This window comes from Gopherus evgoodei, chromosome 22, assembly GCF_007399415.2.
Source record: "Gopherus evgoodei ecotype Sinaloan lineage chromosome 22, rGopEvg1_v1.p, whole genome shotgun sequence".
NCBI lineage: Eukaryota > Metazoa > Chordata > Testudines > Testudinidae > Gopherus > Gopherus evgoodei.
In genome coordinates, this window is record NC_044343.1 from 11,049,023 (window position 1) to 11,192,218 (window position 143,196).

General features: G+C 50.1%; 2 protein-coding genes across 5 annotated transcripts; both read right to left on the bottom strand.

The window, feature by feature from the left end:
• Window positions 1–2,161: 2,161 nt before the first annotated feature.
• SCAMP4 (secretory carrier membrane protein 4) lies at window positions 2,162–34,814 on the bottom strand. Of its 4 annotated transcripts, XM_030540410.1 has the most exons (8): window positions 34,650–34,671; window positions 32,723–32,817; window positions 26,243–26,299; window positions 23,601–23,729; window positions 14,777–14,933; window positions 10,502–10,603; window positions 8,683–8,800; window positions 2,162–7,445 (listed from the first exon to the last, which is right to left on the bottom strand). In XM_030540410.1, exons 3-8 carry the CDS (start codon window positions 26,247–26,249, stop codon window positions 7,269–7,271), a joined length of 690 nt encoding a protein of 229 aa, XP_030396270.1. In that variant the 5' UTR covers window positions 26,250–26,299; window positions 32,723–32,817; window positions 34,650–34,671; the 3' UTR covers window positions 2,162–7,268. The 4 variants fall into 4 exon arrangements, with proteins under 4 accessions (XP_030396270.1, XP_030396268.1, XP_030396269.1 ...); XM_030540408.1 differs by lacking the exons at window positions 32,723–32,817; window positions 34,650–34,671 and adding an exon at window positions 34,730–34,814; XM_030540409.1 differs by lacking the exon at window positions 32,723–32,817 and having other exon boundaries at window positions 34,650–34,723.
• Window positions 34,815–43,183: 8,369 nt separating this feature from the next.
• On the bottom strand, window positions 43,184–80,309 carry LOC115638606 (nuclear receptor ROR-beta-like). Its single transcript, XM_030540415.1, has 10 exons — window positions 80,053–80,309; window positions 55,138–55,223; window positions 54,441–54,582; window positions 53,567–53,980; window positions 52,465–52,586; window positions 51,516–51,648; window positions 47,024–47,131; window positions 46,141–46,251; window positions 45,346–45,458; window positions 43,184–44,335 (listed from the first exon to the last, which is right to left on the bottom strand). The coding sequence occupies exons 1-10, from the start codon at window positions 80,057–80,059 to the stop codon at window positions 44,174–44,176; spliced, it is 1,398 nt and encodes a 465-aa protein (XP_030396275.1). The 5' UTR covers window positions 80,060–80,309; the 3' UTR covers window positions 43,184–44,173.
• Window positions 80,310–143,196: the final 62,887 nt, after the last annotated feature.

Consider the following 143,196-nt stretch of genomic DNA (forward strand, 5'->3'; position numbering starts at 1 on the left):
ATTGTACAGATGGCAGAACTGCGGTCTAGAGAAGGGAAGGGACTTGCACGAGGGCACTCAGCGGGTCAGTAGTAGGGCCAGAAATAGAACCCAGAGGTCCTGTGCCCCAGCCCAGTGATATGCCTGCTTGGGTCATGATGCCTCCTTTACTACAAATTTGCCCAAACATGTAGTCTCAAAAATGGAGCTTTAAAGCTCCAAATGACAGTTATAAGTATATATAAACCTTATTAAGCTATCAAAGGGGTAGCCGTGTTAGTCTGGATCTGTAAAAAGCAACCATGAGTCCTGTGCCACCTTAAAGACTAACAGATGTATTGGAGCATAAGCTTTCGTGGGTGAATAACTACTTCGTCAGACATGTGTCTGACGAAGTGGGTATTCACCCACGAAAGCTTATGCTCCAATACATCTGTTAGTCTGATAAAGTGGGTATTCACCCACGAAAGTTCATGCTCCAATACATCTGTTAGTCTTTAAGGTGCCACAGGAGTCGTTGCTTCTTAAACTGGTGTACGTTTAGTGTCCCTGAAACAGAAGGGTTAATAGCAATGGTGAGTGTCAGGCCTACAACAGATGCAGTGGAACTGGTCAACAGCTCTGCCATGGCACTTGCCTTGCCACTTGCAATGGTGCCGGTTTCTCTGCTCCCTGGACTTGTATTGAGCAGAATTTGCCACAAGCCTTAAATCACATCAGACCTGGTCATGGTTTCCAGCTGGGCACAAATGTCCAGCACTGCAGTTAAACACCTGCCCCTGGCTTGTGTCAGCTGACTAGGGCTTGGGCTACCAGGCTGTTTACCTACAGTGAAGACCCATAGGGACCCAGAGCCTGGGCTCCAGCCTGAGCCCGAATGGTCTATGCCTCAATTAAACAACCCCTGAGGTCAAGTCAGCTGATACAGCCCAGCTGTGGGGTTTTAATTGCACTGTTGACATACCCCTAATCATCAACTGCTCCAGAGATCAATAGGGGAAAGGCCACACAGTGTCTCAGGCTGAATTCACCCACAGATTAGGGGAGGCCCATTGGGGTTGCATGAGGTGTGGGAGCATCTACCTGATTTTTATCTGAACCCCAGACAGCAGTTTGGATCTGAATGTGGGACTCAATTCCCCAGCTCAGACCTCCACCAAGCCTGTCCTCCCCAGCCTTCCTCACTTTTAGCAGGCACTCACCCCGAACCTTCACCCAGAGGCTTCAGCTGATGGATTCCTCCCCCTGCCTTTGCCAGAGCAGGCCACCACTCTCATATGCTGTGGATTCTCTTGAATGTGGGTGGTAGCCTGACCCACTCCACCACATGTGATACAAGGGTGGCCACTCCCAGTTGTTCAGATAGCCTAGGGGGCAGGGCACAGATCCAGGGCAGAGTTTTTTCATAGAGGTAGGGGCACATGGCTGACTCTGCTCCCTTCCCTGGCTCCAGGGTCTTGGGAGGAGAGTGATGGGTCTATCCTCATATCGAATCTCCTCCACTCTTCACCAGCATCTCTCCAAAGCGGGACAGATGCTGCTCCTTCTGTTCTCCTCCCCAGTTCTTGGAAACATATGCAACAAGTGCCTGCCTGGGATCAGGGGGCAGCTAAGCAGAAACCAGCGAGTTAGATCTGCAGTGGAGACTGCACTCTGATGTCTCAGCCTGGCCTGCTTGAATAGGCCTGTGGTCCTTGCTCAAGGTACTAGGCTGAGCGGGGACTCCTGTTTTCCATGAGGCTTTGTTCATTCTGCCCCAGGAGGTAGTTTCTGCAGACATTTCTGTAGCCAAGCAAGCCCAGTCCTTGTTTAATTTATTATAGATATGCATGCTGAGTAATCAAATCTCATCCCACAGGGCATTAGCAGATTGCTGCAGGGGTGGAAATGGTGTCCTTCCATCCCTGTACAGTTCTACACAACCAGCCTTAGGGGTTTTCTCCCCCCCGAGTTCCTTTGAGTATCAGGACATCCCAGAATACTACTGCAAGCACCTCCCATCCCAGCCAAAATGTCCAGGTCTTCAGCAGGAGTCCCTGCAGGCTCCTCCTGTGCCAATCAGGCCCCCACCAGAGCACTGGAGGAGATGGGCCAGTGCTCTGATCCAATACCACAGAACACCCACCACGATCAGACACTTGGCTTGAGAGCTTAGACCATTCTTTGGAGTTGAAGACAGGAAAAGCAACACAGTTTGACTTTTATTTAACTAGAATGCTCCAGCATGCTGTAATTCAACATCAGATACAGTGGTATGAAAGGGTAGCACATAGGCACGTAGTGTAGAGATCAACACAACTCATGCTCTACATCCAGCGTAGCATTAGTAAGCTAGTTATAAAAGCCCCTGTATTACTTTTGGAAAACATACATCTGCAAACCCTCCACTCATCCCAGGAGGCGTAAGCTAATTAGGGCTAATTCATAAGCAGAGAATACAAAATCCACCAATTTATAAGCAGAGGGAAAAAGCAAACTGTTCAGCCAAGTCTAATCTTTCTGTTACAAAGCATTCATGATCGGGGCTCAAGGAAAATGCACACAGGCATTGGGAATGTGGCAGAAGTCAGGCAAACAAGCAGGTACACATTGTCACAGGGGCCAGGCACACACAGACAGGCCTTGATCTTCCCCAGCTGTAGGGGCATGAGCAATATGTAACCACTGCTGAGAGGGAACGCTGATCCCACAGGCAAGCTCCTTGGGGCAGGGACTTTTTGTTCTTGGTTGGTTCACCACCTAGCACCATGACTAGAGCTCCTAGGAATTACTGAAATACAAAGAACAGGAGCACGACTGGATGGGTGCCAAATCACACCTCCCCCTAGTTGGAGGGAGGCCTGAAAGGGGAGCATCTGAGTTCCTCAGTAGCATGATGAAGGCCATGGTCATGCCTGCATCTCAAGACACTGCCAACTTCTGCCCACACGTCACCCTCTGCTCTTGTGTACTAGGGAGTGAGTGCATAGCGGCTCCTGCTGCAATACCACTCATTGTAAGGGACTATGCTGATCTACGCTTGGCGAGTGGCACGCTTGTGAAACTTGTTTGTTCTTGCAAATCCTTGCATGGAACACATGCCTGAGAGGAGATTCTATTCCTGCGCACTGAACCAAGACCCAGAGATGAAAGTCCACCTCACAGCAGCAAACCACCATATGAAGCAGCTGCCACTTACTACCATTAACGAATCGCTAACAGTGCAAAGAGGTGCACTAGCAGCGATATTCCCTACACCCCCATGCAAGTAGTCAGCACAAGGCCCCACATGCTATTTACACCCTACTTAAATGGTGCCTAGAGCCTTGTGCAAGTCCTCCAGACTACAGTGAATTTCACCCTGGGGCCAAATCCTGCTTCCACTATGTCAACTGGAATTGCAAAGCTGCCATTAGCCTCCTGAGGCCAGAATGTAGGCCCAGGTGAGCACACCAAATGGTCTGCACTGTTGACAGAAGACATTCACTTTCATCTGCTCTGCTAAGTGCTTTTCTGGCTGTGAGTGAAATGGCTAAAGTTAAGCAACCTTTAGGAGGCGCCTTAACTTCAGGATAACATTAAGCTGTGTGTGTGTAAGGAAACTTGACTGAATTCAGCATAAGCCTGTTTAACCCAAGGCTGATCAATACCACCTCAGGGTGAAATTCATCTCCGTGCAGAGGAGCAGCTTGAATCCTAGGCGCTGCTTAGGAAAGGTAGTGCTAGTCAGTGGCCAGAGCACTGGACTGGGACTCAGGAGATCTTGGTTCTATTTCCAGCCATGCCACTGGCCTTCTGGGTGATCCAGGCAGAGAGAGAAGTGACTTGTCCCCAGTTCCCCCATCTGCACAATGGGGATAACGATACTGACTTTGCAAAGATCTATAGCTGAAAAGCACGAAAAGAGGATATATTAAACAGTGAATACCCCTTGCACTGGCTCCCAGCAAAGGGGTGAATTTCACCCACAATGCATTGTTCCTTTACTTGTCCAAACCCCCCATTTCCCAGAAGGCTTTGGAGTTTTCTAAGAAAGGGAAATACTGAATGGGGATAACCAGATCTCATTATTTTCTTCCAACCATCATGAATACATACACACTTTCACAGTAGCCAGGCTCTTCTCACTGAGCATAGAATGAGGATTTATTTGACGCCTGCAAGGAAAACAACAAAGAACCCCACAGACAACACAAAGCATCCCACATAACATGATGCAGAACAAAAATTAAAGTTGGCTAAGTCCAGGTTAACAATTCTCCAAAATGTTGGTAGCTCCTTGGAAATCTGATGTAAACATTAGATTTATAAAAAAATAGAGCTATGATTCCAAAAATAAGCCACAACAGTTCTGGCAGCACATTGACTGAGTCAACTTTCTGGAATTACGACTCACCCTCAGTCACCCCATATTGAAAAGAATGGCCAAGAGGGGTGGAGGATATTCCGCACCTCCAAGGATGAGATTAGGCAGGCACGCCATGTTCAGGCTTCCCAATGTGGCAAATTACAGGCAGGACTCCCGTTTTAGTTAACAGGATCCAAGTACTGGGCAGCATGTTCGTATTTCCAGGGAGTTAAATGACAGGCAGTTCTCTTTCACCACCCTTTTGATGGCAAGCACGCAAAGAAAATCCACACAACACTCTACGCAAGATGAAGGCAACTAAAAGTTCAGCAACATCCTTGGACTGTATTCTGTTAGCAAAGCTCCAAGCATCTGTCCTTGTGTTTATGAGCAAAATCACATACACACAGACACAAGTCGCCGTGTTAGGAATGTGTTAGAAAGATATTTTGAGAGGCCCAGCAAAAGGCTGGCTTTGCAGCAATGGGAAATGTTGCTTTTAAACTGAAGTTCAAGGAGGCTTTGGCTTCCAGTGTTAATCAGTTGCTTTTCCTTTGGCCCATCTGATAACAAAGATGTCACACAAATCCCATGGTAATGCATTTCACTTACCTAATATTTACAGTATATGCATATAGGAAAAAAAATAAGACTAAACAAAATGTGGAATGGGGCACTGAGGGAAGAACTCTCCCCTAAGAGCTAATATATTATTGAATAAGGCACTTGTATATTGAGACTATTTTCAAAGGATCATTTGCAACTGGATTCCATCCAGCTGGGAGACCTTTTCTAAGCCTTTCAAGAGCAGATTCTGTTTCCAGTTACTCAGTGTAAATTTGGCATAACTCCACTGATAGCTATGGAGTTACTCTGGATTCACATCAACACAACTGAGAGCAGAATTCAGCACTAGTCTGCAGATCTGAACAAATACCAAACCTCCCTCATGTCTCCTTTGGAAGTTGAAGGCTTTTAGCACCTCACAGGATCTTTAGCAGAGGCCTTCAAAGCTGCTGCAGGGTTTTGGAGGCTCAGTTCCCATAAAAATCAATGGAAATTGGGCATCCAGATCTCACAGGTTGATAGGAAAAATCTCAACATTGAGTAGCAGATTTTTAACCAGAAACAGGAAACTATAGCTTGTATTGCCTGGGCTAATATAGTACGAAATGGAAAGGAATTTGACTGTTCTGCCTACAGATTCCAGTACTTGTGACATGAGAAATAGATAAAAGGATGGAAGTCAGCACTACGACACACACTATGGCCAGGTCTACACTACCAAGTTTTGCCAGCATAGCTACGTTGATGGGGGTGTGAAACAAAAAACAAATCGTCATCCCCCACAGCCAACATAGGTATGTCAGCAAAAAACTCCAGTAAAGACACAGCTAAGCAGGCATTAGAGTGCTTCTGTTGACATAGCTAATGTCATTCAGCGAGCTGGTGTTACTGTGCCAACAGAAAAACTTCTGTCACCATACGCTATGTCTACACTAGAGTGTTCTGGTCAGTACGGCTAGGCCAGCAAAGCATTTGTAGTGTAGACAAAGCCTCGTTCTCAGCAAGAAAAGACCCTCTCAACAGAACCTTTATTTTCCTCTCAACCAACTTCTTAGGGAAAGATAATTCCACCTCTCTCTGCCTGCATGCTGAAGTAGAGAGAAGAGCTGTACGCTTGGCTGTATACATGGGGAGTGGTTCTGCATGACTAAATAAAGGATAGCTTACAAGACTATTAAGCATTTTGTAGTTTAACATGTGACATGTTGCAGGAGAACAATTCACAAGCATGAGAATCTTGATCAGATTCCGATGTCAGCTATGTCAGAATAAATCAGGATTGATCCATCAATCTTAACGGAGTTATTCCCAAATCACACAAGTCATTCTTAGTATTCAGATTTATAGTTATCCATCACCTGGCTACAGAACTGTAGCCGGAAGATTATTTACATTATAAGGGTCTGTCAGTAGGATGAGATTCAATCAGGAGGGAGAGAGGCCTGCACATGTGGGGCCAGCACAAAACCTAGACACTGCATAAGTGGGACTTAAGTGGTGCCTATGTCTTGTGTTGGCTGTCTACATAAGAGTGAATACAACCGATGCATTCTGAGCCAAAGTCCATTGAAACCAGTGATTCCACTGGGCTTTCAAATCAGGCCATTAGCAAGCAAGGATTATAGACAAGTGAGATGAACCAGTACTTTCAAACATGTAGACCTTATCATAAGAAAAACCTTTGGGGGTGGAGACAACCAATTCTAACAGAATGATACCTCACCAGCCGAGTGGAGCTTCTGCTAATCAGATGCAATGTCCGGCCATCACTCACTGTGGGCAGAGTTATCTCAAGCATTCTCTAGCTATGGAAAACTCGAGACGGTTTAGACCTTCAAGGGTTTTATGAACAAAAAGGGAGCCCTGGCTGCCAATTTCAATCTTATGAAGCACAAAATAAAATAGATGAGATATTTCCCTTGGAGAAATAGAAATTCCAGAAAACTCATCAGGAGATGCCAGTTGATGCCCATTTCCAATTATGTCCCCTGCTTGGTAACAGGAAGATGGTGGTGGTGTACTGTGCATCTGATAAGAATGAAGAGGGCAGGGGAAAGAGCATCCTAAAGTGTTCTTCGCAAAGGGGAAAAAAAATCAGCCTTTTCCAGGTACTGATCATTGGAGGATTCCCCCGAGAAAGGGCAGCGAACAGTTCCGCGGTCTGCAGCAAGGCAAATACTGGCAACTGTGCACAAAATAAAACGTTCCAATAGAGATGGGCAAAGCCCTGGGGGCAGTACAGGCTGAGTGCACAGATCTTCTGCACTCATGGGGAGGAGGGAACTTAAAAAAAACAAAAGGTCATGAGTGAAAAAAGATCTTTTCAAATAATAATAAAAATAACAATGAGGAGACCAAAAAAAGATAATCCAGGCAGTTTGACAGCTGTTGCTGCTTAAGGCCATTGATTTCCCGTGGGATAGTTGGGCACCGTGGGATACTGTGGCAGACTGTTTCCAGAAAAGTTATTGTACTGAGCTTCCCTGCTTGGGGGGTCCCTCCATGAGCCGCTGTTCCATTCATCCTGGGCTTTCTGAAAGCTTCCGCCAGCCCCTCGGTAAATTTTATGTACCTAATAGGTAATCAAGAGAGCAAGGGAAGAATCAGCAACAAGCATCAAGTTCCCTTTCCAGTGGGAGCTACGGTCATTTTGTTAATGCCTAATATACTAGACACTTCCTAGTGCTGTCCCATGTATCTGGTAACATCTCTGTTCAAGTATCAGAGGGGTAGACATGTTAGTCTGGATCTGTAAAAAGTGACAGAGTCCTGTGGCACCTTATAGACTAACAGACGTATTGGAGCATGAGCTTTCGTGGGTGAATTATGCTCCAATACGTCTGTTAGTCTATAAGGTGCCACAGGACACTGTCACTATCTCTGTTCAAGTGTTCACATTCCAAAGGAACAAGGGTGCTATAAACAGAGAAGCAGCTAGATAAGATCTACATACAGTCTTTTAACCCACTGCAGCATTATGACAAACTCAGGTTGGGGAATTGCCTAGTAATGATGTTAGAAGCAATTCATCCAAACTAGGTCAGTTTACCTAGAATTCAGCATTACTGAAATTGCTGCAGCCCAGACTGGCAAAGCTTGGATGCACGATAGGAGATTATATAGCTGGGTGTATAGTGGTGCAGGAGAAGGAGGGACTTTTTTCAGCCACCCTACCACACAGATGCTAACCAATGTGTGACTGGAGTGGCATTATCCGTGATCTCAAAGAAAGCAGTATCCTCCCTCATTCCAGAGGTAAACTGTCCTGATGGCAGCTGCTTTGGGGTAAAGAACATATTTTGCTGGACTTGTCAGCTTTGGCATCTTCTTGTGTGACAGATCTTACCCCTCTGGCTTTTCTCCTCCCATGAAGGGCAACACTGGTGAAATACTCTGGTGAAGTCTCTCCTGTTGTATTGCCTATAACAGTGGCTTTCCAGCTTTTTCCTTCTGCAGACCACTTTAAGGAGAAAGCTCCTTCCATGAATCTCCCTCCCACCACCCCCATCTGTCATTGTGTGGATCTCAGCAGGTTTAAATTCTCAGAATCAATGGTTGTCCATGGATTCATGCTGGGAGGGACACGGCTGAATTGCATGGAGAGAACCCTCAATCGCACTTTCAACCTTTCATCTAGATTTGCCCTGGATGGGGATCTGGCTTGGCAGGGGGGCCGCCCCCACACTCTCTATACTCTCAACTTTCTAGGATGCGAGTGGTTACAATGACCACTAAGCGGATGATTCACTTTGCTTTGATGCACAGAATTGACAGATACTCCACGTCAGAAAGGCAACTGAAGCACTTACCCTTAGGAGATAGAAGGACATTGCAACCGCCGACATTGTAAACATTATGGCTGGAAACAGCATGAACACAGCAGCTGCAACACTGGTACTAAAAAAAGTAGTGGCTGCCAACCATCCACTGGAAGAAAGTGAAATACAGAGAAGCATCACTGTAGTTTGTTTTCACTGCCAGCCTGAAAATATTTGCAAGTGAGTTGTAAAGTTCCAGGATAGGAATGGAAAGGTAAGAACTAGGGCAAGAACCAGCTGCACACAAGTAGATACTTCCCCTGCACATCTCTGTTAATGCACCTCATGTCCTGACCTGCAAACATCCCCTGCTATTTGAATTCCAGGCCACTAGAGAAAGCCAGTTGAATGGTGAGGTTTTAGGAGGTAAACAGACGTCCATAAGGGAACCAAATTTATTTTCATTTGTGTAGAGATAGTATGGGGGCTAGTGGAATAAAGCTGGGGTTAAGAACCAGGAACATGAGAGTCCTTGACCAAGCTCTGAGTCTCCATTTCCCACAGGTCTTCATACTGTAACTCACGGGGCACTCTGAGGAGTAGCGTTTAAACCCAGCATGTTGTGTAGCACCTTCGTTTCTGTTATTCTCGCTTCAGCAGGATTTGCATCCAGGCTCTAAAGATGGCAGGTTAAATTACCAACTTTCTGTGATCTAAACAGGGAAGGTCAAGAACACACTCTCCAATTATTATTTAAGGATGAAACATGGGACTCTAGCTCTGTAGACTGGAGATGAAGTGAAGCTTATGTGCATGGGGAAGATGGTAAGAAAGGATAAGATGTCTTGATCGCCTCACTTACACCCTCAAGCAGCTAGGTTAGAACCTTGCTGCAAACTCCCGGGTGGCTTCTCTGTTGCAATGCTGTGGTCATATGGAGGGGGAAATGGTTATTTATTGATAAGGACCTACCAAATTCATGATCCATTTTGGTCAATTTCACAGTCATAGGCCTTTACAAATAATAGATTTAATGATTTCAGCTATTTAAATCTGAAATTTCACAGTACTGTAATTGTTGGGGTCCTAACCCAAAAAGGAGTTGTGGGGGGGTCCACAATGTTACTGTAAGGGGGGGGATTGCGGTACTGATACCCCTATTTCTGCGCTGCTACTGGCGGCAGCAGCAATTCCTTCAGAGCTGGGCAGCTGGAGACTGGCAGCTATTGGTTGGGAGCCCAGCTCTGAAGACAGGGCTGCTGTCTTAGAAGTAAGGGTGGTATGGTATGGTATTGCCACCCTTACTTCTGTGCTGCTCCTGGCAGGGCGCCTCCTTGAGAGCTGGGTAAGGATGGCCATATTGTGACCCTCCTAAAATAACTGTGCAACTCTCATGCAACTCCTTTTTGGGTCAGGACCCCCATTTGTGAAATGCTGGTCTCCCCCATGAAATCTGTATAGTATAGAGTAAAAGCTCACAGAAGACCAGATTTCATGGTCCATGATGCATTTTTCATGGCCGTGAATTTGGGAGGGCCCTATTTATTGGTGGGGGAAACATGTAACCCTGAAAGAACAGAAGGATGAAAATCCTATGCTGGCTCAAATCATGTAACATTCAGTCATTACCTTAGCGAGGTGAGAGGAGTTGAGAACATGCCCTCACTCCAATCAGGACCCTTTTTTTGTCCAACCCCTTTTCTTATCATCTCTCCCAACTCTCCCTCCCCACCCCGCCCCAATCATAAGCATTTAATGCATGGAAATGTGGAACACAAGCTGAATCTATGAGACAAAATCTCCGCAGCTAGACGGAGAGAAGACATGGACTAAGTGCTCCATTCAAAGACCATGAGTACATCCTGCTTACCATGCTCCCCAGTTGGAGATACCGATCGCTTGTATGACAGTCAGAATAAACTGGGCACCAAAGATGAAGAAAAAGGCCATGAAATTAAAAGAGCTGTCAGACCTGTGAAATGAGAGAGGACGTTAGGGAGAATGAAGGAGGTTTATCACCATGTACTGTACCATGTTACTACGTCCCCACTCACTCCATACACACTTTATCATGAAGCAACGGATCCCCACTCAGATTTGTACCTTGAAGATTAATATCCACCCCCTTTTCTCTAGTGCTGGAAGCACACAGGTTTCTGCATCATCAGGACTTAATCTCCTCAATAAACCTAGGTCCTGAAATTGATCTAACAACCTAATTACACATATGACCACCTTCAGAGAGGCATGTTGTTTTCCACCAATACCTCAGCAGCCTCTTGCAGAGAAGACACTTGCACCATTATCCTGATTGCATGTCTAAACTCAATGCAGTTTGACACCTGTGCTTTTCATAATGCAACCCATCCATTTGTGAGCAGGCACAAGGCCATGGGAACACATGGGTATGAGTGCTAGCAGCCAGACAGATCCTGTATGTGCATTACATGCAATTACTGAGAACAAGAATCCTAGCTGGGAATATCTCAGTGACTGTTTGTCATCAGTTTACATAACTGTGGTTAAGGGAGGTGAGCCATTGATAACCCAGCTCTGAGATGGATTAGGAAGAAAAACAGCTCTGGAAGCCATGTACAGAACGTATTTGAGTCTAATGAGCAGGGTGGCATGCTGCTAGGGGAAATAAGTGGTGTTCAGAGGCAAAGCTGCTTTTTGCAACTCCACGGCATCTCTGCCTTTTGGCTGGATAGGTCAAACAGGTGCCAAAACTACTGAATGAGGTCAGTAGAGTTTATGTCTGCGGTCCAGGTATGCATGGTGGCTACCAAACCTAGGTGTGCTGAATGGCCTCTCCATCACTGGGGTTCAGCATAGCTCCAGCTATACCATACAGCAATAGTAGCACAGATGGTAACATTAGATGCAGCGTCTTCACGTAGCAACACCACCCGTATTAGCCAGCCATTCTTTGGCAAGGAATACTGTTATTTTAAACCGAAGTTTAGCTCTGGACCCACTCATACCTGATGACATATTTAATAGTGCAAATTATTTACATCAGATCCACTGAATCACAGAAACAGGGAGGGTGTGTGTTCTAGGCCAGATGTACAAAGGTATTTAGGAACCTAAAGATGCAGAGAGGAGGTTTTTTAAATCCCTAGGTGCCTAAGCAGGATAGGTACCTAACTCGCGTTGAAAGTCAACTAAATGAGTTAGGTTCCTAACTCCCCTTGAGTACGTAATTCCTCTTAGGTGCCTATCTGCATGTTTAAGCATCTAAATACTGTTGTAAACCTGGTACTTAATGGCAAGAGAGAAGAATGGGACTGACCTTGGGCAAGTTGGAAACCCTCAGTCATTTACACCAGTGCAAAGTGCATGTAAAGTTGCATGAATAGCTACACAAAGGGCAGGTCAATGGAAGATGTGGCCCTCTGTCTCCAATAGTATTACCACCTCCCGGGGTGTTGTGACAGAGACTAGATATCCTGGGCTGAACAATGCTACAGAAGAGCAAAATGGTACCATCATGGCATTCTCCTTTCGAATACTGGATGCGAGTAGAACACGTTTACTGTGATAAATAGTCCATGGTTAAGGTAATTCTGTCTCAGTACTGAAACCAAAATCACAGTGAAAGGACAATGTTGCAGGCTGGACCTTTAAATGGACAATGACCTGGAAATAGCGAAGAAATCTCAGTCTGAAGGGGCGTATGGCAATCAGCTAGAGGAGTGGTTTCCACCTCTGGTCTATGGACTCCTGGGGATCTGCAGACTATGTCTATGATTTCCAAAGGGGTACACACCTCCATCTTAAATTGTTTTAGGGATCCGCAAATGAAAAAATGTTGAACACCACTGAGCTATAACATGTGGAAAAAGTTGAATTCTGACCCACCTTTCCACTGGAAATTTGCCACAACTCTGTTCTCATGCCAAGGCTCTTGGATGTGGACATATGGTGAATGTTTCACAAAAGCATCCACAGAGTACGCTATCCCAGTATCTACCATGGCTGTAAGAACTGGGAATAAGCATAGCAAGTGGGTCTAATCTGACTCTCTAGAAGTCAGACTGGCTGTAATAAATTTGGCTACAGTATTCCTTTCCCATAAAGATTTCCCTGGTTACACTGCTATTTTCTTTAAAGTGTCCTCCAAACTAATGTCATACTAACTGCTCTGTGGCTTGCTGGTCTGTCCCTAGGGTATTGGTTTTATATACAAGCATTTACACAGGATAATCTCAAGGGCCTTTCAGCATTCAGTTGCACAAACACATACAAACAGCATTAAAGAAATAATTACAATCTGACTCCACAAAGCCCAGAGGAAAGCATTGTGGAGGAGTAATTTTTCCCAGACTTTGGAATGGAAAGTGCTCTTTGAACAGAGTTCTACTAGTGACTTGGAAACCTCAGGGACTTCTGAATTAGGAAAGGGGAAGAGAAAAAAAAACAAAAACAACACAGCCCAGTCGAGTAACACGTCTCAGATTTCATTTTTCACTTCCTTTAAGAGTTTCAGATGATTCAATTCCTTAGCTTTTCGTATCCTTTTAGAAATGATCCTCCTTTGAATTCTATAACGTAATTAAATTTAGTTGCTATGGTTTTAATAATCTCCACTACATTAGCACACATATCTTGTTCATATTTGAGGTGAGCATTTAGATGCAGATTCAGGAAAACACTTAAGCACCTGCTTGGAGTTAAGTACTTGCTTAAGTCCCATCGGCACATGCTTACAATTTAGCACATGCTTGAGTGCTTTCAAGAATCAGAGCTTTAGTCTGTCTGCTTCTCTTCCTGTCAGCTGCTTCTGCTTTCTTCTAAATGAATTTCTCTTACCATAGAATTTGATGATTAACCAATCTTAAAAAAAAAATACATTGATAGTGAAGGAGGGGAGAGAGGGTTGCCTAGGAAACTGGAATGACAGACTCCTGTCAGCTCTGCTAGCGACTTGCTGCATGACCTTGGGAAAATAACTTCCCCTTATCCACACCTCAGTTTCCCTATGCAAAATGGAGATCAAACTTAAGTCCCTCAAAAAGATGCTATGAAGCTCAATGCACTCATGTTTGCAAAGTGCTTTGCAATTCCAAGCAGGCACTAGAGACGTGAAAATGATTATTAATAAAAAAATAAATGTAGGATGATTTTAAATATATTTATGCCGTCTGAGGAGAGCCCTGGTCTTTGTGGGTTACTTTTATTTAAACACTTCCCCTCCCAATATGAGTAACTAGATGCTGTGACTAGAAACTAAAAACAGAACAGTTCTTAGCAAGCTGTTTCTGTACAGTTTTCCCATGAAGAACCGAGAAATCAAAAATCTCAAACAAGCCTTTAGAAGAATGTCTCCCATACCATTAGCGATGTGAATGCTTAGGTAACCCTAGGGATATTTAATAATCACAATACATTAACAATTTTTGAGGTATGGATTTCATGCTTGTGAAAGTGCAAAACCAATCAGTGCTGCGATGAACACAGAATAGGTCAAACTGCATGGTCATCAGCAATGCAAGATCTTGTTGCAAGCTGCCCTTCACCAATGTGAATCAGCCCTGTTCTGAAGGAACCCTTCATGGGGACAAGAGAGAAGCTAAGTTTCTGTGGCCTGGACCTCTCTGCCAACAAAGGGTCAGTTTGTGTCAAGGGTGGTGTTTTGTGGGCATGGATACTTCTCACTAATCATCGTATTCTTCACTGTGCTCATATGTAGCTTGTAGACTGTATCCTTCCCCACTACCTCCACCCTTTGTTTTGTCTATTTCAACTGCAAGGGCTTCAGGGCAGAGACGAGCTCTTAGTCCATATCCATACAACATTAGAACAATGGGATCCCTTTAGGCATCATCACAAAACAAACAACAACAGGCCACCAGACAGAGACAGACAGACAGCAGCAACTTTCAGTCGCTCTCTCCCTTGGCTGGATTCAAACCAGCCACCCAGAGATGGGAAGCCCTATAGCTTCATCTATAAGCTCCTGCGCTGGCCAAACTTTCTTAACCAAATATTGTTGTAACTGAATATTCCATTTACTTTCTCCTTAATCTTTGCCCTGACAGACAGAACAGCTTGCGGGCATTGTCGTCTTGATCAACGTTTACTGAACGAACCTCCCAGAGGAAACCCTTTGATCGAAGGAAGAAGGTGAGTGTCTACTTACCGAAAGCCTTTGTATGCAGGCCGGAACCAGCATATGTAACTGCAGGGGCTGAAGAGAAAAAGCCAAAGGATGGCCAAGCCAAAATTAACACCATAACCACCACCAATCCACCAGGCCAGGCAGCCAATTAGATTCACCACTAGCGTGACGCAGTAAACTATAAAGAGAGAACAGGAGAGGGCATAAGTAGTGCTGTTTGCTGGCTTCAGAAAAAGAGGAAGCAAATGGTTTGTATTATAATACAAGGAGACCTTGTTATGGGAGGAATTGTTAGCACGATGAAGTGATTGGGGTGGACGTTATCAACACGCAGACCATGAGGCATGGCTGCTGCTGTAACTTGGCAGAACTGCTGCTAGGTACTGTCAGCTTTGGAATGGGGGGAGATACCAGTAGAGGAAACAAGGGACTCATTCGGGAGCATATGTTAGTGGAAGGAAAACTGGGTGGATAATTCAGCAAGCGAAGGGATCAGTGAAAGATCAGGACTTGGACCTCTATTGTTACAAAGTAAAACTGAGTGGCCAGATTTTTAATTACACCAAGGTCCCTTTATGCCCCAAGAATGGTATAGAAGGGTCTTTAAAGGAGTGGAATCATCCCATTGAAAAAACACCCCCTGCATTAGCTTCCCTGGCTAGCATATGGAGTCCAAGTAAGGGCTCTAGGATGAGTTTCCCCGCACACCATTGTCCCCCATCATGCCAGGGGCTCTGGGCACCCTATTCTCCTATACCAGGATCTCCCACTCACCCTCCATGGCAGAGACTCTGTGTGTCCCTATTTTTCCCCAACTCCCGTAACGGAATTCCACATCCCTCTATGCCAGGGTCTGCACATGTCCTCCCTCCCCTGCAGCATTATTATTTTACTTCTCCTGTCTGGGAGATGTATCATTCAAGGTTTCAACTTGTTTAACTATTGGGAGGATGAGCAGAGATGAGACAGGGTGTTATGCCGGAATGTTTTAATAGCCTCCATCAAGTATTTCTTCAATCTAAAGACAATTACAGAGCGGCTTGAAGCTGTGGCTATGCTAAACTGATGCCAGGAGCTCAGTGTGATGCCATTTTCCACCTTCTGGTTTTCTGATCCCCCCCTGCAATATTAATTGAGTTCTGCTTACTGATACCTAGAAAATTCCCAGAAATTTTAGAACGGATAGGATGCAGCATTAAAAAGTTATACAGAATCTTAGGACTGGAAGGGACCTAGAGAGGTCATCTCTGGTCCAGTTCCCTACACTCATGGCAGGACTAAGAATTATCTAAACCGTCCCTAGGCAATTCCATAACCTTCCTGGGCAATTAATTCCAATGCTTAACCAGCCAAACAAACAGAGATACCTCATACCATCAAGTTGAGTGTCTCGCAAGTTCAGGCAATTATATGCCCCCTCCCAACCCACTCTGGGGACACTGAGCAATTAATAAATGATTGTGTACAAACATATCATATGGGGAAGATAAACAGCTGAATCTTTAATACGAGAGGTTTCTTTCTAACTGATTATTCAGGCATTTAAGTTAAATGGGGGTTAACAACATAAAAAAGTTTTAATTAAAAAAAAATCCTTCTCTCAGTTATGCAGATTTCACTGCCATGGTATAAGTTAACTTTAAGAGGTTAACAGAAGACTTGCTTTAAATGCCCTGGTTTGCACATGCCTTAAGATTTAGAAAACGGAACACTCACTTTTAAGTTAAAAATTAAATCCTATTTAAAGTGACTAACTGGAGAGTCTAGAATTTTTAATTTGATAACTTGTGGGCTCAGGAGTGGCGCCAGGGTTTCTGGCACCCTAGGCAGAATTCGGGGGGTGGCATTTTGTGCGCTCCCCACGGGGCGCATGGGAGCTTCTGGTTCCACTCCCATCGCGCCGCCGAAGAAGGACCCTCTGCTGAAATGCCGCAGGCGACAGCGACAGACATTGAGCTGCTCAGTTGCCTGCTGCTGTCTTCTGCAGCACGTCGGCAGAAGGTCCTTCTTCAGCAGCGCGACGGGGGAGGAACCAGAAGCTCCCGTGTGCCCTGTGGGGAGCGCACAAAGTGCTGCCACCCAAATCCTGGCGCCCTAGGCGACTGCCTAGGGTTGCCTAATGGAAGCGCTGGCCCTGTGTGGGCTATGAAAACAAGCAAATAATATAAACCCTTTAAACCAATGGTGCTTATAAAGCTGTGATGAAAAGAGGTTTATTACGTGATTTGCACAGGCATTTGTTCTCCAATAGTGGGAGCTCTGGAACAGGATTCCTCAAATCTCAATACACCTTTTGTTATTAAATGTTCAAATCCAATTAAAATAAATACATATTAGAAGGCTGAGGGGTCATTATTTTAAATATTTGTCTTCTCTTTTTCACTATCTCTTCTATAGATCTGTTTCTCTCCCCCACCCATCCCAGAAACCCAGCATGACCCAAACAGAAAGTGTGCGGCAGATGGAAATCTAAAATGCAGAGTGGAAAGCCCAGGTCTGCTCAGACATACATGTGGCTTAGTTGCCTAAATGGCTGGCACCTTTCCATTTTCCACTAAATTGAATGAGGGACGCTTTGTTTAAAAATTAAAAATCACACACAAAGGCAACTTTACAGCATGCAACATTTAACTAGTCAGTCTGGAGGAGACAAGCAGTTTCTTCAGGCAAGAAAATTAGAGCTTTTTTCAGCATCTCTGAATAACGAAAGAACAATGAAGTGAAAGATCATCCTAATGTTTATACACACAGAAATCTCTCTCACGCACACACACTGTACATTTGGAATAAAATGCACAGCATCAAGTGTGTATTGTGTCCCTCAGTGATAAAGTTATTTCTGTAACTGGAAGGGAAGCTGGGATGACAGGTATTTTGGGAGGAAAGGGTTGGTAGGGCAAAGGGATTTTTTCATCTTCAAGAGCAGGGTTTCTCAAACTGGGGATTCTGACCCAAAAGAGGGAGGGGAGGAGGGGGACAAGACTATTGTAGGGGGGTTGTGAGAGTGGCAGCTGCTGACCTGGCACCCAGCTCTGAAGGCAGCACTGCTGCCAGCAGCAGCACAGAAGTAAGGATGGCATGGTGGGGGGTTGTCACTTTTTTCGGGGAATCACCGCAGCCTCAAATATTTTCAAAGGGGATGCCAGCTAAAAAAAGAAACAAAAAAAAAGTTTGAGAAACCCTGTTCAAGAGCATTTCCCTGGCCCAGCCTTCCTTTTCTACAAGTCTGCCCATTGAGGTCTAATCTAATTTCATTCCACAGAGCGGAAAGCTTAGTTTCCACTCCTGGTTTCAGAACTGTTCAGCTAGATAGTACAAGCTCAGTGGACAGTGAGATCCAACAGTACTTGCTGTTCAAAATAGGATTCCCTATCAACTGTTTTCACCTACCACCCCACACTGGAATCTATACAGGTTATCATCAAACAATTACATACTTGATGGGGAACACATCCTGGGGAAAAAAACAAAACAAAAAAAAAACAACTTTCCTGAACTCCCTCTTCTGGCCTTCAAACAACTCCATACCCCACCAAGCTCATCATTACAAGCAAGCTCCCCACAAACCAGGACACACCAGTGCAAAGCAGCATCAACCCAACCATAACAGATGTAAAACTTGCAGACATATCTCCACTGCCAAAATAATCAATGATGATGTTGTTCATCCTTCCAGTTTGAAGATGACCTTGACATCAGTGACTGGCTTGGTTTCTGTGAACCCCCAAGTGGTTGATGAGGCCAATTTGAGCTTTGAACTGTCTGTGGCACACTGAACAAGAGATGCCCCTATAGGTTAGTTGATTAACAGTGGACAAGCTGCTGTTGCAAGGTTTACGCTGCTGGAGCTTCTGCTCTGCCTCAGCAGCTCTCCTCTCCTCATGGACTGTAGCTCCAGTATGGATGACTTCGCTGGCTAGAATGATCATGAGCGAGATCTTCCCAACACTCTAGGTCAACGTTGATATGCCTCAAGGATAACTGAGGGAGTTCTTGAAACGTTTCTTATGGCCTTCCTGAGAGCGCTCTCCTTTGGCTCACCATAAAATATCTTCTTTGACAGTTGCTCATCTGACATTCTGGTGACATGGCCTGCAAATCTCATCTGTGATTTCATCAGCAGAGTATGGATGCTCGGAATACCTGCCCACAGGAGAACCTCAGTATCTGGAGCCTTGTCTTGCCATCTTATCCTCATCAGTTTCCTCAGACAGCCCATGGGAAAGTGATTCAGCTTCATAACATGGCATCTGTACACCATCCAGATTTTGCATGCATACAAAGTTGGCAACACGATGCTTTGTATACCTTCAGTTTTGTCTGTTGACTAATACCTCTGAACTCCCATACATTTGCACAATGATCAATACCCTTTCCAACACACCTTTCCAGACCTCTATCACAACATTTAGGCTATGTCTACACTGTAAGGTACGCACTATAGCCACTTTTTATCAACAGGAGAAAGCTCTCCTGCTGACAAAATAAACTCACCCCCAATGAGGGGCAATAGCGTTGTCTTCCACTGACAAAGCGCTGGCGTTTTTCGTTGGTAAAACTTTTGTCGATCAGGAGGGTGTTTTTGCATACCCCTGACTGACAAAAGTTTTACCAACGAAAGTGTAGTGTAGACATAGCCTTACTGTACCTCATCTAGTGCACTAAATGCCCCAACAACTAGACAATCATCACGCTCAAATGACACACACAGAAAAATTATATATATATATATATAAACACACAAAAAAAACACAAACAAGAAATGCTCTATCACCTGGGGACAAATCCTTTTCACAAAGGGATCATTCTAGATCTGACCTCTCAATCCTCCTCCTCAAAGGAAACCTGCACAACACCTTCAAAAGATGAGCCAGGGAGCTTAAATTCATAACTATGTTAGACACCAAAAATCATGGACTCAATAGAGCCACTGGTTTTATATTTCATTACAACAATCTGTAACTAACTCTCCTTTGTCCTATAAATGCAGAGGTTTTAATTGTCCATTTCATTTTGAATGGTTTCTTGCAACATGTGTTAACTATTAATGTTTAACAATCCATTCCACCCTGTATTTAGCTGTGACACTCTTACTACCTTTCCCAGATCTGAAGAAGAGCTCTGTGGAGCTCAAAAGCTTGTCTCTTTCACCAACAGAAATTAGTCCAGTAGTAGATATTACCTCGCTCATCTTGTGTCTCATATATCCTGGGAGCAACATGGCTACAGCAGTGCTGCAAATATCAATTGACCGATTTGACTAGAACAGAAGCACTGCCCATCTAATCAGATTTAGGAGAGTTCTACATGCTAAGGATAATAGAAACCTTAGGGAATTTACAGAAAAATAGAGTTAAGAGATACCTCTTGTAGCAGATAAGAAAATTTTTGTGAATTGAGGTTATTACACTAAAGGGATAGAATTTTAATTGGGAGTGGGTGATGGAGTTTTATGAATAGTAATCAGCTGACATTTTACATATGTGTGTGTGTGTCTAGCATCAGAGTCCTGGATATATTTAAATAAATACATCTGCAGATTTTTTAAGTTGTAAATACACTAACCTGCTCTCTCCTGAAAAGGCATGGATTCTGTAATCATTTCCATGTGAGCAGAGACTGGCACCGATGCAGAGTCCCACTGAAGTCAAGAGGGCTCCCCAAGAGTCTGCCTGTGTGGATCTGATTACAGGATCATGGTTTTAAATGTAAGGGCCAAATGATAAGCTTTATAGAGGGTAAAATGGATTTGGGTTTAGACTCCATTGGGAGTCGGGCATCTGAGTGTTAAAGACAAGAACACTTTTGTAAACTGCTTTCAGTTAAGTCTGCAGCTTTGGGGCAAGTAATTGGGTTTGTGTTGGAGCAGAGAGGCGTGTCTGGCTTAGCAAAAACAGGGTGCTGGAGTCACAGGCTGGCAGGGAAAGCAGGGGCAGTAGTAGTCTTGGCACATCAAGTGGCAGCTCCCAGGGGGTTTCTGTGATCCAACCTGTCACACCTACTTCTTAGAATCCTAGAATATCAGGGTTGGAAGGGACCTCAGGAGGTTATTAGTCCAACCCGCTGCTCAAAGCAGGACCAATCCACAACTAAATCATTCCAGTCAGGGTTTTGTAAAGCCTGACCTTAAAAACCTCTAAGGATGGAGATTCCACCACCTCCCTAGGAAACCCATTCCACTGCTTCACCACCCTCCTAGTGAAAAAGTTTTTCCTAATATCCAACCTAGACCTCCCCCACTGCAACTTGAGACCATTGCTCCTTGTTCTGTCATCTGCTACCACTCAGAACAGTGTAGATCCATCCTCTTTGGAACCCCCTTTCAAGTAGTTGAAAGCAGCTATCAAATCCCCCCTCAGTCTTCTCTTCTGCAGACTAAATAATCCCAGTTCCCTCAGCCTCTGCTCATAAGTCATATGCTCCAGCCCCCTAATCATTTTTGTTGCCCTCCGCTGGACTCTTCCCAATTTTTCCACATCTTTCTTGTAACGTGTGGCCCAAAACTACTCCAGATGAGGCCTCATCAATGTCAAATAGAGGGGAATGATCACGTCACTCGATCTGCTGGCAATGCTCCTACTTAACAGCCCAAAATGTTGTTAGCCTTCTTGACAACAAGGGCACACTGTTGACTCATATCCAGCTTCTCATCCACTGTAACTCCTAGGTCCTTTCTGCAGAACTGCTGCCTCGCCACTCAGTCCCTAGTCTATAGCAGTGCATGCAAATCTTCTGTCCTAAGTGCAGGACTCTGCACTTGTCCTTGTTGAACCTCATCAGATTTCTTTTGGCCTAATCCTCTGATTTGTCTAGGTCCCTCTGTATCCTATCCCTACCCTCCAGCATATCTACCACTCGTCCCAGTTTTGTGCCATCTGCACACTTGCTGAGAGTGCAGTCCACGCCATCCTCCAGATCATTAATGAAGATATTGAACAAATCCGGCCAGAGGACCGACCCTTGGGACACTCCACTTGATACTAGCTGCCAACCAGACATGTAGCCATTGATCACTACCCATTGAGCCCGACGATCTAGCCAGCTTTCTATCCATCTTATAGTCCATTTATCCAGCCCATACTTCTTTAACTTGCTGGCAAGAATACTGTGGGAGACCATATCAAAATCTTTGCTAAAGTCAAGGAATAAACACATCCACTGCTTTCCCCTCATCCACAGAGCCAGTTATCTCCTCATAGAAGGCAATTAGGTTAGTCAGGCATGATTTGCCGTTGGTGAATCCATGCTGACTGTTCCTGATCACCTTCCTCTCCTTTAAGTGCTTCAAAATTGATTCCTTGAGGACCTGCTCCTGATTTTTCCAGGGACTGAGGTAAGGCTGACGGTCCTGTAGTTCCCCGGATTCTCCTCCTTCCCTTTTTTAAAGTTGGGCACTACATAACATTAGCCTTTTTCCAGTCATCCAGGACTTCCCATGATTGCCATGTGTTTTCAAAGATAATTACCAATGGCTCTGCAATCACATCCACCAACTCCTTTAGCACCCTCGGATGCAGCGCATCCGGTTCCACAGACTTGTGCTCATCCAACTTTTCTAAATAGTCCTGAACCACTTCTTTCTCCACAGAGGGCTGGTCACCTGCCCATACTGTGCTGCCCAGTGCAGCAGTCTGGGAGCTGACCTTGTTCGTGAAGAGGGAGGCAAAAAGAAAGCATTGAGTATATTAGCTTTTTCCACATCCTCTGTCACTAGGTTGCCTCCCCCATTCAGTAAGGGGCCCATACTTCCTTCCTGTTGTTAACATACCTGTAGAAACCCTTCTTGTTACCCTTCACATACCTTGCTAGCTGCAACTCCAAGTGCAATTTGGCCTTCCTGATTTCTTGTTCAGCCAATCGCTATGCTACTCTTTTCTTATTTACAATGTCTCCAGAAAGTGAGAACAGGCATTTGCATGGCACTTTTGTAGCTGTCATTACAAGGTATTTATGTGCCAGATATGCTAAACATTAATATGCCCCTTTATGCTTCAGCCACCATTCCAGAGGACATGCTTCCATGCTGATGCTGCTTGTTTAAAAAAAAAAAAAAAAAAAAAAGTGTTAATTAAATTTGAGACTGAACTCCTTGGGGGAGAATTGTATACTCCCTGCTTGGTTTTATCCACATTCTGCCATAAATTTCATGTTATAGCAGTCTCAGATAATGACCCAGAATGCTCATTTTAAGAACACTTTCACTGCAGATTTGACAAAACGCAAAGAAGGTACCAATGTGAGATTTCTAAAGATAGCTACAGCACGTGACCCAAGGTTTAAGAATCTGAAGTGCCTTCCAAAATCTGAGAGGGACAGAGGGTGGAGCATACTATCAGAAGTCTTAAAAGAGCAACACTCCAATGCGGAAACTACAGAACCCGAGCCACCAAAAAAAAGAAAATCAACTTTCTGCTGGTGGCATCTGACTCAGATAATGAAAATGAACAGGCGTCGGTCCACACTGCTTTGGATTGTTATCGAGCAGAACCCATCATCAGCATGGATGCATGTCCCCTGGAATGGTGGTTGAAGCATGAAGGGACATATGAATCTTTAGCGCATCTGGCACAAATATCTTGCAATGCCGGCTCCAACACTGCCATGAGAACACCTGTTTAACAGTGCAATTAATCGCTTGACAACCCTAGTTAGTTTTGAAGTAAGCTTCAAGGGAAAACAGGTTAAAATTCAGGCACAAACTGCACCACAGCATCCTAGAAGGAAGATTTTTTTCTTGATAAGTGAACAGAAGTGAAACTAAAACTTGTAATACATGGGAATCTACCTTTTTATAGCTGTTGAGCCCAATATATACAATTTCTCAAAAAGTCATAATTTCACTTACAGATCCATAAATGGTAAATTCTCTTCACCAGATTCTGATAGTCTATGGGAATTTCATCGGCAAAGTTCTGGTAGAAGCACGGTTTCAGAGGAATAAACTTGGGGAGCGGAGGGAAGTTATTCACTTTCTCTACAAAACAAAAAAACACACACAGTTTAGCTAACTCAGACATATTCTCTTAAATTAATGAATCATCATAATGACATGACCCCTCACCTGCACTTCCCAGAATAGAAATATCGAGAGGAAGCACAGAAGAGAGTGTGGAAGCTTCGAACTATCCTGAAAAACATGCCCACCATTAGGAGAGAAGAGACTCTCTAGTTCCAGTTTATTTACTCAAATGGGCCAACATAAGCACTTATCTTCACCCTGGATATTTAGGGCTCATTCTCTGTTGCTTTGTAGCCTGTGTAGTCATTTACACCAGTGCAAACCAGGGGAAAAGCACCACCATTCTGATTCAATTGCATTTCACTGGCATAAATGACCACAAAAGTTGCAGTGCAATATAGACTCCAGACCCAGCTCAAGAGCACAGTAGCTTAGATAGGGTGAGAGAGGCCAGCTAAGCAGGTCTCTAGCTGCATCTAGTGGTGGCAGCCCTTGCAGGAGGGTTTTATCTAATCCACTAGGGCACAAAAGCAGGGATGGATATTGGTTTCCCAGACCAAAGAAATCAGATGAAAAGCAGGGATTTTCCCCTCCCACAGGACAAAGACAGATGGAGGTTTGCTTGCAGAAGAGCCTACATTCCCAGTGGAGGTCTTGCTAGGTACAGCAATCAGGCCTTGTGGCCTGCAGCTCATATCGTCTGATGACAATGAAAGGGATGACTTTAGGAGAACAATCCTCTAGAAATACTAAAAGGATGTCATCTAGTCAAAGGGGAAAATGAGTCACACCAACCGTTCATGGACTATCTGCCTTGCAGATATCAGGGATGTTTTCATTGTTATGAATTTCATAAGTCGTGACCTTCTTGCCTTCCAAATCCAACATTTATATTCTCATTCAGCCCTGCCCATAGCAAATCAAGTCATAAATTCAGACACCGTTATACAGACAGTAGGGACAGCCACACAACAAGGAGTAGAGAGATACAGACCTTCTTATATGCATTTTATTGTTAAAGCCTCTGATTTTTTAAAAATGTTTAAATAAGTAATAGGACTCTTTAAATTGTGTAATCCAAACTGCTGTCAGCTGATGGGAAGATATGCACGTGTGAATATCTAATATAACCATGTGTGCATTTTTACATGTTTAGGAATATTTGCTCTTGCCTTTGAGTGCTGATTAAAGTTTGATTCCAGGGCATTGTTACTAATTGTTTCAAGTCTTCAGCTTCAGTAAACAGAATTAAAAACAATCAGAGGAAGAGAAGAAAAATGTCCTGGGAAATCTTCCAAATGGCACGGAAGACAAGACAAGTGTCTGACCATGACCTTTCAGGCCCAGAGAGTTCCCCCTCTCTCGCCATCATCTCTGTGAGAGAAAATAATAAGCTGCTCTGGCAAAATTAACTGCTCTCTATAGAAACACCAGCAATAGGAGCAGCCTCACTGTGATGCTAAATGAACGATCTGGCCAGAGCCTCTTTATCAGGGTACTGTTAGCCCCTTCTTTGTCCCCCCTCTCAAAATGTAGCTGCAGCCACTTTAGGTTACTGCAGATCCCTCTCTCCTTCCATCCCTGCAAGGTGGTCTCATTCACCAACATTTCTTGTGACTGCAAGCCACCAGTGCATCTGGCCCATAGATTTTCTTAAAGCACAGGTTCAAAACCTGGCAGATTCAGATAAGCCCTCCAGCTTTCTCAAGCAGATACATTTAGTACCACAATGTTTACTTTGCATTTTGCATTGCCTGGAAAGTAATGACCCCATGGTAGTTGGCTAAAGGTGTTTGTCGGTGGCCAAAATTTCCTCTATTATTCTCCTCTATTGTCGTGTACCATGTTGTGTGCCAGCTGGCTCCTACCTGCCCACCCCAGAGTTGGCTGCATTTTAGGCTTGCTGTGCATATGCAATTTTTAACTGTTTGAGGTTTCTTCAGAGGAAAGACAACAGAAATGTAAGAGAATATTCTCTCTCAGATCTGATCACATGCCCCAGAGATTTCTACAATACTCACTTTTGCTCTAGGACAAGACTGTTAAACTACAGCAAGCGCAATGTTTGCAAGAAAACACTGTCAATTTTAGAGGATGTATAAGCTCAGGAATTATTCCAACTCGCAGTGAAGTCAATGGGAGTTTTGCTATTGTTTTCAATGGGAGCAGAATTAAGCCCTTGATTTAAGTTCATAATGCAGCTAGGAGTGATGTGGAAGCAGATGTTTAATCTCTGTAGGGACTGCAGTGACCAATTTCCTCCACACAAGCATTTAAGTCACACCCAGTCTGCTATGGCCAGGATGGGGACCTCAGTTAATGATCCTAAGGAGAAACACAGTGTAAAACAGGAGTATGTGGAAAGGAAGAAGAGAGGAGCAGGCAGAAGGTTCTACAAAGGATGAAAAGGGCCCATGGAGAGAAGAAGAAAAGCTTGTCATGCCTAATCCACTATGCTGATAGCCGTACACTGTTGAAACATTATGTGCAATCCTTTCTGTTTCTCTGTATTTAGTACTGCTTTTTACCTGCCATTTCTGCTAGAAGTGTTCCTTGGAGAAATCTGAAATCAGACAGCAATGGATCTATTAAAGAAAGAAAGGAAATAAGATCAATAGCATATAACTGTAACCCATATCCACAGAAACCCTAAATTTTAAAGGCATTTTTGCAATATCTAACAAAGACCACCTAATTTTCCCATACTGTTACGCACACCTTCTTGTCAACTATTTGAAATGGACCACCCTCATTACCACTACAAAAGTGATATTTCCTCCCTTGGTACTGTTAATTGAATTGTCTCGTTAGATTGACCCCCCACTTGGTAAGGCAACTCCCATCTTTTCATGTACTATGTATATATCCCTGCTACTGTATTTTCCACCCCATGCATCTGATGAAGTGGGTTCTAGCCCATGAAAGCTTATGTCCAAATAAATGTCTTAGTCTCTAAGGTGCCACAAGGACTCCACGTTATTGCTGATACAGACTAACATGGCTATCACTCTGAAACCTGTCATTTTGCATCAGTATATCTATTTTGCTTAGTGATATGATTTTTTTTTTTAACACTGATCTAGTTATACTGGTACAATCCTTAGGCTATGTCTACACTAGACACCTTACAGCAGCAGAGTTGTATCGATGGAGCTGCACCGCAGTAAGATCTCCCACGTAGCCGATCTGTGCTGATGGGATAGAGCTCTCTCATTGACATAATTAAACCATCCCAACCCCCATCTCCTGCCAACAGACGCTGTCCACACCAGCGCTTCTGTCGGTATAATTTATGTCAGTCGGGGTCACACCCCTGAGCAACGCAAGTTTTAATGACAAAAGTGCTAGTGCTGACATAGCTTTAACGTGGACAGTTATACTAGTACAAAGATGACGCATACCGCTATAGATTATTCTCCTTCCCATCCAGGAAGAGAGATGCAGGGTATAAGGCACCTTTATACTGGTGTAACTGCATCCTCACTAGGGAGGTTGCATCACTTTAACTCTACTGGTACAATTTAGCGTAGACGAGACCTATGTAAATTGTAAGTTTTTCTGGGCCAGATCTGTCCCTTACTACATGTTTGCACAATGCCTGGCACAATGGGACCCCAATCTGAGTTGGGGCCCTAGAGACTATCACAATACAGCCAGCCAGCCACCACCACCTCTTCACACTCTGTCTGACAGGCATTTTAAACTTAAAACATGATTCATAAATTGAGGCTTTTTTGTTTTTGTTTTTTTTTTAATTTGCCTTGTTCCTTTTGTATTGTGTAAACAGGAAATAAAGCATGAAGACAGAAGTTCAAATTAAATGTGGCCCTACCACACGCAGCTGCTTTTGACAAAGAACAACATTTTTTGGAAAGAACAAGTCACATAATTCAATCAATTACATTAAAATGTCAATAGAAAGAAAAATCTATTACTGAAAGATCAGTAAACAAACGGGGTTATTTTTTCAGGCTGGAGGAAAGCAGAGAGTGTGCTCCCACACTAATCAGTTCTTAAAATCCTAACGCGAGGGGGAACAGTATAGTGCTTAGAGCATGCAACTGAGGAGAATTCCTGGATTATATCTCTGGCATTGCAGAGAACCATGTTACAACATCCCAGAGTTTCAGTTTCCCCATATATTGTTTTCACTAAAAAAAAAAAAAAGTGTTATAATTAATTAAAAGCATCTAAGAAAAAAGGTAACTCTTCTTAACTCTTTACCCTCATTAAACTTCCTAGGGTATATCTGCACTATATGTCATTATAGCAATGCCAGCACACCCCCTCGTGTACACACACACACTGTACACTGAAGGACAGGATTTTACAGACCACAGACCACCACCTCCCTGAGTAATGGCAGCAAGGTCATCAGAAGCATTCTTCTGTCAACACAGCAGCATCTACACTAGGCGTTGGGTCGGCATAGCTATGGAGCTCCAGGGGTGGGGATTCTTCATACCCCTGATTGAGGTAGCTATGTCAACCTAAATTTTAAGTGTAGACAAGGCTCAAACTCTTACTAAATCTCACATATGATTTTAACATACAGCGACATGAATGAATACAGCTGCCTGCCCTGTTCTGCAACCCTTACTTACATAAGTAATCTCACTGAAGTCCGTGTTCTCACTCCAAAAAGGATGTTTTTTTGAAACAGCAATTTCAATGTACAAAAATAAAACAAAACCAAGCCCCCCCACCACCACCTTTTCGCAACTCAGACAAAGCCAACAAGCAAGTTAAGTGTTGCAGGATCAGGTTCCACCATTTATTTAGATTCCTCTAGTTTTGTTGGCTTTGGGCCTCAATCCTGCTCCCACTGAAGTCCATGGACATTTTGCCATGGAATTCAGTAGAAGCAAGCTCAAACTCTTTGTATGAGGATACACACTTACATTGTTGGCTTGGACTTTGAAGCACTTTTCTTTAGTGTTCTGAAATGGCTTGGTAATTGAGTCGTTATTACACACTCCCAACTTGTCATTTATTTTGGCAGGGACTCCTGCAAATACTTGATTGTATGTTAGAGGAGAAGACACCTTAGATTTATGATAAAACAGAAGAAAGATCCTGCTCCTGCAAAGTGACAATGTTACTCAGTTCCCATTCACTTGAGCATATGGGGCCCGTACAATGCTATATTTCTATTTGAAGAAGTCTTAGCCATCAGTGAACTCCAGCTGCAAGATACAAGTGTTGTGAAACAGCTGCACTGCAAATATTGATCAGTTAAGCAAGAAGAGACACAGATGAGCAGTTACATCTGCACGTAGAGACCATAACTGACTTGTGTCTTGTGATGCAGTTGTACGAAAGATACTAACAGAAACATAAGTTCTATTGTACATTCATGTAGAAACTTTTTTAAGTTAACTGAAAAGAACAGATTAAAAATGCATTACCCCACCACTCTCTGCAGCCAAGACTTTTCAGTTAAAATCCATTTTGCTTGGGGGAAAACTAAAGGAAATCTGGATGTAAAATGCACTTCTCTTTTCCACTATGCTCCTAAGCAAACAAGAATAACTCAAAGTTTACAGTCCAATTTACATGACTCACAAAACCAAGATGGGGTTCAATGAAAGCTGCTACTGTCTCCATTTCAAAAATGCAAAATGCCCTTGTGTCTTGCTGAGGATAAGATTTTCTGTTTTAAAAATGTAAGAAACAGGATACTGTTGTCTGCACAGGAAGCAGGCAAAAAACTACATTAAAAGGATACATCACGTTTAAAGTCGCAGGTCATAAATAAATGTATTTCTTTACCCATGTTACTAATATCTTAGGTTGTCAGAAGGGGAAGTTTTAAATCGGATTTATTTCTCGCTGTTTGTGCCTGTCATCGATTTTCTGAATTTCTCTCAGCTTGGAGAAAGGACAGTCCGTCCAGCTGTTAGGATGCTAACCTGAGACTTTTAGGTTCATAGCGACAGAGTCCTGTGGCACCTTATAGACTAACAGACGTATTGGAGCATAAGCTTTTGTGGGTGAATACCCACTTCATCTGATGCATGATTATCTTATTTATAATCACATAAGGCCAGAAAGGACCATTGCGATCATCTAGTCTGACCTCCTGGATAACATGCCATAGCACTTGCATCCATTAATTCCTGTTTGAACTAGAACAGATCTTTTAGAAAAATAGTTAATCTTACTTTAAAAATTGTCTGTGATGTAGAATCTACCACAATCCTTGGTAAATTGTTCCATGGCTAATTAACCTCACTGTTAAAAATGTGTGCCTTATTTCCAGACTGAATTTTTCTCGCTTCAACTTCCAGCAAGTGGTTCTTGTTCTAACTTTGTCTGCTAGATTGAAGAACCCGTTATCAATGTTTTGTTCCCCATGTAGCTATTGCTTGCCCCAAGACAGACTCCCCAGACAACCTGCAAATATAGCCTACACTTTGTTCCTAGATTATAGTCACTTGGGAGAGCCAGGTTCAAGTCCCTGCTCGGTCAGAAACTGCCTGTGAGACCTTCAGCAAGCCACTTAGGGACAGATTTTTAAAAAGTATCTAGGCACCACCTAAATCACATTGAAGTCAATGGGAGTTAGGCACCTAACTACTTCTAAATATCTGCTCCTTAGTCTCCAAATACCTCAGCTCCCCATCTGTACAATGGGGATAAAAGCACTCCTCTACTTCACAAGGGTGTTGTGTGGATAAATACATTAAAGATTTTGAGGCACTCAGATAATGGGGGCCATATGAGTACCTAAAAGAGAAATAGGAAAATGGATGATCAAAACAAATGAATTCAATTTTACTTTTGTTTACAGCGAGTTTCACTGTCAGGCTAGAGAGGGAGATTTCACCTGTGCACTCTCCTAATCCTGAGTTGCTGGGAAGATGGGACAATAACACCCTCTCTTCTGTCAGTGAGACAGCCTAGGGGCTGCTCTATGTTAATTAGATTTCCAAGGATGTCTACAGCTTACAATCAGGCTCAGAAGGATGCAATTTTTACTGATAAATGTCAATTCACCACACACAGCCAAACTGACCAAAAAATATAATTTCCATCAAGAATAAAGCAAAATTTACAAATGGGCAAAGAAAAATAGTGCTTGAGAACTTATTAGAGCTTGACTGAAGGACATTTATTTTGTATATTTTGATATGTGATGTTGACAGTGTGTGTTTTAACAGTCATAAAACTAACTTTTTGAATCTTGATGTTTATAGTCATTAATTATTGCCTGCCTCCCCCCAGTTTCCTGGAACTGTAAAAATTTAAATTGATACAAAAATTTAAAATGCTCAAAATAGACATTAATATTATCTGTCAAAATTATATAAACAAACCAAGTTTTGCCAAGCCTACTTACAATATATGCTACTGCCATGCTCCCTCAACATCTATACTGGCACTTGCAGAAGGCAGTTTATGGAAGCCCAACACAATTTTCCCCATACCCCTGGTGGACTATTTACAACCATATATCCTACCTATCCTATGTAAGATCCCACACGACAAAAACATGATAGACAGACATTGGCTTCAATGGGGTTACTCCTGTGAATAAGCCTTACTCATATGAGTAAGAGATTGCAGCAGTGGGCCTCAGGAGGAGGAGAGAAAGACCTGCTTTTCCAATGTGTGTGTTTCTGTGTTTTCGCACTGCATTACAACTACTGCTCCTGGGGGAATTCTGCACCAAAAAAATTAAAAATTCTGCGCACAATATTTTAAAATTCTACATATTTTATTTGTTAAAACAACACAATATAATCATGCTGGTTTCAATTATTTAGGTAATTTATTTAAAGTACAATACAATGGATGAAGAATGGGAGTGGGGAGCATTGGAGGAAATTCCTAACCCCCCTTGCCTAATAGTAATGTAGCAAGGTTTGATCCTTTATGCAGCCACATGCTCAGTGTTACATCATAGGCAACTGAAGAGCAAGTGAGGGCTGCGGAATCAAACTCACAATTTGTATTGGCTACTGACTATCTTCAGAAAAATCAGTAGCAAACACTTCATAGAGCACATTTTAATAAGAATTTTTTTCAGTCCAAAAATTTAGACCAGTTCTAATCGGTAAAGCACCATATGCATTTATAAGGCCATACTGTCCTTTACACCACTCTGACCATGTAAAGGAGCCTTAAAACTTTTACACCGGTTTTATACTCCTGGGGGAATTCACAAAGATAATGGGAACAATTCACCAAGCGGGCAGGCTGCTATGTTCTGCTCTTTCTGAGGGGACAGCCTGCGCCACACCTACCTCCTCAGACACACTTTGAAGCACTACCCCTCCATGCCAAGCATGCTGCAATAGTGAAGAGGGAAAGTGTATCTCTCTCACAACCGCTCACCCCTTCACACACACACACGGTGGTGATTTATGTCTCTATTGGCTGCTCCAGGTGCCTGAACCGACCTGTCTGTGCTGCCAGGAAAGGGTGCATGACTGCTCTTGGGGCTCCCCTTTGCTCCCCCATCAGAAGTAATTTTTCTGCAGGGAAGAAAATAAATCTGCAGGGGGACATGAATTCTGCACACACACAGTGATGCAGAATTCCCCCAGGAGTAAACTACTCAGATTGGCCTAGCAAATGGGACCTCTGCAGCAGACAACAGTAATGCCCAAAGTAAAATTAAAAAAAAAAACACATACAAAAATAAATAATCATCAATTATTTACATGTCAAATGTCTACAGCTGAGATAAATACGACAAAAGTCTCATCACTACAGTGTGAGAAATACAGTTTCAGAATATATTTAGCAAAAGGTATTGCAGTAAAAAGCAAAAAGAGGAGGGAAAAGGAAAACCCTCTCTCTTGGAACTACTAGTGCCCAAGATACACTTTGAAAAAACTTCCACCCTTCTTGCAATCACCACATGTGCAAACCCCCCATTTACTACAGATGTAACTTTCCCTTGCATTCACTGTAAAACCAGCCTCTCCTTCCACCTGCACAGCATACAAGATAGCACTCCCACCCTTCTTACTTCCTGAACACTCATAATACAGAATTACCTCAATTAACAAATACAAAACGGTCATTTGCATCCACAAACCAGGCAGTTACACACCCAAATCGCCACAAATCACAAGGCAACAAGGTACAAAACCTGGCAGAGGAAATATGGGTGAGAACCAGCCACTGACAACTTGTTGATGAATAGTCAGAATTGCGAGACAGCACATTGTTTAGAGCAGGGGGGTTGGAGAGAGAAGTGTTTCCAATCCAATCAGCCCCCAGTGCCAAGGGGGAGGGAGAGAAGATCTGCTGGTTACACAACCCCCTCCCCCATTAATTATTCACCTGGGCTGGCTACCCCCCCATTAATTACTTGCCTGGGCTGAGGGGGGTGGTGGTCTGACTACACCCCCCCATTAATTATTCACCTGGGCTGGGGGGGGCTAGCCATACCCCCTCCCCCATTAATTACTTGCCTGGGCTGAGGAGGGGTGGTCTAGCTACACCCCCCCATTAATTATTCACCTGGGCTTGGGGGGGACTAGCTACACCCCCTCCCCCATTAATTACTCACCTGGACTGAGGGGGGGTGGTCTGGCTACACCCCCCCCCCATTAATTTTTCACCTGGGCTGGGGAAGGCTAGCTACACCCCCTCCCCCATTAATTACTCGCCTGGGCTGAGGGGGGGTGGTCTAGCTACACCCCCCCATTAATTATTCACCTGGGCTTGGGAGGGCTAGCTACACCCCCTCCCCCATTAATTATTCACCTGGGCTGAGGGGGGTGGTCTAGCTACACCCCCCCATTAATTATTCACCTGGGCTTGGGGGGGCTAGCCATACCCCCTCCCCCATTAATTACTTGCCTGGGCTGAGGGGGGGTGGTCTAGCTACACCCCCCCATTAATTATTCACCTGGGCTGAGGGGGGCTAGCCATACCCCCTCCCCCATTAATTACTTGCCTGGGCTGAGAAGGGGTGGTCTAGCTACACCCCCCCATTAATTATTCACCTGGGCTTGGGGGGACTAGCTACACCCCCTCCCCCATTAATTACTCGCCTGGACTGAGGGGGGGTGGTCTGGCTACACCCCCCCCCCGCATTAATTATTCACCTGGGCTGGGGAAGGCTAGCTACACCCCCTCCCCCATTAATTACTCGCCTGGGCTGAGGGGGGATGGTCTAGCTACACCCCCCCATTAATTATTCACCTGGGCTTGGGGGGGCTAGCTACACCCCCTCCCCCATTAATTACTCGCCTGGGCTGAGGGGGGTGGTCTAGCTACACCCCCCCATTAATTATTCACCTGGGCTTGGGGGGGCTAGCCATACCCCCTCCCCCATTAATTACTTGCCTGGGCTGAGGGGGGGTGGTCTAGCTACACCCCCCCATTAATTATTCACCTGGGCTGAGGGGGGCTAGCTACACCCCCTCCCCCATTAATTACTCGCCTGGGCTGAGGGGGGTGGTCTAGCTACACCCCCCCATTAATTATTCACCTGGGCTGAGGGGGGCTAGCTACACCCCCTCCCCCATTAATTACTCGCCTGGGCTGAGGGGGGGTGGTCTAGCTACACCCCCCCATTAATTATTCACCTGGGCTTGGGGGGGCTAGCTACACCCCCTCCCCCATTAATTACTCGCCTGGGCTGAGGGGGGTGGTCTAGCTACACCCCCCCATTAATTATTCACCTGGGCTTGGGGGGGCTAGCTACACACCCTCCCCCATTAATTACTCGCCTGGACTGAGGGGGGGTGGTCTGGCTACACCCCCTCCCCCATTAATTACTCGCCTGGGCTGGGGGGGGGTGGTCTAGCTACACCCCCCCCATTAATTATTCACCTGGGCTTGGGGGGGCTAGCTACACCCCCTCCCCCATTAATTACTCGCCTGGGCTGGGGGGGGGTGGTCTGGCTACACCCCTCCCCCATTAATTGCTCGCCAGCGCTGGGGGCCCGGTTACCACCCCCCATTACTAACCGGGGCGAGGGGCCGCTCCCTGGCCGCCAAGCCGCTCCCCGCAGGGGGCAGCCACCCGCTCTGCTGTTTATCGCCCTTACCTCAGCATCAGCCGCCGAAGCCCTCCGCTCCCTCCAGCCCTTAGTGACAGCCGCGGGGCACACCGGGAGTTGTAGTTCCAGGGCGGCTTATCGCCGCTGCCGCGAGCCGTGACGATGACTACCTCTCCCAACATGCCCCTCGGCGACCCTCCGTCACGTGACCAAGGGAGGGTGTCTGAAGCCGGGTAGGAGGGGCAGGCGGATATTGGACTACGGCGGCTTGCGGGGGACAATATTATAAGGGAGGTGTGTGAAAGGCGAAGCCAGGGCTTGCCTTGAGCCTGCCAGGGGTAGTTTGGAGGCTGCTGGCCACTGCCTGAGGTCACTGATGGGGCTGGCATCTGCACCCCACACACACACTTTAGGCCTCTGCCCCTTAGCATTCCCACCTGGCCTTTGCAGCCTGCAGCTCCGGGGCTACGAGACGCCCTTCGCCGCAAGGCGCGTCCCTGTCCCTCGGTTTTGTGCCCAGAGGGCTGGTCAACACCGGTTCAGTTGGACCCTCCACGGTGTGCAGGCAGGGCTGGTGCAACCATTGAGATGACCTAGGTGGTCGCCTACGGCACTGGCATTTGGGGGGCGCCATTTTCTTCAGCAGCAGCCAGATCTTCGGCCACCCCGGTCGCCACCGGCATTTAGGCGGAGGGAGCTGGGGCAAGGGAGCGCGGGGAGGGCCGCCTGCAGCAATTAAGGGGGGGCAGCACGCAGGGGAACTCCCGCCCCAGTTCACCCCTGCCCCGCCTCCTACCCGAGCACGCCGTGGCTGCTTCACTTCTCCCACCTCCCAGGCTTGTGGGGCCAATCAGCTTAGGCGCTGCAAGCCTGGGAGGCGGGAGAAGTGAAGCAGCCACGGCGTGCTTGGGGAGGAGTCGGGGCAGGGGTGAGCTGGGGCGTGGAGGGGGTGCCTCAGGGCGGAAGGGGGGAGCTGCCGTGGCGGGGTGGGGGCTCAGGGCGGGGGCTCGGAGACAGGGAAGGGCAGCATGAAAGGAGGGTTTGGCAATTAGTGGCCACTTAAGATCCCTTTTCTTCTCCAGCAGCAGCACCTGCCTAGGGCCAGCCCTAGGCTTGTTCTTAATTCGAGTTAGCTAACTCAGGTTCAAATAGCAGTGAAGACACTACAACTTGCCCTTTAACTTGCGTTAGCTGCTCATGCTGCCAACCCAAATTGCAGTGTCTTCACTGCTATTTTATCTGAATTAACTAACACAGGTTTGCTAACCTGAGTTAAGAACACACCTTTTTTTGTAGTGTAGAAATACCCAGTGAAGCTACTCCAGGGTTAACAAGTACGCAAGGCAGAGGAGAATCAGGTCCAGTGTCTCACGTCCCTCTGTGAGAATGACTGAAACGAAGTCAGGATTTCAGCTCTAAACCAGCAGAGATCATTCTGCCTCTGGTGCAGAGGTCCCCAAGCTATGGGGGTGTGCCCCCCTAGGGCAGCATGGAGGAACATCTAGGGGGCATGATAGGGCCTGATCCAGCCCCTATGGAGGGCTGGAAGGGAGCACCAGCCAGCCCCTCCCTGCCCCCAGCTCTGCTCCAGTCTTGCCTCCAGCCACATCCCTGGCTCTCGGCCCCATGCCTGGCCCCGTTCCCAGCTTCGGCATGGTTCCACTTCTGGTCCTGCGCCGGCCATGGCCCCAGCCCCAACCCCTGGCCGTGGCCCCAGCCTCGACCCCCTTTAACTTTGTCCGCATTCCCCCTTTTCCCACTGAGCTGTGGCCCTACTCCTGCCCTGGCTCTGGGGGGTGCGACCCTCAAAAGTTTAGGGACTGCTGTTCTAGTGAAGCATCTGAAAACCCAGCAAGGCTGGAAGCTTGACTGGGTTGCAGCTGGGGAAGAAGGGGAGTTTCATTGCACAAGACCTATCGCCACCTTTTAAATGTGTCCTTGTTTATTGAGGAGCACTTCCAATATAATTGAATTCTTATCCAGTTTACAGACATCTGTGGATATTAAACATTCATTTAATGGATTTCCAGCTTGTTATATGTAGAACTGGCTGGCAAGAAATTTTTTCAACACTTTCTTTTTGATGGAAAAGGTTATTTCAAGTGGAATGAAGATTTTCTGATTTTGAATTTATTGAAATTTCCTGACAGTGTCCATGAAAAATCAGAAACTGAGAATCTTCTATATAAAGTTTCAGTTTTGTAAAACTGAACATTTTTTATCAAAAGCATTTTTTATTTAAAAAAACCCCAAACAAACCCCAAACAAGCAAAAAAGAATGAGAGTTGCTTACTGTTTAGAAGATGGCTTAGTCTAAGTGCTCTAACATCTATGTGCCAACTCAGAGTGTCTCAGAACTCGCTGGGCTTCAAGTGGGCATGGGGTAGAGCTAGTAGTCCAAATTTGGGGTTATTTGAGCTAGGTGTTTGTGAGATACAGCCCCCTAAAATCACATGTACCAAAATCGCCTGGTGTGAGTGAGGTATTGTTCAAAGAGGGTCCAGTTAAGGCTGTGTTGTAGGGGTAAAAGATGTGCTAGGAATTTTGTGCTGACCCAGGATAGACAAATCCCAGCTCAGACCCTGTCCCTGGGCGGCCCCTGCTTGAGCACCCTCCAGCCCCACGACAGACGTGCCTGCGTTAGCTCCCCTTTGTTTCACCTCTCTAAGGAATATTGTCTCTCTCAGTAGGAAATTCAGCCCCTTTTAATTCATGTAAAGTGCCAGACTGCAGATGCCGCATAGGAAAACAGTTCCTCCCCGAAGTCAAACAAAGTGACAAGGCAGCAGCTCCTCAATCCCATTCAAAGGTCACTTTTCCCAGGTCACCCACCTTACAGTCAGTAATCAGTCTGTCCCCATTCCTTTAGTCCCTGTTCCAGGGCCCCACTCTCCAGGGCAGCCATCTGACAGTTCCCAGACTCGCTTCTCTCCCACAAGTCTTCTCCTGTAGTCCCGAATCAGGTCTCCCATGAGAGGGCTCCCTGCAGTATTTCACTCCCCCAGGCTCCTCACCTGTGTGATTCCTATCCCCTGCTCAGGGGAATCTCCCTTCAGAGCAACCCCTTGGTCCTGGGCTCCTCCCACAACCCTCCACTCAGGTCTTCTGCCAGAGGGCTCCTTGCAGTGTTTATACTCCCACCTCCAAACCTGGGAATCCTCTTACCCCCTACTCCTGGGCCTCTCCCTCTGGAGTCAATCCCTTGCTTCTGGGCCTGCCTTACACTGACCAAGTCGATTCTTCCCCTCATTCCTAGGGGCGCTGCACAAGACTCCCTACCATTTGGCAGGGTTCCCCAGCTCTACCCAGGCCTCCTAGCAGTTTTACTCAGAACTCAGCAGCAGCTCACAGTTTTTCCTAGATTGGTAGATTCGAAGGGATGGTTGTGACCATCTAAGTCTGACTTCTTGTATAGCACAGGCCAGAGCACTGCCCCCAAATCAGTCCTAGAGCAGATCTGTTAGAAAAACAGCCAATCTTGATTTTCAGCGATGGAGGCCATGACTCTTGGTAAATTGCTAATTAAAGATGTACAACTTATTTTCTGTCTGAATTTGTCTGGCTTTCAACTTCCAGCCCTTGGATTGTATTGGAAGACTGAAGAGCCTGTTATTAAGTATTTATTCTTCAGGCAGGTACTTAGGACTGTAATCAAGTCACTCCTTAGCCTTCTCTTTGTTAAGCTAAATACGTTGAGCTCCTTGATTGTGTCACTCTAAGGCAGGTTTTCTAATCCCTTAATATTTCTCATGGCTCTTCTCTGAACCCTCTCCAATTTATCAACATCCTTGAATTGTGGGTACCAGAACTGGACAGTGAACGACCATTCACAATTTCCCTTCAGCGCTTTCCCTCAGGCAACTAGCCAATTCAACCAGGCCCATAAGCATATGTCCAACTGTAAGCATCTGAATAGTACCCAGAGGTGAAAGTAAGCTGGTGCACCATACCAGGGCAGATTGGCTTCCCCTGATGGCAATTTAAAGGGCCTGGGGATTTAAAGGCCCCACCTCTTCCAGTAGAGGCCCCGCCCCTCCTAAGGACTCCAGAGTACCGGTAAGGCCTTTAAGTTAGTTTCACCCCTGATAGTACCATAGGTCTAAAAGTCAGGCATTGAGTACCTTGTGAATGGGGTTTCAGTGACAGCCTGTCCCAGAAAGCCCCTTGAAATCCATGGAAAGATTTTCCCTGGATTCAAGTGGGCTTGGGGCTTTCTGCTAAGAAACAGGAGTCAAATTCAATACTTCCAACACATTTTGCTCCTGTAAAACAGACTTTATTTTTCTTTCCATAAATCTTGTGCAATATACATCTATCTCTCTATAGAATCCACCTCATTAAAAGGTCACCCCCATATATTCTAGTACTTTTATGAAAAATCCAAACAAAAGCCCCCCCGCCCCTTAAATTAACATTTCCCCTCCCCTACCCACCCTTCCTAGCTGGCCGATTCATAAGAGGAAGTTTCATTATTTTGTTAGGTTTTTTTTTTTTCTTTACAAAAATAGAAATTACAATCTTACAAGACTGGACATTCAATGAGAACAGAAGTGTTTTCCTAAGTCTAAAAAGTAAAATATTTCCATAAAACCTGTCTGTACCTACAGGTGGTGGTGGTGGGGTGTGTGTGTGTGTTGTGTTGTGTTAGATGGAAAAATGCTTTGCATTTCTTCATTTCATTCATATAGATAAAAATAACATAAAACTGACTGCAATGTTATATATTTTCTCTTTTGCACCAACATTCACAAGAATATATATTAGCCATTTCTTCTTTTTATACACAGTGTGAGGGGTCTAGAGGTGGAAAAACACACTCAGCTAAATGTTCATATAAAACAATATATATATTAGATCTTCATCTGGGAAAGAGGGAGTTCTTGCTTTTTGTTTGGTTCCGCAATTCAACATTTTTTTTTTTAATAAAAAGGGAAAGCAAACAAATGAAACCCATCCAACTATCTAAAGCCTGCTCAGCACAGTGCTATGAGTCAGAGAGACATGGTGTGAAATTTTCAAAAGCACCTGACTTAGGCTCTTAAGAGTCATTGTCAAAAATGACATAGGAGCCTAAGTGTCATTGAAAGTTAGAGGCTCTTAAGTGCCCAAGTTTCTTTTTAAAACAACACTTAGGTTCCTAGGCCCCCCCATTCTCAAAGGGATGTAGACGTCTGACTCTCACCGAAATCTGTAGTATTCAGACCAAGAGTCTCAAAGGTGTTGAAGTGCCTAAGTCACATAGGCACTTTTGAAAATTTTACCTGTGCTCTTATCTTTATATCGCTTGGTGTGTGTGTTTGTGTGTGTATCCACCAGGTCAGATTCCCACTCATTTAATCCACTCTAGCTCCATAAAGGGGCCTTAAACTGTGTGTAATTGCACTTTAAGTCCGCTTCATATTGGCAGAGTGGTGTAAAAAGGCCTTAATCTTATTTACACTAAGACCCACCATGTATACTGGCATATAAACTGAGAAATGTGTGTATACCCCAAAGATGCAGCATATGTTACAGGCCTTGTCTCTAATCTCTTACCCACATAAGTGGGTAATTGCTACCAGCCCGTGGAGTTACTCCTTCAGCTGAAGCAATAGAGGTCCCTACTTTCAGCCCTGCAAGTCCCAGTTTCATTCCCATATTGGGGAAGGGGAGCATTCATTACATCTGTTAGAATGCCAAGATATTAATTTGTGAGGCAGGTGGGTGACACACTCCTATGCTTACGGTGAGTATGATAACCCAGTGACTGAACCTGGGGCCTGATCCCACAAGGTGCAGAGTACCCTCACATGGCATACAAGTTAGTGGGAGATGAGGGTGCTCAGCAGCTCGGCATATCAGGCCCCACTGGCAAAGCTACCTTTGACTACACTGGGAGCAACATTGAACAGAAGGGGCAAAGGTGAGAGGAGACGCAGAGGGAAAGGTGTACAAGGCTTGGAAAGCCTGGTGGGGGGCTGGAGGGCAGGTCCCAGCCCGGAGCTGGACAGTGCAGCCAGAACGAGAGTATATGGAAACTGGCCTACGTGGGACACTGAGCTTTGCAGTGCTAAGTTAGGGGGGTGATTTATACAAAGGATTATTGTATATGCAAGTATATATGGTACACATGTAGGTGGAGATTTGCAACAGTGCCTAGAGGAGTTAGATGCCCAACTCCCATTAATTTCAACATGCCTAAATTCCCTAGATGGCTTTGAAGATCTCCACCATCACAGGTTGTTTTAAATAATCACGCATGTCCTACTTTCATTCAGCGGCTGGAGGTTAATGTTACTTGTGAAAAGGGCCAAAACTCCATGAGTTTTGACAAACTGATTTATTAAAAAAAAAATTAATTAATTTCACCAACAATTTGGTGCCTTTAAAAAGAAAAAGAAAAAAGTGCTGCTTCCTGCAGTTTGGCAGGTTGGGTTACAATGTCTTATGTTTCCAGTATCTTCCTTAAATTTCTTTGTGGGCTTTTATTGCTCAGAATCCAAAATTTCTCCCATTTGACATACGCTGTGTCGCAAGCAGGGAAATTGCAATTTCAGTGGTGAGGGCTCAGTCTTTCCAGATTTAAGGTGCTCTCTTGGCCTCTTCGCTGATGAAATGAAAATGGCGACTTTTAACCTTGTGCACATTGTTCGGAGAACATCAAAGACACAAAAGGGGACAGGGAGTTGTGCCTTTTTTTTCAAACATTTCAGAACACCTGTGGCTACTGCCTTTAAGAACAGGATTTCTGTCCTCTCGCAGAAACTGACAAAAGCCTCTTTAACAAAGCACATTCCTTCCTCGCTGTGCTAGCCCCCTAAGGTCTGCCTTCCATCAAGGAAGATAGCCGATAAGCAATCAGTGCGGTTGGAAATGATTTAAAAAAAGGCACAACCCCGTGTATGAAAAAGGCAATACTGACTTTTCAAGTCCACAAAGTTCTGGGATCAGAGGGTGTATCACAGAAAGCAATATTCCGTCCCCACCCCTGCTAACACTGCCCTGGAGAACAATACATGGCACTAGATACTGCAACGGGCTACTGGGAAAGCCAGCAGCCTTCTTCTGAAAGATGAGTGAATTTGGGAACATACAATCAGTGGAAAAAAATGCCATGTTAATAAACGGAGGTGGAGAATTACATTACATTACAGCCATCTAACCGTGCTGAACAAATGAGAAATGATGTCCAGCTTTATTTTGTGTATGGTGGCTTTAAGGGAAAATGAAAGTCCCAAGTTCTTAGGCAGAGTTCCCATAGACTTCACAGGGAGGTTTGCCTGAATAAGTGCAAAGCATGTTCCTCTCCGGGAGCTGGGCCACCCGCAGAAGAAAAACGTATGACTAGTGCTGGCTAATGGAGTTACTTGCTCACCTCCAGAGATGGAGCGGGCTGGACTATAGAAATGAAGGTAGTGGGTTCAAACCTTCTTGGTGACTTAAGGGATGGGGGAGGTTAATGACATAAGAAATAAGTAAGAAAAAGGGGCAAGGAGTTGGGAGTTTGACTATTTGTCAGTAGGAACCACTGTTCCTCTGGCAAGAAGGTTTTCTCCTTGTACGATTTGGCATTGGCAACAGTGGGAGCAGGAACTAAAAAATAATCCACAGAAGGTGACAGTTTAATCTCTCCAGCAGTATAACCAACCTATGGGCTGTTACACAGCGTGGAAGGAGATGGTATCCCTCCACCCAAATGATTGCACAAATATAGTCCCTCTTTTTTTTTTTTTTCCTCAGAGGCATCAGCTTCTTCCAAAATTGAAACGCTGGGGAGGAGAAGATGCTAGAGGGGGAAATAACGACCGCTGCCCCCATCACCACCTGGTAACTTTGCTGTGACTAAAAAGATCCATTGAGAGAGAACCCTGATTTCTGCTCAACTCAGAGAGTGAATCCTTAAAAACATCAAAATCAGGGGCTAAAAGCTCCTGAAAAATGGGGTCAAAGATGATTCGACCTCGAGGAACAGACCAGACACGCGCCGCTTTTTCCTAACCTTGTTACGCTTGGCAGGTACCGTGCATGTTGCCTGGAGAACGAGAACATTACCCGCCCTTACAAGGAGGTGCAAGGCGTGGTGTGGGAGCCAGCACCAAAGGAGGCCCGGGACGCCTTGGTAACACTGCATTCCCAGCTGGGATGTCAGTTGCAGGGACTGACCTGGGACCTCTGGTTCTAAAAAGCACAAGCCGCTACTGCCCAAGCAAGAAGACCAAAGTTAGGTAGCTAACACTGCAGTACGCTCAATAAGCTCTGTCTATGGCCCAGCCCCCACTAAAATGGGACAAAGTGTTACACTGAGTGGGTTACACCTCTGGGAGAAGGAGGATTAACATGGCAGCGCTGGATGAAGTTAGGGAGAAGAAAAGGTCACCGGACCTGATCTGAGACAGGGGATTTATCTTTAAAAGGGGACTCTATACAAATAAATACATACGACAGCCATGGCCCGAACGAACAACTGCTTATAACAACAGTTACAGCCGTGCCTGGCACCCCAAAGCACGGACACTATATACACACAGCACCTCTAAAATACAGCTGCCTTGGGGAGGGCAACGCACAGCAGCACTACACAGGAACCGGAGAGTGGTATTTGGCCACAGGTAAAGAGGCAAACCCCTTCTCTTAGACAAAGTGCCCAGGATCATACAGGACAGACGGGGGCTTCCCTGAAAGACTTACATGTATGGCATTCGGAGGGGGGATGGGAACAGCTGACCCTGCATTCAAACCATTGATCACAGGGAGTCTACCCCTGTGCAGACCCCACTAGCATCCCTTCTGGTTAGATCTGGACAGTTACCCTGCTAGATTCTTCATAAGGGGATACGATGTTGAATTTCTACTTCCGTGTTTTCCACCGAGTGGTCCAGTCATTACAGGCCTGGCTCTGTCCCCCTGCTCCTTGGGTAGTCATTAAGCCAAGGGCACATTAAGAGCAAGATGCTACTTTTGTCTTCTTTTCCCTCCAAGCTTCAGTCCAATTCAACTCCCGACTCTACTTCTCTTCCCATCCCCTGCCTGGTTTTGGTTAGCCACCTATCCCACCAAGTCTGTATTGCCCCTTTTTCATTCCATCCTTCTGGCATTTATTTAATTTAAAACAAACAAATACATATGAAACAAGAGGAGAACAAGGGCTGGTCCTGGGATGAGTGCTGGCAGCTGGGCTCCTTTGCTTTGTTGCATGGGCGTGTGCATGCCCCATGGTGATTCATGCACTAAGGGAAGGTGTTGGTACGGTACTGGAGCGTCTCCTCGAGGGAGTGGAGATTTCACATTCATTTCACCGGTATGGCAAAGTCAGTTCACTTGTCCTTCAAGGTGCATTACATTCAAGAGCTATTGCAAACCACAGCGAGGAGGTGGGGCAGAGGGGCAGATCACCTCACCCTGTAGGGTCTCTCGGGTTTGGTTATTTAAGTTAAATGAACCTCCTCTGGCCCCCAATGTTTCTGTTCCCCTCCAGACTTTGGGAAATGACACAGGGTCTGGCTGCTCCGAGCCTTAGCTCTCTCGTGGGTCGCTGTACTGGAGCTCCGAGTTGAATACTTCCTTGTACAGGGGCGGAAAGTTCATAGCGGTCTCTGGATGCAGGAGCCGGAAAAACTCCAACTTGTCCAAGTGCAGGTTGCAGATGGTTTTCATCAAGGGCAGCTTGGAAATCATCTGCAGGGGAAGGAAGTGAGATTTGGGCTTGTGATCAGCATTGCTGTGCACCAGTCATGCCCAAGCTTTGCGGTCACTGGATGGGGCTTAGCTAGATGTGGCATGGTGTCATGACAGCGAGGCGGCTATAGCAGCGTGAACCCCTGAAGATGGTGTGCTGCGCCTGGGTGATTGCCTCTGGGAACGGACGAAGGCTGAGAGGCACCAGGTCAAGCCCCGTTTTGAACTGGTGCAATGCATCTATCCTAGGGGCTTGCTGTTCTCAGGGGGAAATGATTTGGCTCCCCCTGGGGCCTGGGAATTAAAGGGAGCAGCTGGGTTGGTTTTCAACAGCCCTGAAAATCTATGGCTGAGGTTTCCTCCTGCCCGCCCGACGGTACCCTAACCACTCGATCCTGAGAGTCACAAACAAGCCCTTGCACTACAGATGGCTGATACGTAAACCTCACCCACACCTGGAACTCGAACCCTAACCCCTCCATTCTTAACGCACAGGCCTCTTGCACTTGAGTGAAAGGAGAACTTCCTTGGGCAGTCCCTGTGGCAGGTTCCACTGTAATTAAGTAACAAAGCTCACCCCAGGCTGTGGGAGAACTCTGCGGTGATACTCTGCCCCCTCCCAGCCCAGGGCTGTATGTCAGGCCAGAATCAACCTTGATGAAGCGCTGTTAGAAAGGAGGTAGCCCGTTCACTCAGTGCTAGAGGCCTTGTGCTGTGCACGGTTAGAAGATTCTAATGGCCTTAACATTTAGGAAGTGAGACCTATTCCCATAGGACCTAGTGAAGCCAGCCAACGCAAGAGGATCTCTACGGTCTGTCCGCCAGGGTCTTTGTCTAGTTTAGTTGTAAAATTCCCCAGGAGTAAGGCTACCCTCCCCCACTGAGAGCCAATCCCACAATACAACTGTCCTCAGTAGCGGGACCATTTTCCCTTGATGTTCAGCCCTTGTTTTTTCCTTAGTGCAATTCCACCCCCATTCCGCCTGGCTGCTCCCAGTCAGCTCCGTTACCTTCGAGAGCTTATCCTCACTGGAGTGTTTCTTCTGGATCTCGTGCTGCAGGGCTATGTAGATCTTGTCCTGGAGCTTCTGCACCTTCTTGGATTCCGTGAGCCAAGGGCGATCTGCAAATCAATAGCAAAAGCTCACGTCAGCCCTGGGAAATGGCTCGGAATCCTGCATAGCACGGCAACACTGCGGGGAGGGGGTATTTCCTTAACTGATTTTCCTGCCCTTCATATGCAGGGAGCTACAGGTCACTACTTTGCTTTGTGATCATTGCCCCCCCGCCCCCAGTGACACCACTCGCTTGCCCTCGCACATGTGTCTTGGCTGGAGAGGGCTCCAAATTCCAGAACCAGATCTGGTGGGAAGTGGAGAAAAGGGGGCGGGGGGACAGGGGGAAGGGGATTCAGTACACAACTTAAGGTTACAACGATTTTCCACTGGACCATTGGTCTGACATGCTGCCTCTGTTGGTGGCCAATGCCTGATGCTTGAGAACAATTTAGCCCCAACTAGCACCCAACTGTGTACAGGGGCAGTTCTTTCCTGACCCCAGCAGCCATCAGTTTTACACCCTGAAGCATGAGAGTGCCATAGACTCCATCAGCAGCCAGATCAGAGCCATGCGTTTCGTTTGCCCCACCTGACAATGATCTTAGTGGGTCTTCAATTTCTCTGATAAAGCTTAGGGTTAACTCCCCAGAATCACAGCCAGAACACTCTCTCCTGGAGCTTGCAGCTCTGCGAGCTCCTTGAATGCAGAACAGACATTGCCATTCGCCTGTCTCCCTCTGCACCTACCTGGAGAGAGCAGGACGGCTGCAGTGAACAGCGCAATCTCCTCGTCTGAGAGCTGTAGCCGGCACAGGTTCCTCCCGAGCTCGAAGACGGCGTTGATAAGGTCGTCGCAGCCTAAAGAGAAGACATGGGAACGAGAAGCACATCACGTCCCAGTGCCGCAGACCCCTTTGCTGCAAGAAATTTGCCTCTGTCCCCACAGGGCAACTCCTGCTCGCAACAACAGCCAAGTCTCTGGGCTCCTCTCCTGGAGCAGGAGAAGAAAGCGAGTCACTTAGAAGGCTCCCGGAGACTAAGCAGGCAAATGGGGAGGAACCCAGCAGGTCTCCAATAAAAGAATCCCTGCATCACAAGCCAAAGGCACTGGAGTGAATGCCACCTCCGCATGGCCCTGCACCACTGCTAATGCCCATTAAAATCAAAGGGTGCAGGGTCCACCCTTGTGGATCCCACTGCAGGACTGGGGCCTACACGTCCACTGGGGCCCAGACTGAGACCCATCGGCTTGCGGCACAACGAACAACCAGCCATTAGCTGGATACACCTTTGGGAGGCACCAGATCTAGGCTGGGGTCAGAATGACAGCCTAGAGCCCATTAGCCACTGGCCCATTTGCTAGCCAGCCTCTGAGAATATAAACTATGAGATTCTGCAAGAAGAGGTGCTAGACAGTTGGGGAGACAAGACTCAGTGACTTTCATTATGTTCCTAAATCCCCTAGGTGCTTCTGATGCTTTCCCCCTTACTCCTTGCCATGAAGTTAATGCAGTGACTGGACCCTTCCTGTTGGAGTTACTGCTATGTTTTCACCATAAGAAGCTTTAAAGAAGAGTCAAACTCACCCCCATCACCCCGCGAGGACAAAAGCGAACAAACCAGCTCTTACCAAGCGACTTGAACATCTGCATGCCGCCGTATTTCCCCTCGAAGAGCACCATGTTATTTAAAGGGTTGAATGCCCGAATCATTCGGATCAGAAGCACTTCCAGGCAACCTAATGTAGGCAGAAAGACAACAGACAACGAGGAGGAGGAGGGAAAGGAGGAGGGTAAGGGAGCATTTCCGTCATCCAAGGACAAAAAAAAAAAAAAAAAAATCCAGACCAATAATCCCGCCATTCCCAATTCAAGTGTAAATTCCAAATTATTTTTTAAAGTGTTTAAAAAAATCCCAATTTTTTTTTAAAAGAGCAAATTTGTGACCATGATATTTCAGCAAAGGGAAATATGACCCAGTCAGTTAGCAACGGAAAGCAGAGGTCAAATGATCAATGTAATGGTGGATTACAAAGAAAGGAGCAGGTGAAAACAAAATAAAAAAATGGAAGGAAGAAATGAAGAGGTTAGTTAGATTCCATGTGCTAAGACATAGAAACTAGGCAGCAATTGGTTTTAAGTGTAGCAGCCTGCATGGAACTTAGAGGGAGAACCATGGGTTGCAGGAGGGAAGACATTGGTGAGGAACCAATGCAGGTGGCTATATAAACAGATGTAGCCAGGAGGTGCCCAGCTATCTGTATTGTCTCTCACAACCATGGATGGATGTGGGGGTGTCACGGCAGTGGTATGGCTGTGCTCTAGGAAGCTGGGTTACTGGGAGATGACTAACCCAGGATTGCCCAACTCGCAGTTAGCCTGCACTGAAGACGTGGCCTGATTCTCCATTGTCACCCAACCCCTCGTGTGGTGGTTTACATCAGGACAAAATGGACAGATGCTTTTCCCTGGTGTAAATGTCAGTGCAATGGAGAATCAGACCAGAGGGAGCATAACACCAAATTTTGACTCCCCAATCCCGCAGACTGATCTGCTAGCATGGACCTGACTGTAGGATCGGGGCCTTCCTGTGTGGAAATCTAACAGGAAGGGAGTGTCGGGGACTGTACATGAGGTGAGGGCTCTCAATGGTAAACAATCATCTGTACGCAATCAGAATGCACATGGGATTGGCTGCAGGCCCCAGGGTCGGAGGATCCTCCCTTCACTGTTCCTTCTCAGTAGCAAAAGTGCACAGATGTTCCTGTACTTCTTCTGTAGTTTATAAATGGCAGTGAAAGCAGGGTTTTGAATTTTAAGCCAATCCCGATGGGTTGGGATTGCGCCAACACTCAACGCAAACAAAAAACTAACTTGAGACTTCGGAGTGGAACACAAAAGCAAAGTGGATTCATCTGTTTCCCCCCCGAGAGCTGAATATAGCACAGAAAGCCAATGAGCACCATCCATTCTCTTAAATGCACCAAGGGGTTGTTAGAAACCTTGGGGATTTGTTTCTCTCTTTGCTGATTCCTAAAAAGAACAACTTTTAACCTGGCACTTTCCCGGTGAGATGCACTGCCCTTAAAACAAAAAAACAACAAAACAGTGGACAGCTGGAGGTAAGCTAGTATCCAGCCATAAGGAAGCGCTCCCACCAATTCAAATCGGCTGCTAAGAGTCCATCAAGAGACCTGTTACATTGGCTGAATGAACAACTGTGGCTTCATCATTTGGACCTGATCTCATTCAAGTCAATGGCAAAACTCCCCTCAACTTCAGTGGGTGCAGGACTGTTTCCTTTAAGGGTGTGACCTTGCAGATACAATGCAGACCAGGGCCACCCTTGTGATCTGGGAACCTGAAGGCTTGGAGATTATTGCTACTTTGACCTCTACCTCTTTGGGGCAGGACGGCAGCTTACCCAGGGGGACTTGATCTGTGAGTGGGGCTCGAAGGCCCTCCTGTGATCCATATCAGAAATAATAATAATAAAAGTGGATTCTATGCTTGGCTCTGGCTGCTGGAATATTTCTAGAGGGGAGAAGGTCAGAGCCGTCACATTAGAATTCAGAGAGGAGCAGTAGTTGCAGTAATGGGAAATCTGACCCTTCAGCGTGGGGTTAGTGGCTGAGCCAGTCAGGAAAGGTGACTTAATTCCCAGGAAAATGTAGACAAGAACAAAGAGCGCGTCATTTTCACGGATATTTTTCTTCAAAAGTTTTCTGGGTTTTCAATTAAAAATTTCAGCAACATCCGACAATTCCCAGGGAAATTTCCACTTTGACGAAAAAGCCATTTTTGGTTGGAAATGCCCCCTCCCCCATTGCGAACGAAAAATTCCAACCCGCTTTAGTTAGTGCCTGAGAGCTGGAAAGTGAAACTGACTGGAAACCCAGGGCCTGATTCTTCAGTAGTTCTGGACAGTTATTTACACCAGTGCTATCAGCTCACAGCGGGATCATTTTATACCCGCTTTGCACTGGCAAGAGAGAATCCGCGCTATTCAGGCCTAAAAGTGGATAAAACAGCCAGCATTGTCACTACAACATTTATACACTGCTGCAGATGTGTAGGGCACTGCTCAGACATTCACTAAGTCACCCTCACAACATCCCTGGGAGGTAGGTATGGGACACTGAGGCATGGAGAGGGGACGCGATTTGCCCCACGAGTCATTGGCTGAATCAGTATTAGAACTCCGGTCCTTTCTGACTCTATGAGGGCAAAGATACCTAAGAGACAGATGCTGTGAGAACTAGCTAGATTCACAAGGGTTTTCAGAAGGGCTGAGCATCTGCAGCCCCCATTGACACAGCTGGAGTTGGAGCACTGCTGAAGATCAGGCCCCTAGGAAGCAGAGATGGAAGAAATTTATCAGGTCTCATCCAGGATTATCGGTGCAAAATTGTTTCCTTCTGTCTATTCCTTAGTGGTCATGGGATGGGAGGGGGATTCCCAGGGTTTAAGAGGTTGGATCTGAAATGCACTTGGATGCTTATGGGAGCTGGAAGCTGCAGAGAGACACACTTAGTAACCCCCAAGATCCCAACGCCCCTCTACTTGTGGGGACTGGGGGCATTGAAAACCAGATCTGGATCCAAAATCTGTTGCTTTCTCTGAGGTTCTTAGTGAGCCAAAGCGAAACTCTGGATCTGAACCCCTCCAAACCCGGGGGGGGCTGAACTCCAGACCTGGACATTAATAGTTGAACCCATCTACACGCAGGACCTTTAATAAAGGTCAGGCCCACGTGTGGATCTGGGAATGGGGAAAGCTTGGTGAATAGAGGGATTGTGCTTTTCCCTGACTCGGCTAATCCCTGAGCATTCCCAGCCTGGCACCCTGGGATGTGTTACCTCTGGAGGTAACGGACCATCAAGGCTGTGGCTCTACATGATCCTGGTTCTCCGCCCCGGGCGCCTTCACGTTTCCTGTTCTCTCTCCCTTACCCAGCACCACTAGCTGCTGGTTGTGATCAGAAAGAGGCCAGGCAGGAAGACTTGTCTCCAAGCTGGTTCTGGAGATGATCAGCTGCCCAGGCCACTGGGCTGACAGCAGAGAGGGTGTGTGTGCGTGTGCGCACTTCAATCTCTCCAGGAAGGGGTGGGTGCTGGGAGATGCCCCTCCCCTTATCGCCTCCTAAGCAGGAGAGCTAGTGAGGAGGCTCTTGAGCCAGGGGCCCCATGCTGTGAGATGCCCCCTGGGCCTCCCACCATCACCAGTGGTTTCTGACGGGCTCCTTCATTGGCTCTGGGTTCCAGCTCCTGCCAGTTCTTGGGATCCTCCTCCCCACCCACTCCACCTGTTCACAGTGGGAAGTGGGACCTGCATGTGTCAAGAGGTGGGAGATTCGAGGGGGGCAGCGGGGCTCAGTGTGTGCTAAGAAGGTGAGCCAGACCCACCTCAGTCTGGAAAAAGAGCGAGGAAGAAGAAGGGATGCAGATGGGGGGGGAAGGTGAGGGTGAGGATGAGTAAGAGGGAGAAGTGTTGGTGGGGGAGAGAGGAGAGAAAAGCAAGGAGAGGGGAAGAGAGAGCAGAGAAGGGAAGGAACGAGGAAGTGGCCCTGTGGACATCTCCCTGTTGAAATCCCAGGCTGAGCCTCCAGGAGGTTGGACTAGATGACCGCCTGAGGTCTCTTCCAACCCGAATCTTTCACGAGGTGCAACGCGGTGGGGAGAAGGCGGCTTTCAGCCATTCTTCAATCTGGGCTGCTCTGGGAAAGGCCCCGGCGTAAATCAGAGCAGCCCCAAGGGGCTCTAATGTACAGCAGCCTCTGGAGAGCAGCTTATGGGCTTCTCCATAGATCAGAGCAGCTCAGAATCTCCATAGTGCTCTGTGCTAAACTGCGCTGAAGCCTTTCACATTGGCTCCGCCCCCTCCCACCCTAGCCCCGCCCCCACCCAGCACTGAGGTTCCGATGGGGGCATGTAAGGGCCAGTTAGGGGGCTGTGCCTGGCTCCTCAGCCCCTGGGGCACTAGGCCAGCCCCATTGTGCTGCCTGGGGACCAGGTCAGGGACCAGACTATCAGTGCCTAGAAGTCTGGGGGGGATTTTGCTGCCCCAACAGGGCGTGTGGAGGAACCTGTCTGCGCAGTGGGGTCTGTCTCCCCGCTCTCTCACCTGCTTTGAGGAGGATGATCTGGTCATTCTGGCAGAGCTCCATGAAGCCGTCGATGCGCTTGGCGAACTCCACAACGTACTGAATGGCGTTGGAGATCTGCAGGGAGCACTGCTGCCACATGGTCTCGCAGCTCTGTGAGCACAACAGGGGGTGAATCAGGCGCAGCCAGCTCCCTTCCGCACATCACTCTCCCTCTCCCCCCACAACGTCACAGGGGACCAAGCACCGAGGCTCCTTTTTGTACTGTCCCATCATTAAACTTCAGATGAACGACCCCTTGAAATACAAGAGGCTTCACAGAGCCCTTAAAGCAGGGCTTTCACGCTGCCTGCAGACTCAGACAGACATGTCTACAGCAGTGACACTTGGTTCTGGGATATTACGTCTATTTCACAATATTAAGGCTAAAGGTATCTGGTTCTCTCCCCGCCCCCCAATGTTCGCCCACCCCCTGAAACGTTAGCTTGGATTTTGGAGCTCAAGGAGATGGCTTCTGGAAAGAGCCCTGCCTTGCTGTGACAGAACCTGGTTCACCCCTGTCTCCACTCTCCTGCCCCCCAGGTGATGGTCCGGAACACCAGGGTACATGGCCTGGGGATTCTGCCACACCAACCCTAGGGCATGTGCACCCCACAAAGCTGTGCTCCTCCACTCGCAGATCCACGCCATGGAGTTCTGCTCCTAACCACAGCGTGGCTGCCTGCTCAGCCGATATCCCTTCCCTGACCCCATCCCCACGGGCTGCACAGCCTCTCCAGCTGGAAAGCTGCCAGCCCACTCCTGGGGCGCCACGTATGATGCAGCTGGCACCCTGAGACAGAGGGGTGTCCCATGATGAGCTCCCATACGTGCGCCCTAACCCCTGGGGACTGGGTATCTAGAGCAGCCTGTTGTGTGGGGCAGTGAGACACAGGCCCCAGGGCCTGGTAGGAAGCAGGGGGAAGTTACCTTGTTCTGCAAGCTCCTGATCTCCTCCTGAGTGTACAGCATCCATGCTAGCCTCTTGAGCTCCTCCGTTGTGTACTGGCAGGTCTCCAGGTGGGACTTGACTACGTTCTGAGCAATCCGGTCTGCCGAAGCAAGCACAAAGCACAGCTGAGACTCAGGGCCTGGGGCCTACGTAGGCAGCCAGGCTTCCTCAAAGGCAGGGCAGCCCCAGGGACTAATGCAGCGCATAGGCAGCCCCAGAGCTCCTGGCGCATTGCCAGCATAGCCTCTGAGCTACGGATGTGTTGTGATGAGCTGTCGCGTGTCTGTATGTGCCACTGCCTTCTCCTGGGTGGAGTCAGAACTGATCCAGCTGGGTGTCTTAGGCCCTATAGTGCCAGTGGGGATTCTCTTTAGCTCAGGTGCAAGGGGGCTTTGTGCTTTCAGAGCAGGAGGATCTGGGGTCTATCCTTGCTACAAAGTTCTTAGCTGCCTGGGGTTTGTTACAGGATTTGTGTGTTGTGAGTAAGCTGGAATTCAGGCAGTTGGCTGATCAGTGAGGTACGGGCTGGACTGTAGCTTAGCAGGGTGTGGGGCATGTTCTGGGTCTCAAGGATGTTAGGAGCTGAGTTTAGGGGGGGGACAATCTGCCTCCTGTCGCTGCTCGGTTCTGGTGGAAGTGGGAGAGGACAGTTCCTGCCACAGCTGCTCTACTCCTCCAAGGGCTTTCTCCCGCCTCCATCCTTCTAGCAAGGGCTGCATTAGCCTTGCATGGACACACTCCCACGCTTTAGGGGGGTGGGTGCCAGACTCACAGGGAGGGGACCACAGGAGGCTCCAGGAGAGCGCAGGACCAGAGACTGGGAGTCCCCACTTTATCTTCTGCTATCAGCATGTAGCCCCCGCCCCTCGGTTTAGGGGCAGTCCCACATGAGATGATAGCCTACTACTGCTCCCATCTAGCAGAAATGCTCCTTTAGCTCAAGCATAGAGGCCTGTGCTTTCAGTGCTGGAGGTCTGGGGGTCAGTCCCACCTATAAGCGGTTGCTCTGAGCCCTGCAAAATTCAGCTCATGCCTTCTCTCATGTCTGAGATGGGGGGCGGAGGGGGGGCAGGTACTGACCGATCTCAAGCATCGAAATGTCTGAGGCGAGCTGGCTGCCCTCCAGGGTGCTGTGGGCAAAGAGGCCGGGCTCCAGCATCAGCTCGTAGATGGACTCCTGTTTGATGAACTTGGCATCGCTGACGTCCATGCTGGACTGGTCGGGCGAGGGCTGGGCCGAGGTCAGGAGGTCCAGGTTGTAGTAGGTGCTGCCTCCATCAGGGGTGAGGGGGAAGTCAAAGAGGAGCCCATCCGACAGCAGGGAGATGTCGTCCAGGTCCGAGACCCCGCTGCTCACGCTGGTGGGGTAGACCCGTGCCAGGACCTCGGAGTCATCCTTGGAGACCCTGTTCTGTTCCTGGTTCTGCTGGTGCTTCTGCACTTCTGCATACAGGCTGTCCCGCTGCTTCTTGGACATGCGGCCAAACTTCACCGCTGGGGAGAAGGAAGCAGGGCCGGTAGGTATGGGTGCGTGGATGGGGCGCAGTGGCAAACGAAGGGTTAACAACAACTCCATTGCCCCCCCCCAAAGCAGTGGCCAGAGGAGTAGGAGGGGGGCAGGGCAAAGCCCTGGGGCTCCAGGGCTGGGGAGATTATTTTGGTACATTCCAATGATGGGATGTTCCCCTCCCCCAATTTGATTAGCAGCAGCGAGCAGAGGCCCCATCTGGGATCAGGGCCCCCACTGTGGTAGGTGCTGAGCACACAGCTAGGGGGACAGTCCCTGCTCCAAGGAGCTTACAGCTGAAACCGACGAGACTTACCCAAGGTCCCTGGCACAGCCAGGAATTCAAGAGTCCTGGCTCACAGCCTATTCCCCACTGAGCAGCCCAGCCTGCAACTCCCTGATTCCCCAGGGGCCCAGCTGACTCCCAGGCCTTGGGAGCAGACTCACCGTCACGCGACATGCCCAGCGCCAGACATTTCTGCAGGCGGCAGTGCTGGCACCGGTTCCGGTTGGTCCGGTCGATCAGACAGTTCCTCTGGCGCGAGCAGGAGTAGCTGGCATTATTCTGCTGGCTTCTCCGGAAGAAACCCTGCACGGAAAGGACGGGTCAAAAAGGGGTGTGTGTGTGGGGATCCCCCACGTGGTCTCCACCTGCCTGGGGAGTGACTGGAGGAGGGGTCTTCCGAGGGCGGGGGCACCTGGCCCATCCCAACCTAAGCTTGTTCCTGGGGAGACGGTTTCCTGTGCTTTGTCCAGCCTTGGCCCACACACAATGGGACTGTTCCAGAGTGGGGAGGGAGCAATGCCAAACCCAGGGGAGGGATGAATGGGTGGGGGAGGGAACTGGGCCAGCGGTGGTGCTAGTAGGATGGTGACCAGAGCCAGGGAGGTGCCATGCGATTTGTTCCCAGGCAGCTCGACCAGCGTATCCGGCTCCTGCCCGGCAATGCTCCTAGGCTGGGACCTTCAATGGGAGCTGACGTCTAGCTGGTGTCGGCTCCTTTGCAAACCGCTACCCCAGTGCTGGGCGAGCAGACGGCTCACGCCAAAGAGGTTTGTAAACCATCCCCTGAATCACCAGGCTGGGAATGCCCAATTCCTTACACCTGCCGAGTGCCAGGGCCAGACAGAGCCCATCGCTTACCTTACAGCCTTCACAGGTGATGACGCCGTAGTGAATCCCCGAAGACTTGTCTCCGCAGATCTTACATGGGATCACTTCGATTTGGGCTGCAGCCAGGAGGGGAACAAAACAGACAAGCCCAGGTCAGTTCAGTGCGGCGTCTCTCTCTCTAGAGGACAGAGCAGTTAAGACACTTGGACCTCGTGCGGAGACAGGGACCTCGCAGCGCTTTACAAACAGACATTAACGAAACCTTCTGGGAGGTGGGTCGCATCATCCCTGTCTTGAGGGAAACTGAGGCACAGAGCTGGGCTGTGACTTGCTCAAGGTCAGCCAGCAGGCCAGCAATGGAGCTGGGAACAGAACCCAGGCTTGCTAATCCTGTACTCTAGTCAGTAGATCCCACCGTTTAAACCCTCTGAAATGATCCTCTTACGAGTCCAGCCCTCCTGCTCAGCACACCTGGGAAACAAGCAACACTAACTACTTAGCTCGGCAGCAGACGCTCTCTTCCCAGCCTCACTCCAAGCACCGCAAGACCCCGCCTAGGCCCTGTTCCAAGTGGCCACAGGATCCCTCCAGGTTTTCCTCTTCCTTATTCCTGATGGTGAGTGAGGAGGCCGAGGGGCTCATTAACACTTGGCTTGATTCTGTACCTGTGCTAGTTGCACTGATAGTCATGAGTGGATCTGAGCACTCAGAAGAGAGGGATCTCTGCCTGCGTGGATCCCACACACCTGCCCTGCCTGGGTCTCTTTGCAGGGACTGAAGCCTCGAACCTCTCCATCTAAAAGCCCATATTAAACATCCAGACCTGCTCCACCCACTAGAGAGAGACAAAGTGCTACTCTGCGCTAGCCTGAGGTACACACCCAGGCGCAGTCTGTCTGCAGCGCTTAAATGGCCACTTTTCTCCATCTGTTTTATGGCAGGCTATCAGCCTTGCACGTATTTGAAGTCCTCTTAATCTCCTCTTTTCTAAACTAAACACACCCAGTTCCTTCAGCCTTTGCTCACAGGGCTTGTGTTCCATCCCTTGGATCATCTTGGTCGGCCACCTCTGGATCCTCTCCAGTTTCTCTACATCCTTTCTATACATTGACGACCAAAACTGGACACACTTCTCCAGCTGAGGCCTAACCAGCGCCGAGGAGGGCGGTACTGTCACCTCCCATGGCCATGCGTGGCCTCTGTTCATACAACCTAAAATTGCATTTGCTTTTTTTGCAAGTTGAGGTGGTGATCCACCATAACTCCAAGAACCTTGCCCAGCCATTGCCACCAACAGCATGGAAGTCCTGAGCTGCCCCAGGGGTATAGATGTACAAGCATTACAGACTATTGGGGCAGCGTGCTCAACAGCGGGGATCGAAGGGGATCCAGAACCTGGGTTACCTGCCTCGATAGGATACAGTACAGGAGCAGAGGATGAATCAGTACAGTGAATAGGGCTGCAATTCCCAACATGCTCAGGAGATGGCAGTGACGTGCTGTTCCCAGCCATTAGGAGCTCTAGGCTGGATTACAGCTGGGTGGGTGCATGAAGGGAAAGATCTCACTCTTAGCAGCGGTCGCAAGGCAAGGACAAGGATTTCACAGCTCAGCTGCACAAAGACTCGCCGCCCCCTGACCCCCAACACCCACCCTCCAGAGCCACATCTGCCTGTGCTGAAACTGGCTCCCCAGCCCCCTCCCTCTCCGTAGCTACCAGTTCCCGGTACGGGGCTGCCCTGCATGTCCCGGACACGGGGTAACGTGCCAGGTGTACCAGCAAGCACTGGTGGTGCTTCAAACCCTAGGCCTCCTCCTTCTGGGTGGGCTCCCATTGTCTGCACACGCAGCTAGCAGGGAAGGGTCGAGCAGGGGCGAAATGGGGCAGGTCCCAGAGGCCATGGGTGTAGTTAGTTGCAGGCACCGGATATAATCCGTCAAAGGCAACAGAGAATGCAGAAGGGTGCTGCAGTTTCATGGCTCAAAAGGCCTCCTGGAGGGGGAATCCCTATGTCCCCTGTAAGTGTCCCCAACGTTGCAAGAGGGAGGGCTGGAGCTAAAAGAACTTGGCTTGTTTAGCCTAAGTAAAAGGAGAGCAAGAGGAGCTCAGATCGCTCTCTATAAACACATCAGAGGGATAAATACCAGGCAGGAGGAGGATTATTTAAATTTAGCACCAATGTGGACACAAGAATAAATGGAGATAAATTGGCTAGCAACAAGTTTAGACTTGAAATTAGGTGAAGGTTTCTAACCATCAGAGGATGGAAGTCCTGGAACAGCCTCCCAGAGGGGCACTGGGGGCAAAAAACCTACCTGGCTTCAAGCCTGAGCGTGACAAGTTTACGGAGGGGATGGTATGAAGGGACGGCCTACAAAGGCGTGTGGCCCATCGGCGACAGCCAGTAGCAAAAATCCCCCCCAGCTGGGGAGATGGGACCCTAGAGGGGGAGGGGCTCTGAGTTACTGCAGAGAATTCTCTCCCAGGTATCTGCCTGGTAGGTCTTGCCCATATGCTCAGGGTCTAGCTGATTGCCATGTGTGGGGGTGGGAAGGAATTTCCCCGCCAGGTCAGACTGGCAGAGACCCTGGGGGGTTTTCGCCTTCCTCTGCACCATGGGGCCGGGCCACTTGCAGGTTTAAGCTAGTGTCAGTGGTGGATTCTCTGTAACTTGATGTTTTTTAACCACGATTTGAGGACGTCAGTAACTCAACCAGAGGTTGGGGGTCTCTTACGGGTGAGATCAGACTAGATGACCATGATAGTCCCTGAGAGTCTATCAGTCTGCAGGGGAGCCTGGGCTGAGGCTGCTGGACACAGACAGACCCTGTGGTCCTCTCTGGCTCTCCAGCTGGCAGCCTAGGGTCACTACACAGGGCAGCCCGAAGGCCCAGCCTGGATCCGGCAGCCGCGGACTGGGATTGCTGACTGCATGTAGTTCTGGGGGGCGCTGCCAGCAAGCCCAGTCCCCACAGGATGTCAAACTACCCCTGCAAGCCCTTTGTGTCCTGGGGTGCCGCCTGGTGTTTGTGTGCATGATGCCTTTCACGCCATCTCTGCTGGTTGGCTTGTCTCGGGGATAGAGCACTGGGACTCAAGTCACCTGGGTTCTGGCCCCAGCTCTGCTGCTGGATGACGCTGGGCAAGCCACCTCCCCTCCCCCTGCCTCAGTTTCTTCATCTGCAAAATGAATGATACTGCCCTCCTTGGTAAAGTGCTTTCAGATCTAGAAACGAGAAGTGCTATGAGAGCTAAGTATTATGGTATTTATTTGCACTGCAGTAGCACCAGGAACCCTAGTCACAGACCAGGACTCCACTGTGCTAGGTGCTGTACAAACACAAGGAAAATATGGTCCCTGCCTCGAAGAGCTTTCGGTCCAAGTATAAGATAAGAGACAACACAGACAGACAGGGGAGCACAAGGAAACAATGAGCCAATAACAACAAGCCATCTCTGCTGCAGCTGAAGTCATTCGGGTGTCCCTGGTGTGGTGGCTGGCCTGCCCATTGGGACAAGCATCGGGATAGGGTCTGGTCATGAAGAGGATGCTGAATGGGCCTGATTCTGCTTTGCACCTCCTGCGCTGATTTCCACAGCACTCTGCAGGATCGGGGGCCCCTGCAGTGGGGGTGCATGTTGACCCGCCAAGGCTTTGGTTGTGTGGTTTTAAAACCAAAAGACCAGGCAGGAGGCAATGCAAGGCAGGTACCAAGGCAGCCGGTCAGCCGACTGGCCCAGCTGGGCAGGCCCTGGGCACCACAATAATGGAAATAGCGGGGATGGAGGGGTAGAGGCAGGGATCTGACATGCAGGAGTGACACCTGGAACTCCCAGTGCCTGCGCCAGTGGGACCCAGCTGTGTCTAGGCCAGGGCTGGGCTTGTTCCCAGGATACTGCGTGGGAGGGGGCTGGGAGTCTGTGGCTAGAACGACTGGGCCAGATTCTGACCTCACACTGGTGTTAAATCCAAAGTATAGTCAGTGGAGTCCCACCAGTGTGAGACTCAGGGTGTCTGTGGGCTCGGCCTGTCTACAGCACGTTTGTGTCCTGGACTGCACGTAGGGTGGGAACATGTGGGGGGGAAGGGAATGGAGCCTACCTGCACAGTTCCTCTGCCCTCTTTCCCCCGCCTCCAAAACTGCTAGTGGGGGGCACCCCGGATAAGGAACATCAGGGGGTTTGGAAGCACTCCTTTCACACAGCTCTGTCTTTGCAAACATCCATGCTCTGGGGCGGATGGAGCGGGGGCAGGAACAGGCCTCCAGATGGGCTTATCAGAACCTGATTAACAGCTGCATAATAACCAGGCTTTTCATTACAGCCAAGGCATTGCCGCAGGGAACAGCTGTGTGTAGAGAGGACGGCTGCCTTCAAGTGTCCTGTGCCTTGGAATAAACCTCTCAGCAAATGCTCAGCTTTGCTCCATCCTTCCCTTCAGCACAAAGTAAGATCCTCTGTTCCTGTGCTAGCAGGATTTCTGAATGCTTTCCAAGCCACTAGAAAAAACGATCTCTTCACCCAGCACTGCAATGCAGCCACCTCTGTGATAGAACACGGCAGCTGTTTAACAAGGCACAGCACCGGTTTAGCCCAGGAAGTAAAGAAAAACACTGAATCCACCTAAAGGAATTTCTGGAGGGAAACTGAGTGGAATGAGCCAAGCTGGCATCTGGCCACAACAGCAGGGTTGTCTCTAGCAGAAAGAGCCACGGAATCCTGAGAGATCATAGTGGTTAAAACCTGGGTTTTACATCTCACTTGTGCAAATGCCTGGTAGAGAAAGGAGCCACTCCAGAGGGAGTGCAAAGAGAAATCCAGTCCAGAGCTTGCTTACGACTCTCTCCCGTGGCACAAGTGAGCTTCAGCCCAGTTTAGAAGGGGATAAATAACGGGTGGATTCCCCTGCCCACCTGCAATGACCTTGGGTGGAAATACCCTGGAGTGGCTCTCTCTTGTCCCCTGGGGCCTGATCCAGTGGAAAGTCTCTCACGGACATCACTGGCCTTTGGAACGAGCCCCTCGAATGGTTCCCTGCCGCTAAAGCCCCATGCTGAGTCCAGGGCTAGAGGGTGCCTCCCGGCAGCCGGAGCACGGCCCTCTTCCCTGCGGCTGTTGCAGCAGGCTGGGTTTCCAACCACGGAAACAATTTGCCAGTTGGATTCTCCATCCCTGCAAATCTGGCAGCGTTTCTAGAAGAGCCGCTGTAGTTCACACAGGACGGAACCCAGTGTAGTCCCATTGGTCCCTTCTGGCTTGGAAATGATGAGCCTAAGGGGTCTGCTTGCAGCCCCTTCCCTGCAGCAGGCAGCCACCTGGGACCAACACGGAAAACAGCCTTGGCAGCAGACCCCCCGGCAGCACTGCTCTGCATCCGCTCTCCCAGCCTGGAGGAGGGCTTGGCAGCCACTCTCTGCTCGGCTTGTGCTGAGCTGCTAACAGGGTTCAGCCCCTCCATCTTCCAGGCTGCCCCAGATCCAGGGGGTGATCTCCAGCCCTCTCACCCAGGCAGCCCTTGGCCTTCTGGGTAGGCATTACATGGGCCCTGCCGCCTGGGAAATAGTAGATACCATTCAGATCAGGCCTTGCCCATTACATCGCTACTGACTCAATGCCCTGTTGTGACACTAGGGGGCGCTCGTCTGCCATCTTTTACATGAGACTTTTAAACCAAGGTCCTGGTCAATCATGGTCATTACAGATCCCAGAGTGCTTTTGGCTCCGCCACGGTCTTGCTTAAATCCCCAGCTCAGATAAGTCCATTCTGCCTCCCTACATTCCCCTCTGCATTTCCAATGGGTTTTTCTTTATTAGCTATTGCGTGGTGTTGCCCCGAGCTGGTAAACAGCTGCTGTGTTCCAGCCCAGAGGTGGCTGCATTTCAGTGGCAGGTTCAGTGCTGTGTATAGTTATCCCGGGTGCTTTGAGGTCCGTTGAGATGAACAACACTAGGGAAATCATCATCTTTATTGTTGTTGTTATTCTCTGGCTCCAGAGGCTGGTTTTGTACAGCTCTTTGTTCTCCCCCATCTAACCCATGTTTTCACTGCACCTTTCATCTTAGAGGACCCCAAAGTGCTTCAGAAACTAGAAGCCTGGTTTTTGGAAGTGCTGAGCACCCATCAGTTCACTTGAAGTCAATGGGAGCTACGGGGGCTTAGCAACCCCCCAAAATCAGACACGATATCCAGGGATTCCTCCATCCACCGCTGACATGCGGCCACCTCTGGGGTGGAATGAAGCAGCCATCTTCCTGTAAGGAGGATAAGGTTTTATGTCCACAAGCCAGATCCCCTAGTGGCAGAGTGCCCCCTAACTCCACCTTTGGACCAGGGCTCAGCTCTCACATGGGGTGAAGAATGCCCCCTAGTGAGCGTGCCATCTACATGCTCCTTGGAGGTCTCACCTAAGGACCGAGCCCACCAATGCCAGCTGAACCTCACAAGATCACATCTCCAGGTAGTACCATCCCTGGCCTGTGCTGTTTTCACCCAGTTGTGGTTAGCTGTTCGGCTGTGCATGTATGTTCGCTGTATGTGCTGCACAGAGAGCCAGCACAGCAGACCTCGAGCGAACTGCCCAATGACCACAAGATCCGTTAAAGTACGAAGGTGCCAGGCCAGGTTTACTGCCGACAAAGCACAGTAATATCACTTGGCAGACTCTACAAGGATATTAAGACGTGTCTGCCTGTGACAAAGGATGCAGCTCAGTAAATGTGGGGACTTTTCATTCTCCCCTCAGCTGGACAAAGATATTCTCTCTGAGATACCTCTGTATACATTCTAGTGTCCCCCACCAGCTGCCCGGGACTCTGAGAAATGTAACTAGCATCCAGTCCAGCGTCATCATGGGTGGCTCTGGAATTCCTGCACGACCACATGAGAGAAAGTGACCCAGCTACGCAGCTCTCTGGTGTCACTGGTGGGCAATGGGGCACCCTCTATCATTCAGCCCTGCTGGGAAAGAGATGGACAGCAACTGGTGCCCGGACGCTGCTGTCGAATGCTGGGGACGTTTCCGAGAAAAGCTGCTGTGAGCCACGTGTGCCTAGATTTTCATCTGCTCCGGTGACCCGCCTGGGACACGAGGTGCCCAGGAGATGCTCAAGGAGTGCCAGGGGTGAGGAGCCAGCTCCCTGCTGACCCTGCGGCTTCCCATCTGCTGCCAGAGCCCAGCTGCTTGGAGAAAGATGGGGCCCAAACACAGAGACACTAGGGGATCCCACAGTCAAATACCTCACCCGCTCTGGCTGAGTGAGTGGGGAGCGGGCGATGGGGGGCTCAGAGGATGGAAGTGAGTCCAAGTAGGAAGAATGGGGGGGACAGAAGTGGGAGCCCACAGCAGGTGAGGAAGCAGAATGGGGGCAGGGCAGGTGACAGCATACCAAGGTGACGAGCATGTTATAAACACAAGGCATTGGGTGGGTGGAAGGGTGTGCACAGAGAGCGAGAGAGAAGAGCTGTGCAGTATGCAACAATCCTGCAATCGTGGGTTGTTGCCGCTCTGTTTTCTAGATTAATCCAGCCCAACATCAGTAAACCAATCAGTCAGAATTCACCCAGCACGGGATTTCAGGACATCTTGCCAACTGTCGTCAATGAAGCCACACAACTGCAACATTTGACAGAGGGGAAACTGAGGCACATGCTCACTTGCAGCCAGGGCCTCAAGTGGAAATGGGTCCCAGGAGTCTGACCTCCCTCTTGCCTGCCTCCCCACCAAGTGCGTACATGTGCGCGGAGCTCCAGTTATGTAAAGCCCCAGCAGCAGGGGGCCCTGGCACAAAAGCCCAGCAGTTCGTCACGCAGCGATATCAGTGAGCGGAGAATCTCCCTCACAATAACAGTACGGGGAGAATGATCTTTTTCCCTCAGAAAGATTGAGTGACTTACCCAAGGCGCCTGGCCTTGAACCCAGATCTCCTGAGTCACTAGTCCAGGCCCCGCTCACAAGAGCATCCTTCCTCCCTACAGCACAGTGTTAACCTTGTTACTTGTCCCTTTCTCAAGAGTGACCGAGAAGAAGCTTTGGAGACTTCCCTTCATAAAAAGAACACGGCTGGACTACATGGTATGGTGCAGTGGAGGGGTGCCTGGGGTGTCTACACAGCCCCTGCCATCTCCTGGCTTATTATACTAACCGCTGGCTCTTCCACTGCACTTTCCACCAGGAGATCTGAAAGCACTTTACCCAGTATCATTATCCCCATTTCACAGATGGGCAAACTGAGGCACAGGGTGGTGCAATGACTCACCCAAGGTCCCCCAGAAGACTAGTAGCAGAGCCAGGACTAGAACACAGGTCTCATCAGGATACCTGCCTCTCTGAGGCCAGCGGCCCACTTCATGAGATGCACAGACTGTATGTACTGTGAGAGGGAGACTCCCTGCAATGCTCATTTCCCATCGCAGGGGCGCCATTCCCAGCATGCAATGCTCCTATCATCTGTGTCTCCCATCACCCTGATTCTACGATTTCCTATGGCCTAGGATTCCCAATGACCCGATAGAGTCTCATCTCATGTGTTTGTGCATGAGTGTTTGTGCATGCATGTGTCTGTGTGTACGTTTGTGCATGTGTGTGCACGCGCACATGGATTTGTGCATGTGCCTGTGCGCTGGTGTGTGTGCATGTGTTCGTGTGTGCATGTATTTGTTCATATGTTTGTGTGTGTACATGCATTTGTGCATGCGTGCATGCACATGGATTTGTGCGCATGCATTGGTGTGTGTCCATGTGTTTGTGCGTGTGCGTTGGTGTGTGTACATGCGTTTGCGCGGGTGAACTGGTGTGTGTCCATGCGTTTGCCGCACATGCCCCTTCTTTTAGGCGAGGGTGGTTTGGGGTGAGGATGGGGTGGGCTGGGTATAAGCCCTTGGGCCACCCCGGCAGGAAGTGGCACAGGTGTGTCAGCTGGACACAACGACAATGGGATGGCAATGCCAAGGGAGGGATGCACATTTGAACCTCGCTCCATACCTCAGCCCAACCCCCCACCCCAGCCGACCCTCCCCTCCCACGAGCAATTCAAAAGGAATTGAGTTTGTTTGAGGACCAAGGTGGGAGCCGTGGAAGAGAACCCCGGGCCCAGCTGTGCTGTGTGCGAGGGCACCTCTGAATGGAAGGAGGGTTGTCAGTCAGGCTGGGAACTCCGAGAGGGACAAACCCTGTGTACTTGTGCAAGCACACGTGGGAGTGTGCAGCTGAAGCTGGGGGGCTCTCTGTCACACGGGGGGCGCTGACAGGTGGAACATGCTGGACTGCAGCCAGGGGTGGCTCTAGCCATGGTCCCTGGTCCCACGGATTCAGCGTATCCGCCGCTGAATTGCCGCCAAATCTGCAGGACTGGTGGACCTCCCACAGTAACGCCACCGAAGGCAGCCTGACTGCCACCCTCGCAGGGACCGGCAGGGTTCTCCCCGCAGCTTGCTGCTCCAGGCACCCGTTTGGAGCTGCCGCTGACAGCAGCTGAGGCTCGGTGTGTATATCATTTGAACCAGGAAGGAGTTATTAGGGGAGCGTTTCATTCCCTTTTATCTCTTCTCTTCCCCCATGCCTGGCCCTGCTCACTGGCAGGTCAGTTGGAAGATGACAGAGCTTGCTTCCAAAAGCATCACCCATTCATACATGACCCAGGCCCTGATCCTGAGCCCGCGCCTCCCCCTGTGACCAGCTCGGCAGGTTTGATATCTCCGGGGCCCAAAGTAAGCGGAGCCAAAGAACAACAAACCCACCTCATGCCAAGCTGAACACTGACAGATCATTTGCCTTCTAGAATTGATGGGACGGCCTGGCAGGAAATCCAGCAACTGGAGCAGATGCCAACATGCCCAAGCTGTGACATCACTGCCATGCAGACAGTTCTGACTGCACAGGTGTACATGGATACGACTGTACGTGAACAGAGTTGGAATCAGTTAAGCCATCTGCAACAGACTGGACTCTGAAGGCACTTTGATTTCATGGTGTAACACATGGACAGCACAGAAGAAACTAAAAGACTAAAGGTCCAAAAAGACCTATAAACAATCCACTTCCCGGAAGAAACAGGGCAGAAAACACCAGGTCAGAATTAAGGTTATTAAGGAAATTATACATTTCCAGACTTCCAATCTGTTTTTAATCTTGAATCTGAGCTGAGAATTCTCTGCCTTTCGATCGGCTATGAATAAAAACAATCAAATGTATTTGTATTACGATAACTTCTTCAGGTCCTCATCAGGATTGCAGCCCCTTGCACTAGGACGGACACATGGGACAGTCTAATGAGAGACTCTTCTTCGGTAACTGACGTAGAGATACAACCTCAACTCGAACTTTGTGGCACTTGTGCGTGGAGATGGCCTTTAACTGTGCTCCTGTTTGTAACGTATCGCTGAACCATTTTAATACAAGCCAGAGCAGAACATGTCCCAGTTATCCCCGTGTACCCTGTTAACCCACAACTGAGAGTAAACAAAAGGAGGGAATGAAACCAACAGCTGGAGCTGGTGACTTCTTGGAAAGGACAGGGCTCATCTTGTAAGTATCAAATCCAACTTCCCCGCAGTGTCAGTTCTGCTGCAGGCGCTACAGCCATGGTCCCCAGCGTGCTGGCATTGCACGGAGACAGAGTGTGTGGCCTCGTACACAACTCTACAGTGCTGTACAGAGGCAAGCAGCCCCCCGAGGCAGGATGGCCCAGTGGGTAGGGTGCTAGCCAAGGACTCAGAAGAGCTTGGGTGAGTTCCCAGCTCTGCCACCCTGGGCAAATCTTTTAGCTTTTCTGTGCATCTGTTCTCCATGCGTGAACTGGGCATAGTGGCCCTCACTGGGACACTGGGAGGAGAAATACATCGTAGAGTGTGTGTTTTCAGACGATGATGGCAGCCAGCGGCTAAACCAAGGGGCTTTATAGGTGACACCAGGCACCTGTCACACTGGCTGTCCTCCCCAGCCCTGGCAGTGAACGAGGGGGCAGTTACCCATGAAGTGGGTCCCACTGGCCCCTAAACAGAGCATGAGGAGCTCATGTGACACACCCAGGGCCAATGGCAACAAATTGCCTGCGCTAACTTCTAGGCAATACCATTGTAGCATTTACTCCATCTCTTTATACAGCCCAGGAAGCTAAGGTCTCCCGTGCGTCCGAAGCCAGAGGACAAGGGCTGGGCATGTGTGGATTCATTAGCTGTTCTCTGTTGCTGACAAACATGGATTCCTTACAGCAGGAAGTTAGGGAACATAATCTGATTCCTACATGGAGCAAGCAGCCTGCTTATTGTGAGCTCAGGGCCCTCAGCCAGAGAGCGATTCCATCCTCCCAGCTACCCAGCAAGGCACTTACCTGGCCTTCACCACCCTGCTATCTGAGCACCTCGGTGAGGGATTTTAACTCTCCCCTTCCCCACTGCGAGGTAGGGAAATGTTACCCCCTTTCATAGATGGGGATCTGAGATCCAAAGAGGCTGTGGATCAAGGGCTGCACCATAGTTGAGTCCCAGGCCAGCACCCTAGCTGGTCAAGGAAGGATTCTGATGGCTACAATGGAGACTGGTACGTCCTCTGGGTCAGTTCCCTGCTCTGCCACAGACATTTCATGTGACCTTGGGAAAGTCATTTAGAACCAGATCCTCAAAGCATTAGGGACCTAACTATCCCTGAGGAGCTGACCCTTAGCCTCTCTGTGCCTCAGTTTCCCCCTCTGTGCCATGGGAAAAATAGCCCTGCCCTGCCTGCCAAGAAGCGGTGAGGATCAACACACTGATGACATTAAGCAGTCGGGGATGGGAGCCAGGTAAGTGCCTGGGACTGACAGCTGGAGCCTCTTCCAAACACTCGACCGGCGGCGGGCTGATGCCATGAATTATCCTGGTTTTTAACGAGGTGTTTACGGGACCATCAGTGGAAGGGGTCAAGATTAAAAAAAACCCAAACCCAGCCAGCAATTAAAATGTCCCAGCCTTGGCATTTGCTCCCTCCCACTGTCAATACGTCTTGCCTAACTCCCTGAAACCACACGGGTTATATAACCAGCCTGAGCTAAACATAACGCTGACGACACCACCCGGGACCCGCCCCGCTTCCGCACGCTCACTGGGCCAACTGGCTTGTTTGTCGACTCTGTGCCGGCCGCGGCTGGTCCCTGGGCCTGTCAGTCAGGCTTGGGCCAAGCTCATGAAGTCATGCTGTCCTACTAACACACTTTCAGCGTCTAATATCCCTTAACGATGCGCTTGCATAAGCCGGGCCGCTCTGGATTAACTCTTCCTGAGCCAGGGGCGCTTTCACTGCTTCCTGCTGGTCTTGCCTTGGCCGACTGGGTCTCTCTCCAGCCGCCCCCTGGCATCAGGGCTGAGCTGTGGAGAATCAGTTATCCGGGGACTGGGAATCTCCGACTGCTCCCTGGCGGGCAGCAAGGAACTGGGAATCAATGTCTTTCCAGCTCTCACGCCCTCTCTCCCCACTGCACCTCCACTTCTGCAGGGCGACTCCGATTTACAGCGGCGTAGCGTAGGGGAGAAGCAGGCCCTGCCTGCTGTTGCCTGCTCACACCTTGTTCCTATCATTTCATACCCCCCAAGTGGGAGTGCCAGAATCGGATCTCACCTGCACCAGTGTAAATCGAGAGTCGCTCCACCGACACATAGAGAGTTACTCCAGGTTCACCCCGGCATGTGACCCAGACCAGAGTCTGTTCCAGAGTCTATATGCCTAACAGGGAAGTGGCCTCAGAGAAGCGTACACACGGCTGAATGCAAAGTGGGGTCCCTGCTACAGTGCAGATGGGGGCTGGGATCTCCTGGGTGCCCTCCCCTAGGAAGGGATGTACGAAATGTGGATATAGGGTTGCCAACAGTCCCTTATTACAAGGGACGTCCCCTATTTTTTTATCTCTACAAGATCGAGAGTTGCTGAGTGCTACAAAAAGCAGCCAGAAAACCCTCTGCAAATCTCACCAAACTGGGTGACTGGGCAACAGAATGGCAGTTGAAATTCAATGTTGATAAATGCAAAGTGATGCATATTGGAAACAACAATCCCATCTATACATATGCAATGATGGGCTCTAAATTAGCTGTTACCACCCAAGAAAGAGATCGCTGTGGAGAGTTCTCTGAAAACATCCACCCAGTGTGGAGCGGCCGTCAGACACACGAACAGAATGTTGGGACTCATTAAGAAAGGGATAGAGAATAAGACAGAAAATATCATGTTGCCTCTGTATAAATCCATGGCACGCCCACATCTTGAATACTGCGTGCAGATGTGGTCGCCCCATCTCAAAAAAGATATATTGGAATTGGAAAAGGGGCAAGAAAAATGATTAGGGGTATGGAACGGCTTCCGTATGAGGAGAGATTAATAAGACTGGGACTTTTCAGCTTGGAAAAGAGGCGACTAAGGGAGGATACGATAGAGATCTCTGAAATCATGGCGGGTGTGGAGAAAGTAAATAAGGAAGTGTTATTTACTCTTTCTCAAAACACAAGAACTAGGGGTCACCAAATGAAATCAATAGGCAGCAGGTTTAAAGCAAACAAAAGGAAGTATTTCTTCACACAACACACAATCAACCTGTGGAACTCCTTGCCAGGGGATGTTGTGAAGGCCAAGACTATAACAGGGTTAAAAAAAGTAGATAAAATCATGGAAGATAGGTCCATCAATGGCTATTAGTCAGGCTGGGCAGGGATGGTGTCCCTAGCCTCTGTTTGCCACAAGCTGGGAATGGGCAACAGAGGATGGATCACTCAGTTATTCCCTATTATATTCATACCCTCTGGGGCACCTGGCATTGGCCATTGTTGGAAGACAGGATACTGGGCTAGATGGACCTTTGGTCTGACCCAGTCTGGCCGGTCCTATGTTAAATGTAACTGAATCCTGGTTAGTGTTGTTATTAACTGATAAGATCAGGAAGCGGGATGGGGATGTTAAGAAAACAGTTCCTTATTTTCGACATACAATGTTGATAATCCTGCGTGGATACTTTTGCAGGCTCGGAAACACAACTAAGTGTCTACTCCACATGCCCACGGCCTAGCTGGGAAAGAACCTTTCCTTTCCTGTCTGGAAGAGGTGTCCAGTCTCAGTAACTCTCTTCCTCCCCGCCTGCACACATGGCATTTCTCCCTGCACTTCCCAGAACACTGAAACCAAGAGATGGCCACCCTTCACAGTCCCGGTTCCTGAAAGCCGTGCCAAGCAGCTGGGGCCGAGGCTCCGCTGAATGGGGACGCGCTGCTCGGAGGAGACAACTCCCAAGGTTTTGGCAGAGCAGGCAACGCCCTCATCCAGGCAGGAATTGGCACCAGCATGGGCGACCCAACTGCATTCCTCCCAGGCTGGCAAAGGCAGCAGGGTGTGCCCTCCACCTCATCCTATTCCTCCGCCTGCTCCCAGCCCCCCAGCTAAACATCCCCACTCGTTGCTGGGATATCGCTATAAACAAAACAGGGTGGGGCCCTCTCTCTCCGCTGGGCCCATCCAGAAGCCCCAGGGCACCATCCATGGAGCGGCCGCAATGCACACACATGCCAGTACTTTGCTACCCGGCAGGGAACGCTTGCCTCCCTGGAAGCAGTGAGCTAGTCCTTGCATGTCTCGCTGTAACAGGGAAAAGGAATGGAGACACAGCCCCATGAAGAAGTGCAAAGTTCCCTCCAGGAGTTCCAGCGAGTCATGTCCTTGGAGTCGGGGCTGTGCTGGCAGGACAAAACAGTCTGGCCTATCTGTCACCCTTAGGGACACAGTAATGTGGGAGACCAGCCTTCATACTTCAGGGCATGAGCTGATGGCTGGCTGGGGTCAGGAAGGAAGTCCCTCTGCCCAATGTACAGAACAGTAGAGTATAGCACAGAGGTTATCCTGTAGCAGTGTCTAAGGTAGGATATTGGGTGCGATGGAGTATCAGTGTGTTATGGGAGGATCTCATGGAACATGCCTTGGGGAGGGCATGGTAGAGGGTCCCTTGATCTCTGCTGGCAAGGCAGGAGGGGGTCCTCCTAATGAATATTACATTACTGAAGTGCCCAGAGGCCCCGGTGAAGGTCAGGGCCCTGCTGGGCTAAGCACTGTAGGTGCACAGTCCCTGCCCCCAGGAGCTTACAGTCGCTATTGGCCCAAGGGTGGGAGGGGAAATGCAAAGAGAGGAAGGGCTCTGCCGACAATCCCCGGCAAAGCCTAAGGCCCAGCTTCTCAAAGGGATTTACGCACCTTTGATTTCACTGGGAGTTAGGTGCTTAGATCTCCTTGAGGAGCTAGGCCTGTGATTCCTTCCTGGGCTCCAAGCACTCTCGCCCTCCGGGCTGAAGCGGCGCCTCCTGCTGCCAGTCGTGGAGTCCTGCTCTGAGCAGCAGGGCGGAGCTGGGAGGTTACTGGCTGGCAAGGGGCTGCGACTGTGTGAGGATGGAGTGTGGGGGAACAGAGAGGAAAGGAGGGGAGAGAGAGCGACATCTGGGATGGGAGGGGGTGCCTGCGCTCTGCCCATTCCCTTCCTGTTGGGGAGCTGCATTGCCGAGCCATCACAGCGGGGGGCTAGGAATCAGGGCTCCCAGCTTGACTACTGATTCACAGCGGGACTGGGGACAAGTTACTTCCCTGTCTCCTGCCTCAGTTTCCCCTTTGACCTGCTTTGAGATCGCTGGGGAGGGGAGTTGTGTGCATTGTGCTATTTTCTCTCCCTGTGCCCCTGAATCCCTACCCTTCTGTCCCCAGCCCCGCTGTGGGTACAGGACACCTCAGCTCAAGCATTGGAGCTCCCTGCATCCTCCAACAGAGACGGATTGAGAACCAGAAATCCCACAAGGGCTGGCTGGCCAAGCTTCCCACAGATGCTGCTGGAGCTGCTTTGCCACTGCAGGGCTCCCTGGGAAATCGGATGGGGAGTGGGGAGCACCATTCCCAGCAGCTGGGCCCCACCTGGCTTCCTTTCCCATTTAAATCCCAGCAGAAGTATCAATACGTCAAAGGGTTTTGTAAAGATTTGGGTCCCCCTGCCCCTCCCCGCATCGCCTCTCTATGTCCCCCATATTGTGTCCCTGCCACACCAGGGATCAGTCTCATAAATCCCAGCTACTCGCATGAGGCTTAGACACCCCGAGCGGTCCCGTGGCCACACGAGACCCTTTCAAATTGAATCCCGGCTCTCTGTTATTTCATAACCGAATGCCCAGATTGCATGGAGCAGCGCCGGGGTTAATTAAATCAGATGGTGTCTTCAGGGATGATGTAATTACGAAACATCTGGTGGGTGAACAGGAAGGAGGAAAGTTTGTAATCAAGCCCCAGACTCCCTATTGGTTATGAGACACGCACGTAGAGATGGAGTGCTGGGGGCAAAGGCTGTGTGGTCTAGTGGTTGCAGAAGGTGACAGGGAGGCTGGAGGTCTGCGGCACACCCTATGGGCCCTGCCTAACCCCTAGACCACACAGCTGCCCCTCTGCACAGGATCGGTTGCCCTAGGCCCAGCTCCCCGCTTTGCACGTGCAATGCCCCACGCGGACGCGGCGTTGCTCTCAGCTGTGGGGTGCCTCATTGCAGAGGCTTTGGGCAGCACGGAGCGGACACTGACGCTGGCAGAGCCGAGATCAGACTCTCCCTGGCCTCGTTTCCTACTGGAGGAGTCTGGTTAGGCCGTCATGGCGTCATGGCGCAGCAGCTAATTACCCAGCAGGCCTGCGGAGAAAGTAGGTCCCTGCCCCATCCTGCTGCGGGGAATCAATGCCTCCGAACAGGGCAGGGGAAGCGAGTGGCAATTAGTGTCCGTTTCCCCCAGCACTTGCCTTCGTGGAGCCCACCGCTGCATACAGCTCAGGCCAAGGAGTCAGCGGGGGCAGGGGAGAAATTAGCTTTAATGAGGAAGATGATGGTGCAGCTCAGCAAGCTCCCTGGGATGAAGGCTGGTCCATGGAGGATGCTGTCAGCTTCCGCCCCCTGGAAGCCCCACGAGGGCTCTGGGATGTTTGGAACAAGGGCCATGACCAGCCTGCTCTGCTGGCTGGCTCGTCCAGGGTAAATCTTGGAGGTTTAGATGTGTGGGAAGCTGGCTGGTTGGGTCTCCCCGCCGCTGGAAAGCCCATCTGAGAGTCCCCATGTCCCTAGAGGTAACTTCCTCAGCTTCCCTGTTGCCAAGGACGCCATGATCTTTCAATGTCACCAGCCAGCCTGGGGAATGCAAATCTAGCTCAGGTCATGCCAAGAAGAAAAGAGCCAGACCCAGGGGGTGGAGGGTAGGGAGAGAGAGTAAGTTTGTTGGCGAGAGTAGGAGTGGGGGGCTTTCGCGGAGGGGAAAATTGGCTTTAATGTGGAAGGTCCTGTGAGCCGGAGGACTGGGAGCTGCTCACATTCATACGTGTCACTAGCAGAGCCAGGGCCAGCACTCATCACCTGCTGCCCAGTGCCCCACGGCTTTAACCATTAGCCCCCGCTCCCTTCTCAGTGCGGGAACAACGTTCTAGAGTCCTCAGCTGCACTTCGCAGACCACTTGATCACAGTCCTCTCCCAGACCCGGAAACGGAGCCCAAGAGTTCTGATTGGAAGCCACCTCTTCTAACCACTGGACACCAGGACAGGTGAGGAGACCTGGCTCCCACCCCCTGTGCTCTAAGCACTAGACCCACCTCTTTATCCAGAGCTGGAAACAGCACCCAGTATCCTGACTCCCACTCCCCCACTCTACCCATTACACCATACTGCCCTCCCAGGGCCGGGGCTGCTACCTAGGACTTGTGTTTCCCAGTCCCCTTCTTCATCCACTCGACCCTCCCAGAACCAGAGCTAGAACCCAGGTCTAACCACAGCACATTGACAGCCATGGGTCCTGCCCTTCGCTGGCAACCGCCCCCCGAGAAAACAGGGAGAGTCTGAAACCTGCCCTTAAATTCTCCGTTCTTTGCTCCTCCTTAGATCGCGTGGGCCTTTTTCGCTGCAATTATCGTTTACCATCATTTGCCGAGGAGCCCAGTGGCCTCTGGGCACAGACATCCAAGAAAAAATTAAAGTGGCTCTGATTAAATATGTTGTTGTTTGTATCTTCTAGGAACTCGATATAGAAGAACTCTGTGATCCCCCATTGGCTCCTCTACCCTGCATTCCCTATGGCCTCTGAGCACCTGCCTCTGGCGGCTTTCAAGGCTCAGCTGCCCACTCGAGATATCCAATTACATACCAAGAACAGGCTAATGTGTACCTGCCCCACTGCCTTCTGTTGGGTGCAGAATGGAGTTCTCAGATGGGTGTCATAGCCCCTATACTGCTATCTCTGCCCTAAGATCCTCCTTCAGCTTAAGCAGTAGGGCCCTGGGCCTTTGGATCCGCAGGATCTGGGTTCTACCCCTGCTGTTGCTAGGAAGTTCTGTGTAACAGCCAGGAGGTTACTGCTGTAGGTGGGTAGGGCTCTGTAGACTCCATGTCCTGTATCTCCACTAACCCACTGCACCAGTGGCCAGATGCGGGGCCATCCAGAGATTAGGCTACAGTGCAGCAAGGGAGGGAGCATCTTTCCCCCCAAAGGCTGGTAATCTCCCACCAGGTTCCTGGGGTCCCACCTTCATGCAGCTGCCCTGGCGCTGACTCCCTGACTTGCTTCAAGCGAGGTGGGGCCAGGCCAGAACGAACACCATGATGCTGTGCTTGACTCGGTGACAGGGGGGTGCTGTGACATCGCTGCCAGGGGCAAATAAACCACTTGCGGTGGCAGGAACTCTGCACGGAGGGGCTGCCAAACACACAGCTGGGCAAATTCTCCCCCCACTGGCACCGCCCCTCCCCTGTTCTACATGTGTCTTTGACCTGAGATGTTCCAGGCCATGACAGATCAATGGATCATCTACTCCAGGCCAGCTCTTTGCTCTTGATACACCCCAATGCTCAGTTAATTTCTAATAGCCGGGTCATGGGAGGAGAGCGATGCTGCACCCCAGTGGAACTCCACGGGCTTCCACTGGGGATGGATCACACTATCTGGGGGCTCTTCGCTTGGCATTCAAAAGTCAGGCAAGGCTAATAATGCTGGTTGGGTGGCTGGGGTGGCTGTCATCAGCCTGACAAAGTGCAGGAGGAAAACAAAACCTCTAAGAGATGTGGGGGCTGATTCTGAGATGTGCTGCTGAGCACTCCCAGTGACTTGAGCACCCTCCACTGCAACCAACGGGAGCCTCCTAATCCAAGGGCGCCTCATGCATTCTTATCCAAGTGGATCAGTTATTGCAAGTGGGCCGGCCATTTTCAGAGACACAGGAGCCGCAGGGGGTTGGGGCTTGATGTACAATCTTCCAGCTCCAGGCCCGTCTTCCTGCTCAACAAGACTGGACTGATCAGCTGCTCACAGACCTGCGGCAGGTGCTTCTCTTGAGCAGCTCTTCAGCGGCAAGTCCGAGTCAGAACCAGAGGGTGCTACTCTGAGCAGGCAACAGCAGCGATCTCCCTAAGCAGTTTAACCAAGTCGGGATAGAAACCAGTTTAATTTAATCAGTGCCACCCCTTTGTGTGGACGCGGTTTCCAAGTGCCCAATACCGATTTAGCCTCAGTTGGTTTCTTCCCAGCTTACGTGAAATATATCTCAGGTGTTCTTCAATCCCTAGAAGACCTCCCTGCTATGGTGGTGCATTCGATGTAGCTAAGTCAGTTTCCACGTCAGTTTAGTCACATTGGGACTGTTTTCTCCTATGGACAAGGCCTTCAGTTGGAAGCTCCTGGGGGCAGGGACTGTCTTTTCAACACACGTGTCTGCGCAGCGCCTAACACAATGGGGTTCAGCTTGCAGACAAAGAAGAGGATGCGGAGGCGAAGTCGTGCCTGTGCATGAGAGGACAGAACTGAGCCCCGCTGAGGTAAATTCAAAGCAGAGGGAATCTTTCCCACTCCCTACTCGGGGTGCTGGGAGGACTGGCTGCCTGGGAAGCATCAGTTCATATTGCAGCCCTACTGAGGCTCTGACACAGTTTGGGAGTCGCTCCCTGCAGCGGGATTGCCAGCTTTTTTTCATTCTGTTTGGCTGGTGTCGCTCCAACGTCCTTGAAACCCTGAGTGGAGTTTGGGAGGGACTCCGGGGAGAGCGTGGCTCTGAGGCTAGAACTGGGGGACTGGTGATCAGAACTCCTGGGTTCAATTTCCGTGACATTGAACAAGTCGCTTCCCTTCTCTCTGTCTCAGTTCCTTCCTGGGGACAAAGGGTCCAGTTCACCTCTGAAACGGGCGAGGAGCCAGTCTGCTGAAGTTAACAGAGCTACACTGGCATAAGCGAGCTATTATAAGGTTCAACAGGTCTGACCAAGGGGTAGCCAGGGTTAAAGAACGTGCTTTGAGATCCTCAGCTAAATGTGCTAGAACAGGGGGACGCACACTCCTGGGGGTAGGCAGAGCTCTTCCAGGGGGTCCATCAACTCCTCTAGAGATTTGCCTAGTTTTACAAGAGGCTACGTAAAAAGCACTAGCAAAGTCAGTACAAACTACAATGTCATCCAGACAATGACTTGCATCTACTGCTCTAGGTACCACCCACTGACATGGAAGGACAGTATTTCTATCCCAGTGGATTTATTCTATAACGACACGGTGAAAACGAGAAAGAAGCAACTGTTCAGTACCAATGTGCTGTGACACTTGTATGGTCAGGTCTGATTTTGTGAGCAAGGCATGTTTAAGTGAGGTGAAACTTGTGGGGGACATGAGACAAACCAGACTCAAGGGACAGCCGTCCGGAAAGGTTGGGAGCCACAGGGTCCTGCTGCTGACAGTGGCTCTGGGGCTCAGACGAGGGCTCATCCATCTCCTGAGCTCACGAAGCAGCATGCTCTCCCTTAATAACAGGATGGTGCAGCTGGCTCCCATCGGAGCTCGTCTCAGTCAGCCATATGGGAAGGGCAGGATGGCCGTGACCCCCTGACATCTGCTTGTGATGCCCAGTGGAGGGGCCCCTGGGATAAGGGACATCAGCTCCCTTCTTATGAGCCTCTGCTGGGAATGTTCGGTGCAGCTCGCTGGCAAACCTGTGCTCAGCTAACAGTGAGGAGGTTCCACCCGTGGCTCGGGGTAGGGGTGGGGGGGCACCGGCTCAGATGTTCCATAAGGCACCTGGATGCAGGTGCCCTGGCGCTGACTCCCTGACTTGTTTCCAGCGAGATGGGGCCAGGCCAGAACGAACACCATGATGCTGTGCCTGACCCAGTGACAGGGGGGTGCTGTGACATCGCTGCCAGGGGCAAATAAACCACTTACGGTGGCAGGAACTCTGCACGGAGGGGCTGGCAAACACACAGCCGGGCATTGCCATGCTGGCAGCTGGGCAGGGCAGGCATCACATCAGGTGCAGCAGCCTGGCTCTGAGCACAACTTCCCCACCCGTGGGCAGCTCAGAGGTCCCCTGCAGTGCGTAGCCAGGGCACGAGTCACTCTGCCCATTAGGGGCAGGCGGTGGGGTCAGACCCCATGTGCCAGGGTCCCCAGCGCCGACACTTTCCCGACTCCAGACGACGGGGATCTGAGGCAAAGGGCAGCCCCCGGGTGCAAGACACAGAAATGATCGGTCCTCTATATCACAGCTTCAGAGAGAAGCGAACCCAAGGGCAGTTTGCTTTAGATAACCGCATTAGTTAGATCCCTGGCACGGGGCTATAGGTTGGAGAGGGGCACACGGTCCTGTTTATTCTGATGCAGTGCAACCTGCTATTACATTAGGCCCAGATCCAAATTCACCGCAGGGCGAGAGTGAAGTGCATGGGGCCTTTTCACCACGTCCCAGATTTTACGGAAGAGAATCAAGAGGGTGTGTTGAGCTGGGCAGTGTCTCAAGAGCAAGGTGTGCTCATGTATAGCGCACATGCCTATAAAATGACTCCCACTGCACATAGCAGCCAGTGCTCAGAGATACTGACAAGGTGCCATTCTTGCAAGGGGACACACACACGGTCTGTATCAGATACCAGCTGGCTGCCAGGTTCAGCCAGCTACATTTCAACCGGGGGCCACTGAAACTTTAAATCTGGAGTCCATTTTCCCAGTGGCTCAGCATTATCCGGGCTGATATAAACTGCGTTCCAGTCCACATAATCCTAACACACACAGACACCCAAATTATACACACACACACGACGTAAGCACTGACACGCTATACAAACACAAACACACCCTTCTTATACATAAGCCGGGTGCCTGATCCTGACATCTTTACTCATGTGCGTAAGGATGACGCAGCTAGGCCCTTAAGAAGCAAGCAGCTTGGGTCCGGGACCTGGGTCTCTTTATCTGTACAGCACGATACACACCAGTAGGAGTCTGGAATCACTACTGTTATCTGACATCGCATACCTGCGGGGAGGAGCGTCCGGGCTCTTTTGCAAATCCCAGCCTAAGGGAGTTAGGCACTCAAGTCCTGCTGTATTGCAACAGGACTTGGGTGCTGAATTCCCTTAGGAGTCTTTGAAACTTCCAGGCCATCATCATCTTTGCACCCACACATCTCCTGGGTGAGTTTCATGGCTCATTCAGTGCTGCCCTAACTCTCCCTGAGAGAGTTACTTTTCCATCCTGCTCAGCGCTTGGGTTCTGACACACAAGATCTCTTTCCCAGCACAGGGTGGGTGTGTTGGCCCTTTGTAGCTCCAGGAAGGCTGAGACTACTGCCTACTCCACATTGCGGGCAATGCCGGAGTAACTCGAGCTAGGGCCCTTCTTGCCCAGATGAGCGTACACATGCTGTATAAATGGGAAAGGAGGCTCCTCCTACCCCCCACCTCCCCTTTTCTGATTTTCCAATGACAGATCTAGGTCACTGGGACAACTTCTAATACTTGCCAAGCCCACAGCACACTCTTAGCCATGCTGTCTTTCAAAACAAGAGACCAGGAGGTTTATAAACCCAATAGGATTATACAATGCGCGGCTCAGTCAGCACAGAACGCAGCCCTGTCCAGCTGAAACAGGGAAGGGTGGGGAGAGCCACAAGAGAGAAGCAAACAGCGGAGTATAATGGACAGGGAAGGGGATCCGTACAGAGGAGGTGGTAAAAAGAAAATTCAGATCAAGACAATTTTTGGTTTCAATTCGAATGGAGAACCCAATCCTGCGCTCGCCACGTATATCGGGCCATCCATCCTCCATGGGCATAAATCGGCATCACTCCAGACAGCCGAGGCAATTAATGACCCCTCCGTCCCCCATATTCAAAGGAAGGAAACTTCACCCACCTGCTAATTAACTGCTCAGTGTTTGCACTGCGCTTTGGCCAGGTGAAGCGCTACGTAAGGGCTAGACGTTGTCATTAATTGGGAGGGCATTAACCCTCTCCTCCCCGTCAACAAGCCTGGACACCAGGCAGAGAAAGAAAAGGCAGTCAATGGCCACACGGGCCCAATTCCCCATCGGCCTGTGCCCTGTGCTGTCAATGTACCCCCCTGCGTGTAGAACGCTATTGCTCTGAGGTGGCGACGTTTTCCATCCGCCTCACACTGGTGCCAATGATGACATGAGGCACAGGGAGATGGAGAAAATGAAGACCTATGTGGCAAGAGGCACATCAGGCCCGTATGTGTCTATGTAAGGAGTTGTGTGAGGCTGGTTACATGCACTCACACTGTAATGTCCAACAGCTCCTCAGACAGCCCCAAGGGAACCCCAAACCCAGGAAAGTCACCAGACAGTGATGGAAACAGAAAATCACTTGAAGGGAAGAAAGAAATCAGCACAACACGGCCATCACATTCTATACATCTACCGCGGGGGGAACGGCAGGAAGGGTCCAATCCTCAGCCATTGCGCCAGGGGCCATCAGACCCTTTCTACGCGTCAGGGGCAGAATCAGTCCTGAGTCTTACAGCTGGATCCATTACTTCCCGCAGGATTGTTCCCAACGCAGTCTCTCTCTCCTCCATCTTCCCCCCTTGCACCTAATTCTTTTGATTCCTATTTTCATTTTTTTTTAAAAAGGAAGGCTGGGAATAATCTTTAACAATAAATGAAGGGGGATTTGAACCGTCAGATCCTCACATCAGTGACTTCTGACCAAGTCAGATATTATCAGACAAGCGTATCCCCAAATGAAGACTTACTCCCTGCCCCTTTCCTTGTATGAAACCACTCGCTTCAAAATACTTTTTTCAGCCTTCCCTTCCATCCCTCCCATAAAGGAAAACAATCAAAATCCTTAATCATCATCATCATAAAAATCAAATTATAACAGGAGCAACATATTGAAAAGGAGCTTAAGAGCTTTTCCTAGCAGTGAAATCCTAAATGAGGTCTAAGCTGGTGCATAAAATGGACCAAAACAAATAAGAATTGGATTCATAATCACAAATGATTCACCCCACCGAAAAGCCAGATTTACCCATATGCATTTCCACGCAAATGGACAGTCAGTGTCAAACCCCTCCTAGCAACAAACAACTTTAGCAGGGGAAAAATATTTTCCCTCCTCTGCTTTGCAGACTTTTTTTTTTGACTGGAGCCTAAAATACCGTGCAGCTCGTTTGGATTATAGAAGGGGAAAAAAAACAAACACGATTCTGTGTGTGTTCTGAGTGCCAAGCGATGGGTGGATGCATCTTTTGTCCAAATCCCACAAAAGCAACCGTAATGTCAGAAAAACGTGCACCCTAAATTACAAAAAAAATTAAAATAAAGGAAGTCCAAAAACACCCCCCAGGAATATACATAGCAGGCTAAATCTCTCCAAGAGTTCTCAACACCCAGAGACCAAACAATATCCATTGCAAGTCACACTCTGCGTCGTGCTTTTTCAAACACACCTTTTTTTTTAAAAAAAACAAACAAACCAACCTTCCAGGATTTTTCCCAGTCACAAAGGATAAAGTTACCAGCCTGGGCTATCCAAGTTGAGGTGATGCACAGCTCTCTCTCTGCCTCTCCGGGCTGGTGATAAGAGAAAAAGGCTCATCTGGGTGACCAAGCGAAAGTCGCCTGCCCTGTAGACACACACATGCATCGTCAGAAGCTTACCTCGCATCTTGGGGGTTTCTGGTCTTAGGGCTCTGCTGAGAATATCATGAAAACACGCAGCGCAGGTGCCTCGGACAGCAGCAATTCCCTTGATAAATTAAGTCTCCAGGATTGGGTCCTTGTTCTGCGGTGGTGTTTTGCTCTCCTAATTATGGGTCAGGGACTGGAGCTGCCTCTTCGGCCCCTCTAGGTACCTGCCCCTCTCCTGGGCTGCTAGTCCCTGCTACAGCTCTGCTAACCTACTTTCCGCTGGAGCCGATGGAGCATGTGGAAATTCACATGACAAACCCTGCTCAGACCCCGCCCCCTCAAGTCAGTTTCACTTTGCGCCACGCCCCCTTTTCCTCTCCCCCCCCCCCATGTCCCTTCCCTTCCCTTCCTGCATCTTCAGCTCCCTGTATCCACTTTCTTAGACATGTTCCTCTTCTCACACTCTCCCCTCTGCCTCTGATGTGAATCAGGCCTGCTAGGTAGCTGGCTTCTTTTTTAAAGCAGGGGAAATGAACGAACATACAACCCGAGAAAGCCAGGGGACCTGGGCGGGCGCTTGTCGTACCAGCTGAGCATCACCAGCCACCCAAGCTTACCCTTGGATTACATGGAAAGGCCTGATCCTTCCGGCAGTTTCGCCCACAAGTAGGTTTATTCCAGTAGGTCGCCCTGCTGAAATGTAGGGCCTGTCCTGAGCGTCTCAACTTCTTTTCATGTCACCGCTCCTGATCCCTGCCCCATTGGAGCGGAAGGTACTGGGTACCTGTAAAACAGTGTGCCACCCTTGTAAGCGCCTCCTGCTGGCTGGGCATGGCTCAGCAGAGACCTGCCTCAGTTTCCCCATCTCTCAGGACCCTTTAGGAACTCCACACAGCCCAAAGGGGTAAGGGAAAATTCCCCTGCAAGGGTTTTACTCTATTAAGTCCTAACAAAGTCTCTTCCACCCAGACTCAAAATAAAGTCTCCCTGGCCTGTCAGGGGGTTGCGCAGCTCTGTTTTCTTGGGGCCTGTGTTTCTGTGCTCTCAGCAGCTTCCCCTCCTGCGTCCTTCAGGACCCTCCCAGCTGCTCTTTCTGTCATTCTTTGCCTGACCTCCTGGGGCTGAGAGAATGCCACCTGTAGCTGTCCTGCTTTTGGTCCTCAGGCCCAGCTGCCTTCCTGGAAGCCCAACTAAGCAGCAATGATTAGTTCAGGTGCTCTCCTCCCATTCCCTCTTAAAGGGGCCACCACCCTCTGACACCGTCTCTCAGGATCAGCCTTTCAGCACTGTGCCACACACATCAGCACTGGTGTTTGCAGGTCCAGGCTCTGTAACGTGCATGCAAACACTCGCCATCATCAATTTCTCCCTTTGCCTTAAAACCCATGGGCGGGGACGGGGGAACGGGGAACTGTCAACATTAACCCCCAAGACTGACAGACAGAGTGACCAGACAGCAAGTGTGAAAAATCAGGATGGGGCTGGGGGGTAATAGGAGCTTATATAAGCAAAAGACCCAAAAATCAGGACTGTCCCTATAAAATTGGGACATCTGGTCACGTTACTGACAGAAAGGGAAAGTTATAGTTAAAAAAGACATGGATAGAGGGCTAACGAGTGCATCTGTGCCTGCGTGTTAGTGGCTATAGTTGTCTTCCTACAAGCTTTAGCTCAACCACAAGTGATGGGCTCGAGGCAGGAATCAGCTGTGAGATTCTTAGACCTGTACCACTGGGTCGGACTAGACCAGTGGTTCTCAACCTATTTCCCATTGTGGGACGCACATGCAGCTCTCTGTACGTTATATGGGCTGCATCCACACAATATATACACTACCTGGGTGGCCCTGAGGATGGCACATGGGGTGCAGCTGTGTGCTGACTGAGCCGCAAATGTCCCGTGAGCCATGGGTGGAGAACCACCGGACTGGTCCCTTCTGGCCATAGAACCTAGGAACTGCTTCTTATTCCACAACGCTTAAGAATGAAATGTTAACAGATCATAAAGAAACACTGCATCCCCGTACTCCCCTATCTGTTGTCTCTTGTCTTATGCTTAGATTGGAAGCTCTCTGGGACAGGGACTTTTTGTCCTGTATTTGTACAGCACCTAGCACTGGGGCGTCCTGGTCTCAGGCTAGGGCTCCTAGGGGCTACGGTCATACAAACAATGAATAATCCTAATCACGAATCTGGGCCTGGATAATTAGTATCTTTTTACAAGAGCCAAGGCTAGCTGCTGTTTCCCAGAGCCGAGAGTGAATGGAGGGTGGAGGTCACTGCTCTGTGTCCTCCGCAGTGTGGAAAGAGACCTTGAGGTGTGTGAGCCTGCCATGCATCACTGCAGCAGAGGGTACAAGACCAGTGGGATCCCATACTGCATGCGCATTGGCATTGCTCCAAGTTTTGCTTCTGCGTGACCCTGGTGGGGGTAGCCTCTGGCATCAATGGCTACCAGCCCAGGCCATTTGCCAGAACATAATCTTTTTATAACCCCAACCCACACCAGCTGACTGTGTGCTATGCCTTAAAAAGGTGGTGTCAGCAGTGGGATAGCAGAATGTGAGCAGTCATGTTAACTAGAAACCTGTCATCTAAAGTCCTTGGCAGGCTTGGAAGTTCTGCTGATGTGCTTTGCCACACTGGGGAGTGAAGTGGGGGGTAAAGACTGAAGGATGAGTTTAATCTGCCTTACTCCCCTTGACTTTGCCTGGTGCAATGTAGGAATGCTGGTTCCAATGGTGAAACAAAGGTGGGACCATGGAAGACTGGTATTCATGGCCTGGCCCCAGGTTCATTGCAAAGCCCTGGTAGATTCCGGGGAGCCATTCTTCAAATGCTGCAATGCTCACACTAGTTTATTAGATCACAGGCAGGAGCAGGGGTCAATAGACGTTGAAACAGAAAGGGAGAGTGAGTTGCACCAGCCAGGGACAGGTGAGGGAGCTCCCATCTCCCTGCTCTCCCTACTTCAGTCCCCAGACAGAAGGACGAACACTGTAGTGCCAGCATCTGAGAAGCTTCTTGAGCTGAAGGATGACTCGTCTGGAAGCTACGGGGCAGGAAACTAGAGCCAACGAAATACCACATCAAGAGGGCCCAGCAGCTCTGCCCAGTGCAAGGGAGAGGGATTGACAGATCCCAGAGGGTGCAAGACAACATGCCCAGGTAACAATCCAGCATCCAGCATAACCACTCAAGGGTCATTCCTGCAAGGGAGACAGAAGACACCTGGATAGTCTCAAGAAGGGGGTTATGGGAAGCTCTGCCACTGACCTTGCAGGTGACCTTGGACAACTCCCTTGTCCACTCTGTGCCCATTTCCCTGCCTGCCCTTTGTCTATGTCGACGGGAAGCTCACTGGGGCAGGGGCTGTCTCTTGCTGTGCGTTTGCCCCGTGCATGGCTGGTTGCAAATCCATCTGAGCTCCTGCAACAGAAGGGCAAACTACTATTCCAGAGCTGGGGCGGGGGAAGAGGGAGGTTGGAATGGCATGTGGCCCGAGCCAAAGCCCACTGAGGTCGATGTGAGTGTTACCACTGCACCAGGCCTTCAGAGCACTGGAAAATGTATGTTGGATACAGGAAACAATGAGACCTAGCAGCCCGTGGAATAATCTCCATTGGGAAGTGCTGATAGATTGGACGAAGCAGTGGAGAATATGCTGCATGGAACAATCCTGGCAGGGAATAAGTGTCTGAGTCTCTACTCCGGCAGTAGGTCTTGGTTTCCATAACTGGCAACTGGGGACCTTACGTTATATCAGCCCCAGTGTGAACCCTGCACCCGCTCAGGCAGCCAGGGCGGTCCCCACCCCGATACAATCTGTTCCATGTGTCTGTCTGGTTTTATTTTGCCCGTGACAGTAAAGTCTTACCTAACACGCTCACCAGCTAAGGTGCAGCCTGGAATGGGGGTGCCATATGACCACGTGCAGGTGCTGTGCAAAGACCCGGTGCGCGGCAGGGTGCTGAGGCTTGGAGGGGATAATTCCCAGGATAGTTTCCTTGGTCAATGGAAGCGAGAGAGAGGAGATTTGGGGGGGCAAAGTGGCTGGGGGAGAGAGGAGAGGCTGAGGGATGTGGTGTGCGTAGGCGGTACAGGCCTGAGATGGGCTTGGACCTGGGTTCAAATGTGGGTCTAGTTCCCAAGGTGAGTTTGGTGCATGCACCTCAAAGAGCAAACAGCCCCCTTCCCACACCCAGTTTGATAGCTGCTCATGGTGAGGAGTGTGGTCCTGATTCAGCAGAGCACGGGCTTCAAGTTAATCTGTCCTGAGTGAGCTCAGCACTTCCGTCCCACTTAAGAGTAAGTGCTTTGTTGAACAGGGATGAGATTATTCGAGGGCAAGCAGTGTGGGCTAGATTAGGACGCAGGAGCCCCCAGTCCTGGGTTGTCTGCTGGGTGACATGGAGCTAGTCACTGCCTAGCTCTGTGCCTCAGTTTCCCCTTCTGTGAAATGGGGCGATGATCCTGACTTCCCTTTGTAGAATGCATTGAAATCACCTGAAGAAACGAGCTAGGCAGTATTACCATTAACATGACGCACGGTCTTTGCAGAATCGGCCCCCCCGCAGTGCTCAGACACCCATGTAAACACATACGTGCAATTACCTAGCCCCTGCCTCCTCACCAGACCCCTAATGTTTCCAGGACAGGAAGTGAAACACAAAGGAATGGAAGTCGTGTGCCCTGGCTAAGTGGAATATACAGTAGCTCCCCAAACAAACAGAGTCAGTGAAGTGGAGGGAGGGGCATCAAGCTCTGCTGTCCTCAGATGCTGCTGCCCGGCATGATTTTGCTGAGGGCAAATAGGATCTGATTAATTTCTAATGCTGTTTGAATTCGCTCTTTTCCTCTCTCCCTTTCACCTCCTCCTCAGAGCCTTCTCCACATGGATAGACACATAGACGTAGATGGAGGATGACACATCTGCTCGGTATTTATAGACTACGCTTCCACCAGAATCCCGAGAGTGCGTCCAGCGATTCTGGCTAGTCCTGGCAGCTCGGAGAGAGGGGCATTCCCGCCATGGCAGAGCAGTGCTTAGAGCTTTTCAGACTCCCACTTCACCCTAAGAAAAAGCAGGTGGGTTGATCTTAGCTTCTGTTCTGAGAACAAACAACAGGAGAGTCTAGGAGAACAACAAGGAACCAAAACAGTCTCCATAAGAGAGAGAGCACAGTGTGTGTTTGCCCTAGTACAAAATGGCCACAGACAGCAGCGTTCTTAATTACACCTAGCTCTTAATAGCACTATCCAGCTGTAGCGCTCAAAGGGCTTTACCAAGGAGGTCTGTATCATTGATTCCCATTGTACAGATGGGCAAACCGAGGCCCAGAGAGGGGAAGTGACTTGCCCAAGTAGGCCAGCGCCAGAGCCATGAATAGACCTCATCTCTCCTAGTCCAGTACTTTATCCACTAGACCATGATTATTGTTAATTATCATTGGGGTGGCACCTAAAAGCCTCAGTCAGGAACCTGGATCTCATTGTGCCAGGCCTTAGAGATGTAACGATGCAGTAGATGGAAAACAAAAGCATGAGGGTTACATAACTAAACAAGCCACACCTGTAATTAAAAATGCCTATTACGGGTAAGCCATTGCATGATCACCCAGAGCTGAAATATCTATAGCACGCTGCACCCCATTGGTATTAATAACACCACACTGAGGAAGCCACTTGCAGTAAGAACATAAAACCGGCCACACTGGGTCAGACCAAAGTACCATCTAGCCCAGTGTCCTGTCTTCCGACAATGGCCAATGCCAGGTGTCCCAGAGGGAATGAACAGAACAGGGAATCACTGAGTGATCCATCCTCTATTGCCCATTCCCAGGTTCTGGCAAACAGAGGCTAGAGACACCATCCCTGTCCATCCTGGCTAATCGCCATTGATGGACCCATCCTCTAGGAACGTATCTAGTTCTTTTTTGAACCCTCTCATAGTCTTGGCCTTCACAACATCCTCTGGCAAGGAGTTCCACAGATTGTCTGTGCGTTGTGTGAAAAAATACTTCTTTTTGTTTGTTTTAAACCTGCTGCCTATTAATTTCATTTGGTGACCCCTAGTTCTTGTGTTCTGAGAAGGAGTAAATAACACTTCCTTATTTACTTTCTCCACATCCGTCATGATTTTACAGATCTCTATCATATCCCCTCTTAGCTGTCTCTTTTCCAAGCTGAAAAGTCCCAGTATTATTAATTGCTCCTCATAAGGAAGCTGTTCCATACCCCTCATCATTTTTGTTGTCCTTGTCTGAACACTTTCCAATTCCAAAATATCTTTTTTGAGATGAGGCGACCACGTCTGCATGCAGTATTCAAGATGTGGGTGTACCATGGATTTATATAGGGGCAACATGATATTTTCTGTCTTATTCTCTATCCCTTTCTTAATGATTCCAAACATTCTGTTTGCGTGTCTGACGGCTGCTGCCCATTGAGTGGATGTTTTCAGAGAACTCTCCACAATGACTCCAAGATCTCTTTCTTGAGTGGCAGTCCCCGTTTCTGAAATTAAATGCTACAGTGTTGGGCTGCTCTGGTGTTTTTCCCGCCACAGGGATGTTAAATTTAATTATATTATGGTCACTGTTACCAAGTGACCCAGCTATATTCACCTCTTGGACCAGATCCTATGTTGCACTTAGGACTAAATCAAGAATTGCCTCTCCTGTTGTGGGTTCCAGGCAGGGCCGGCTTTAGGAACTGCGGGGCCCGATTCAAAAACCCGGCAGCGGTCCGGGGCTTCAGTGACACTTCGGCGGCATAGGGTCCTTCACTCGCTCCAGACCCCCTACCGCTGAAATGCCACCAAAGACCCAGACCACTGCCGGGAATGTAAAAAAAAATTTTTAATTAATTTTTAGGCGCGGGGCCCGATTCTGGGGAATTGGCCTAAAGCCGGCCCTGGTTCCAGGACTAGCTGCTCCAAGACCAGTCATTTAAGGTGTCAAGAAAGTTTATCTCTGCATCCTGTCCTGAGGTGACATGTATCCAGTCAATATGGGGGGAATTGAAATCCCCATTATTATGGATTTTTTAATTTTTATAGCCTCTCTCATCTCCCTGAGCATTTCACAGTCACTATCACCATCCTGGTCAGGTGGTCGCTAATATATCCCTACTGCTATATTCTTATTATTAGAGCATGGCATTACTATCCATAGGGATTCTGTGGTACAGTTTGCTTCATTCAAGATTTTTACTTTACTTGATTCCATGCCACTCCCCCACCAGCATGACCTGTTCTGTCCTTCTGATATATTTTGTACCCTGGTATTACTGTGTCCCATTGATTATCCTTGTTCCACAATGCACAACGAACTATGTTGATCCTACAAAAACTAGGAACTCTGAGGGATATTCTTGAGTATCACCTACTGGCACCTTATCTAGTCATTCGCACTTACCTATGTACAGATACAGAGCACTCCTGGCATAGTTGGAGCCCAAAAAGCAGTACTGATTTGCACATTTTTAATCACAGACCATACACAGAGACCCTTTCACTCAGTGCTGAAATGTAGCCACCTCTGGGGTGGAACACGGCCACTGCTTGAAAGTTCACAGCAATGCTGTCAAAAGGAGACAAATGCAGTATCCAGAGGAAAGAGCAGGGGTGAATTTTAAGGAGGCAGAACGGAACTGGGATTTGGCTGGGATACAGGAGTTAAAAACCTGATTCCTGCAAAAAGGACCATAATGACCACAAGGGACCATGCCCTTTGGTATTGTGGCTTGGCTTGAAGAACGTGCCTGCATCATGTCTCAGAGACAGTTCTCCTACAGCGTGCTGATGTACTAGGATAGTGTTGGGTCAAATGAAAGAATATCATCTGCACCAATACCACCAACCTGCATGTGTTCTTCCCTGAACAGCCCCCATCCCTATATCCTATCCCAGACCATCTCTGGTTAACATGGGAGGGATGACAGGTGTATGTTGCCCAACTCTGTAGAGCGTTTATGAAACATGAAGTGAGCTGAGACCACCCTTCTCATTTCAGCTCTGGACCACTGGATAGCCAGGAAATGGGTAACGACTCTTGGTTCCTACAGACTTGGACTGGATTGAAACGGGAGATGTATGACTAACCTCTGCTCTTAGTGACACTGGTGCCAAAATGGAGTCACTCCACTGGCTTCCAGGGAACCGCTCTGGATTGACGCCAGTGTCACAGAGGGTAGGGTTTGCTTCCTAGATGTGAAAGATTCGAACTCCCCTTCTAGCCCCTGGAACCATCTCAATCCAAACACACACGGATGCTCAATGAGGCTATTGTCTATGATGTCAGAGCAAAGCCCGGCAGATCTTTCCCCTTCAGAGCTGGGTGGGAGTCCCTGCCAGGCACAACACGGGAGCTGATGCCGAAGGAATCCAGCTTCCCCCTTTGGTGTCTATGTCGGCTGCTCACCCCCACACTCTCCAAGGTGTCCTGTCCATCATCTAAAAACAACACTGAAGCAAAGACTGGCGTGCCAGCACTCTGGTTTCCAAGGGCATACCCAGTCCCATGAGGGCACACCCAGTCCCATGAGGGCACACCCAGTCCCATGAGGGCCCAGTAGGACCTTCTGACCCATGCCGGTCATTTGCCAACATTTCGAGGGATTAATGCTCTTGGCTGGCCTGCTGCCAGCTCTGTAACCCAGCAGATCCACCTGGATGCGGTAATCCAAGCACTGATCAGAACTGCCCTAGCCTCGCTGTAAATTATTTGAATGATTGGAGCTGGCGGGGCGTGGGGGGCTGGCTGTGATTCAGAGGGAGGTTTCTTGTTTGGGTCTGACAGAGACCAGGGCTTTGGTTGATGTGCGTTTGGGTTGCAGTTCCTGGGGTCCAGTCTGAGTCAAAACAAGAGAGATGCCCACTAGCAAATACCCTCTCTCCACAAGCGCTCAGAGCCTAGGCTGAAGGGGGACCTAGAGAGACAGAACATGGGTGTGAGGCAGCACGCTAGGATGTCTTGCCCTCGGAAAGGGCACCCACTGTGCCCTTTCAGACAATTTGGGGAGTCATATATAACCAAGTAATGCCAACAGCAGGGTATGGATCGATCCACATCACAGAAGGGAACAGGCGGCTCTAGAAATCAGCAATGAGGTCAGGCTTACCCAGCTGGGGAGGAAGTAATTATCCAGAAGCAGAGAGGTAGAGAAATAAAAACTTTACAACGGTGGAACAGAGCAAACCAAAACAAGAGCTGCCCGCCTGGCCAAATTCCAACTTGGCTAATTACATTTTGCTGACTTAATTCCCCTTGCATTTTCCACTGGATGCATTTTTTTCTTTCCTTTTACTCATGAGTTGGACATATTAGCCTGTTCGGTTGTGGAGGGCTTATCAGCTCCCTTGTTCCAGCCCAGAGATGGCTGCATTTCAGTGCCTGATCCCTGCGCATGATTTTTATTTCATTTCTGACATGCTCTGGCTGCAAGGTGCTATGTGACTCTGCAGGTCTGTCTGGCTTCTAGTTATTCTTTGTGTGTGTTAACAGAATCTTTTTTATTAAAATAAATCTCCAAAGCAGGTTGGCAGCAAAACTGAAAGAACGGGTGCAAACAAACAGGTGAATTACAAACAGTATTTGCAAACAGTGAGATGGATCTTAAAGTGTCTTGGATGTACAGTGCACGTCACTCTAGAGCGCATTTAACAGGGCCAGAGAGTAGCTTCAATCGGGTTGTCTAGACTAAGGAAATTCGGACTGAGGTAACTACATCCATGTAATTACACTGATGGAAATCTCTCGTGGATACACGCTTGTGCAAAAGGGGCTCGCACGTTAATCACACTTAGTGCAAGCCTGATGCAGCGCAGCTGCACTGTGGGTTTGCACAGGTGAAACTACAATGGTTCAGCCGTACTTGCCAATCCCATCAGCAGAGACAGTGTACACCCCATTCTCCAGTGGCTTCTGTGGAGGGGCACAAGCTGAGGAGTCTCCAAAGGGAAAAAAACACCCAAGGAGGGGAGCCTCAGTCTCAGCTCAGCTCCCCGACATGTGGCCAGCAGCTAGCACATATGGGTCCTGTCCCTGACCGGGGCCTCTGGGAACCGCCTTAAGAGAACGTGCATTTGTAAGCGGGGGAACGGTCACGCTATTGGGGGGAACTTTCCTGGGCTTCCACACGCCCTGGTGGAATTGGCTAGTGAAAGGATCTGAGTCCTCTCTGGGTACTCAGAGGCCAGCCTGCCCTCGAGGGCTCCCCTTCCTCCTTCCCATGCGGCAAAGCCCTCTTAACCCCGACAAGGCTGGGCCAGGATTCCAGGGGAGCTCGACCTCCAACCTTGTCGTGGTCACTTAGGGCAGGGGCTAGGGTGTCCCCACTCCGGGGGGCTCTCTCTGCTCTGGACGCTTCCCTGACCCTGATCGTTGCATACAGCTCAAAGCAAATACAATGTATTGGACAGCAACCAATGTAACAAAATAAGAAAAACATGGGAAAGGTTAAAGGAAAACCATCACCCCGCTCTGTGGCATGGGGATGTCATGACCAGCGTCTCTGGGATATCAGGGCAGTTCACAGTCCGTTCCTCACGTCCCAGGCCCCTGCCCAGGCCCTGGCTGTGCTGCAGGGACACTGTGGGTCGGACACTTGCTCTGGCGCTGGCCACACGCCCTCAGGCTGTAGGTGGTAGGGCCCTTTGCACCCCCCTGTCAGAGTTATGAACCCGCTCCCGGGGCCACCTGCAAGGGCTCTTCACTGGGGGCATCTCCCTGCGCTGGGCCCACTGCCCAAGGTCCCCCTCGCCCTTCCCAGCTGCTCACCGCACCCGGCTCTGGACTGTTCCTGCCCCAGCTCTGCTACTGCTCTGCCTTCAGCTCCAGCTCCAACTCCACCCTCACACTGTCCCAGCTCTGCTACTGCTCTGCCTCCAGCTCCAGCTCCAGCTCCACCCTCACCCTGCCCCAGCTCTGCTACTGCTCTGCCTCCGGCTCCAGCTCCAGCTCCATCCTCATCCTGCCCCAGCTCTGCTACTGCTTTGCCTCCAGCTCCAGCTCCAACTCCAGCCTCTGCCTCCAGCTCCAGCTCCACCCTCACCCTGCCCCAGCTCTGCTACTGCTCTGCCTCCAGCTCCCTGGGCTGCTCCTCTGGCCGCTCTGGCTCTGGCCAGCAGCTCGGCCTCCAGCTCCGCTCAGGCTCCTGCTCTCCCCTTAGCTCAGCCCTGCTCAGGCAGCTCCAGGTCACAGAGAGGACGGGACCCCTGGCCTCCTGACTCCCTCATTGGCTGGCTTGTCCTGTTAATCAGGCTGACAGAGCGTTGGCCTCTCCCCATTACCCCTGGGGACTGTCAGTCTCAGGGTCCATCGACCCTTCCCCTGACTTTTGGTATTGGGAGCTAGCAACCAAAACACCCCCCTCACGCACACTGAGTTTTAGCAAAGGGCCAACAAGTCCCCTTCCACATACTAAATTGGAGTCACGCGCACCTGTGCCCCAGGCTGGCTTTAGGGCGATTCCTCCAATTCCCAGGAATCGGGCCCCGTGCCTAAGAGGGCCCCGCAGCGGCTGTGACAGGGGCCCCGCACCCTCCGCCGAAGAGCCACCGGAAACAGCGGCAACCAATTGAGCTGCCGCCGAATTGCCATCGCTATCTTCGGCGGCATTTCGGCGGCAGCTCTTTCGAATCCGGCCCCACACATCCTAAGGCCGGCCCTGGCCCCAGCAACCTCGCATGTTACATCAGCTCAGACACCCCCAGAACCAGCTGTGCCACCTCTGACTCGGGCCCCTGGTGGGGAAAGTTACATGCAGTTGGCAGAATTCATCTTTCTGCGGCTGGTCAGAGGCGCTGTGGGGAGATGGCCTGAGCTTCTCCAGCCCAATGGTTCTCAAACTTTTGTCCTGGTGACCCTTTCACACAGCGAACCTCTGAGTGTGACCCCCCTAGCCCTTATAAATTAAAAGCACCTTTTTATATATTTAACACTATTATAAATGCTGGAGGCAAAGCAGGCTTTGGGGTGAAGGCTGACAGCTCACGATCCCCCATGTAATAACCTCGCGACCCCCTCATGGGTCCTGACCCCAGTTTGAGATCCCCTGCCCTAGCCAGAGGCTTCCCATGGAAGGCTTGGCCCCTAAAACATAAGAATGGCCACACTGAGTCAGAGCAAAGGTCCATTTAGTCCATCTAGTCTACCGACAGTGGCCAGTGCCTGGTGCCCCAGAGGGAATGAACAGAGCAGGGAATCACCAAGTGATCCATCCCCTGTCGCCCATTCCCAGCTTCTGGCAAACAAAGGCTAGGGACACTGTTCCTGCTCACCCCGGCTAATAGCCATTGACAGACCAATCCTCCAGGAATGGCTGGGGGAGGATGTCTGGCCTGTGCTAGACAGCCTGGATGGACCCTTCTGGACCTAGCAATCTACCTCCACCCCAGGGGCTTGCAGCAGCAGGGGATGGCTAGGGCCTGAGACTATTCTAGCAACAGCTCCTCTCATCCCAACATGCCTCCATCCCATCCTGTGTCAGGGGCTCCTGCAGGAAAAGCACCTGGAGAGGGGTTCGGCGCAGAAGCACGTCCCTGCAGCTGGGCCACAGGCCCGGGCTGGAGCCCTCCCAGCCACCCCTTTGACAGGTGGGCGACAGATTCGGACTCCAGGCTGGAGGAGCTGATCTGACGCGGGGTTGCAAGAAGGTGGAGGTCAAGGGGCTGCTTTCACTTGCCAATCAGGCTGCTGTACTCCCGTCTCCTGGCCCCTCGGTGCGTGATATACACAGACCTAGAGGGGCTTGCACCTGGAACTTACACTTTCCCTCGGGCTGTGGTCCAGGGAGACCTGCATGAGAAGGATGCAGGCAAACGTTATTCCGTGCAGGCATTTGAAGGGGGAGGGATAGCTCAGTGATTTGAGCATTGGCCTGCGCTAAACCCAGGGTTGTTAGTTCAATCCTTGAGGGGGCTGTTTAGAGATCGAGGGCAAAATCCATCTGGGGCTTGGTCCTGCTTTGAGCAGGGGGCTGGACTAGATACCTCCTGAGGTCCCTTCCAACCCTGAGATTCTATGAAAGCAACACCCAAGCTGTTCTCAGCAGTAATATGCTGTTTGCAGTGTCGGTGTAGCCGTGTCAGCCGCAGGATAGGAGACAAGGTGCTGACAGGACCGCCCAGAGGATTCAGGGGGCCTGGGGTCTTCGGCAGCGAGGGGTCCTTCCGCTCTGGGTCTTCGGGGCACTTTGGCAGTGTGTCCCAGAGCAAGTGAAAGACCCACCACCAAATTGCCACCGAAGACCTGGAGCGGAAGGAGCCCTAGCCGCTGAATTTCTGCCGAAGACCCGGAGCGGAAGAAGCTCTAGGTCTTTGGTAGCGGGTCCTTCACTCACTCCGGGTGTGTTCAGAGGCACTGAAGGACCCACCGAAAACTCTCGCGGGGGCTCCTGCAGGGTCTGGGGCCTGGAGCAAATTGCCCCACTTGCCTCCCCACACCCCGCCCCCGGGCGCTGAGGTCTTTTATTGGAACAGCTTCTTCTGGTGGGAAGGGACAAGCTTTCTGGCTATGTCTCCACTGCAATTAAACCCCTCGCAGCTGGCCTGTGTCACCTGACTTGGGACAGGGAGGGCAGATGTTTGGGGGTGGGCTGGAGCCCGGGCTCTGAGACCCTGCCCTCTTGTGGGGTCCCAGAGCCCTGGCTCCAGCCCAAGCCTGAATGTCTCTGGAGCCCGAGTCAGCTGACATGGGCTAGCCATGGGTTTAGCCATGGAGTGCTGACACCTCCTCTGTGACCAGATGGAGAGCTCTGTGTAAGCTCAAAAGATCGTCCCTTCCACCAACAGAAGCTGGTGCAATAAAAGAAATCACCTCTGCCACCTTGTCTCTCTCCCCAGTAATAGGAATTTGGTATTACACCATCTCCCCTGGCTAGTCAGGCTAATTACAAATTGTTTGCTCCTGTTAGACCCCACCCAAGAACAGGTTAAAAAGCTAAGCCTGTCATTAGGAATTTTCCATGAGGCTCATCCTGGCTTCTGGATCAAACCTCTTTAATTTTTTCTTCCTAGTGACACTCCTGGAACCAAGAAAAACCAGCCCATTAATGCAGAGGCCTGCTGTCGGAGTAGGCGAGTGGCTCCAGAGGACATGCTGTGGCTGCTGAACTCCCCTCCTGGGAACTGGCAGCTTTCTGAGAAAGATAGTCCAGCAGTCAGAGTGCCAGCCTAGCACTGGGCTCAGTCCTCTTCTCTGCCACACACTTCCTGTGGGTCCTTGGGCATGTCACTTAGCCCCAGATCATCCAAGGTATTTAGGCACCTAACTTCCATTGATCACCCAATGTATTTAGTGGTGCCTAACTCTCATTGACCTAAATACCTTTGAGGATCTGGGCCTTAGTCACTCTCTCAGTTTCCCCATCTATGCAATGGGGATAATGGCACTTCCTTACCTCTTGGGGGGGCGGGCAGGCTGTGAGACTGAATACATTAAAGATGACAAGGTGCTCCGACGCTCTGGTAATGAGGACTGGCCTGATACCTAAAATGGATGGGCTGTGAGGATGGGATGGCTGAGGGGTCAGAATGAACCTTTGCCCTGGCCGGGGCAGATTTACAAAAGGATTTAGGTGCTAAAGATGCAACTAAGCATCTAGTGAGATTTTCAGATGCACCCAGGCACCTTTCTGCATCTTTAAGTTCCTAAATACCTTAACAATCTGGCCCAAAGCCCCTGGTGTGAGGAGGCTGCATCTCACTAGCCTTTGAGACCTGGGCAGTGGCCTGTGTGAAACGACCTGCTGGTCTCAATCGACAGTGCCCGGCCTCGCCAGGCCAGGGCTGGCCCTGCTTGGTGAACTCTGCACTCAGGTGACTCCGGTGCAGCGCGCACACATGGCCGGTTTGCATGGCGGGTGCCAAGGGCCCCAGCAGAGAGGTCTCCATCAGCTGTTCTGGCCGGGGGAAATCCTGCACTGCTCTCTGGATTCCTAATGGGTGAAGCTCAGCTGCAGATAGCACAACTATGCAATCGATGGCCCTGGAGGGGTGGCAATGGGATCTTGGGGTGAGCCAGAGGGAAGCTTTCTCTCTGTAAGGCTGGCCATGGAGAAACAGCCTGGCCCAGGAAACCAGGGTTCAATCCTTAGTTCTACAATTGACCTCCTGTGTGAGCCTCTCTCCTTACCTGTTGTCTGTCTTGACTCTTTAGATTGTACGTGCTTTGGGGCAGGCTCTCGGTCTGTGCAGCTCCCAGCACCGCAGGGCCCTGATTTCTGTTAGGCCCATCCCCCTGTGCCTGTGTGGTCTCCATCTAGCCTGGATTTAGTTAGGAATTTCCTTACTCCCCTGATTCACTCTGAGAAAAGATGATTCCTTCACCCACTACTGAAAAGCAGCCACCTCTGGGGCAACACGGGGCTCCTCTTTAACAGCACACAGCAACAGCGTAAGGCGGGGAGCTGAAAAGAATCCTGTCTATGGCTGAAACTGCAGGGCTGGTTAGGGAGGCCGAATAGAATTGCATGAGTCAGGTTTTGGCCAGGGACAGGGTAACATTCCTTTTCTCACTCAAAGAGACAGCCCTGGGGTTATTTCGAAGGACTCCGGGACCTCAGTTTTACCTCTCGTTTGGCATATGGCAACTCTGGAAATGCCTTTCCTGCAATAACACTGCTGGTCATGTGCCCTGTGCTGGACAGACACGGGTCACACCGAGTCCGGCCCCCCTGCTATTGCAGGAGCCCCGTCAACTCACACCTGCCCGCTCTGACCTTTGCCAAGCTCCATCTTCAGACTCATTAGGATGTTTGCCCCTACCAGCTCCTGGGAGGAGGCTGTTCCGGGGCCTCCCTCCTCTGACAGTTAGAAACCTTCTTCTCATTTCCAGCCTGCGTTTATTCCTGGCCAGTTGATCCTCATTTGCTCTTGTGCCAGCATCGGCCTGTAGTGTCAGTAGCTCGTCTCCCTGCCTGGGTTTGCCTCCCGGTTTGTTTATAGACAGCCATCGCCTCCCTCGCCGCCTTTGGACACCCTAACCAAGCCCAGCTCTTTTAGCCTCCTCCAGTAAGACTGGCCTCTGTTCCCCGGCTCATCCTGAGAGCCCGTCTCAGCCCCCAGCTCCAGTCTGACTTCAGCTTCTTTGACCTGGGTGACCACAGCTGTGCACGGGATTCCAGAGGAGATCTCACCCGGGCCTTGTCCAATAGCATGAATATGTCCCTCTCTTTACTGGAAAGGCCTCCTCCTTAGGCTCCTCTTTGATCAGTTGCAGGAGGCTGTGCAGTGGGCCATTGAATCCTCTTAAACCCAGATCCCCACGTACTAATAATGCCTTAAACAGAGGGAGACTTTATTTTGCTTCTTTCTTGAATCATCTACCAGACCTGAGATGTCTGTGGAGGTGCCAAAAAGCCACTGGGGAGTAGGGTGATCAGATATCCCGATTTTATAGGGACAGTCCTGATATTTGGGGCTTTTTCTTATATAGGCTCCTATTACCCCGACTCCATCCCAATTTTTCACACTTGCTGTCTGGTCACCCTAGTAGGGTGTTGGATGGGCTCCCCCTGCTCCATGCTGAAGCCCTGGCAGGGCTAAGCAGGAAAAGTGCCCCAGGCTAAAGAGGATTACCCAGAACACAAATCTGAGGACAGGATTAAGGGGGCTGAGGTTTGCAGACTGGAGATTCTGTTTTTTTCCAGGGTGAAGTTCAGCACGTCCCCGTTCGATACCTATGCTCATCTGTCGGCACTGCTAAAGCAAAGCCCTCGTCACCTGAGTACACTGACACCCGCTGGGGCCTAGGAGCACCAAATGGGCTGACACCTGCATGGAAACAGCAGCACAGGCTAGCAGACTAGGAGGCAGGAGTCCTGCGTTCTGTGCCTGGCTGACCCCTCGGGGCCTTTTCTAGAGCTCAGTGGCAAAGCTGGGAACAGAGCCCAGGTCAGCTGATTTCCCGGGCAGGGGACCTATCCACTAGACCACACTGGCTCTGCCGTGCAGCTGAAAATGTCATTCCCGTGGGCACTCTGGGCCTGACCCAAAGCTCGTTCAAGTCAATGGAACGACATCTACTGGCGCCAGAGAGTGCTGGTTCAGGCCTGATCGCCAGTGAACACGGGAGATGGCCCCAAGCCAACCACCTCCAAGCCTCTCCATAAACTTTGGGGGCATCCACACCTGGACCCAGCTCCAAACCTTCTCACAGGGGCCCAAGTCTGGCTAATGAACCTGAAATCCTTAGCGGGATTTACCCTCTGAACCACCCTGGATCATGGTCCAGGAGAGCTGTTGGGTCGGTGGCTCCTTGTAGCTAGAAGCAGCCTCCATCTCCAAGAGCCAGAGGTAGATATGGAAGTGACCTAAATATAGATCTGCATGGCTCAGAACCTGGCACGAGGCTTTAAATCCCACCCCAAATTAGCTACACTGGGATCAACCCAAGACCTAAGGGCCTGCAACCCAGCCCTAATAATACTGTTGTCGGTTCCTCCCACGTGGTGCCCACCGGCCACTCAAGGTGGTGGATGGGCTCCAAGACATCAAGTCTTGACCCTATAGCTCATTCTAAAGTGTCACCAGCCCAACCTTGACCTCCCCTAATCTGCTCTCCATCATCCACCACCAGGGAGAGGCGCTGGCCCTGTCTAGATTCCATGGCCAGAAGGGACCACTGGGATCATCTGGTCTGCCCTCCTGTATCACACAGGCCAGAGAACTGCCCCCAAATCATTCCTAGAGCAGATCTGTTAGAAAAACATCCCAGCTTGATTTAAAAACGGTCAGTGATGGAGAATCCACCGGGACCCTTGGGAAACTGTTCCACTGTTACAAACTGACACGTTATTTCCAGTGTGCATCTGTCTAGTTTCAACTTCCAGCCATTGGTCGCGTTGGATCTTTCTCTGCTAGACTGAAGAGCCCATTATTAAATATTTGTTCCCCACGTAAGTACTCAGGGACTGCAATCAAGTCCCCCCTTAACCTTCTCAGTGACAAATTGAGCATCTCCCTCCTCAGCCCAGGAGCTGAAAGCAGCAGCTCCCAGCAGAGTTTTAATCTTCAAACAACATTATTCGCCTTAATCCTTTTATGTAGAAAAGAAGTACCTTCGCCAGCAAGGACACCGTGCCGTTAAGCCCACGCTGGAGCCAGACAGACACAAGCCAGGCTGAAACCTTGCCCCGAAGGAATGAAGGCTATAGAGAGAGCTCACGTACCCCATCGCTCGGGCCAATAGTCCAGAGAGGGAAGAGGAGCCAGGTCTTTTTATCCCGAGAGCATGCGGGAACAGAAGCACACTTGGGTCTGTCCCACATAGGGAGTTTGTCAACGGACCCGTTCTCTAAAGAAATCGCTTCCCTTACTTCTCGGCAGCTTTCCTCAGTCTCCAAAGCCACTGGTGCTTCTGCAGCTCTGTTGCCCTTGTCACAGGACCCTGCTGGGAAAATGCTCTTCAGATGTACAATTAGGTTGGTTCAGATGGTCCCCCACTCCCACCCCACCTCTCCAGGACAAGGCCCATTTTCCCTGCGGGATTCCTGCCAGAGCAGACCCATTATTGCTGCAGCCACAAACAAACCATTCCCAGATTGGTCATGCTAACCTTGGGAAGCCGGCTGATACCCAGGTGACTCGGGGGAAGAGGGGGGGAAGCTAGTTTCCAGGATGTTAGGAAGCCAGCAGAGGGTGCTGTATGGTGTGGGAGAGGAGGAGGGCTGCTGGCCTCTGGGAGGCAGAACTGACCAGGCCTGGTACCTGCAAGAGGGATCTACCTTGTGGATCTCTGGGATTCGCCTCTCCCCATAGCCTGCACTCCAGGCCTGGCCACCCCCTCTCCTGGAGCAGGACAGAATCTCCCGAGTCAGGCCCAGAGTGGGGAAGGGCCAGCAGGGGTAGCAGAGTGGGGAGACATGATGTGGGAAAAGTGGGAAGCAAGGAAGCTGTCAGCCCATCGGGTGGGGGTGAGGGGTGGGAGAGACCTTGCAGGGTGGGGGAGAGTGAAGGGACAGGCTAGGGAGGCAGCAGGGTCTTTGCTGTTGTGGGCAGATGCCAGGAGGTGGACAGAACAGGGATGCCCCTTGGGCTCGTCAGGGCAGAGCACAGGTGCCAGGAGCACTTGGCCTCTGCGCTGGCTGCAGGCAGCTCTGTGAAGCAGCTGGTGGTCCTGCCTCCTTTCCCCTGGATCTGGTGGGCTCTGGAAGCACCTGGCCATGCTGGGTGCTAAAGGCCCTACAGAAAAATAAGAAGCTTGCAGTGACCAGGGGGTTTCCCTGCGGCCATGAGAGCTTCCTGAGCATTGATGGGGGGCGGGAGGGGAGGGCAAAGCGTTGGCCCCTCCCTCCCTGTTCCTCCTGGATGCACAGCCCTGCATTGCCCCTGGAGAAGGGTGGGTCATCATGCTACAGGAGCACGGGGAGTTCTCTATGTGGGGAGGGGGCAATAGGGCTCGGGCTTTAGCCCTAGGATGCTTGGGAGGTGGGCTCCAGCAGCGGGACTTTGGAACGTGGCTCCAGCCATGGGACTTCAGACACCAACACCTGGTTCCGGCTGCAGGGTTTTGGGCACTGACCCCCAGCTCTAGCCACGCGGCCCTGGCCATCAGTCTTGGGGCTTCAACCCTGGCCATGTGGCAGCAGGTTCCAATCCCTGTCTCTGGCCTTGGGTGCTGATCCTGGCGGCAGCCGCTGGCACTAACAGTGGCAGCAGCTGCTGGCCCTGGGCACCAACCTCCAGCCGCATGCTCTGACCCCTGTCCTGCCTGCTGACCCGGGGCATTGACCTGTAGTCCCAGCTGTGCGGCAGCGGGCGCCAGCCCTGGGTGTCGATCGCCGGCACTGGGCACATGACAGCAGGTGCTGATCCCCAGCCCTGGGCAAGTGGAAGCAGGTGCTGGCTTTGGCCTCGTGTTGGGGGGCACTGACCCCCGGATCCGGCCACATGGCCCCTGGCTCCAGCACCCAGCTCCAGGCTCTGGCCATGTGGCAGTGGGCACGGGCCCTACGCTCCAACTCCCTGTCCTGGCCATGCAGCTCCTGCTCCAGGTGCTGGCACTGGTTCTCTCCCCGGCCATGAAGCTCCTGCCCTCAGCTTCAGGCTCTGGTCATGGGCACCGGGCACTGACGCCCAGCCACATGACAGCGGGTACCAAGCCCCAGCTCCAGCCACGCAGCTGCGGGGCTCACCACCCACCCTCCTCTCTCTTAGCCCCACATCTATGCTCCCCTCCTCATTGCCACTGGACCCCACTGCCTTCCTGGCTCCACGTCCATCCCACCATGTCCCCCACTGCTCCCCCCCATCCCGGGCTTAATTTGTCCTGGGATTTGCTAAGAAAAGTGATATTAACAAATATCACTTTTCACAGTCATGTTTTTATTACTGAGTCTGCAAAAAACAAACAAACAAACAAACAACCCCCCCTACGTAAATAAAAGACAAGGACGTGTTTGTGTATAATTGTTTTCCCTAAAGTTACCCAAGTATTTTAGGAAAATGTGTCATTGCAGCCACCAGCAAGACGAGGTGGCCACACTCTGAGGCCAACAAAAAATGTGTGGCAAGAATCCCTGGGGACCAGGGTGTGGGCATGTCTCCCCCTAGTGGCTGGCCCCAGGGACTGGAACAGCCTGCTACTACTCCCTCCGAAACAATGGAGGGCTCGGGGCTGCTTCAGTCTTGGGGGCTTATGCTCTGGGGGCTTGTTCCAATCAGGGGATTTGGTGAATGTGGCCAAGGCATGATACAAACTCCCCTCTTTGTGTAGCGGAGCTACTGGGGAGACAGTGTGGCCTAATGGATAGAGCACCAAGCCAGCCTTCTGCTTAGGAAATCCAAGTTCCATTCCTAGATCTTCTACTGGGGCACTGGGCCCTTCTCTGTTCTGTGCCCCATCTGTAAAATGAGGCTAATGATCCTTTGATGAAGAGGTGGGTATTGTCAGGCTTAGTTACCCCATGCCAGCAGTGTGAGGGCAGGTATCCCTGAGCCCCAACCATCCTGGGCAAGGAGGTTGGGGCCCGGCAGGTGAGCAGAGGTGGACCTTGGGCGGTACCTCCCCAGGACTGTGGAGCACCGTTGGGCATGTAATCCAGGTGAGAGAGGCTAGACCGCTGCCTTTTATTTTGCAGTCAGCCTTGAGTAGCTCCTGTCACATTGAAGAGATGAGTCTTCTAGATCAGCGGTTCTCAACCTTTCTCTTGTTGAGCCCCCCCCCCAACATGCTATAAAAGCAGGAGGGGGCGGAGCTCTTGTATTCAGCCACCAAACGGAGTGGGAGGGGCTCAGGGTTTTTGGCCCGCGGGACGCCGGGGCTTGGGGCATCTGTCTGCGAGCCCTGGGGCTCGGGGCTCCAAGCTTTAGCTCCATAGGGTGGAAGGCTCAGAGCTCACGGGCCTCTGAAAACGGCTTGTGGACCCCCGGTTAAGAACCACTGTCCTAGATCACAGACACTGACCCAGCCTGAAACCAAGGGGAGTTAGGTGCCTAAATAGCATTGATGATCTGGGCCATTCTTTGCAGCACAGACTGGCCCAAACCAAAACCTGTCTCTGAGCAGCCCAAATGTCCAGGTCTGAACCTGGACGGTGTGGGCTGGCCCCACTGCACCTCTAGATGCATATTCCAAGCTTCATCAAATGAAGGTGGGGGGGTTGGGGGGGAGCTTTATGCTACATTGTGGATAAAAGGCAGTGTCCTGCTGAAAGAAGCTGATGGCTACACTCAAGTGAGTCGTTGAGCCAAAGCTAATCACAGACCTTGTTAAAGCCAAGGGCATGCCATGCACTCTGCCCCATGGAAGGAGCAATGAAGCTTTTTTATGTAATAGAGACAGCTGCAGACAATGGAGGCGACCGCCCAAGGCACATGGCAGATGAGAGCCAAGTCATGTGGATTGATGGGTTTTCCTGGTTGCAAACAGAAAGGTTAGGATGCTGGTTTGAGGCAGGAAGGGCAGGAGAGGAAGTTGTGAGTGTGGCTTCTTCGGCACAAAGCTGACTTGGGTAGAGTGACCAGATGTCCTGTTTTTAAAGGGACAGTCCTGTTTTTGGGGACTTTTTCTTATATAGGTGCCTATTACCCCCACCCCCTCTCCCGTTTTTTCACAGTTGCTATCTGGTCGCCCTACACGTGGGGCAGACAGGGGGATTTCAGCGCAAGGAAAATTCCTGTTGTCATTTGTTTCTACTGCATTCAGAGAAATACCTGACTCGCGTCATCGATTCCTCCTGCTAAGCAGGGGTTCCCACACTGGGGGTCGTGACCCCTCAGGGAGTCACGAGGTTATTACATGGGGGGTCGCGAGCTGCCATCCCAAACCTCGCTTCACCTCCAGCATTTATAATAGTGCCAAATATATTTTAAAAAGTGGTTTTAATTTATAAGGGAAGTCGCACACATAGGCTTGCTGGGTGAAAGGGGTCACCACTGCAAAAGTTTGAGACCCACTGCCAGCAAGGCCCTGAACACTGGCTCACTGCTCAGCCGAAAGGGGCAATGGGAGGTAGAGATTCCAGTTCCCTTAGGCTGGGTAAGATAGGCAGAATCTGGCACTTGCTCTGATGCCTGCAAACCATTCCTGTCCCGCTCCACTGCTTTATTCAGGTGACTCCAGAGCGCTCGGCTGTCTGGAACAGCTGACCGCCAGGCTGTCTCGAATGACGAGGCTCTTATGTTTCTGGAAGGCGAGATCAGTGATGAAAAGGAGGCTCAAGTGTGCTGGTTTGGACATGTCATCGAAACCCCTTAGCTAACCGCTGAAAATTCAGCCAGCTAATAGGTGCCATTTGGGTGGATTTTATATTTCAGACTGCTGGGCTCCGCCTCCGGGAAGCGAGACCACAGAAGCTGACAAATGCCCCAGGTGAAGTTGATAGTGATTGGCAACCGGCAACGTCATCTGAAACATAGTGATTTGTCTGTTATTGTAGCTGATCGGTTACAAATCTCTTGGGCCCTGGTAGTACAGAACCCAGTTCCACCAGCCTAATGGTTGGTATTTAACCATGCCAATAGCTCCCCCAATTCCCTGGCTTCTCTTCAGAGCAGTGTAGCCTAGTAGATAGTGCACTAGCCTGGGACTCTGGAAACAAAAGTTCCATTCCTAGCTTGGCCTCCTGGATGACCTTGGGTACATCACTTTCCCTACTCCCTGCCTCAGTTTCCCCACCTGTAAAATGGGGATAATGATACTGGCTTCCTTTATACAGAGCTTTGAGCTCTAATGAACGAAAGTGTTGTATAACAACTACATTTCAGAATAGCAGCCACAAGTACTCCTGTTCTTTTTGTGTATAACAACTAGGGATAATTATTTAACATAAGAACGGCCACGCTGAGTCAGCGCAATGGTCCATCTAGCCCAGCAGCCTGTCTTCCAGTACTGGTTTGTGCCAATTGCCTTAGAGGGAATGAACATAAGAGGGCAATTATCGAGTGATCCACCTTGTCGTCCAGAGTCTCAGGGATATCCAGCCTATTGGGTTGTATCCCTGACCATCTTGGCCGATAGCCATTGATAAACTGAACCTCTATCAACTGATCTAAATCTTTTTTGAACCCAGTTATACTTTTGGCCTTCACCACATCCCCTGCTATGAACTGAGCCATGAACTCAGCCATGGGATCTGGGTGCCTTCAGGAGGCGCTGTTGCAGTGACCCAAGAAGCACCTCTCATCCCTTGATTTTCAGGGCTGGGCACTCAGGCGGAGCTCTGTGCCGGTGCCTCGGGGCTAGAGACACGCACCTGCTCAGCCACAGAGCCCTGACTTCATGTACGGCTCTATAGGAGGGGAGGGGGGTTCTGTGGAAGCAGGAGGGGTGAGGGGAAGGTAGTCCTGCTGGGTCCCAGGCAGAGAAGTCCCAGGGCAGCAGGAGGCAAAGAAATGTTGCTGCTGGGCTGAGACAGTAACAGGCAGGGCTGGCGGCTCCCCGTCTCTCAGGGGCAAGGCGAGGAGGACCCATGGCATCTCCATCAGAGCATCCAGGGAGAGACGCACATTTCTGTGCGCATTAAAGGTTGACATTTCAACCTGAAATTCTCACCCGCCCATGGGCAGAGGTGAGTTGTTAAGTCGCAAGACGGACTAAAAACCAAGATTCGATTGTTTTAAAAGAAACCTTATGATTTTGGAGGCCAATCTCCTGATTTCTGGGTCCGACTCATGTGCTCCCTCTCTTGACGGTGTCAACACTGGCTTTGTATCAAAGCAACTAGAGCCAGGTGGCCCTGCTCCACCCACCCCGTGGGAGGGCACTATTTACAAACCAGCGCACTGTGCCCCCCCAACTGGCTGAGACAGGCCAGGCTTCTGCATCAGTCCCAGGCGGTTCAGCTAGGGAAACAGGTGGGGCCCCACAGGTGGTGGGAAGCAGAGACTGCCCAGAGTTGGAGGTGCACTGGGGTCCAGCCAGGAGGTAGAGAGAAGCCAGTGGGGGTGGACGGGGGTAAGGGGTGGAGAGGAGCCCTCAGCCAGCCAGCGGGCAGGCTGAGAAGAGCAAGTGGTGAGCACGGGGGAGCCAGTGGGGTCTCAAGGCACAGTGCAAGCAGAGCAGACTGGGGCTCATTCTGAGCATGGGCCTGGCTCCATGGCGCCATACCCAGCACTGGCCACACCCGACATCCTTACACTGATACGGGGAGGGGGGGGAACGCATCTGCCTTGTATTGTTAAATGGACAATGAACCAACCTGGCAAGAGCATCCCCTAGGATGCTCTGCAGTGTTGTCCAATTGGGCAGGGCCAGAGTGGGATTTCTGGCTACCTCTGAAGCCTCCGTCATCATTGTCCACTGCCAGGATATTATTATGATGTGGGGATAGGAGGGAGGCTGGGGGTGGGGATGCAAACATCCTTCTGGGATGAAGCAGCAGAAGTGTTGTAAGCAAGGCACGAGAAGTAATTTTTCTGCTCTACTCAGAGCCGGCTCCAGGCACCGCGGACAACAGAAAGGGGCGGCACTACGTCTGGTATTGGGGCTGCACGTCCGGGTCTGCGGCGGCAATTCGGCGGCAGGTTCCTCAGTCCCTCTCTTCCTCTTTGGCGGCAGCTCAATCGCATTTTTCTTTTTTCTCTCTCTTTTTTTTTTCCTCCGCTTGGGGCAGCAAAAAAGCTGGAGCCGGCCCCAGCTCTACTCCGCACTGCTTAGGCCTCACCTGGAGTATTGTGTCCAATTCTGGGTGCCACATTTCAGGAAAGATGTGGACAAACTGGAGAAAATCCAGAGAAGAGCAACAAAAATGATTCAAAGGTCTAGAAAACATGAGCTGTGAGGGAAGATTGAAAAAACTGGGTTAGTTTAGTCTGGAGAAGAGAAGACTGAGAGGGGACATGATAATAGTTTTCAAGTACATAAAAGGTTGTTACAGGAAGAAGAGAGAAAAATGGTTCTTCTTAACCTCTGAGGACAGAACAAGAAGCAATGGGCTTAAACTGCAGCAAGGGAGTTTTTAGTTGGACATTAGGAAAAACTTCCTGTTAGGGTGGTTAGGCACTGGAATAAATTGCCTCGGGAGGCTGTGGAATCTCCATCATTGGAGGTTTTTAAGAACAGTTTAGAGAAACACCTGTCAGGAATGGTCATTATTATGTGGTCCTGCCTTGAATTCAGGGGACTGGATTAGATGATCTCTTGAGGTCCCTTCCAGTCCTACACTTCTATGATCTGTAATACAGTAGCACCTACAGACTCCAGCCACCAGGACTGTATTGTGCCAAGCACCATAAAGATCCACAGTGAGGGACAGCCTCTGCCTCAAAGAGCATCAGTCTAAATAGACAAGGAGTGGCAGGGGAAACTGAGGCATGGAGGCATGCTTATGGTCACACAACAGGCTCGGGGCTGATCTGGGCTCAAAACCCAGCACTCCTGACTCACAACCCATTGCTCTACCAACTGGACCACACAGTTTGGCAATTGATCTTTGATTATCAGCAGGTAAGTATGCCCAGTGGTCTGTGATGGGATGTTAGATGGGTTGGGATCTGAGTTAGTACAGAGAATTCTTTCCTGGGTGCTGGCTGGTGAGTCTTGCCCACATGCTCGGGGTTTAACTGATCGCCATATTTGGGGCTGAGAAGGAATTTTCCTCCAGGGCAGATTGGCAGAGGCCCTGGAGGTTTTTCGCCTTTTTCTGCAGCATGGGGCACGGGTCACTTGCTGGAGGATTCTCTGCAGCTTCAAACCACAATTTGAGGACTTCAGTAACTCAGACATAGGTTAGGGGTTTGTTACAGGAGTGGGTGGGTGAGATTCTGCGGCCTGTGTTGTGCAGGAGGTCAGACTAGATGATCATAATGGTCCCTTCTGACCTTAAAGTCTATGAGTCTATGAGCTCCCCTGGCTGTTGGTCTGATCTGATCTGACAACCTCTGTATATTCCTTGTGGCAGGGATAGCTGAAGCATTGTTTAGGAGCCCAGAATGCAGGGACTCCAATCAGAGGGCCTCAGCCAGTCCAGGCAGAATGGAGCTGGCTGGTCCCTCACTCTGCCTGTGCTACGTAAGGCCACATACACTCCTCTTGGGGGTCTGAGCTAAAACTGGAGCATCCTTTGTTCACACAACCTGGTCACATAACGCCCTTCACTTATGTAACAGCCACACTGCCATATAAGGGCCCTATAACCACGGGGACAATCACCTGGCCCTTCAGCATCAGTTCCGCAGGGCAATCAGGGCGGACTAATTGGCGTCATGGCATGAAAAGCTCATGTCAGGTAGCTGAGCGTGTGTGAACCATTAGCCAGGGCCTTTGATGCAGCCTGACTTACCCAACACTCTCGCTGCCGGGGTCGTAGCACAGAGGGAGCCGCAGGAGCAATTAGCAGCGGTGGAATCCCCGCGAGGGGCTCCAGAGTTATGAAGCAGAGGGGCCCTGATCCTGCCCTGCATCCACGGGAAGCCAGCGAGGTCACAGCAGGCCCTCCCTTGGGAGGGCATTTGCTTGGAGCGTCTTTGTGGGTTGCACAAAGCAAAGCAAGGGGGGCTGGTGGCACATTTCTTACCCACCGGACCTGCTTGTTCCTCTCGGTTGCTACAGGGATGATGCTGCCCCCCAGAGCTGTGGCTGTGGGCTGTCCCAGCTGCAGCACAACCGAGGTGACTCCATGGTGCAAGGCCTGGGGTGCACTGACTCATGCTTTGGGGAATCCAGCTCAATGGGGTTCCCCTTGTGTGGGGTGTCAGATCAGGGAGGAGGCAGTGGAAGAGTGAGGTTGGAGCGAGGTTGGAGCTGATGGATGCCCCCACTACACAAACCCCCCCAGACAGGTTCCTCTGCACTGCTGGGGAGAATTTCCCACTCCTGCCAAGTCTGGGAGGACGGGGCAGTATGAGGGGAAGATCTGCCCCCCGAGTCTGGCCTTCATTTCATTCCAGGATTGTTCACTTTCATCCCTTGGTCGAACATCACAAACAATCGCATTTCATTTGGACACACAAATGCTCTCCTGCCTTTGGCTCTGAACATGGTCGGCAGGGAGAGCAAAGCCAGTGGCTGGAAAAGCAAAACAACATACTTCCTGGTTCCAGGGCAGGATTTAACTAGCTAGTCCATACCGGCCTGATATGGACTGACACTGTTAGCAGAGTAATGCCTCAGCATGCACCAAACCTGACTCAGGCTTCATCTTCACTGCACAGTTAACTCAGGTTAACCCAGGTCAGCCTAGCCTGGCGGTGAGCAGCCACACTCGAGTTACTGCGTCCTCACAGGGGCTGCACTCCGCTGTGTATTACTTGCAGTTCTGGGGGCACATCCCACAGGTCTTAGCACAGCTGCAAACTGTACCACTCTGATTCTTTTCCAGTGAACAGTGGGAGAACTTGTCTATCCTTCTGGGCACACGGGGTGGGGTGGTGGGGGGTTTTGGGAATTTGATCAGTGCTTGAGTGGTTTAAACCTGCCTCTTTACCTGGACTTAGGGTGACAAGACAGCAAGTGTGAAAAATTGGAACAGGGGGTGGGGGGCAATAGGAGCCTATGTAAGAAAAAGCTCCAAAAATCAGGCCTGTCCCTATAAAATCGGGACATCTGGTCACCTACCTGGACTCTGACCTGCGACAAAGGAGCACACGCACTTCATGAGCATCTTCAATAGGTTCTGTACCTGGGGTGAGGAGAACAGCGGGAACCCATCTGAATTAGGAAGGGCTGGGGCATGTTCTTCCAAAACCCATCCCACACTGGGCACCTCATTTCATCTACTCAACTCTCCTTGTAGAGATGGATCAGCTGGTGACGAGGGCCAGCAACAAATGGAAATGCCTCCCACCAATCACAGGTTCTTTTGAAGGTGTTATTCATGGGCCTTCTTACAGAAACTGCAAGCTCAGGGTACCCCATGGATCGACACCCTCTCCCCCGGTGTCGGGACTGCCCCAAATCCGAATTTTTGGTAAGAAAAATCAGGATTGGATGTCTCTAAAAAAATCATGTTCTAGCTCACCCACAAGGTATGGGCTGGATTCAAGAATGACTGGGTGCGGCTCTCTGGCCTGCGCTATGCAGGAGGTTGATCTAGAAGATGAGCAGAACAGTCCCTTCTGGCTTGAAGATCTAAGTATTCTTGAGAGCTAGAGGTGAGCCCAGCCTGCACAATTCTGAGCTGGATCCGGATCTGAACTCCCACAAAGACACATGGAACTGTGGTTTTGGTTCAGACCCATCTCCACGAAGAGTTGCTGACCCCTTTGCTGGGAGCTGGATCAGATCCCAGGTTCGCTGTATGTGACAGCACCTGAGCTCAGCCTGCTCCTGAGAAAGATCACTGTGGCCTGGCCTAGGGTATGTTTGGGGAAGAGGGCAGCACCCTGCACTGTACCCCTTTGCACAGATGCAACTGTTAGTGGGAAGATTCTGCAACCCCAGGAAGTATTGCTGGGTACCGTGCTGGGTTAAGTGTCTGTATTGCTGTGAACCAGGGACATATGCAGCTCGGGGAAGGGGAGGTTACCGCAGCTCCTCCAGGAACCAAAAACAGTGTGAGTGTGTGTGGGGGTGATTAAGGCTGTAAACAGCTCCAGAGATGGACCGCCCCCCAGGGAAGCTTTCACAGACTGCGTCAAACTGGGCATTCCAGAGCCCAAAGGACAAAGATGTGGTTTTCAATACCAAAAGGCTAGGGTTAAACTGACTCAGAGCTTTCTTTTTGATCCAGCCAATGGACAGGACCTGCTGTTCAATGGGGCCCCAACCCTTGTAGGAGGAAAGATTTTGGCCCCTCCAGAGCCCCATAAGGCTGATGGGTGACTCCTGGTGTGTGTTCAGATCTGTTGATTACATTTGCGCGGTAATGCTTTTCCCTTAAGAATAAAGGTGCTTGCTTAGAGCTGGGTCGGAGCCTGTAATTGCTGGCAATACACTGCACAGAGCCCGTGGGGAGAAATCAAGGCATAGGCATTGGCCTGTTAGGCAGATGGACTAGCTGGAGATATCACAGTGTACAGTGGGGAGCTGGGCGACTTCAAAACCCCCTGGTTAGAAGAGAGTGGGACAAGGGGGCCTGCCCAGATCCAGGTGGTGGCTGGAGAACTGAGCATTCCTCAAGTGGACCACAGGGGGGGAGTACAGGTGCAGTTACCCTGAAATGACGACACTTGGCTCCGGCAGCACGCGCCGCTCATCCTAGCTCCTGGATAAAGGCCTTGCTGGCCTGTTTTTATGGCTTCCATCCTCTCCTGCTGCCCAGCTGAATTTCTCCCTGGCAGTCTATTGCAAAAGCTGCAGGCAGGATGTCAGCGTATCGGCTTTAACAAAACAACCCCTCGCTTCCTCGCTCGCGTGGCCCTCTCTCCCCCGCTCTGTTTTTATAAACATAATAGCCCTGCGGCGAGGGCCATCTCCAAGCTCTTAACTATGATTATGCTCAAAGTAGGTTAGTGGGCCAGGGTGCTAGGAAACCACTGAGTGCGGCATTGTCCTCCCCTCTGTTTTCACTCCCGGTGAAGCACAGCTGGAGCTCTTCCACATCCCTCTCCCACCTCCGATCTTATCGCGCCGGCCATATGTCGCCAAGAGCATGAACCGCCCCGACCTTTGCCACCTCCTAGAAATACCAGCCGGACGCGAACATTGGTTTCTGGGCCTGAACATTTTCCATTTTTCCAACGCAATGTCAGAAACGTCCAAGGGAAATTTCCCCCCAAATAAGTTGTTTGTTTGTCTTTGTCAACAAACAAAACCAAGCTGGGATCTAGCTCAAATACCACCCCTATACAAACGAACTAGAGACACTGTCACTGGGGGACGGTCTGGAGGTCCCGGATCTGATTCTCCCACGCGCTGCACCTTGTGCGGTCTCTGCGAAAAGTGTCTGTAAAAACGCTGCCCCGTCCGAATACTCCACTCATTGGAAGAGCTTTGTCCAGGAAATCCGACTGGAAATAAAGAGGTGCATTTGTAACAGGGAGGGGAATCAACCAGTGGAACCACTTACCAATGGCTGGAGCGGATTCTCCATCACTGGCACTTTTTAAACCGAAACGGGAGGTTTTTTTTCTAAAAGATCTGCTCTAGTTCAAACAGGAATTAAGTCAGGGAGTGGTATGGTCGGTGCCAGACAGGAGTGCAGGTTAGATGATCACGTGGGCCCTTCCGGCCTGGGAATTGATGAGTCTGTGAACTTTGCACAAGCGTCAGTGAGGACGCAAGGTGCCAGGCAGGGCGGGATCACATCAGAAGTTGGGTGTGGGTGTGGCTCTGTAGCCCTGAATTTCCCGTTGTCCTTTACGCCAGCGTAAAGGGTGTGCAAAGCACATATAAACCACCACCAGTTGGACTGGGTGGCATTTCCCACGTATTTTTCACTTGTGTACATGACGACACAACAGGCAGGCCAAGGGGGAATGAGGCCTAGACGGGGGGGCTGGGACAATTTGTATAATGGGGGGGGGGAGCTGAGAACCACTGAACCAAATTGTAAACCCTGTATATGATAGAAACCACTTCAAGACAGGGGGTGTTGCTGCACCCCCTGCACCCTTCCTTCCAGCATCTATGGGCCTAGAGGTTGCACAGCTGATCTGGGCAAAGTGCAGTGGCAGCTTTTCTTGCCATCCTCCTCATAGCCATGGGTGAGCCCCAAGAGATGTGAGACGGGAGCTTGCATTGGTTCCAGCAGCTGGCTGCTCACGGGGGTCTGCAACATCCCGGAAATGGTAGGATGGGGCAGGATGGTTTTTATTATTCCTGAGGTGTGTTCCATGCTGGAGACACGGCTGCGACTGAGGAACTGGCATTGAACAAAGATGGACTGAACAAAACCGAGCGGGTGACCCAGAACTTTTGTGTGGAGCATGTGTGGGACCTCAGCCGGGGGGGGGGGGGGGGGGGTGATGAAGCCAGGCCAGACAGACATTGACACACTGGGTTTGATGGCACTGTTTTCACTGAGCTGGGCTCATGGAGAAAATGAGCTTTGACGAGTGGGAGTTGAACGAAGAGAAGCTGGTGCCTCATGCCTGGAAAGAGAAATGGGGCCCAGGGGGAGGAAGTGCCATAAAGGTGGGAGTGGCAGGAGGCAGAGGAGAGGCAGGGTTTTGCTGGCACTGCCCAGTTTTTCCTATGGTGTCCCGGTCCTTTCTGCTTCCACTGGGAGGCCGGGGAGACTAGTGGATTACAGCAAAACCCTTGGTACTGAACTGCTTCTGTCTTGAGAGTGAGCCGGAGGGGGAAGCAAGGGAAGGGATGGAGGATGGGTGCTCCCTACTGGGCTGTTTCAAGGAAAATCAAGGCCTCAGGGGCAAGAGGGAGGCAAGAGTCCATCTGGGGGTGAGCCTGGTCAGACCTGTTTGCCGTGGGTGACCCTGGGACATTTTGTGTGAGGTGGAGGGGCCCGGGGTGGTAGCAGTTTGAACACTACTGAACCCTGCTGAGGAAGCCGCTCATAGGCTGGCCAGGGAGGCAGAAACCACCCCAGCTCTGGGCTTTCCACAACCACCAAGAAGCAGTTGCAGTAAAAGGCTGGTGGAACTGAGCAGGAGGGAGTCCCTGCAACACTCCCCTCCCCACACACACACCTCCCAGGAGCACTATGGGGAGCTCGGGCAAGGGAATCAACGGAGGAAGCCGGAGACAAAACAAGATGGTGGAGCCACTGCAGCAGCCTGGACAGAGGCGCCAGGTGGATTCCACGTTGGGCCTTGGCTGTGTCCGGGAAGGGCAGAGGCTGGGGGAGTTAGCCAGGCTTTTCTGAGTTGCAGAAATGGTTTGGTGTAGAGTATGGGATGCTGCTTCAGTGCTGGGTGGGGGACGACAAATTCAGCTTAAAGTCTGGAGCAAAAAGTCAGTTTGGAGCTGGGGTTTGGGATTTGAAGATGGCTCCTCTTGAGGGCTGGGTCAGGGTTGGGAGTTGGATTAGGGTTTGGAGGGAAGGCTCCATTTGGAGTGGGGATAAGGTTTGGGAGCATCAATTCGGTCTGACGTTTGATTCGAGATTTGGGATGACAGTTGGGCTTAGGTCCTGTATTATGCAAGTCCCTTCTCCACCCCCAGCCCCGTATGCCCTGTTCACATATTATATCTTAGAGACCTTATTGATGGTTTCTCTATTCTGCTTTGGTCCATCTCTTGCTCTTCATTAAGAGACTCCTCTTGCAATTATCTCACACTGAAAGCTTTTTGCCTATTGATTTTCTGGGGGATGATGTGTTTTCACCCCCAGCCGCAAATTGGTTTTGCAGCTTCACAGGTACAGCTGCTATTCTGGGGCTGTCTGTCCTTGGTAAGTTTGAGGCAGTAAATGTCATGGCCATCCAGGGAAAGGCGGGAGCTGTCAGCTGGGACACATCACCAAACTTCAGCCAATGGGAATGGGCTGGATGAGGGATTTGGCCAATGGGAAGGGCCTGGATGAGGGATTTGGCATAACTAGGAGGCTCTCACACCAAAAACATCATCCCTCCTCCTGGTGACCCCCCTCTGCCTCACCTCCTGCTTTCCGTGCAGGAGCAGCACAAACCCTAATCCTCATCCAGGAGCTGCACCTCAAGGGCAGTTCATGACACGTTAGCAGTACAGAAAGGAAGGGCTGGTTCACCCCAGTACCAGGCCTTTGCCTCACCAAACCATCTCCCAGGGCCTGTCTGGCAGCTGTCCGGGTGGCACAAGGATTGTATTGTCACCTGGATAAACCGTGCTGGGATGATTTCTCCAGGGAGCTTGGCACAAGCTTCCTGTTGCCCCCAGGAGTCGTGCTCGGAGCAAAGCTCGGCCAGCGTTTCTGTACCGGCACTGACTGCGGTTTGTCCTTGTCTGTGCCTCTTGCCGACGTAACCCACACACCTGCTGGGGGTGGGGTTCCATCCCATCTAACGGCACTGGGACCACTTAGAGACAGAGAGAAAATGAATCTGCTCTACAGCATCCACTAACAGCCAGTTGGCTTTTAGCTCATGTGGTAGAGGCTCATGCCCTAAGTTCCAGAGATCCCAGGTTCAATCCCACCCGCCGACAACCAGGATCTGGTGGCATTACACTGGCACCTGTCATCAGCGATGGGTAAATTTGCTAGCATATACAGGACTCTCATGACCGAGCTGAGTTACCAGAGAGACCACCTCTCCTTGCTCCCATGAAAGCGATGTTCCACTTGGACAAAGACACTGCTAACCAGTAGGGGGAGCCAGGTGAACGAGGGAGACAGATGGTTTGTGGGAGCTGGACTGTGGAACTCCCCCCCACAAGGAAAAAGAGACCACGGGCCTCCCCACATTCAGAGCTAACCAAAACTCTCAGCTGTCTCGCATAGTTTTCCCACAAGAATTTCATCCCTAACCCACTCACAGACACACCGTGCACCTACTCCTACCCACTCACACACCGAAACAAACATAATAAAAATAAACCCTATAAATTCATCATGTTACTGCTCCTCCGGGATGGAAAGGAAGAAAGAGGTAGACGGTGATTGCTGCTTCTATTGTGAGAAGGTGCAGTGCTACTAAAGTAATGAGGGTTGAGAGGAGATTAGTAGATAGATGGGAGTGTACGGGGAAAGAAAAGAAAAAGTTTTACTGATGACACATAGATAGCTAGATAGGATAAATGGGGATAGATTGGTAGTGTGACAAAGTTCTTCCTCTACCTTGGTGGGTCCTGCGCTTATTGGCAGATTTTCTCACTCCAGTGATCTCCCCCACAGTCTGGATCAACTCCTCCTGTGTCTGATCAGGAGTTGCAAGGTTTAGGGGGAACCCAGGCCCACCTTCTACTCCAGCTTCCAGCCCAGGGCCCTATGGATTTGCAGCTGCCTATAGTGCCTCCTGTACCAGCTGTGTGACAGCTACAACTCCCTGGCCTACTTCCCCAAGGCCTCCTCCAAACACCTTCTTTATCCTCATCACAGGACCTTCCTCCTGGTGTCTGATAACGCTTGTACTCCTTAGTCCTCCAGCAGCACAGCACACCCTCACCCTCACCCTCACCCACACCCACACCCACACCCACACCCACACCCTCTCAGCTCCTTGTGCCTCTTGCTCCCAGCTCCTCACACGCACTTCCTCTTCTCTGACTCCTCCACATCTGACTGGAGAGAGCTCCTTTTAAAACCCAGGTGCCCTGATTAGCCTGCCTTGATTAGAACACCTGCAGCCAATCAGCCTGTCTGCCTTAATTGGTTCTAGCAAGTTCCTGACTACTCTAGTGCAGCCCCTGCTCTGGTCACTCAGGGAACAGAAAACTACTCATCCAGTGACCAGTATATTTGCCCTATACCAGACTCCTGTACCCCACTGGCTTGGGTCTGTCACATAAGATAGATTTTATGGGCATAGATAGACAGATCAGCTCTAAATACAACTTCTTTAAGTGTTTTCCCTACACAGTATGTCAAAGGTGTCTGATTACTGCCCTTCATTTGAATGGTGCTTTTCTTCCATATCCTGACGGCCCCTCTCCAGACTTGTGCTTTCTGTGTTTCAAACGGGACTGGAAAGAACAACATGGGGGGGGGATCATTTGTCTGTTTTCAAACTTCGTGCAGTGTTTGCATCCCACCATAATCTCCCCTCTGCAAGTCAACACTTCACTGGGAGGTGAAATTAATAATAATAATAATAGTAATAATTATAGCCGTAAGGCTGAAGATCAGTGAGCCCCCTAACAAAGTATAATTAAAATGTATTTACAGAGCCAAGTGTCCTGGAATATACTCCAAATAACACTTAATTAGCCCTTTTCACCTCTAGATTTCAAAGCACTGCACAAGCATAATTATCCTCATTTTACAGAGCAGGGAGGGAAGTGAATTCCTCAAGGTCTTGCAGCAAGTCAGTGACCGAGCCAGTACTGGAACCAGGAGTCCTGACTCACCAACAGCTACTGGGATGAAAACCCCACCTCCTGCTCCACCAAAACACAATACAAATACCAATATGCACCAGAATTAATTACTAGTTAATTACCACATCGGAGCCAAGAGGTGGCGCTCACATATTGAGTTTTTGTTGGTCACACAAATATTGGATCTGGGTTACTTAAACATGAGAATCTAAAACTCAAATGAACTAGGATATTTTGGAATGTGGAAATCTTTCCTTGGCAATTCAAGGTCCAATTTTGGGTTCCCAGATCTTTGACTGTGTTTCTTGTAATGCTTCTTTGTAAGGGAGCCACACATGCAGGATCAGGTTACCAAAACATCTCAGGGAGACAAGGCAGGGGAAGCAATCTCGCTCTCTCTTTTAGCGGAGCAGCTTCTGTTGGTGAGAGAGACAAGCTTTCGCACTTCAGGACCTGAAGAAGAGCTCTATGTGCTGTACTCTTCCGAAAATGTTTGTGCTTATTTTGGTGCCTCAGCGGGAGCTGAAAATCTATCACTGATCTCAAAGGGCTTTGAAAACATTAACAAACTACACCCCACAATAACCCCTAAGACACAGAGAGGGAGTAATATCATGGTTATTTTACAGGGGGATACTGAGGCACAGAGCCAGGAGTCCTAACTCAAAGTTCCTGTCCTAACCATAAGACAATACTTCTTCAAAGCAAACCACCACTCACCCCCTTTTGCACACTTAGCGAGGAGCTATGGCACCGCGCTAGGCCCCACACCTGCGGAGTTCGATTGCTAGCTCTGCTTTGGCCAAGCCTCTCTACTCTCCTACCATTGACTGTCTTGTCTCTTTAGACAGTAAACTTTCCAAGGCAGGGACTGTCTCTCACTATGTGTTTGTGCAGCACCCACGTGGTTCTGATTTTGATTAGGGCTTCTGTGCACAACTGTGATGTTAATAAAAAGTCCACTGACTTTATACAGCCCTCTCCAACAGCTGCTTTCTAGGGAAGTTCTAGCTACACGCGCTAATTCTGTGCTTTGACAGCCACCCACCTATAGCCCTGGATAAAGATTTTTATTTGTATGTAACCAGTCCTGCAAGCAATTTTCCTGGGGGAAGGCCTGCGTCGCTGGGTTTGCTGTTCCCAGCATGCCTCTGCTTCTGTCTGGGAATTAGGGCTCGCACGCTCAGATGGAGTGCAGCGAAATGAACTCCCCAAGGAGGAGCTGATGCCCGGGGCCAGATTTCCCAGAGTTCACCCACAAGCAGTGCTGGATTCTCAGAAGGTGCTTAAATAAGGCTCTGGATTTCAGAAGCGCACCACACCTCCCAGCATGCCACATGCGCTTGGATTTTCAAGAGCTGAGCCTTGGAAGTTCTTCAGGGCGGGCCCTCTCCACTGCTCTGGCTTCGTACTGTGCCCGTCTCCAGGCGCTGTTGTAATAGATGTGTGATTAATAATAATGGGCGCTGAGCACTTTAGAAAATCTACTCCCAGTTGTGGAGGTTGAGCCATTTGGACAATTCCATCCTTAAGTATTAAGTGTCTGGCACTTTCTAGGCTGCCACCCATAGCTATGCCGTATCTTACGTGCACCGTCTCTTCAGGAATCTCTGGGGAATGCAAAATGGGTTTGTCCTTTTTTTTTTTTTCGTCATTATGATGGATAGCAAGGAAGCTTGAAAGGTGGGAAGGGAAGGGGCTGGGTTTTTTTCTTTCCTGCCTGTCTTATAACTTCAGGCCTTGACCACTCTGCCTTGCAAGACTCTATAGATAACTGGAGAAGTAGTTCACAAATGTTGGGGCTTGTTCATCTGAAAGCACTTATAGGGAAACATACAAGAACAGCAAGATTCCTCACACTAGGTTGAACCATTGGTTCTTCTAGCCCCACCTCCTGAAGTGATTGGACCTGGTGCTTCAAATGCAGCCCGCATCCTGCATAAGTAGGGCCCTATCAGATTAATGGCCATGAAAAATATATGGAGATATACCTATCTCATAGAACTGGAAGGGACTCTGAAAGGTCATTGAGTCCAGCCCCCTACCTTTGCTAGCAGGACCAAGTACTGTATTTGCCCCAGATCCCTAAGTGCCCCCCTTAGAGACTGAGCTCATAACACTGGGTTTAGCAGGCCAATGCTCAAACCACTGAGCTATCCCTCTCCCCCAGCAAAAATGTGTCACGGACTGTGAAATCTGGTCTCCCTCCATGAAATCTGGTCTTTTGTGTGCTTTTACCCTATACTATACAGATTTCACGGGGAAGACCAGCGTTTCTCAAACTGGGGGTCCTGACCCAAAAGGGAGTTGAAGGGGGATAGCAGGGTTATTTTAGGGGGGTGGTGGTATTGCCACCCTTACTTCTGTGCTGCCTTCACAGCTGGGCCACTGGAGAGCAGTGGTTGTTTGCCGGGTGCCCAGCTGTGAAGGCAGCGCCCCGCCAGCAGCAGTGCAGAAGTAAGAGTGGCGATACCATACTATGCCCTCCTTACTTCTGTGCTGCTGCTGGCGGCAGCTCTGCCTTCAGAGCAGGGCTCCTGGCCAGCAGCCACTGCGCTCCAGCTGCCTGGCTCTGAAGGTAGCGCCGCCACCCCCCTCCCCCACACACAATACTTTGAAATCCCTCTACCCCAACTCCCTTTTGGATCAGGAGTCCTACAATAATACCACCATGACATTTTAGATTTAAATAGCTGAAATCATGAAATTTACGATTAAAAAAAATCCTATGACTGGGAAATTGACCAAAATAAACCTTGAATTTGGTAGGGCCCTATGCATACGTGAGGTGCCTGGTCACTCATACAGAGCTGTAGGAGCCCCAAAGGGTCAGGTTCTTCCCTCCTGGAAGAAAGGCAGAAGCCCTGTATGGGCCCAATCCTGCACCTCTCACTCTGGTGAAAAATCCTGACTTGCCAAAGCCAACAGGAGTCTAATGCGAGTAAGGGGCTATGCATGTGGATAAGGGATGCAAGATCAGAGCCAGTGGGAACAGGAAATGACCGGGCTATGGGGCTCGGATCTCCTCTCTAATTGCCCTCAGCACCCCATAACATCCCCCCCACCCCGACACCTTCTCAGCCTTATTTCGCTCCCTTCCTTTGTGCTGGATGTTCTGAAGATCCCAAGGGGAAGCAGGTCCCTCCTGGGAAGTGCTGGGCTCCTGCCTCATTATTTCATCCCTTAAATGAAACACATTCAAAGGAAGCAATTTAGCCCCTTCCCTGCTCCCCGTAGCATTTGCTGCAGCAGTCCGAGCCTTTCCCCCGAGCTAGAATCCAGCCACCCCCAGGGATTCCCCACAATCAGGCCCTTCTTAGCACCAGACAGCCCTCCAGCTCCAGCACGCAGCAGCCTCTCTTCGCCAGCCAGCTTAGTCTAAGAGTGCCTCTCGATGCTCAACCGCACACCTGGCAGGGAGGGAGTGGCTTATGTAACTCCCTTTCCTTTTCAACAATCTGTCCCCTTTGGGCGCGGCGCGGAAGAAAACAGCTCAGCCACAGCCTCTGCTCTCACAACACGGTGCTGACTGCCAGCTGCAATCACCTCGGTCAGGGGTGAGCCGAGGACATCCCGGAAAGGGGGCCGGGTCCAGGCACTGGCTGCGTGTCACCTGCATACCAAGCAACATTTAAGGGAACAACATCCAGAGAAACGGAGCAAATGTCTCGTCTCCACCCCATGCTGCATCCTCCTTGTCCCGCCAGCACGTCCTCTCTGCACCTGCGGTGCCCAAGGCGCTCAGATGAGCTCGGTGTCCAGAAGCTGCTCCAGAGGGAGCCGCGGGAGCTCAGCTCTGCATAGGTCAAGCCGGACCCTCCTGCCATGCCCACAAGCAGCAAACCAAGCCATGGGCTAAGTCAGAGCTAGGAATCGAGCCCACATCTTAACCTCACCCACAAGCCCGTCCCCCCTTCCCTTCCCAGCACAGCCCCGGCCAGGCCTGTATTTCTGGCCTGGACTGATTGCCGGTGATGCCAGCTCTGGGTGGGGATTTCCAAGGGAGTTGGACCAGGGCATCAGGTGCTTCTTAGGGCAGGGACCACATGCAGGTGGTATCCTGCATTGTCAGCACCTTGGGAAGGAATGGTGCCGTCCGGGACTTGCTCGCTCCACAGACCTTCCAGTGATACTGGAGTGCATGTGCTCCCAGATGGGCCTTGGAGAGAAAATAACCCTCACCCCTTTTTCAAGGGGTGCAGCCCTTGGCCCCCACTCATGGGAACACCCCAGTAACTGTCACCAGGCCAGGGGCTGTCCCAACACCCCCCACTTTGGACAAGCACGGTAGTGCCAGCCTATGCCCTTAGCATGCCCTAGAGGGATGGCTCTGAGTGCTGCTCTGCCTAGTGCAGACAATGTCGGATGGACTGAAATACTCAGGATGCTTAGCAGTTGGGCACTTCTTTGTTGGGAAAATGAAAAATAAAGCACGGGGGGTCATTTAACGTTGGACCCCAGGTCTTTACCTTTCTTCAAAAAAACCCTGATACAGAAATGTTATTTTTCTCCATTACAAATGGAGAAACCGAGGCACAGAGCAGGGCAATGGCTCTCCCAAGGCAGAGCTAGAAATAGGACTGTGGGATCTGATCCCCCCTCCCTAATTTCCTGTCTTGGGAAAATGCCCTCCAAGGTTGCACCCCAGGACTTTGGGGTAATGAAGTGGGCAAAACCCATCTACTCACTGGACTGCAGGCTGGGAACTTGTTCCTTGATTTAGCTGCCTCACAGCAAGAGCCTGGTGGGTGTGGGAACTCCCAGGAAGTAAACAGGCAGAGGCTGAGGACCCTGGCTCCATCTCATAATGCTCTAGGTAACCCCGTTAACCCTCTCATGCCCACGTTGCTATAGTTGGAGAAAGTGAAGCAGTCACCCCTTTCTTCCCCCCAAGAACCTACCTGGGGTTTTACCCAGAGCCCACAAATGCTGGGCCGAGACTCGAGTTTTGCTAGTGCTGCCTATGCAGCGCTGATGGGACCCCCCCCACACTGGCCCCAGCTGATTGGCTCTAGCGCCTTGACAGGGGAGTTCAGGGGGGTCCCTGCAGCCTGTGGCACCTTTGTTCCAACCACTAGATCTCGATCCGTCCCCTGCATTCCCACTAATGAGGCATGAGGCGAGGAGGCATGAGTCTAGGAATCAGGAAAGCTGGGGTGTAGGCCCAGCTCTGCGACCTGATGAGCAGGAGAAAGTCTGTGAGTGTGTTTTTCCCCCTCTCCTGCAGAGGAAGGAGGCTCTAGTGAGGAGATCTAGGCCCATTGAGAGAAATTTGGGGCTCAGGTCCATCAGCTTTGCTGAGGTCCCTCCCCGTCCCACCTCTCTCCCAGTATACAGCCTTTGAAGACTTTCGGGGGCTCCCATGAGCTCAGGATCCCGGTACAACCACCCCCCTTTCTATATATTAGACATGATATAATATAATATTAAAGTTTTACCAAATTTAAAAGCCCAAATAAAATTACACAGTCAGAAGAAAATGAAATAAGAAGCTTTGATTTTGAATTGTTTCCACATTTTTTCTACTGAAAATGTCACCAAAACTGCCATTTTCCCACAAAACAGTCCAACACAACTATCTTTTCCACCAGAAAAACTGTTGTGGTGACAATTTTCTGAGCATCTCTAATCAATCATAACGAGACTTTTTTGTGGATCATTCTAGTGCAAAATCGGGGGGCGGGGAGTGTTAGATAAATGAGGGGAAAAAACCCAGCATGTTGACAATGTCTGCTATGTATTTCTGTCGTCACATCTGTGGAGACAAAAGACACCCCAGCCCTTTCTGAGAGACCTAGCTGAAGCTTTCAGACGTCATCAGCCACCTTTAAAAACAGACTCATTAATAAAGCACTACTTCCCACAGGATGCAAGTGTCCCCATGGTGAGTATCACACAGCTGCCGTGTCTCCTAATTAGTTTGATCTAGCTGCAGCATAGGGCACATGGGCAGCCCGGCTCCTTGGTAGCACCATCCATACCGCAAGTCCAACACGGCGGAGCTGAATGGAAGGAGCAGGGGCGTGGTGATAGGTTTCCTTAGGTTGCAGCAGCTGGCTGGGCTAGGTAAGGGTGGTGTAGCTCACTTTGCTACAGTGCTTGCTTTGTAAGTGAAGGTCTGGAGGTTTGAATTCCCAGCAGAGCTTAATACCGAGTTCAAATATACCAGTTTTCTTTGCCCATTTTTACTTGAATTGCAAATCCTTGAGGGTGGGCTTTTTGTTTTGTATTTGTACAGCCCCTAGCAGCCTGAGGGCTTGAGCCATGCCTGGAGCTCCTGTGTGCGACAGCAGGACAATAATACATCATGACACCCAAGTCCCAGCGCATGGTAGGGCTTTTGTCAAGGGGACCCGTTCAGGTGTCCAGGTTCCTACTTGAAGTTCACCAGCTTCAACTCCCTGCTGTGCCACAGACTCCCTGTGTGACTGTGGCCAAGTTTCTTGGTCACTCTGGGCCTCTGTTGCCCACCTGTAAAATGGGGCTAGTAGACCTGCCCTGCCGTACAGGGGGCTTGGGAGGAAACATGCACTAAAGATTATCAGATGCCCTGATGCTATGGGGATGGGTCCATATAATTACCCTAGACAGAAGGCTGTGTATGGGACTAGATAGATAGAAGGGTGGGTATGGGGTGAGAAAGCTAGAACCTGTTCAAGGCCTAAGCCCCACTGAAACCTCTAGGTTCTTCTGCAGGTGTTTATTAAGGTAGGAACTTTAGATGCATGGCTGTGCAGTGTCAGAGGGCTCCTATGCCTCTGAGATCCCAGGCAGGTAGGGAGAAGATCAAGCTTATCCGGGGAAAGAGATCTGGGAGGAAGGATCCACCAGGGGTTGAGTGTGGCCGTGAAAAGGACATGAAGGGGCTAGGAGGAGCCCTGGGGAGAGTCAGTTTGGGGAGGGGGCTGAGATTGAAGGGAATGGCTCCAGACGTTCTTAGCTCAGCCCTATGCGCCAGGCAAGGGTGACTCAACCAGTCCAGACAAGACGAGAGCCTCCTGCATGCTCACCCCAAACTCAGCCCTCTGGCCCAGGCTGCACAGATTGGTCCTTTCTATCCTTTAGCTCTCTAACTGTTCTCATTGCCAGCAGCTGGGGCAGCATGGGGAAATCTGTGCTCCTGGGGATTTCAGCCTGACCGGAAACTGGGAGCATCAGGAATCTCACAAGTCGGGCCTGAGGCGCAAAGTTCCGCCTGACAGGTCTCCCGAGTTCTGGGATGCCAGAGCCTTGGGACCCACAGCACGTGGTTAACATGCGCACTGCCTCCCGGTTCTGCGGCCCCAGGGGGCTGAGAGTTGGAGGAAGTGCCTGGAGTGTGGGGCGCTGAACATTTTCAGGTTCATTTGGTCACTAGCTGAAGGATGAACTAATGAAGAGGCTGGTTACAGGGCTGACAGCTGGGAAGTCCATGGGTTTTGTTCTGCCACTGACTCACCGTGTGACCTTGACCAAATCACTTCCTCTCTCTGTGCCCCAGATGGAGAAGTATTTCCTTTGCACAAGGGCAGGGCGGATTAGCTCGCTGCTTTAATGTGAATAGCGCTACAGCAACTGAATATGAGGCTCCGAAGCAGCCGCACCTTGGGGCCAACGCCTCGACTCTGAAAAAGTTCAGACGGCCTCCCGCCAGTGTCAGAGCAGCAAACAAAGATGTATCCTCACAGCCCCTTGTGAAGCAGGAAATTATTATTCCCATTTTACAGAGGCACAGAGAGATTACGAGCTAGATTTTCAAAGGAATTTAGCTCCCAGAGTCAGGACTGGATTATCGCTCTATGATATTTAGGCCCAGATCTTCAAAAGGTATTAAATGGAAGTTAGTTACCTACTTAAGGGCTATCTAGTAGGTACCTATCTAAGGGCTTGTCTACATGGGGTGTTTAGTCCGAACTAAATTCAGTTAGCAGCATAGTGCATTGTTGGCCGACAGCGATTGGAAAATGGCACTAGCCCGCCCAGAAAGAGAGGAAACAAGATTTTTTTAAAATTTGACCCCAAGTCCCAGAATTCCACTGGCTTCCACCTGGCTTCTGCTATGCAGCCCACAATGCACAGCGAGAAAAATCCCAGCATGCATGCTGCTCAACAGAGAAGCAGAGGATTATGGGATACCTTCTCAGAATGCCACATGCTTAGTACATAGCAAGCCCCTGCCACGCATACTCAATGATGCAAATGGAAAGAGCCCACACAGCCATCCCACGTGCACCCTAGTTGTATGTCACACCAAATAGCATATGTCAACTCAGTGTGAACAACCCACATCCTGCCACCCCCCAACTCCTACAACCCCCACCCCTTTCTCTTGTCAAACTCATCCTCTGCCCCACTCTGCTTCCAGTCTCCAGTGAGGGGAGTGGAGGGTGTGTGAAAAAATGCAGGCCCGGCTTAAGAAAGCAAAACTAAATCCAATCCATGCCCCATACCTGGGGCAATATCTCCATAGGGGTCCCGCCAACTCACTGGTCTTGGACTCCCAGAGCTGCAGACACTCAGCAGCTCTCCGTGTTGTTCTATTTTCCTTTGGCCCGGGTGCTGAATGGTTCAGCCAAATCTCCAGTGTAATAATTAAGAGATAAACAGGAGAGAGAAAAGGGGTTGGGTTTCTTATTCATTCTGGATTCCCCGGAGACAGATAAAAAGGAGAGAAGGAGCAGGGAAGGAGGGGCCTTTCCCCCACACTTGTTTTTGCTGAATCAAACATTTTCCTTGTTGCTTAGAAGGTTTTTTTCTTACCCGTTTTCTAACTCACTCTGCAAGTTAATGAGGTTTACTGTAAAAGTCTCTGTGCCTCTGTCTTGGCCTTGAGCTAATTTCTAGACACCTTCAAAAGAGTTTGGTTCTTGTATTGCCTTTTTTCCTTCCCCTTCTTCTTTCTGAACTTCCAAGCCACAGTCACACATGTGAAAGTTTCAAGTGATTTGCTTTTCACCCGATTTTTCTCTCTCTCATTTCCCCTCCCTAAACACAAGAACATAAGAACGGCCGTACTGGGTCAGACCAAAAGTCCATCTAGCCCAGTATCTGTCTACTGACAGTGGCCAATGCCAGGTGCCCCAGAAGGAGTGAACCTAACAGGCAATGATCAAGTGATCTCTCTCCTGCCATCCATCTCCACCCTCTGATGAACAGAGGCTAGGGACACCATTCTTTACCCTTCCTGGCTAATAGCCATTTATAGACTTAGCCACCATGAATTTATCCAGTTCTCTTTTAAACACTGTTATGGTCCTAGCCTTCACAACCTCCTCAGGCAAGGAGTTCCACAAGTTGACCGTGCGCTGTGTGAAGAAGAACTTCCTTTTATTTGTTTTAAACCTGCTACCTATTAATTTCACTTGGTGACCCCTAGTTCTTGTATTATGGGAATAAGTAAATAGCTTTTCCTTATCCACTTTCTCCACATCACTCATGACTTTATAGACCTCTGTCATATCCCCCCTTAGTCTCCTCTTTTCCAAGCTGAAGAGGCCTAGCCTCTTTAATCTTTTCTCGTATGGGACCCTCTCCAAACCCCTAATCATTTTATTTGCCCTTTTCTGAACCTTTTCTAGTGCTAGAATCTCTTTTTTGAGGTGAGGAGACAACATCTGTACACAGTATTCGAGATGTGGGCGTACCATGGATTTATATAAGGGCAATAATATAGTCTCAGTCTTATCCTCTATCCCCTTTTTAATGATTCCTAACATCCTGTTTGCTTTTTTGACCGCCTCTGCGCACTGTGTGGACATCTTCAGAGAACTATCCACGATGACGCCAAGATCTTTTTCCTGACTCGTTGTAGCTAAATTAGCCCCCATCATATGTATGTATAGTTGGGGTTATTTTTTCCAATGTGCATTACTTTACATTTATCCAAATTAAATTTCATTTGCCATTTTGTTGCCTAATCACTTCATTTTGTGAGATCTTTTTGAAGTTCTTCACAATCTGCTTTGGTCTTAACTATCTTGAGTAGTTTAGTATCATCTGCAAACTTTGCCACCTCACTGTTTACCCCTTTCCCCAGATCATTTATGAATAAATTGAATAGGATTGGTCCTAGGACTGACCCTTGGGGAACACCACTAGTTACCCTTCTCCATTCTGAGAATTTACCATTAATTCCTACCCTTTGTTCCCTGTTTTTTAAAGAGTTCTCAATCCATGAAAGGACCTTGCCTTTTCTCCCATGACAGCTTAATTTACGTAAGAGCCTTTGGTGAGGGACCTTGTCAAAGGCTTTCTGGAAATCTAAGTACACTATGTCCACTGGATTCCCCTTGTCCACACATTTGTTGACCCCTTCAAAGAACTCTAATAGATTAGTAAGAAACAATTTCCCTTTACAGAAACCATATTGACTATTGCTCAACAGTTTGTTTTTCTATGTGTCTTACATTTTTATTCTTAACTATTGTTTTGACTAATTTGCCTGGTACTGACGTTAGACTTACTGGTCTGTAATTGCTGGGATCACCTCTATAGCCCTTTTAAAATATTGGCGTTACATTAGCTAACTTCCAGTCATTGGGTACCGAAGCCGATTTAAAGGACAGGTTATAAACCTTAGTTAATAGTTCCACAACTTCACATTTCACAACTTTCACTCCCTAGCATCTCCACCCCCGGTACTCCCCCACCCCGCCCCTGGTATCTCTCCCTCCTCCCCACCCCCTGAGCCCTACGTACCCAAGATCAGGCTCCTGGCATCAATCATGAAAATCTTTAACAGGAGGAATTTCAGAGGTGGAATTGTGCTTACAGCTGTTTAGTTTAGTGTCAATGGGACTTTTGCCATTGACTTCAGTGGAGCCAGGACTTCACCCGCAGTGGCTGATTCCAGAGGGAGGGTGGGCGCGGGTGGCTTGATGCTGACTCTGGGCTGCAGCAGGAGCCGGGCCCCTGGCCCCCAGCATAACTTAGGGCAGCCTTGGAGGTGGTCTAAGTTACAACTGCGAGCCAGACTGGCCTGGTAGCCTGCACCATAGATATGCTCCTTGTCCTCTGGCTGTGTACAGCAAGCCAATGCAATGCCCACCCCTAGGGAATGCTCCCTTAGCGGGCTGCTTATGGTGCCAGTGCCAGAGCATATAGGGGCTGGACCAGAGATCAAGATCCCTGCCATAGAGCTGGGCAAGCATTCTCATCTCCTGTTTTACCAGAGAGGGAAACTGAGGCACAGACCAGGGCTCGGGCTTACCCATGAAAAATCAGTAGTAGGGCTGGGCCTAGAAGCCAGGAGGCCTGGCACTCAGAACCTGTGCTGAATTTGCCAGGCCACGGTTGTCCCCAAACAGAGTAGCGGAGACTCCTGACTTGTTTGGGGCAGGAATCTTTGCAGCTTCTACTCCTATCCTCTGCATTCTCACCCTGAACTGAGGCCGAGCAGGGTCTCAGCAGCGATCTGCAGGGAGCTCTTTGCCTTCCCGTGCCTCCAGGCCTGGAGCAGCTAGCGGAGGAGGGTGACTTGTCTGGCGGGGGAGGCAGCCAGGAAGCCCAGCCCCCTCCTATGACTGGCTGGGGAAGCAAATTCTGGAGCTCTGCACCTGCGACTGGTTGATTGTTCTATGTAGCTCTCACTTCCTGACTCTGTCTCCCCACTCCCCTTCGTGCTGCCTGCTGCTTTCCCTGCCCCCAACTCTGATCCTATCCCAGACCCCCAAAGACATACTGTAAACTGCAATCATGGGATGGAACGAAACAGGGCCTTCGGATCCATCCGACTCAAGGCTCCTTTGTGCTCCAACAAGCAGCAGCCTGCATTAAAACCAACTGTAAGAGGGCAGAGACCAGTGCAGGATCCCCATGGCATACAGGACTAACATGTGCCACCCCCCAAGTCAGAGGAAAAACCACTGCAAGGGGAAGTGGGGCCTGGTAGATCTGGTCAGAAAACAGAATTCCCATCCTCCAGGAAATTTCAAGCTTTGGAAATTTCATTTCATCCCAAATCAGGATGGTCGGGTATAGGTAAGGTGACCAGATGTCCTGTTTTTAAGGGCCAGTCCCATTTTTGGGGACTTTTTCTTATATAGGCACCTATTACCCCCTATCCACTGTCCTGTTTGTTCACAGTTGCTGTCTGGTAACCCTAGATATAGGACTAGGGTAATAGCTCTGTTTAGGGTATGTCTACACAGAAAAGAAAAACCACGGCTGGTCCAGGCTCTGTAGACATACCCTTAGATAGCTTGGATGCCCTCTAATAGCCGGTGATAAATGAAAGAGGGGGGAGATAGCTCCCTGTTATGGGCACCCAGCCAGCCAGCCAACTATAAAATCCCTCTTACTACCTGTTCTCTACTTGCTTTACCTGTAAAGGGTTAAAAAGTCTCACTACTTTGCATAAGTAAAAGGAAGTGAGTGGGCACCTGACCGAAAGAGCCAAAGGGAAGGCTAGAACTTTTAAAAATTGAGAAAAAACTTCCCTTTTGTCTGTCTGTGGTTGTTCTCTCTGGAAGAGGGAGACAGAGCAGCAATGCTGTAAGAAGCTTTGGGTCAGGTATGAAAAAATCATCGGTATATGTAGAAACTACTCATTTGAAACCCCAGCTATGTAAGTAGATCAGGAAATGTCTAGGAAGATGCGATTAGGTTTATCCCTCTTATTTCTTTATGGCTTTTGGATTCCTCTGTGCTAACCCCAGGTGCTTTTGTTTTGCTTGTGATCTTTAAGGTGGACCTCAAAAAAAGCTATTCTTGGTGCTTAATCCTTGTATTTGCTCTTTTTAAATCTAGCAATAGCCTGTGTTTTCAGATAAATTTTATTAAAAAAGAAAGAAAATACAGCTTTTTAAAGAACAGGATTGGAGTTCTGTGTCTTAAGAAGTTTGTGCACGTCTTTTTTTAAATTAGCTGGTGGCAACAGCTGATTTCTTTTTCCCCCCCTCAGCTCTTCCCCAGAGTGGGGGTGAAAGGGCTTGAGGGTACCCACAGGAAGGAATTCCCAAGTGCGCCTTTCTGGTCTCTCAGAGGGGTTCTGCACTTGGGCGGTGGCAACATTTAGCAAGTCAAGGTCAGAGAAAAGCTGTAGCCATGGGAGTTCAGTACAAGCCTGGAGTGGCCAGTATTAGTTTTTAAAATCCTTGCGAGCCCCCACCTTCTGCACTCGAAGTGCCAGAGTGGGCAATCAGCCTTGACATAAACTCCCTTGTCTTCTGTTGCAGAAGCCAACAGAACATCGTAGACCAGCACTGTAAGTATCTCACTCGGCCTTGTACGTTTACGTGTAGGTAGTAAATTCAGGTATTTGGAACCTAGCTGCATCTGTGTGGTGTTGGCATATTCTGTTCTAGTTCAAACGAGAATGATTTTGGGAAAGTCCTTTGGCCTGTGTTGTGCATTGGTGTGTCAAAATTTAAAACAAAAAATTTTGATGGAGAACATCTGTGGTTATTTGTGAGCATTTTAAAATATAGGTTTATCAATTTACATTTTCACCATTGCAGGAAATTGGGTGTGTGTGTGTGTGTGTGTCAGACAATAATTATTTAATGGTACTTGATGCTGAGCTTCAAACAGTGAAAGGTGCATAACTGTTAAAACTTAAATTGTCAACATCACACAAAGTAAAGGGCCTTAAATCAAACTCTCATAAGTTTTCCAGCAGCATTTTTCTCAACTTTGCCTAGCTGTAAATTTCAGTTATTATTGATGGACATTTTCATTGCTTTGGGTGTGTACAGTGAAATTGACATTTACTGATGGTTACTGTAGAGAGCAGACTCACCCCTGTGGCGCCTCCTGCTGGTGACTCCTCAGAATTAGCTCGGTTCCAGCTCCAGAGCACCCTCTGCAGGCTGCTGATCTGGCTGTCCTCTGGCCCCATGTCCCTCCCTGGCCCTGGTGCCCTTTTACATGGGGTGCTGCCCCCTAGCAACCCCTCAGTCTTAGGGTCTCCCCTTCCCAGGGAACCCCCACCCTCTATTCCCACCTTGCCTCAGTAATGGCTACTGCCAGTCATTGTCCAGCCCCACACCCTGGGGCAGACTGCAGTATCAGCCACTCATCATAGGCAAAGGGGTTTGGACCTGCTGCTTTGGCCTACCCCGGGCTGCCCTCTGCAACCCCCAGTACCCTTTAGCCCAATGCTAGGCTGCAGCCTGGGGCTTTCCAGGCCAGAGCTCCCCAGCTTCTCTGCCTGTCCCCACTCAGGTACTTTGTGTCCAGCTCCCTGCAGGCAGGCCCATCTCTCTCTACAAACAGAGAGAGACTGTTTGCTCCTGGCTTCCCTGGCCTTCTTATTAGGCCCTGTTGCTCAGTTTGGGGCATGGCCCCAGCTGCAGCCACTTCCCCCAATCAGCCCAGCCTAAAAGCTGCTTTCTCCAGCCACAGCCCCCTCCCAGAGCTGTTTTTAACCCCTTCAGGGCTGGAGCAGGGTAAGCCCCTGCTGCAGTTACCAGTAAAAATTGAATCCTTCCAAGCCTAGTTGTACAGGAAGTCAGATTGTATGATCACAATGGTCCCTTCTGGCCTTTTTCTGCCTCTGTGAATTATTAATACTGTGTTGAGAGCACAGACACAACAGGAACACGATGTAGAAATCTCGGAATTTTTCGTGCACCGAAATATTCCGAAATATTCCAATTCAATCTTCTTGAAATGTTTCTATTTTTTATATTATAACCTCATATAAAAGTCAGAATGAAACGTGGAAAGGAAATATTCCAACCATACTGACGCAAAAGGATTCCATAATTTCCCATTGTAAATGTCGGTGAAATAGATGCATCCCCGGGAAATGTTTCGATTTTGTCAAATTGGCAGTTTCTGATGGAAAAAATGTTCCATTGGCAAATTTTGGACCAACTCTAGGGCCTAGCAATCTTTCTTCCAGCTACTGGGTCTCTGGAGGTTCATCCCTCGTCAGTTCATTTCCAGGATGCGCTGCAAAAGAGGCAGGTTGCCAGGGTGAAAGATGGAATATCAGCCCTAATCCTAAACCAGCTCTTTGTATGACATTTGAGGTTATTTGAGAGACTATTGTTATTACTGTAGCACCAAGAGGCCCCCTTGTGCTGGGCACTGTTCAAGTTTACAGTGCCACTAGACCAAGGCTGGAGGAGAAACTGAGGCACAGAGCAGGGCAGTGACTTGTCCAACGTCACCAAGCAGGTCAGTGGCAGAGCCAGGAATAGAATCCCTTGTCTTCCAAATCCCATTCTACTGAGAGACCAGCGAGCAGTAAATCAGATCAAAGACCTGCACTTTGTGCTTGGCCCATCTCTCCAATAAGGCCAACCCAACCCCAGCGCTCTCCATTCTTTGGTTCACGTTGCTGCTGGGTCCCATCTCAGCTTTCTCTGACGTGCTCGTGTGTTCATCTCCTGTGTTGTTTGCCCTTGGTGGAACTTCGATACGAGAGGCTCAGCCAGAATCTGACCCCAGGCAGGTTCCAAACTCCAGGCTAGCATTTCTCTGCGTCTGTTGGAAGCAAAGAGGGTTTGTGCGCAGAGACGGGGCTGCATGCAGACAGCAGGCACCCTACACCAGAAAAATAGCCATGCACCCTGGCCAAAGAGCCCCTGCTATGCTCATCTCCTATTACAGCTGCATAACAGGAAGGCGCCTTACTGGGTTATGTTCACACCTTTAATGGCCGCTTTTATTTTTTTAGCCTGCTAACACATTAGGTCAAATTTAGCCTGGTACAAACCACTATCACCTTAGTGTTGCCCTGGGCTGAACTTGCCTCCTCGCATTCGACAGCCACCAGCTTTGGACCATTTCATGCAATAATGGCAAATTCCTTCTTGATTTGGAAAATTGTCCATCACCCAGCGACCCCTAGCTGGATCTTGTCGAGAGGAAGCTCTTTGCGGGCGATTAATTAGTTTCCATTAAAGCTATGAAGGATTCATGAGGCAAAAAGGATGACACAGCCCTAAAGAATAGAGATGTGTCTTTTTAAGGGTCGAAATAACCCAGTTCTTAATAGACTTTTCCGCCCTGCGCTGTTATTATCCAGTGACTCAGACCTTCCATTCAATGTACCTGTGATGAACCCATCGGGCTCAACGGGTAGTGATCAACGGTTCCATGTCTAGTTGGCAGCCTGTATCAAGCGGAGTGCCCCAAGGGTCGGTCCTGGGGCCAGTTTTGTTCAATATTTTCTTTAATGATCTGGAGGATGGCATGGACTGCACCCTCAGCAAGTTTGCAGACAGCACTAAACTGGGAGGAGTGGTAGATACGCTGGAGGGCGGGGATAGGATACAGAGGGACCTAGACAAATTAGAGGATTGAGCCAAAAGAAATCTAATGAGGCTCAACAAAGACAAGTGCAGAGTCCTGCACTTAGGACAGAAGAATCCCATGCATTGCTACAGACTAGGGACCGAGTGGCTAGGCAGCAGTTCTGCAGAAAAGGACCTAGGGGTTACGGTGCACAAGTAGCTGGATATAAGTCAACAGTGTGCCCTTGTTGCCAAGAAGGCTAATGCCGTTTTGGGCTGTATAATTAGGGGCATTGCCAGCAGATCGAGGGACGTGATCATTCCCCTCTATTCGACATTGGTGAGGCCTCATCTGGAGTAGTCTGTCCAGTTTTGGACCTACAAGAAAGATGTGGAAAAATTGGAAAAGTTCAGTGGAGGGCAACAAAAATGATTAGGGGGCTGGAACACATGACTTATGAGGAGAGCTGAGGGAACTGGGATTGTTTAGTCTGCAGAAGAGAAGACTGAGGGGGGATTTGATAGCTGCTTTCAACTACTTGAAAGGGGGTTCCAAAGAGGATGGAGCTCGGCTGTTCTCAGTGGTGGCAGATGACAGAACAAGGAGCAATGGTCTCAAGTTGCAGTGGAGGAGGTTTAGGTTGGATATTAGGAAAAACTTTTTCACTAGGAGGGTGGTGAAGCACTGGAATGGGTTACCTAGGGAGGGGGTGGAATCTCCTTCCTTAGAGGTTTTTAAGGTCAGGCTTGACATAGCCCTGGCTGGGATGATTTAGTTGGGGATTGGTCCTGCTTTGAGCAGGAGTTGGACTAGATGACCTCCTGGGGTCCCTTCCAACCCTGATATTCTATGATTCTAAGATGCTATGAATATTCTTGGAGATGAAGAGCTCAGTTGTGTCATGGGGATGGATGGGGGCCATTCAGAGAACCCAGAAGCAAGTGCTCCAATTTCTACACCCTTTTGTTCTTGCAAAGACCACCAGTGGTTGCCCCGGGGATCTAGATTCGAATCCAGATCCAAGGTCCCTGACTACATCACTGGGAGCAGCAGCTGGAGAAAAGACCCAGTAGATTTAGTCCCTTCCCTGCACACTCGAGACAGTTGCTTTGATGGAGGGCTGTGATACTTGGGTCTAATGTTGGCCGTTGGGGTTGGTCTGTAGGTGCTGGATGGGGCTCAGTGGCCTCTGATATACAGGAGGTCAAACTAGATGATCTGGTGGGTCTTTGTGGCCATAAATTCTGTGATTCATACTTCAAGCACTACACTTGATCTACCCAAAGGTCAGCTCCTGGAACAACCACTGGTGACCTGTTGACATCCCCAAAGGCTGGCTACACCCAGATACTCAGCCCCAAAGTTGGAGAGAGCCTCTGATTCGGCGACTGCTGGGCTGCAAGGATGCTCCTTGTGCAATGTGTGGCTTGCTCTATCTGATGCATCCTCCTGCCTGAGAGGATCGATCAGTGGGCTCTGAGCAAAGTTAGCTGATGGTGTCTTTAGCACTACCAAGCCTCTTTCTGCTCATGTGGGGGTGAGGTGAGTGCAAGCGTCTCGCTCCACGGTGTGGCTACACTGCAATCACAGCTCTGATTGCAGTGCAGCCACACCCTAAGTCTCCGCTTCTCCTTGGTACCCCCAGTCCTCGGGCAACAAGGGCTTCTCCTACTGTGGAGCGAGAAGCTTATGGGCTCCCCTAGCAAACCCTGAGAAGACTGCACGTGCCATTGCATGAGGCTCTCCTGCTTTGAAACAGTGGAATTGCCTCTTGACTGAGAGAAGCAGAGGACTCGCTCTGGGAACCATCCAGGAATTTTGCCCTGTGCTCCTGGCAGCTCCATCTCATTTCGGTTCCAGAACCTTAGCGGCTGCTGCTGCTCTGCTGACTCCCTGCATCGGCTCCAAAATGCTCCATTATGGCTGAATGAGGGGTTCCCTTAATTGGGGCCATTAGGGAACACAAAGGAGGTGGGAAGGGCAATTTGGCCATGGGTCCAGTGGGGATGGGGAGCTCTGTGGGACCAAGAGGAGAAGCTTCAGCAAGAAAGGACACTGAGATGGGTAGTCACTAGAGATGGGCAGGAAGAAGAGATGCAGACAGAGGGCACAGGATGGATCCCGAGATCATGCCTGAGGTATTGAAGTTCAGGGATGTGGTTTATCTGATTAGAAATAATAATCCCTAGATCTTCTATAGCGCTGTTCATTACTAGCTCTCAAAGCAATTCACAAACGAGAGCTATTGGCCATGATGGGCAGGGATGCAACCCCATGCTCTGAATGTCCCTAGTCTCCTAGTCTTGCCAGAAGTTGGGAGTGGATAACAGGGGATGGATCATAGAATCATAGAATATCAAGGTTGGAATAGTCCTCAGGAGGTCATCTAGTCCAACCCCCTGCTCAAAGCACTTGATGGCACCGGAGCACTCAATGATTGCCTGTTCTGTTCATTCCCTCTGGGGCACCTGGCACTAACCACTGTTGGAAGACAGGAGACTGGGCGAGATGGACCATTGGTCTGACCCACTATAGCTGTCCTTATCCTGATTTTACAGATGGGGAAACTGAGGCACAGAGAAGGCAAGCCACTCAGCAGGCCAGTGGCAGAGCCGGACGTGGCACTCAGGTCTCCTGAGTCCTAACCTAGTTCTCTATCCACTAGACCACAGGGACAAACAGTCAACAGAGCTCAGGGCCAGATTTTAACCATTCAGCAGCCAGCACTCTGAGCTCTTTAGAGAGTTCTGGCCCTGGGTGGGTGTGACATATTGGGGCACAATCCAGACCCAGGGGGCTGGGTCACCCCTGCCTGGCACCCTTGGGTGCCTCACAATGCCTTGCTAAAGAAGCTCCCACCTAGGCTGCTCACAAATAGCTTTCCGGGGTGCAAGCCACACCCTGAGAGTCTGTGTGTAACTGCAGCCAGCCAGTCATACCTGGGTTACACTCTGGTTCTCACCAGCGTTGGTTATACTGCAGCGTGACCCCAACACTCCCACCCTAGTCTGGATCTTCCCCCAGAAATGTATGTCCTGGATGGTACAAATATATTAAGTCCATTATTCCTTCAGTTGATTACCTTAACTAGCCTGCCCAGATATGTCAATTTAAACATAGCGGATTAGATAAAACAGTCAAACAAGTTTATTAACTACAAAGAGAGAGATTTTAAGTGAGTCCAAGTAATGAGGCATAAAAGTCAGAAATGATTACAAGAAAAATCAAGATAAAATGCTTGGGCTCTGTCTACACTATGCACCTTTTAGTGACACAGCTGTGCCGCTACAGCAGTGCTCCTAAAAGGTGCACAGTGTAGCCACTCCCACCGACAAAAAATCCCACCGTCACCACCAGCGCTTTTCGTTGGTAAAACTTTTGTCATTTGGGGGTAAGTGTTTTTTCACAACCCCAAATGACAAAAGTTTTACTGATGAAAATACAGTGTAGACAAAGCCTCACTAGGGCCTAACTAAACAAACTGTATTAGATTCAAGCAAAGTTCCTCACCACATGCTCCAGCAGATTACTGACCAAACTTGCAGGTCAGGACCCCTCCCCCAGAGTCCCCAGGTTCCTTTTATCTTCTTGGGTGCAGAGAATGAGGTGGGCAGGGAGACAGAGAGGGATGCCTTGGAGTGTTTGTCCCTCCTTTTTAGAGTTTCATTCCCCCTCTTGCAAAACATTTCCAGCTGGGTACCAGGAGCCAAAGAGTCTATGTGGAAGGATGTTCCCTGCTAGCTTTTTTTTACACCTGTTTGAACTTCCTTTGTTTTTCCTTCCTGCTTGATGACTATGTTTACTGCTTAAATGCAAATTAAGACAAGCACACATTCCTTTCTTGTTTAAGACAGACCTGACTGCTGCCTGAGCAGAGCTGTGGTGTTTGGAACATGTGTTTATAACACCATACAGGGGAATCTTGTAACGTCACATACAATGTTGCCACACATATTTTATCAGGACAATAGTGATCAGCGAATTATGTGTTTTCCAATGATACCTTACAAGGTATACCTTGTCCAAAGATTATTGCAATAGAGTGTGTACAGGGGTGTATTCTATCACAGCGGGGTTGATTGCAAAATTCACATACTGGTTTTGCTCTTTCCTCTGTCCTCTGCCCTACTCCAGTGTTGAGGGATTCCTGGAATTGGGGTTTCTTGGCCAGCTGCATCCATACCAAATACCCCAAAGAAGAGAGAAAACCCATGGTCCTCCTGCAGTCTTTTCTCTAGCTCTCTATTTTTGCTTCAGCATTTGCTAATGCAAACACAATTATCCAGCACCAGTGACTTTCCTGTCACTAATACAGAGAGATACTGTATTACTGAAGACCCGCTGCAGAGAACGCCATTGAAATTACAGTAAACATCATATAACTGAACTTACATCACCGAGCAGAGCCTGCACTGCGGCTGGGGAGACGGCCAATGAACAGTCCAGGGCATGATTATGCCTGGAGCCCTGTGCACATAACAGATCTGCTGCCTCCACTACCTTCTGGCACCCACTGAAATGGGAGGGGCCCTACAGAGGGGCAGATGCTCAAAGGACAAACCATAGCCCCAGCCTGGGCAGAGCCACCCCTGCCGTGGAAGAGGTACCAATGCCTGGCAGAATGCATCATTCCTGAACTGGGGCCAGGCGCTGCATTAATACCCCGCATTCAACTCCATTGGAAATCTAGGAGCCTGATTCACAACTATTCCACTGGTGGGTCTGGGACAGCAGACTCTGGGGCTGGGCTGGGAAGACAGGTGGGCCACAGCCCTTGGGGTCTGGAGTGGGGTGACAGGAGGGGATGGAGGTTACTTTAAAGCTCCCTTCGTGCTCCCTGTGTTATGGGGCTGTGCAGAGCTGCTCTAACTCATCCTCTGCTTCCCATGATCCCCTGTGGTGTCTGGGAATAGCTAAAGTGCAGGGCACTCAGGCCGAGCCCCTGACCCATCCCAGACATTGCGGGCAGGGAGAAGGGCTTGCATAGGGCCCTGCGTCACCTCACTGTGATGCTTGTGTAGCTCCTCTGAACATCACTACTCTGGAGAGTGACTGGAGGTTTATTGTCTCCCAGGGACCCCCGCTCAAACATGCTCCCACCCTTTACAAGAACATGTGTGTTTGTTCTAACTGTGGGGCCGGCAAACTCCCCCTGGGAGCTAAGAGCCATGCTGGGCCAGTCCCGTCTCACGCAACATCACCTGTTATAAAGGCTCTGCAGAAGCAAACGCCACCCTCTGAAACACCCACGCACTGGTTCCTGGGCTGCACAGGGGTAAGGGAGGGGAGAATTCAACCCACATTTGGAGCTTAAGAATCCTGCTGCTGACATGCGAGCCAGGGTGGAATTCGGCTTCTTCCCCCCAGCTGACTCTGCAGGGCCAGCGGGGTATCCTCCAGCATCTTCCACTTTAAATCGTATTCGTTACGGCGAACGCTCCAAGAAGACAAAGGGAGGGATTGAGCATGAAATTGAGCTGTTTCAAAAACCTCTCACTGAATGAGGAGTCTCCATTGCTGGGATTTCTGCCCATAAACACCAGCTCAGATAGAACCAAGATGATCAACCTTAAAGTGAGATGTCTAATGCCCTGATAGGTGCAGGTGGTGGCTTGAGTGCACCCTAGTGTTCGCTCAAATCATAGTTCTTCTTAGTACAGGAAACTGTTGGCCTGCCTGACCCAGAATCCTGAGCGGGAAGGGAGGGGGTGTTCCGATTGCCCCATCTGAGCACATTTCTCCTGGAAGCAAGAGACTAAAGCAGGGATGCCCCGTCGCTCAGGGCTTGACAAACTCGCTTTAAAGTGAAGGTGCAGCAACCCCCTGAAACACATCCATCCCCCTTTGTCCAGTCCCACCACCACTTCGACATCAGCTCCCTATGCAGAACGCTTTAGAAAGCATTTGCAACCCACAGCGTCCACTCCTGGAGCCTTGTTCGCCGTACTTGGGGCCTCGTCAGGAGTAAGCGAGCTCCCTGAATGTTTCACTTGGCGTCATCCCAGCCAGTTATATCCTGCTAGCTTCACTGATTGAAATTAACCCAAAGGAATGCTAATAATTTGGGGCAGGGCAATGCAATCCCCTCCTCACACTGGGCCCCATTGTCATGCCGGGTACATGCCCACTCAGGGCCTGAAGAGGCATAAGCTGGTCCCTTATTCACCCGTGCGAGTTATCCTATCACCGATTGCACCTTGCACAGGTGGGTGAGGAGTAGGTAGGCACAGAGTGGGCAGAACTTTGCCCCAGCCAGTAGCTGAGCTGGCTCAGAGGAGAAGGGATCTGATGTGTAGCTGTTGGGTTGGTACAGCTCAGTTCCCAGGGAAGAACCAGGGACAAGCTGGTGACTCTCTGATCGTGTGGCCGCACAAGTCCTTGGGAGCTAACCCAGTCCAGTCAACGAGCCCTGAGTTCCCAGTCAGCATCTCTGGGACTAGGGAGGGAGGCAGTTCAGAGCTCCCATCCCATGGGAAATTCTGAGATTTCACACTTTGGGTTTGTCCCAAATTAGGACCAAAAGGTCAATCATTGAAAACAGTTTGGTTCAACCCATTCAAAAAATAGACTAGACTAGAATAGAATTAAACTAATAGAATGAAACATTTAGAGGTTTTTAAGACCAGGATGGATAAATATCTGCCAGGGCTGGTCCAGGTATGTTTTGTCCCGCCTCAGCACAGGGAATGGACCTTTTCCTGCTCTACGTTTCTGTGACTCTATGACAGGGGTGGGCAAACTATGGCCTGCAGGCCACATTTGGCCCATCGGACCATTTAATCCATTTAAGCGCCATCCGGAGGCTGCACGCCTGAGCACCCCTCCCGTGCCCCAATCCCCTGCCATAGCCCTGATCCCCTTCCCGCCCTCCAAACCCCCAGATCCCAGCCCAGAGCACCCTCCTGCACCCCAAACCCCTCATCCACAGCGCCATCCCAGAGTCCTCACACACACACACATCCCAACCTGGAGCCCCCTCATGCACCCTGAACTCATTTCTGGCCCGACCTCAGAGTCTGCATGTACCTATTGGGTTTCTGGGAACTGGGCAGGCGGAAGCCCGCTGTCATAAACAGAGTGTTAAGGGTTAATGTTTCTTATACCTGTAAAGGGTTACAAGCAGGAAACTGGACACCTGACCAGAAGACCAATCAGAAGACAAGCTACTTTTAAATTCGGGTGGAGGGAAGTTTGGGTGTGAGTTCTTTGTTCTTCTCTCGGAAGGTCTGAGAGAGACCAGACATTACTACAGGCTCTCTAAGTTTCTTTTCATATAGTAAGTAAAACAGGCGGTTTAGGCTTTTTAATTGTTTTACACTATTTGAATTTGTGGATCTGGCTGGTTAACTTTTATATGTGTAGTTGCTGGGAATATTTTGATTTGTATTGGTACTGGTGGGAAAGTCTCTTTCTGGTGTCTGTAAGCTATAGGACCCTGTATATTTACATCTTGAAGTTACAGAGATAATTCTTTACTTTTCCTTTCTTTTATTAAAAGTTTTCTTTTTAGAGAACCTGATTGATATTTTTTTCCTTGTTTCCCTTGTGTTATTCCAGGGGATTGGGATAACTCACCAGGACGGGTGGGGAGATGGGAAGGGGAGAGATAAAATCTCTCTCTGTTTTCCTTGAATCTGTTTGCCTCTTTGTGGAAGGGAAGGGAGATGCTTCTCTGTATGGTGATTTAAGAGGTTAGATCAGTATCTCAGGATAGCCCAGGGAGGGAAGTTCTGAGAGGGGGAAGGTGGGGAAATGGTTTATTTCTCCTTGTTTTAAGAACCCAAGGGATCTGGGTTCTTGGGGTCCCCAGGGAAGGTTGGGGAGGTCAGAGTGCCACAAAACACTATATTTTTGGGTGGTGGCAGCCTATCAGATCTAAGCTGGTAATTAAGCTTAGGGAAATTCATGCTAGTATCTCATTCCTGGACTCTAAGGTTCAGATTTGAGAAAGAATGCTATGACACCCGCCCATTGCTAACAGAACCCCCCCCCCAGCCTAAGGGGAGGATCTACGGGACCTCAGAACCTCACTGATTCTGGGGGACAACTAATAAAAGAACAGGGACAGGAGTGCGGTCAAAGGGTCATAAGAAGGGAACCTGACGGGGACACCGAGCAGAGAACCCCGGACAGTCCCACTGCTCCTTGAAGGTGTCAAGGGAGCCAGTGGACACCACCCAAAGGAACTCTGCCCAGATATGTGAACGGACCAAGGACCAGAAACAAACCCCACAGTCACAGGAGTCTCCATCGGCCAACCTCCTCTCCCTGTTCGCGTAGATGGCCATTTTAGCCAGGGCGAGGAGGAGGTTGACCAGGAGGTCCCGGGACTTTGTGGGGCCACTGATAGGGAGTGCATAGAGAAGGGATCTGCACTTTTCCCCTCACCTCCTTGGTGAGGGGAAAAGTGCAGCCAGAAACATAACAGGATATTGGTGAGGAGCCGGTATAGGGGCTGCAACCTGGCGCACTCTAACAGAGCCCGCATGTAGCGGGGTGGTCACCCACTCCTTCCTTACAAGGCTTAAAACAGCCCGGGGAGAGGGCTGTGGCAGGGAAGGAACAGCAGGGCTGAGGGGCAAGGTGTGGGGGAAGCAGCCTCAGCTGGGGGCCACGTCCCAATCAGGCAGAGACTGGCTTAATGAGGGCCCAGCTGGCTCTTATAATAGGGCTGGGGCCAGAAGCCAGAGAGAGACTCTCTCTAGCTTTGAGAGGAAGGAACCTGGCTGCAGGGAGCTAAGAGAAGGGACCTGGAGTGGAGCAGGACTGGGGGAAGGCCAAGGGAGCTGGGGAGCTCCAGGATGGCAACTCCCCAGGCTGCAGGGCCTTGTTCAAGGCCCCTGGAGGTACTGGATTGCAGGGAAAGGCAGCAGCCAAAACCTCCCTTGCCTATGATAACTGGTTTATACAGACTGTGCCCCAGTGAAAGGGGGCTAGATGGTGACTGGCAGTAGCCCTAGGTTGAGACAAGGTGGGGATAGAGGGTGAGGGTTCCCTGGGGGGGGACCCAGATCTGTGGAGTATTGCCTAGAGGTGCAGCACCCCAGGTAAAAGGGCACTGGGGTCCAGGAGGGACACGGGGGCTAGCGATGGCGAGACACCAGCAGAGGGCGCTCTGGAGCTGGTAAAAAGAGCTAATTCCTGGATGACCAGCAGGAGGTGCCGCAGAGTGAGTCATTACCCCGTTACACTGCTCCCCCAACCAGAGCCCTCACCCCCCAGTGCCCCAACAGCCTGCCCTATCCCTGATCCCCCTCCTGCCCTCTGAACCACTTGGTCCCAGCCCAAAGCACCCTCCTGTACTCCCAAGTCCCTTATCCCCAGTCCCACCACAGAGCCCATACCCCCAGCCAGAGCCCTCACACCCCTCCCCTGTACCCCAACCCCCTGCCCCAGCCCTGATCCCCCTCCTGCACTCCTACCCCCAATTTCATGAGCATTCATGGCCTGCCATACAATGTCCATATTCTGATGTGGCCCTTGGGCCAAAAAATTTGCCCACCCTTGCTCTATGATCTTCTGGAAATGAACTGTTTCAATAATGTCCTACAGAATGTCAACGAAATCATTACAAAACGTTTTGATTAAGGCAAATCAGCCTTTTTCACTGGGAAATTTTCAGTCCTCTCACTGAGCCCTCCAACGACTCCTCCCCCAGAGAAGATGAGATCTGAGATTTCAAGGTTTAAAAAAAAAATGAAGCTAGAAGAAAACCAACTCTCTTTTCGGAGGAGAAATAAAAACATTCAGGCCAATTTTCTACATCAGGAAGATGTAAAACCAAAAGGCGCAGCCCCACTTGTGTTGGGAGATTACTTAGCAGAGGATGGTGGATGCTCAAAGGTTTGATAGGGAATATTCCCCCTCTGCAGAGGACAATTTGCAGATGGAGGCAGGCTTTTTCCCTTCACAGAAGGTCTTGTGGCAGCTGGAGGAATCCGGTGGGGGAAGGAGCTCTGTTCTTTGCGGCTCCCGGCTATTAATGATGGTGATATTGATGAAGCAGAGGTCGGGCACGTAGCAAGCTCTCAGGAGCATGTGCTTTTGGTGAGATCGATCCAGATTAGGGGGGTGGGGGGATTAAGTGCGATATACAGGCAGCTCCTGCTGATTCTTATATATGCCTGTAAAGCGAATCAGCACACAACATAGCAGGTGATAGGGAATGTTATATACAATCTATCTGTCCCAGAAAACTTCTCGACTGATCAATCGGCATCATCCTGTAATGACATGGCGGTCACTCAGGCATGCCCCTGTGGCCAGGCATGGTGCAACAGGTGAACCACTGCCTCAGTTTCCCCTAATGGGCTTTCAGTAAGTTCAGTGGGGCTGTTTTATAGTGAACAGTGCCCCTTCAGGGGTCTAGTTTATTTAACCAAAGGGCCAACAGGCTTCACCCCGGTGTCCTAGCTGCGGGGGGAGGGGTTAGTTAATATTAGGCTGCTTTACCCAGGTGACTCAATCCATCCTCTCTGTCCAGACTCTTCATAGTAAGGCCCTCTCGACCTGGAACCCTCTTCTGGAGCCAGGCCTCCACTCATCACCTGGAGATGGGCTCCAGTTCTGGACTCAGGGCCTCTTCAGAGGTCCAGGCATTGCAGCTCTTCTCCTCAGCCTCCTTTGCTGGTGCGCTCTCTACCCAGCTTCCCTGACAAGTCCCTTTTTCCCAGGAGCTTCTGTGTCAATTCTGGGGCTTCCTGATTGAGTCCTCAGAAGCCTTGATTAGACCCAAATTAAGTAAGCTCTGGTCTAGAGCCTCATTGTCTCCTTTGAATCAGAAATTCCATCCAGCCCCCGAGACCTCTTCCCAACAAACCTTCTGTCAGAACCGACTCTTTCCCACCAAAGGTTTTGTTTCTGCCAAACCGGCATTTTCTGGCGAAAACTGTTTCATCGGAACAATCCCAACTTGCTCAGCTCCCTAAATCTGGCTTCTAGGACCCAAGCTGCCAGGTGCTTTCTCAGATTCCCAGCTGCTGGGCTCAGAAAGGTTCATGGTGACCTCCCAAGTCCTGTTTCTAGCGCCTCTGTCCCTCACAGACATACCCATCTCTGTCTTCTCCCCCACGTCACCCCCAGGAGCCTCCCCCTGCACCTCAATCCCATACCTTCCCCAGGAGCCCCCCAGCCTTGCTTCTGTCCAACCAGCCCCATCTCCTCCTCTGCACACACCCCGTGTTCCCTGGGAGGCATCTACTCTGCCCAAACCCTGCCCTTCTGTCCCGCTCCCCCCAGCCTCTCCCTCTCCAAAGTTTTCTGCGACTCCACAAAACCAGCTGCAGCAGGATCAGCCTCCCACCCCTCAAACCAATCACTGCTCCCCCACCTCTCCTTGTGGGGCCTGCCCCCTGCCCTTTCCCTAGTGCTCCAGCGCCTCCCGCACCCAGTGATGCCTCCAGGGCTCCAGCCCCCTGCTCTCCCCCTTCTTAAAGGAGAAGTAGCCGTCCCCCTCCCCGCGGAAGAGGAGCTAGCCGGGCAGCACCTGTTCCTTTTGGAATCACATACGAATTTCCTTCTTCAAGGGCCACTGTCACAAGTCCCAAGGGAGGCAGTTCAGACACTCTGAGCATCCAGGGTGGGCCCATACACGATTTAGTTGGGGTTGGTCCTACTTTGAGCAGGGGGTTGGACTAGATGACCTCCTGAGGCCTCTTCCAACCCTAATCTTCTATGATTCATGCATGACTTGCCTACATGACTTGCTGTCCAGGTGCCCAGAGCCGCAGACCTCAATCCTGGATGCCTGTCCATTTTGTCACTGGTTCCTC

Coding starts and splice junctions, on each gene's coding strand:
- SCAMP4 (XM_030540408.1), bottom strand. Junction 10,604..14,776: donor CCTGCATACAAAGGCTTTCG/GTAAGTAGACAC, acceptor CTCATTTCACAG/GTCTGACAGCTCTTTTAATT. Junction 8,801..10,501: donor ATCTCCAACTGGGGAGCATG/GTAAGCAGGATG, acceptor ACTTTCTTCCAG/TGGATGGTTGGCAGCCACTA.
- LOC115638606 (XM_030540415.1), bottom strand. Junction 54,583..55,137: donor TCACCTGTGAAGGCTGTAAG/GTAAGCGATGGG, acceptor CTTTCCGTGCAG/GGTTTCTTCCGGAGAAGCCA. Junction 52,587..53,566: donor CATTTCGATGCTTGAGATCG/GTCAGTACCTGC, acceptor TTGCTTCGGCAG/ACCGGATTGCTCAGAACGTA.